We start from the raw sequence: 128,685 nt of genomic DNA, 5'->3' as shown, positions 1-128,685 counted from the left end.
CACCAATTTTTCACATTGCTCGTTAAATAGTTTTGGTTTAAGTGATCACTTAATCAGCAGGCTACCCACCTTATTAAGTAGAATTCGACAGACACTGAAATGGAATGGCTGCCATATAGACATTCTGATTTAAGGGGAAAAGTTAAGTCTTTTAAAAGCTATATTTCTTACCTGTTTTGTTGTTAAATCCAAAAACGGGTCACGAGTTGTTAAATCCTAACAAGTCCCCCAAACTGTCATTTTATCTATGTTAGCACTCGTTTTAATACGTTTTGTAGTGTTGCGCTTTAGCAGCTTATAAAACACTTTGTTTGCCGATATCTCTCTCAAAATGTATCATCTGTCTGTACGACGATGTATCTCAAATGATCACTGATTTGTTTATTATTTTTGTATATCACTTTGAGATCTACATTCCCAAAGGCACTTTTAATCCGTCTGCATGTTTAAAAGCTTCCGTCGTCACTTAAAAACGCCACTAGTAGATTGTTGTGCTGGAAAATACGCCGGACAAACGGTTTCTATTAAGACGAAAATAACCAAACGCTTCTTTTCGCGCATTAAAAACGAACCGTATGACTATTGGAAAGAAGCTTTCGTCTTCAGCACCAAAATGGTTCTTTTTGCGTAATAGCAGGTTTCTGTGCGCAGTAGCAGTACTGAAATGGGGTTATGTACGTTCACAAAGTTACTGGTGAATGAAGCTTAATTGGTTCGGGGCGCCATTCCGACATTAAAGTTAATTAAGAGTTATTGTAAGTTCGAATTTTCCCCTACAGATGTAAAGCAGTTGACAAGCGTCGTACGCTACAATAACGGCGAGGAAAAATGATTTCGACTTTTGCCCATGGGCGATTGATGTGTACAATAAAGAGAAAGTGAACTAGCTAACTATGGTACTTAATGTGGCTGCTATAAGCACTTCATTAATATGATACACCAATCATAGATCGAATCATAGATAGGAGCAGCAGCAACAACCAGTAAAACCCTATATACAATGCCAATACCCTATATAAACTCTAAGCGGTCAGAAAAAACAGCACGTACAACTGCACTGATGACGTCTCCTCGATTGGTGACGAAACGTTTGCAATCCAATTGCCAAGCCCGGCGAACAACACAGAACCAAAGAAGAACCAGTGTTTATGTTTGTCATGCCTAGTTATATTTTCCAGTATGACCATCACATTTGGTTAACCTATGTGTCTACCATACTCACAGGTTATTTGGATATATTTAGGTTATATGCATTACAACATTGCACAGCAACGTTGTATTAAGGGCATTTTATACATTTTAGATAGAGATACATTTTATTATAAAATTAATTTGAAGACAGTGTACCTGACAAGATCTTAATCGTATTTCAAAACAACCAGTTCTCACACACTCCTCAAAATGTGCATCAATCTGAGCTGAGTATTAACTGGAATTACAGGTTAACATCTGGTCCTTTTTCTCAGTTGTGCTTCTGGTTATCCACTGCATTGTACATTTTAAATATCTCTCTTCTCTGATCCCATACACCTGATCCAACACATCTGTTCATTAGCATAATGCTTCATGAGATTGATTGTGTCAGGTCAGGGAGACACCTAGAATGTACCAGGAGAAGGACTGCAAAACATTTCTAATTGCAAAAATGGTTTATGAACCCACTTGTAGTTACCTGGACTTGTTCAAGAATGGCATCTAAAATGTAATGGCATCAAAATTTAAGTCATAGCGATAAATAAAGATAGTCTTGTTTAACAAATAACACAAGACATTTTTCAATGTTGTATCTTAATTGAGCAAATAGTCTATCAATGTTCTTGATTGTAAAAGTATATGAAGCATTATATTTAATCAACAGTTTTACTTCCTTTATTGGCAATTACTTCAGATACTTTTTATATGTGACCGTGGTGGCACAGAGAGAGCAAGAGACAAGGGAAAGTTTAGAGTCTTTATTCTCCATAACAATTGCATCAGGTGCAAAAATAAGTGAGTACGGCTATATAATAAGTGATAAGAAAATAAACAAAGCAACAAACAGAGTAGTAAAAGGCTTGCGCAAGATCTAGTATTAAAAGTGGTTTGGTGCAGACTGGCAGGCAATGTGTAGTGGTAGGAACCTGTGGGCTTATATAAGAGAAAACAAAAGGAGGGAGAAACGAGGACCAGGTGTGTGCATGCCAGCTTCCTGGTGGCCGGGTCAGGATCCAAAATTTGTTCCTCTGGACCGTACTCCTCCCAATCCACGAGGTACTGCAGCTGTCGGTCTCTTTGTCAGGAGTTGAGCACGGCACGCAGCTTGTAAGCGGGTCCTTCTTCCAGCTCTAGAGGAGGTGGTGGTGGTCCTGAGAGGTCCTCAACTTCAGAAAAGGGGTCCCTCCACCATGAGGTTCAGAGCTGACACATGGAAGGCTGACATTGCATGGATGCTCCACTCCAAGCCTATCCTGTACATAACCTCATTGATGCGACTGATGATGGTGTAGGGACAGGTGTACTTAGGATTCAGCTTTCCTGTAGGTCCCACCTGGACATCTCTTGTGGCTACCCATACCTTGTCTCTGAGCTCATAGCAAGGGATCTTTCCTCGTCTTCTGCCAGCCTTCATTTTGAAAGTGGCTATGGCTGAACACAACTGCTAATGAGTGTCTTCCCATACCTGCTTGCTTCATTGGCACCATGTCTGGACAGTGAGCTGGTTCAAAGTCAGGGGATTTCATGGATACAGTGGGGGCTGGAATCCCAACATGCACTCGAAGGGAGTGAGCCCTGTCCCTGCATGGCGGAGAGAGTTTTGGGCATATTCTGCTCTGGAGAGCTAAGTACACCATGACTTGGTTTGTTGTTGGCAATAGAGGTGGATAAATAAATAAATGTACCCAAACGTACCCAATCTCCCAGATTGGCTCTCTCCGCCTGTCCATTGGCCTGAGGATGGTAATTGGACGTAAGGCTCATGGTGATGTTGAGCTTCCCTAGGAGCTCCCACCATAACTGTGATGTAAACTGAACCCCTCTGTCGAATACAATATCCTCTAGCAGCCCAAACTGTCAGAAGACAAGGTGGAAGAGCAGGTCGACCGTCTCCGGAGTGGTGCATAGCGTAAGCTGAGGGATGAAATGCACCATCTTGGAGAACCTGGCCACCACTACGAGGATGACAGTATTCCCCTCAGAGGCAGGATTTCAGTAACAAAATTCATGGCCAGGTGAGACCAGGGACAATGTGATGTAGGTAAGGGGAGCATCGTCGTTGCTAGTGGAGTGTATTGTATCTTGCTGCGGGCACACTCTGCACAGGAGGCAACGTGTTTTCTGTCTTTGTGCATCGCTGGCCACCAGTAGTGTGCACTCAGCTGCTCCCTGTGACAACACTGCACCACCTATGTCCAGGCTTGATGGGATCAGGTTGCTGCAGTACCAGGACATGGGTGAATGTGGCTTTGAGGTCCTCAAAAGGCACTTTCAACTTTGGCCTTCCAGTTCAACTTTGGCCTTCCAGTTCTTGCCCACAGAGAAGGTCAGTGAGGGGTCAAGCCAGGGTGTTGAAAGACAGGATGGATCGCTGATAGAAGTTGGCGAACTCCAGGAATCATTGATACATCTGATTTATCTTCCCAGAAACTCCCTTAAGACTTTGTTAATGAATACCTGAAAAACAGAAGGCACTAAGGCTAGGCCATAAGACAAAACCAGGTACTCAGTGTCCACAGGTTGTGCTAAAGGATATTTTCCATTCATCACCTTCTTTAACCCTGATTAAATTGTGAGCAGTGCGTAGGTATAACTTTGTGAAGTACTGTGCACCCCTAAGCTCCTCAAGAGCAGTTAGAACTAATGGGAGCGGGTACGAGTAATTGACTAGCAACTAATTTTGACCTCTGTAATCCACGCATGGCCTCATCCTGCAGTCCCTCTTCTTAACGAAGACACTAGCTGAGGCAGGTGAGGTGGAGGGGTGGATGTAGCCCTGAGCCAGAGCCTCCCTGATGTACTGCTCCATGACCAGCTCCTCTTCCTGAGAGAGCGGATATACCCTACACTGAGCGGGAATTGCTCCTTCTCTAAGGTTGATCACACAGTCCCATTCACGAAGGAGCTGAGTGGCTTTAACAGGGCTGACTACCTCAGCCAGGTCTCGATAATCAGCAGGGATGGAGATGTTTTTGTTGGGCTCCTGGACTCTCCATAGAGGTGGATAGAAGAGGCCCTGCCTGATCGGAGAGGCAGTGTTCATTATAGGAGGGTGCCCACTCAATGATGCTGTTATCTACCCAGGATATGTGAGGGTTGTGTGTGTATAGCCAGGGAAGACCTAAAGTGATGGGCTGAGGGGGAAAGACAAACAAATTAAATTAAATTACCTAATGTGCCCCCCAGTCTACTTCAAGATGGATACGGGGAGTAACAGGAGTGAGAAAACCTGTGTCCACAGGTCCTCGGTCGAGCGCATGCACACATAGGGGTGATGGTAAAGGAATCAGCTTGATCCCGAATTTCTTGACGAGGCTCTGGTTCATGAGATTACCTGACACACCAGAAATTGCTTTGGGTTTTTAGACTAATAAGCAGAGATGTGACAAAAGTGTCAAGGATTCTCACAGATTCTTAGATGTCCGTCTAGCATTCTGTCACTTGATTGAGTTTTGATGGATGGGTGGATGGGTGGAGGGATGGAGGGATAGAGGGATGGATGGCCAAGTCTATGTAAATTTGTTTGTAGCAAATTTCCTTGTTAGTTTCTGTAAAATGCACATATTGCAACAGAATTCTTTTTTAAAATTGTCAAGATTACATTTGCTTATAGACCAGCCACATTTGTAGTTTTTTCAGGCAAAGACTTCCTGAGTCCTGGGCAACACCCATGTGGGCATGTCAGAGCTCATGAAGAAGTGAAATGAAAACTCTTCATGAAACCTTTTTGGTTACATCGGATAATATAAAACAACAGTGAGACTATCCATTGCAGTTAATGAACAGAGACAGAGCTTTCATTGCTGTTTATTACTGTACATAAAGGCTGCAGAGTTATGGAATACACCTCGAAGAATAAATCAAGCAAAGATTAATCCTGTGTGAAAGCAACTGAAAATGATCAAAACAAGTTCATCAAAAACATCTGAAGAGAAATATTCAGGTAAGTTAAATCTAGTAATTTAATTTGTTTAGCTGCAGTCACAGACAGTCACATTATTTGAGGAACCTTCAAAAAGGGAATCATTTTGGGTTACTATGTATTATTATTTAATACTATGGGTCGTGGAGAAGTCTCTCAAGCCAAGGACAGAGTGGTATAGCTCCATCAGTCCCTAGCTCTCAGTAGGTTCTTAGACAAACTTAATCTTACTTATATAGTTATGTGCAAAATAATAGCAGTGTGTTTAAAACAACTGAGAAAAAGCTCAATCTTCATAATAGCATTTATTTCCACATACACAAATGCACTGGGAGCACTGCACATTCATTTCCAAATGAAAGCATAAATGAAATATCAATTTTTAAACTGAAAATGAAGAAAAAGGAATAATGGGCTGTTAAAAAATAGCAGTGTCTTCATTTTCATTCACAAACTCGAATATTTACAGTATAAACAAAGTTGTTTACAGATTTAGCTTTTCTGTTGATCACTGAACTAATATTTAGTTGTATAACCTTTATTTCTGATAACTGCTTTACATCTATGTGGCATGGAGTCAACTAACATCTGACACCTGCGAACAGATATTCCAGCCCAAGCTGACTGGACTACATTCCACAGTTCTTCTGCATTCCTGGGTTTTGCATCAAAAACAGCATTTTTGATGTCATTCCACAAATTCTCAATCAGATTGAGGTTTGGGGATTGGGTTGGCCACTTCATAACATCAATCTTGTTAGTCTGGAATCAGGATGTTGCCCACTTGCTGGTGTGTTTGGAGTCATGGTCCTGCTGAAACATCCATTTCAAGGGCATTTCTTCTTCAGCATAAAGCAACATGACCTCTTCCAGTATTCTGATATATTCAAACTGGTCCATGGTGCCTGGTATGCGTTAAATGTGTCCGACTCCAAAGTATGAGAAACATCCCCAAACTATTATGCTTGCACCTCCATGTTTTACAGTCTTCACAGTGTACTGTGGCTTGAATTCAGTGTTTATGGGTCGTCTCACAGACTGTCTGTGGCCTTTAGACCCAGTAAGAACAATCTTGCTCTCGTCTGTCCATAGAATGTTGCGCCACTTCTCTTTAGGCCAGTCAGTGTGTTCTTTAGCAAACTGTAACCTTTTCAGCACGTCCTTTTTTCAGCAATGGTACTTTACAAGGGTTTCTTGCAAATAGCTTGACTTCTCGTAGGCATCTTCTAATTGTTGCAGTACTTACAGGTAACTGAATGACCACACTAACTGAACGCCACACTGCTATTCATTTGAACACGCCCCTTTCATTAAATGAGTCAATTACACCCAATTAGCAGTGTGCATGTCATAACTGTTGATTCTGTTGGTTGCCCATTACTCAGCTACACCCAGTCATGAATTTTTTCCCCATGTTGTATTATCCTTTCTGCCAAAATCAGTAATTAAATACATTAGTGATGTTAGACTGCTATTATTTTGCACATAACTGTATATGGAAGATTTGAAAAAGAAGAACAAAGTCATGATTTATGAGCCATATGCTAATAAATGTTTGAATTTAAAACAGAAGATTTTAAATTAAAAATGAAAGTACTCTTAGCACTTGATCTCAATTATGGATATGTTTAAATTAGGGTAGCAATAGGCCCAATAACAAATATTTACATATAGGAAATTAAGCTGTGGAAAGATTATACTTCTCTAAAATATTAAATTCAATTAACAATTAGTTTTACATTGTGAAAATAAATGATGGCCATTTAAGCATTCATTTTTTATATTTGTTTTCCCAAGTGTAAACCCAGTAGTCTTTTATGCAATAGCATTGATTTGGTCATATCACTTTGGATGGATAGCTGAATGTTAGCTCTAAATGTGCTACTGACTGCACCTTCAATCAAATACATCATGTGTTTATGTTCACAATATCTGTTATTATGAAGTTAACATGAATATCCAATTTGAAAATTTGAGAAATGAAACTGAGTGACAAAAGGTGGAAATGATGCTCCCATTCCGCATGATAGTTGTGTTGCTGTAGCAGACAGTCCATGATAGCATTTGGAACCTAAATTGCCAATGACTTCCTCCAAGACCCACAGCTAGCTAAAATGAAAGTAGAAATATTTGTAAGAGGTGAAAGCACCACAAATTGCTATAGGAAATATATGCCTTCTATGATAGTAAGCCAGAAACGTGAGCATTTTTAATACTGATTCCCTCTCAGAGGTATAAAATATATGGTAGCCAGTTTTCACTTTGTTTAAATAAAATTAATAAAAATAACAAGGTTCTGTTTAGGAAACTATCTTTACTGGACTTGGTCTTCTCTGTCTTTATTACAAACACAAAAACACATAAAGATTCTAAGAAACGTTTTAAGTCGTGTCCACTTGGAATTGGATTGAATCAGATCCACCAATTCCACTTTGGACTGCAGCATGCCAAACTCAAGCATTTCCATTTTTTGAGTTCTGGTTTAAACACGGTACACCTTTAAGCAGTAAGATGTGGATGACGCCATATGAGACTTTAAGAGCATACAGCGAAGCCTGGAGATGCACTTGTTCTGACCTCAGTGCGACAACACAATCCTCGTGACTCAGCCTTTAGCTCCAGGTGAACTGACAAACAAAGCCAGCACTTCACAGCTACTTCCCCCACCAACACTAATAAATAATCATGTGCCTTCTTGGAGAGGACTGAGAAATGCAGTGGACTTTAAGAATACGCACTGCCTTTTTTGTGTGAGTATGGCCTTTTTATACAACTCAGTTTATCAGATAGAAAACTGATTTAATGTTAAGACATTAACTTCATTAATGACTGTATCCAAAAGTAAAAAGGGGAATAAAACACTAATGACTAATAAATTTGAAATTTAAAGAAATTATAATACATTGATATAATACATTAGCTTCTCGGTGCACAAATGCAGAGTATATTCAAAGCTGCAGATCTATCAGGTGTATTAAAATTAAGCAATTAAATATGATTGAATGTTGTATCCTTTCTCCAGAAACAAGATGTCTTAGGGCTACACTCACAGGGAACAACTTCTTGCAGCTTCCTGCCATCCAAATCCCATAACATCTTTGATCAGTGAAAGGAACCAAAGGTATTTACATATCTCTACACTTTTGTGATAACCACACACCGAACATACTGTTTGATCCAACTTCTTATGTAAGCTGAAACTGCTAAATATTATTTAAAGTCAAAGAATGACATTCAGACTACATTCCTCACAGTACGAACCAATACACTTTCACATCAGCTCAAACAAGTTATATTAATATTGTAAAATCATCTGTGTTAACACTGTGAAATGCATCATTAATATTTTACAATTCCCAAAATCCGCTTTTAAAAAACACGTTTATCCGGTTAAAGATTAATACGTTTTTATAAAGGATACATCAAAACTGAAATTATACATATTTTATACTATGACATGTCCTAAAAACTGCAGAGCTTTATTTACATATAATCGGTTTCCTGATTGGTGGTGGGTTTTAAATCTGTTTTACTTTGCCTAATGTTGTGCATGAATGTGTCAAATTATAAAAGCAATGTGAGAACGCAGAGTTGGGTAATATGAATTAGGCAGAAGAGGTAGTCTGTTTGTATTAAGCCTGATGTATACCTCTGCATGTACACGGTTACCACAACAGCAAACAGCAACAGCAAAAGCAAACTGTTTGAACCTTACTCCCATTCTCATGTGAAACTAAATAATGAAATGCAGACACATTGCTTTTATCTACGTGATCAGTAAGAGGTAACTCCGTTACTATGTCATGGATCTTTTCTAAATATGATCAATGTGAAATTAAGAAACACTGTTCCATTTGAACACTAATCTTCCAGTGCATTCTCTGTTTCATTCAAATCATCAATGCAATACCAAGGCAGTCAAAATTCTCTTATCGATAATGCCTCTAAGATACCTGTGAAACAGGATTAAAATATGCAGAAATATTTCAACTTTGAGCATCATATAAATGGGGAATTCTCTTAAGGTCTGGAAAATTCAGGGCATTAACAATTATAGTTGTTAGAGAACATAAGGTTTAATCTGTGCAGGAGACAATCAATGGCAATATACAGTCTGCAAGTGTACTGTTCCTCCATGAACTTTTTTCTTTATTCTTTAATTCAAGCCACATTTAGTTTAGGATTGTCTCTCTTTAACACCAATGTCTGCCTTTCTCTCAGTATCACTGTCCCTCTCCTGCTCTCAGTCCCACTCCTCCTCATCTCGGTCCGGATTGTCTTCCCTCTGTGGTTCCTGGAACTGTATATTAGCCAGCATGTCCCTCATGGCCACCATCAGTCGATTCACTTCCTGGTTCAGCTCCCGCCCAGCACGTGCCACTTCTAGGCCATCCTCGGGCCTTTGTCCACCCTAAGAGCAAAACAACAACAACAACAACAACAACAACAACAGAGAATAGTTTATGAATCCGCTAATACTTGGGTCAACACTAAATGGGCCACACACACACACACACACACACACACACACACACACACACACACACACACACACACACACACACACACACACACACACACACACACAGCAGCAGCAATAGTCAATTTCATTTTCTATGAAAACACAGCGTACATAATACTGAATACCTTTTCTTCAGCAATGAATGTGTGAAAAGCTTCTAAAAAGTGACACTTTAAGTGAGGGGACAAAGATGCGCAGTGGTGTACTTATGATAAAAAGTTAAATGTTATGTATATAAAAAGCCACCAAATTAATGCTGTGACCCTAACCTGTACAAAAAATGAGAAGAAAGATCGAACCAGAGATGGAGCCATGATCATATCTGAATTATGAGGACTCTACTCAGCAGACCTGTAGTCATGACAGTGTTTGAAATGTTTGCTCATCTCAAGCTGAGCCTATTCTCTAAATTTAGATTCAGGGGGGAAAAAAAAAAAAAAAAAAAAAAAAAAAAAAAAAAAAACCTTAAGTAAATGTTATTTTACAGTAGACATGCTTGCCAGGTAAGACTGCAAAATGTTATTTTTCAAGATTCAGCATGAAACTCTGTTTACCACTTGATTTAAGTCATAAGATACATTAGAATTAATTAAGAATAATCACAGAGCTGTAATAAACAAAACACACTTACCACTATATGACTAACTACACATCACAAGTATCTGTGAACTACCTTTAATGAGCAGCAAACCCATACAGACATGCTGCAACATTTCTTATAATCCTAAAAACTCAGTGTAATCCTAATCCTTATTTTTTCAGTAAAAATAAGAGAGTGTTCAGTTTATAAATACAACTGTGCAAACTGATATTGAAGAAAACCTGAGCTCCAGTGTGGTGGACTGCTGTGAGATTGCCCAAAGTGTTCTTATTTGGTAGGAGACATAAAGCATTTAATTGTAAGCACCCAGTTATTTAATTTCTTAAGCAACTTGAACACAAAACCAAACAACAACAACAATCACCACCACAACCCCATAACTTTAGGTGGTATGGTAATAATGACGCTTGTGTGAAGAACGTAGCAGCACTCACCTGCAGGTTGAAGCTTGGCAGTATGGAGCGGAATAACAAAGACAAGGTGCTCTCATTTGAGGCTCTCGCATTCTGCCTGAAGGATATTTGCAGCAAAAAAAATCCTTAACATTAAACATGGTTTGGTGTTGCCACAATAAAGTAAAGAAAGAATTGGATATGGAAGATGGAAATGAAACAAATAAAAATGTTAAGCAAAGGGGTTACACTCCTGTTATCTACTTAAGGAAGACCAATCCATCCTTCAAAGGCCTTATTTGGCTTATTAATAACCATCGCTTCTTCCTGGCTTTGTCCATCGTCAGTACTGTCCAGAGCTCCCATTTAATCCACACTACCTGTCCGACACTGCTGGGGAACTGGGGAAACTTAATTTCTACTGCCTCCCTAAAGCTGCTGCTGTAACTGCCAGTAAAAGTTGGCATACTATGTCGACGCGTCCATGTTCATCGGGGCTCGAGACAATTCCGCAACAGAACCGTCCATTTCTCTTCATTTTTCTTAACCAAAACGTGGCAACAAGCAGTGATTTTTATACCTTTCATCATTCAAACCCCACCCAACTTCAACCTCCCTCTACTGCATCATCATCACAGAACTCAGGCCTATATCCATTACATCTTTTGAATACTTGGCTCTAAAATTCTAGTCCTGTAACTACAGTGCTACTCTATCATCCACCAAAACCTGTGTCATTCCTTTCTGAATTATCTGAACTTCTCACACTCGTGTGTTCGAGTTCACCCTGCTTGTTGCTAGTTGGTGACTTTAATATGCATATAAATGATCTTGACTTTAACCTCACAAATGATTTTCCTCACACTACTGGACTGTTTCTAGCTGATACAACATGTAGATTTTGCCATTTATGACAAAGGTCATTCATGACCTAGTCTGCTGTTCTTCCTTAGCCGGTTTGAATCTCTGTCCTGTACCATTTCCACTCTCTGATCACAGGCTTATTCTGTTCACAGCTCCCCTGGCTATTCCTCATCAGTCTAATCAAAGATGCATTTTCTTCTTCTCATTCTGTTGATTCTCTTATTCTTAACTATTCTATTTCTACTGCCTTGCCAGTTGATTCTGCTCCCTCTTTCCTGAGGATCATGCTAATCTGCTTAATGCTGCTTTCTCAGAGTCCTTTAATTCACTGGCCCCTTTAAAATCTAAAAAGGTACCTTATTTCTTCCTCCCCTTAGTATACTAACGAACTACGCCCCATGAAGCAGACTGGTCGTCGGTTAGAAATACTCCGACGGTTAATGAAGCTTATAAGCAGCACCTGTTTACAGAGATACTTTACAAACTGCTAGAATCTACCCATTTGTCCTGCCTCATTATGTGATGATAAAAACTCCCACCATCATTTCTTAACAGTCATCAAGCTATTTAAACCCCTTGACAGCACTGTAGATGCTTCTCCTGTTCCCTGTGATTCATTCTTACATTTGTTTTTGAATCTATAATTGCAAAAATAGTTCACCAGTTCTCTGGAGCCCTCTGCTGCTAGTAATTCTTTCTTCTTCTCTTAGTGGGAACTAAGAACTAGTTCCCTTCTTCTCTCTCTGCTTTTCATACTGTTGATTTGTCTTTCATTGCTGATGTTCTAATGAAGTCTAAAACCATCCTGCTCACTTGATCCTCTCCCTAAATCTTATAACTAAAGCCAGATTCCTTGATCTGGTTCCTCATCTCACTTATTAATCAATCACTGCTTATTGGACAGGTTCCCTCTAACTACAAAATTGCTGCGGTCACACCTTTGTCCAAAAATCTGGTCTGGACCCTTCAGCTCTGGATAACTTCTGGCCGATCTCTAATATTCCTTTCTTGGCTAAAGTTCTCGAACAAACTATTGTCATTTGGCTTCATAACTGTTTGGAAACCCACAATCTTTCTGAGCCATTCTGGTCACAGAAACTGCCTCAATAAAGATAATTAAATGATCTCCCCATGTTTGTGGATTCTGCTGCTCTCTGTATTCTGCTGCTGCTAGATCCAAGTGCAGACTTATGACACCATAAGCCATTCCATCCTTCTATCTAAGCTGTGTGAGCTGCGCATTGATGGCTCCGCTCTTTAATGGTTCACATTGTGTCTAACTGTTACCCACTCTGGCAATACTTCTTCCACTTTTCTTGTTACTCAAGGGGTTCCTCAAGTGTCAGTTCTTGGGCCCCTCCTATTCATTGTTTACATGCTTCCTTTAGGACATATCTTGTATCACTTTAACCTTGATTTCCCCTGCTATGCGGATGACATGCAGATTTATTTCAGTACTAAATCCGTTAAACATTAGTTAGAAACCTGTTAATCAGAAATCAGGAAATGGATGAAGTGCAATTTCCTCATGCTAAATAGGGATAAAAATGAACTCATGCTAAGCGGTTCTAAATACATTTCCAAAAATGCTGGTTCTCTTTCTCTCTCTTTTAAGGTTGTATCTCCTTCCCTCTTGGTTCAAAATCTGGGTGTCCTCCTCGATTCCATGCTTTCATTCAGTGTCCACATCAACTCTCTAGTTAAAACATCTTTTTTCAATCTGCGCAACATTGCTAAAATTAGGTCATCCCTTTCTCTCAGTCTGCTGCCGAAACTCTCATTCACACCTTCATCTCTAGCCATTTGTACTAATGCAACTCTCTTCTATTCGGCATTAGCTCATCCTCCATTCACAGACTTCAGATTGTACTGCTGCCCGCCTTCTCACCCAGACTCACTCTCACCATCATATTAAACCCATTCTCCAACATCTTCACTGACTTCCTCTAAAATACCGTATTCAACTCAAAATACTCCTACTCCCCTACAGAGCTCTTAAATAACGTCTCTTCTTCATACCTGTCTGATCTTCTCCTACTCGCACCCTCAGATCTTCCTCAGCCGGGCTGCTTACTGTTCCTTTCTCCAGCCTACACGGCTATGGTGACTGTAATTTTTCCATATGTGCTCCTCGACTCTGGAACTCTCTTCCACCTCTATTCTCTCTCTCTCTAATCTAACCTTAAAAAATATCTTTGCCCCTTGTCTATATTTCTCAAACCTAAACTCTTTCATCAGCTCTTGTCCATGTCCTGTGTTATCTGTAATTGTTCTGCATACTGTACATGTTTTATTTGTTTGTTAATGTATTTTCTTTTGTACTGGCTATTAAGTGTCTTTGGGTCCTTGAAAAGCGCTATATAAATACAATGTATTATTATGAGAGACAACACTAGCCCTACCTTTCTGGCCTGTTGTAGGAGACTACAGAATCCAGAGGAGGGAGGGGGTCATAACTCATTACTGGGTGGGTGGTCACATCCTGGGGGATATGAAGCAAAATCACATGTTATTTTTGAAAGCACTGGGTACAAGAAGGGTAAAATAAATGGAACTACTGGACTATGCAATTGTTTTGTAGAGGATCTAAAACACATAGCTAGGATGTAGTGACAAATACCAATGTATGGTAATATGATGACATGCTTTTTGTTCATATAGTTTCTGGCTAATGTAGGACAGGCTGAGGGAGCCTGGTCGAATGGGAGTTTGGTTGCTGGTCTAGGACATGCAGTCTCTCACCAGAGGCAGTGTGGATGTGGCCTCTTTTATTTCAGACAGGAGCACATGTCTGTGGATGTTCCTGGGAGCACTCTGGTACCGCTGCTTCCTCCTGACCAAGAGAGAGCACACGTGCATCAGTGCACATCCACATTCCACAGGCATGCTACAGTCTGAACAGTGGGAAGAATCGCTGGGGTGGGGGGTGTTCCTAATGGCCTGTTCACTCTTTGTGAAACTTTATGTACCTCATTTAAGCATGCGCTCTTCCATGAGACACTAAGGTTAATGTATAGCATTCTAACAAATTAATCTGCTGGGTAAAAACCAGTCTCACCAGCTGAGGTCACATAAAGCCTGTTTACAGAGTAAATCCCACCATCTTACACATTTCCAAAAAACAAACCAAAAAAAAAACAAAAACAAAACCCACATCTGTAAAATGCTTAGAGAAATAATTTCTATAGCTACATTTTGAAATGTGCACACAATAAAATGTATATAAGGTTTAAACGCCAAACATTGTCAGCAGCAGGGAGATGGACCATAGCACAGGATCTGAAAAGAGGCATGAAATCTGTAACCTACACTTAAGGTTCACACAAACTATTCAAATGGGGGGGGGGGGGGGGGGGGGGCTCTACAATGACCCACAGTTTCACGTGAGCAAGTTGGATGGGCTTCAGAGGAGATCAGGCAGGGTCAGCGGCAGGTTCAGGGCTGCAGGCAGAGCCGATGACTGTAGCAGATGGCTCCAAAAACTACATAACCCATTTTCCCTTTTATAGCTTTACAGATGTACAGAGTTCAATAGGAGAGTCATCATTGTTAGTATGTCATATGCAACTAACACACACGCATTCCTAGTCTGATATATTTAAAACATGGTAAGCATGTTACATATGTACCACAAATCTGACTCTCATCTCTTAAGAGTTAAAGCATATAGCACCTGACCCCACTGTAATGGATCAGGTGGTTTCTTAAGATTACTGTTCTCTGCTAAAACAATTTGCGCAGATCAAACTGTAAGGCCTAGAGACAAGAAACTCAATCAATAGTCCTTCCTGCTACCCAGGCAAGTGAGATGAGCCCGACTGATCTGAAGGAGGTGCTACAGTATAACATTATACGGTTTGTGCTGTATCTTCTGAACGACAGATTGCAGACAAAAAAATAAATAAATCTTTATAAATCCTTGGCTTAGGCTGAATTGCACTAGTCCCCACCCATCAGTTTCCACCTTGATATCCAAAACATGTTGACATTTACAAACAATGTGTCATATGTCAATCTGTTAATTTAAACAGTGCTTTATTTAAACTTTACTTAAACAGATGTCATTCCTGAACAGCTTCACCAACTGTCATGAATTTTCATGAAAATACTAAAACGCCTCTTGATTTTTAGGTACCTGACCAAACTTCAATACGGGTGTCAATACGGGTTACTATACTTTGCACATAATGGTTTCTCAATCGAGGTGAAATTTTGCATGCTGCTTCTATTGGCAAGCTGGTTGGAGGACTCCTAAGGATTATCCGATAACCAAAAACAATCATCATCATAAACAAATAAACCTGATAATCAAAAAAAAAAAAAAAAATCCAAATCAAAACCCTTCTCCAGGAGTCATTTTACAGGCTTAACCTTGGGCAGCTTCACTAAGCTTTAATTGCCTTAACATTGGGCAGCCTCATTAAGCTTTAATTGCCTTAACATTGGGCAGCTTCACTAAGCTTTAATTGCCTTAACATTGGGCAGCTTCACTAAGCTTTAATTGCCTTAACATTGGGCAGCCTCATTAAACTTTAGTGGCCTGTATAAGGACTTTCTACAAGCCTACAACTTTTAGAACTATTACAAATGGCACCGATACAATACCTTGTATCAGGATGGGGTCAGTGGGTTGTATACAGTGGTTTGCAGCAATGCACCACAGGTCAAGTAATAACCATTGAGTTTAGATTGAGCACAATTTATTCACAGCTGTAGAGTTTACCTGTAGAGGATTCTACAAATTAAATGTTTAAAACTATAAATGTGCAAATGCAAATATTCATGAAATCATATTTGCATTGCCATCATATCTCCGATAACCCATTTTCGGGGAACAGGTTTACTGCCTTCTAGTAAAAGCATTTAAATGAGACAAAATAACATGCTTAAAAAACAATGTTGCTGCCAATTTGGCGGGGAAGTACAGGGTCAGAGAAAGGAGAAAAAGCAGCAGAAAGCTGACAGAAATGGGGCCGCAGAGAAGAACAACTGAACGAGTAAAGCACTGTCCCCTAAATTAATGAAGTTCATTACTATATGGCTTTACTAGATTCAAACTGAATGAAAATCTGCCATTAGCCTTCTAAGCTTTAAGGTGGACGTGAAAATGTTAATAAGAAGCCATCTCTGTCCAAAGATTTTGAGCAGAGAGAGTGTGATCCAGAGAGAGAGAGAGAGAGAGAGAGTGAAATAGAGAGAAAGTGAGTGTGTGTGCAGTACAGCTGAGAACCAAGTAGATGACGACCAATGCAACAAACATATGGCAATGGAAGTGAAAAAAATAATAAAATGTTTTTGTCTTGTAAACAAAGTTTTCTATTTATCACTACCATATCCATGTATATTTCTATAGCTGATTTCCATAAGATAAGCATGGATCTCTCGAAGACGGTTCATTTGAGGGACATGTAACTGGCTTCAACTCACGCATCCCAGACAGACTGACAAATTAAAAATTAGAAGTGACTACAAAACAGTTTTCTGTTTTGCTGATTGCTTGCAACACACTTTTTATGCTTGTCCTGGGACTTTTACCTGATTGTCTCAAAATAGGTCTTAAAATAATCAGCCATGTCTGAAAGTAACAATTTACCTAAAAAGTGTTGACTTTTTAGCACACTATGGCTGCAGTACCTTAATCAAATGGTGCATGTGGGGGTGTTTTAGATGTAGCGGGTTATCACATCAAAGGGTGTTGTCTGATGGTGACAAAATCCTTCATATATTTACATCAACACATTCTGAAGATATCTGTCATATTTGGTATGAATATGCCTCGTAAATATGAATTATGGCGCTTCAGCTCTTTTGCAGTTTTGCAACATATTTAGAGCGCTAACTTTGGATCAGAGTGACACAATGTCACTCCCAGGGACTTACTGAATAAATGGGATGGATTGCATTTTACATTTTGAGAATTTAAATTCAGAAAACCTACTTTTGCAAATAAGTCAAACAATTTTTTAACCAATCTTCACATGTGGTATCAAAATATTCCCAAGAGTCAGAAACTCAATATTTATCAAAAACATGGTGACATTTGTGCAGCCTTACCAAGGTGCGCTTCTTCATTCAAAACAGCTGTAATTCAGCAATTCCTCAAGTAATTCTGATGAAATTTGACAAAAGTACTCAATAATGGACTTTGATGTAGAGTGTTTAATACTTGTTCTGGCAGTCCTCCACTATGGGATCCTTTGCGTCCACCCTCCTGAGCACCTCCTGCACGTTGCCCTCCATCCAGAGCATCACCCCCGCTTCTTTCCACACGCTGTGACAACGGCCCACATACAGGCCCTCCAGCTCGGAGAGTGCAGGGGGCAGCCTGGGGAAGATGGAGAAGTGTAGTGCACATTTAGCACTTAAAACTACAACACTGCAATTAACTTCATATAATAATTTAATCTAAATGTGAACACATGTCTCAGAAACTAAGGCAAGCATGCATAGGGGATGAAAAATAATAAGTAATAATTAAATACCCCAAGCGGCATCTGGGGCCGAAGAATGCGTGGGAAGACACCGCAGCATCAGGCTGCACTGTGCACAGGTCCAACAAAGGCATCAACACTGAAACAAACAAGTGCACAATATCTTGTAGATAATGGCATCAGACTGACTTGTGCGCGCACACACGCAGACACAAAGGATGTCTAACAAATGCATTATTCATGTGTTACAGTACCTATTATTATGTAGCTGTTATGTACAATACTTTGAAAATGCTCAAGTGACACTTTTGACATGATGAATGTTTTCACTGTATACAACCAATAATGCTTCTTGCTAATAGCAGGTTTGTTTACAGATCTTTTATTACACATACAAAATAGTGTTCAGATCTAATTCTGCAAATCTGCTTTATGGCACCATCTGTAAAAATATGAACTGAATTTAATAATGCAAAAAGGTAAGCTGAATTCAAAATTATTATTAAAACATTTAAAGTAAAAACCTGAATGAGACAAAACATTTTTAATGGAATAGCATTAAAGAATAGCCTTAAATAAGCAGACTGTGCATGATTGTGGATGTTAATGGAAGGTGTAAAAAAGGCCAAAATCCTAGCTAGCTTAGAAAGACTTAATAAGGAAAATCCTGAAAGATCCTGGACTTGTCCAAAAAAAGATCCCCCACCCCATGGATGCACACATGTGTATGCAAGAAAAGCACGCCACTAAATATCTGTAAATTAGGAACATGAATGAGAACACTGAATTACAAGTGGTCCCAGCCATGTTGCTAATCAATGCTAACAAGAGACACATCATAGCCAGGCAACTGGCTAAAAATCTAGGAGAGACACACACACACACACACACACACACACAGTGTGTCAATGTGTAACCATGAGTCAACATACTGTGTGGCAATGTGTGCATTGGTGTCACCACAAGGGAGTATACAGTGTAGCAGCATGTGTATGTGTGTGGGTTTCTCACCTCCAGGGAACATAATAAGAGCATCCTGGAGCAACCGGTCTGATCTGAGTTTGACGTGCTGACTCTCCTCTGGTGTAGTCTCCTCCTGCTGACTCAGGTGGTAGCAAGCCAGAGCCACTGAGTAGGCAAAGTTAGGCAGCTGCGACAGGTTCCGATGAGCCTAAACCAGCAAAGCGCCACACCCAGCATTCAGAGCTAATCACCATGTGATTCTGGGCTTGCAATAAGCTATTCTCTTTTTCAAACATATGCAGTGTTACATAATACACGAAAAACATTGACTACATTAAATAATACACATAACGTTACACAGATTATGCTAAACAAGGGAGCTCCCTTTTCTCCCTTAACTTTAAGAAAATGGCCTGCATGCATGGCTTGTATCTTCATCAAAACCTCACTGAGAAAGTGGCTATTAACAATTTAAGAATAAGTTCATGTAAAATAAATACATTCCAGCCACTTCTACAAACAAACATTCATATATTTTGCATATTATTTCTAGCTAATCTAAGCCTTTCTATGAGACTTTAACTCCCTTTAAATAAAGAAAAACCACATAGTAAATACATTTTAGATAATACAAAACAGTTATAAATAAGATTTGGTCGGAATCTGACAGTTCAAATATTCTATTTAATTTTAGCAATCACTATTTTTGGATTTTCAAACTAGTACATTTCAATACATACATAATGTGATTTTTGGAAGACTTGAATTGTTCAGTATGCAATTTTGAAGAAAAAAAAAGTCATTTTTTCTGGACACCATATTAAATAAACAAAAAAGCAATCAGAATCCTTTTTTAAAAAGACAGCGTTCTAAGTATATAGACATTGAGACTGGAGAGGAATAGTCACCTCCCACTCCTCATAGAGTCGGATGAGGAAAGCGTACTCCCGACAGCGCAGGCACAGGAAATCAATCAGCAGAAGCATACACAGAGGATCATTATCTGGGTCCAAACTAAATACACACACACACACACACACACACACACACACACACACGTTGAGTGTCTTACACTGCTGACAATACAGACATTTTTGTTCAGGCCAACTCTTATAGTAACAACAAGCACAGAAAGCACATAAAATAATCTACCTCAGAATGAGCTTGCAGTACTCCAGAGCAGTGCGAGGACAACCTCTTTTCTCCAGGAACATCATGTGCTTGTACACGGCCAGATAAAATGCCCTGTAGAGGACAAAGGATAGAGAGGAAAAATAAACCCATTTCTCCTACAATTATACGAGAACAAGGCTGGGGTGGTCAAAGCTGTATGTAGAGCAAGTTTCACAAGATTTGAGAATGTTGTGAACAGCCTGTTTTAGCTGGACCCATTTTGAAATAAAGGAAGTGAAGCAGAAGGACATCACAGAAAGGGCAAAGTTCACAAAACAAGTCAACATATCAAATTTAAACATAGAAACACAGTTCAATTCAATAACGTATATTAAAAGCATAAAATGTGTAATAAAAACATCTGCACAAATCTGGAAGATGGTACACGGAAATCTAAGAGCTGATTACGGGCAAAAAAAAAAAAAAACTAAACTAAAAACAACTAAAGACCTAATAATAAAATGCAATTAGCTGTATTATAGGGAAGTATTATATGTATTTTGTTTAGAATTTGATACATATGTTAAAACAGTTATATCTGGCACTTTAACTAAACCTTGATACTTAAAAAAAATGCAAAATTGTAATTAAAGTGTACATGACTGGACAAACAAAGAAGAAAAAAATACCCATAAAAAAAAGAATGATACGTAAATTGAATTATTTTGTGTGGAATTGTATATTGTGGACATTCCTGAGCTAAAAACAACATCCAAAATAACATATATTTAAAAATCAAAAAGCATGAGGGGAATGTTAGAGCATGCTTGCTGAAGAGCAGAATGAGTGTGGTCAATTTCCACGCTTGACGTGGCACAGCACTGACCTGTTCTCTGGTCTGCAGTAGTCCAGTCTGCTCGTGCCTGATGTCAGGCTGAACACAGGGTGGAATGCACACTCAAAGCTGTACAAAGCCCTCTCTTAAACATACACACACACATACATGCATGGTAAGACAAAGCAGGAAAAACAAAATTAAGAAGCAAATTAAAGGAAAAATCATCACTCAAAACAATAATAACGAGACAATGATTAAAGAATAACTGTGTGAACCACTGAGAGCTTTCAGAATCAAGAAACAAAATAACAAGATGACTTTTTAATTTGTTAATAGGTTCTACTAGTTTCCTGCAGCCTTTACCAGTAAAATCTTTATTAAGGACCCTGGAAAGAATTAACTTGTACGGTGTTTTCATGCTGAAAGACAGTGGTGCTGTTTGATTATGGGTCAGAAGGGGTGGATATTGCTATCCTCCTAGTTACGCTGCCCCTGACGTTGCATGAGCTGCTGCTCAAAAAGATGCGGGGTTTGCTTTTCCTACAGGGATACTCTCTCTGTTGGGAGCTGGGCGTCGGGGGCTGAGTCTGAAGTTTTAAAGCTAATAGTAATCAAATGTAGCTAAACCAAGCCACAGTTCTTGTATCAGGGGACGTAAAAGGAGTTCACTTAATGACTAAATAAAAAGAGTCATGAAAAGGTCACTTTTTAAAAAAGCTTTTCCCCTGAATTTTCTCTTTGTTTTAAACATATCCAATTCCCACCCATCAGGTAATTCTCCTGTTACATAACGGCTACCAAACTGCGAGGGTAAGGGCGGTCACATGCTTCCTCTGAGACACATGCAGCTACACACCACATCTTTTCCAAAAACTGAATACATGACTAAATGTTAAAACAAGAAAGCAATAACTAAAATTACTCCCTTTCAAAAGGTTGCCTCAGGTTGCCTACCAATGAGGTCCCTGGCAGTCTCCTGGTCCTCCTGGATGCGGCAGACATCGGAGAGTTGTAAGAGTGAGTCGATGTGGTAGGGATTAAGCTGCAGTAGGACCTGTTCAGGGATTCTCTCTTAGTTCTCAGTAAAAATCCAGCTGTTTATATAATGTCACGGACATAAAAACTGGCATCGGGGAAGATGCAATCTATTTACCACAATGTTATTAGGATCCATGGACTCCACAGCATCAAAAAACTTGAACTGGACCTGCTGATAATCACGACTATGCTCAAATGCAAAGAACTGGAGACCATTTGCAGACTCCAGCAGATTCATAGTGATACCTAAGGGAGAAAGCAACAACAACAACAAAAAACAACAAAAAAGGGAAGACATATGAGGTATATTATTTCATTTTCCAGCTCAAATATCTTCAACATAGACATTTTATCATTTCTCAAATGTCACCAAATAATTTGATGATTTAGACAGGAATTATAAGACGGCAGCATTTGACCCAGCAGGCCAAAAAAAAAAAAATCACTAAGGCTGACAGATCATTACATGAAATAAACTTTAAGATGATGTCAGTACTAAGTGTATTCTGGCTTTGTACTCTACTGTAGGCTCTCTATTAAAAAAAGAATGATAACTAAATTTATAGGAACTGGGGTCTTCACCACAGGGTGGAATCAATGAAGTCAGAGACACAAGTACCACACAAAACCTCTGGGACACTTCACTTCCCTGATAATGTGACAGCACTTTTAACAACACATCAGGTCCATCTCAAAGCCAGCATTGAACCAAGCACTATAGTGGGGGTAAAGACTTGTACAATACAAGCCTCTGTGAGTGATCTCATTACCAGAGGCTAAAAAGAAGAATATTTGTGAACACTGCCCCAGTATTAAACGCATCCAAGAAAGTGACTTTACTTTATGCATGGTTTTTTAACATTAAAACAGGAAATGGCAAAAAAGGATTTTATAAACTGTTTATAGATAAGCCACTGAATAAAACACTGTAAACTGGCCTTAGTGTTTTAGGTATCATGCATAAATGACATTGCACAAGAATTCGCTTGACCTCTGCCAACACTTATGAAACTAGTACATTTGGTAAAGTGTTAAAAAGCATATCAGGTGTTACCTGGTCGACTAAAGCGAGGCCAAGTGTCTTTGGGCGTAGTCATCCAGGTGCTGCGATGAAACTGTCTCTGTCTCTGCCTGGGCCTGGATGGAACACAGGCACAGAGACACACAAACACACACACATTTGTTAAAAGTATGCACAACAAGTCATTAATGTCTCTCATAATCATCATCAGGACAACAAATTGCATAATCAAGACTTTATATATAGCTTCTTAACTGCATAAATTGGAAAAAAAGAATTCACTATAATTAAAATTATATGAAAAAAATAAACACACAGCATACTGATCATTTTACAGATGAACTTTAAGTATATGTCCTAAGTATAAATCTGTTTTGATTTTATTCCTCCTCCTATGTGCACACACGCGCGCATGCACGCACGCACGCACACACACACGCACAAGGAGGTAGCCAGAAATACAGACGACATCACAATACAGAGAGACAATCCGATAGCATGTTACACAGAAAACTGAGAAATTAAACCAACCTTTGGTCACCCAATACAGCCCGAGCTCCAAAATATCTCTTCAGTTCAGTCTCGGGATTCAGATTCCTAAATGACAAAATGGGAGAAAACATTAAACACACAAAGGACAACACATTTCCCCCCTTCACGCCTTTAACAGTAAAATCCCTAATAAGCAAGTCTGATGAAGCGCTTACCTGTGTTCCACATAAAGCACAGGCCTATGGCCTGGAGCCCCACTCTCCTCACTCTGGTGTGACAGGCCATTGGTCTTTTCTATGGTCTCCAATAATGAATCTATGTCATCTCCTGCGCCTGACTCCTCCTTTGAACACATTCGTTGAAAACACTAAACCCCAGGCTGAAATGTGAATAACCTGGAAAGGACACACTATTCAATTAACATTGTACCTGTGCATCCCCAGCAGGTGTTTTTTTTCTCTTCTTCTTCTTCTTCTTCTTGTTTGCCTTCCCACTACAGTCAGACTATGCAAGATACGTTACGTTTTCACTGGGCTTCATCACACCTTCATTAATCATTACAAGTTTAATGGAAGCCAGCTAGGTTAGAACATCCCACGTTTAAAAGTCTGGTACGTAACGTAGCTAAACCTAACGTGTCTTTCCAGCGAATGTCGTAAAATAAAATTGCGCACCCCGATCCCCGTACATATTTGATTAGGGGAAACAAAATTCACATGCGAACTTTATTTTAATGTTAACGTAAGTTCAACCTTTCCGGCCTGCGTTTCGAGCGGACACGGCTGTTTCTGTAGTCCATCACTGACACGACTCTCTTCCAGCTTTCTTGTTGTCACAGCAGCCTCCTCATCTGTCGGAGTTTTGTCTGTATCGTTGTCAGCTTCGCCTATCTGTAATATATCACACGTTAAAAGTAGTCAGACACGTAACTAGTTAGATAACAAGAGTTAGATTCCATATCAGCTCAAGTGTAGAACTAACCAGTTCATAAATATTGCTTATATTCTTCTGTGTTTTACTCTTATTCGCTTTCCGACTGCTCTGTGTGACCGGCGGTGAAACCTCGCCGTCCTTCTCTTCCTCTTCTAGATCCACATTCTTTCCATGTTCACAATTAAGTCTCAGATCTCCTATATCAATGTCCTCCTGTCCCCTCTGCTTTCCTTTCAGTCTCCGCAGCGCACGGCTCGACATCTTATGGAAAAGGTCGTCGGTTCTGGTTCGTTGCGACCCTGGGCCAAAGCGCTAAACCACCATAACAAGTCACGAATTAAGGAGCCCAACAACAGAGCATTTGATTGGATGTTTAAAAGGAACTTCTTTCACTTTTCACAGGAAGTGACGTCAGTAAACGGCTACCTGTTGGGGACAAAGATAGGTTTTTGCAGGTTCGCGAAATTCTTCGGAGTTTTGGCCACTAGACAGCACTGTTGATATATTTCGGGAATCATTCAACAAAACCAAACGTATACAAAACCAAAACCAAATATATACCAAATTAAGATTTTTAGAGTCCAGTTAAAATTAGTAAATGATGCACCGCACATAAACATTTCTGACAAGATATGTAAGATAGATGTCCTATGTGAGAATTAAACGTGCCAGTTTAGACAGTGTCCTAACAATCCAGTTTTGTTCTTCTCTGCTAAGCAATGTGAACCTTTTAGGTCTTAGCAGTTATTGACCCCAGCCTATGTTTTTCTCAAATCACTTTACAAACTAAATAATGCTAACTTTTTATTCTTCATATGGACATGCTGTAGCCTTCACTAATATGAATAGTGGAGAGTATTGCTTAATAGCGGATATGGAGAGCTGTAGCTAACAAACATTTTTCAGAATACGCTAATATTATAAAATGTATATTTTAATATTTAAAAATATTTTTTAACATTTTGCTATATATGACTTGAAAAGGGCCTACAACTAAATACATTTGAAAATGGAAACCTTAAAGCAGGAAAATTCGACTGATTGATCAAACAATCTCAATTTCTACCTATCCATATGTACTCAAAACTCAGCCAAGATGTGACAAGAATACCAGTTTAAGGAAGTGTCTTCTTCCTTCTGGTAAGAAAATAAAAGGTGTGGCCTCTTTCATACAAATAAATCATTCCTGGCATAAGTTTAATCTAAGCACCAGAAGCCACAAGTGTTTTGTTTTGTTTTTTTTTTTTTTGTTTTGTTTTTTTTTTTTTTTTTTAAGAATAAAAGGTGGCAAACCATTGTGACCAGAAGCTCAACTTCCTTTTTGTTAAAAATGTGAAAATAATTTTGAAACATGCATTTCACCACTGTAGTCTGTCACCTTTTGTATTCGTCATTTTTTATACTGCTGTAAAAATAAGAGCAAAGCATTTCCCCATTTTGCAACTGAGAGGGCAAAAGAAAGTAAAAGCAGAACTACTTAAACCACGCAATATGGCTCACTACTCAAAGAACTCTGTTATCTGAATTCAGTGACTTAACAACTTCACTTTAGGCAACAAGTGTAAAATATAAGTGGATTCTAATGTAATTTCACAGTAAATGGTCATTATATGTCCTGAGTTTATTCTTGGCATAAAAGCATAGAAAATGATATTGTGAGGTAAATAGTCACTGCAGACATTGTCACTGTAGACATTGTTGTTAAAATAAATCTAAAACACAGTGAGTGTTATGCAAACATCCATCCTGATATGTTTGTTAGAACATTCATAAAGGTGGCCTTTGGTCAATGCATAAAAGGATACATATACATCTGTTTTCTGTAATAATTTACATATTGTACGCAACCAGTTTCTGTCAGAATGTGTGAGTTAAATGCTCTCAATAAAAATAGCTGACACTACAAATACATGGACTAATTACATGTGGGTAAGCTGTACAAAATAAAGCTGACAGGTATTGACAAAGTAGTTTTGACTTCATTTCACAAACACATTTACCAGTGACATTCATTACTGGACATGGTTGAATATACAAGATACAAAAGATTTAAAGAGTGCAAAGCTACAAGTGGAATTCTCAATGACCCCTTTTTCTTGCAGAAGAAATCCCAAATATAATAACAAAAACTTATTAATAAGCTTTAAAAATTGTTTCCTATGAATCCAGAATAAAAATAGAATAATTCTGCAATTATGTGCAGGTGCAAATTTTCCACCTTTGCACAGTTGGTAAACAGTCCTCCAAAAGTTGCCTCAAAGTCCTCATGATGAAGAAACATGGCTGATCATTATTCACGGACAGGTATGGGGTTTACGTACGCTGCAGCCTCAAGGTCATCCAGTCTCTTCCTGCGCATGTCTGCGGGTGGGCGTGGAGGTGGGTTTTGGGGAGGCTGCTTGATGCTCTGAGACACATGTTTTGTGGGCTCTGCCTCAGGAAGGATGGGTTCCCAGTGCTCTCCGTGAATGGCTGCCTGTGTAGGCAGCAGTGGGGACAGATTTAGAGAAGTGTCACGAGAACTCCTACTACTACTACTTCCCCCACAGTTGCCATTACAAAGACACATACAGTGCAGCCACAAATGTTGCAACCAAAATGCAAAGCCTGTTTAGCCACAGTCATACTACAGCCCTGTCCAGGCTGGGCGTCAAGTGCATGGAAGTACATATCTGCCCAAAGATTTGAAACAACTGACAAGCAGGAATGTGATCGCAAGACATCACAAAATTTCAGAATAGACAGGAGAGCCAGGTGTCAGGTGTGTGTGTTTTAATGCGTCTTATGATTGGAAAAAAGTTTAAAAAAAAAACCAAAACACCTGTTTGTGCTCTATTGAACAGAAATTTTAACTTGAAACCTTCCCATTTTTGCAAAGAGAATTATATAATACCAATTTAAGTTAAATTGAAGAAATGAGTGAAATAAGTGAAAGCAAATGTTTTCTAAATCTTCAACAAAGGTTAACCCATTAGTAAACCACAAAACTATATGCTAATTAATTATATGCATTTACATATCAGAATTACATAACAGAGACGTGTGTGTAAAGAAGGAAATTCCTAACAGGGAACAGGAAAAACCTCTTTATTCAGTCTCCAAGAGATCAGAAATCTAAGCGCTCAGAGGTTACTGTTACTTACTGAAAGGTAGATGAGACTGGCTATTCCAAGGCAAACACAGCCTAAAACTGTGGCAAGCATAAATCCTCCTGGGATACAGAGCCTATGGATGTTAAAAACAAAAAAAGAAAAAAAAAAGAAACAGCGCAACTTCTTGAAAAACATTGAGAGTGCCATGACACCATATCAACAACAGACAGCAGGTTCCAATGAGTGAATGGTATTTACTTGTACCTGTCTGTGTACTCAATGAATGAGGTTTTATTGTTGGACAAAAAGGGTAAAAAAAAAAATGCAGCCTAGCACACTTACAAAAGTGAGAGTTTACTTACACAGCATGCAAGAACGCTCTTACGTAGTAATTTCTAGTCAGGGGCCCAAATGCCTTTACACATACTGTGAAGCAGTATTGTCCCCTGAGGGAAAATCATAGATTTGAGTCACTTACCACAATCTTATTAAGGAGCAAGACATGCTCTACACAACTGACCGTTTTGACCGTTAATGACAGAGGTTACAACGGAAAAGCAGTCTAACAAAAAGCAGAATGAAAAGCATAAGAAATATATAATTAAAATAGAATAAAGAACATATGACTCCAGGAAGCACTTACGTTCTCTCAAAATTAGTACCTTTGATCCTCTTACTCCGTGGGTACTCAAGCAAACACACAAACACACCTGCAGCTCTTGGCTAGTTAAGGGTAACATCATTTACATTTCTCACTGGCACTTATTCAGACATACATTAAAGACAACTTCAACAAATAATTGTTTCCCTCATTTTCTAAAAGCTACTAATCTAAACGATTTTTAAGAAACCGCTGACAGAATACTATTAGCCTACATTACAGGGCCCATGTCACCAAAAAGACTGTAAATGCAGAACTAAGTCAGTGCATGGATCTTTATAAGAGAGGATACATTCCAAACGCAGCGAACTTCCAGCCGCTGAACTGGCCAGCCACCCCTACGATGCCCCCAGTTAGGTAAACTGAAACAGGGAAGTAAGAAAGCAAATCATGATCAAACTTGTATTTCCTCATGAGTCAAGCGACACACTAAACAATTTTGATTTAAAACATTACTTTCCCCAAAACAGTGCGTATAGACAGCGTACAGTATGTCTTCTCACGGCTGACACAATGAAAACATTTCGCGAATTTATATCACTGTGCGTCTGGCTGGGGGGTTAGTTTACTTGCTATACTGTTAAGATTAATAGCTATCGTAAATTCATAGCAACTATACATAAGAAATATTTAATCTTATTTGTTTTAATGATTAATAATCACACGTCAACGCAGCTTTGAAATAAGAGTTGTACTAAAGTTTTGGTCTACTTACTAAATCCAGCGGCAAGGGCTTGCTCATTGGCCCACATAGCCCACTCGATCTTTCCCATTGTCAGAGGTAGTTTAATTAAGAGTGTTGTCAAGGGCTGCTTCGCCAGGATATGCTGCTTTTTCTCGACAGATGCTACCACTCTTCAATCTACATGCAGTCTCAACTTTATTTGAAGAACAAAAAGGTGGGATTTTCCAGAGTGCGCAAACCCAACCCAATGGATTTCGTCACTTCCTATTTTAAAGTTTCTGGTTTGAATCTTTTGATGAATGCTCTGCGTCCAGTAATAAGAAAAGCGACAGACCGACCTAGATATAACGCCAAGTAAGAGTCACAACTGTCAGGTGCTAGAGTGGGTTTAATTGTGAGATAAAGGAAACGAAAGAAAGAAAAATCAAGAGCCAGAGTCATGTCAGCAACAACAACAACAACAACAACAACAACAACAAAAAAATATATATATATATATATTTGAATGTCATTAAAAGAATATTCACAAACTATAAAAATGCATTAAAAGATCTGCCTGAAATTAATGTATATACATACATGTGTAAAGACATATTCTTGCACTTTTGGTAAAAAAAAACAAAACCCAATTCCAGATATTATCCAAATGCAATACAGTTGTTTATAAAAACCATATCATTCTCCAATATTTAACATTTAGGTTAAATTATGCATTTATTCATACTTTTGATTCGATGTCAGACTTTGGTGCTGCATGCCATCCATTAATACTCAGGTACTTTTCTTTGGAAGTCCATCTGGACCCAACAAGTGAAAGTCTGGGTCCTTCACCATACATGGACCAGGGCCAGCCTGGAAAAAAACTAATTAGTTGCTAGATTTACCTATGAATGATAATTATGAATAGTCACTCTGTGGGGTAGAACAAATACTTACACAAGATTACAGTTCCTTGTAATGTTATTTCCTTGTTTATTTTCTGCAGTTTTCTTCATCAAAATTTCCTTACAGGTGAAGGAAGTGTGAGTCACATACCTTAGTGCTGATGATGTAGCTGATGCCCTTTGGTACAGACTCCACCCCAATGGCTCTAATCAGCTCTTCAGACAGTGAGGCACGGCCAATAGGAAGGCCTTTCACAAACCTAGAGTGACAACAAGCACATTCAAAACAAAGACCCAGAACATATCCTGGTAACAGCCTACCAATAGGAAAAAATAATTACACACACAAACACTTTTTCTCAAAATTGTATTAAATTTTCTACACGTTCCAACAAACTTGGAACAGAGAACAACTCAATCTCTTAGAATACATAATCAGGACATAACATTACATAATCAGGACGTAATAAATAAATAAAGCAAATGAATAAATGTTGCTTATTGATTGCATAAATTGAAATAATTTTATATTATGTTATGTGAAAACGCAATAAATACTCACTCGCCACCATTGGATTCTGGAGGAAAAAAATGTCGAACCACCTCGACAAATTCCTGAACATAGTCTTGCAAGGTGTAAATCACAGCATTAGGACCAGCATCGAATGTATATGCCACCTGGTAGACAGAAGAGTGAAAGCCAATTCAAATGTATGTTTAGAGGACATATGTACAGGTGACATTAAAATGACCATCTGCACATTACTGAATGTATGTACAGTGACATGCCTTCCTATCAACAAATACCACAGACTGTTTACTACCTAATGAATCTGACCTGAAATGTCCAAAGATGAGCTTTCTAACTAGTCATGGGGTTACTGAAAGGGAGCTATAGTGGAGTTTTCCCATAACTAGATGTGGGGGGGGAAAGGGGCTATATGCAAAAAATCCAAGTAAACTAACTGGCTGAATCATTACTTTTGATGCCGTCCAAGTCTGTAGTAGATAAAGGCCACAAAAGAACAACATGATCAAATTGATCTAGGATGCAAACCAAAACAGTACATCTTGTCTGAAAACCAGATGTACTTTTGTACAACCAGGACAAATGGGCATCTGGACTACAACATAAAATAGCCACCATCACACAACACACAGCTTCTTAAATCAAAGTAATTTATTTGAAATAAACTGATTAGAAACTCCTGTTCTACAAAGCCACAATGAGGGTTATTTGTTTTAAATACAATTTTATCCAAAACTCTCTTGATGATAAGAACAAAATGCTCGCTTGCTAAATTGACCCCTTAAGGGCTTGTTTCAGAAAGAGTGTACACAAACAAGCAAAAAAAACCAAAAAAAAAAACAACATGCATCAATATAAAATGATGAACTCATAAAACCTGGATTGCCTCAGAAAGCTGTACTCACTCGGGTCTCTTGGTAATGCCGATTGTAGTGATGCACCAGGCCGATGACCTTTTGGGATATGTCGCCTAGATAGAATATGGGAGGGTAGGTGTCCAGGCAGGTGGCATGAAACTGATTACTATCCTTCATGGTGAGCTCACCGAAGTCTGCAAAGTTTCGTCTCCGGATAGCACTGATCATTTCCTCCATCCTACCTGGAACCACGCTGTCTGCACGGTACTGTGAGGAAGGGATACAAAAGACCACACTAACCCACTCGGTCGGGTGTGGGCAGATGCATACTTTTGTAGGTCGAATTTCAGTGCATTTCTCACTGAATACACTTCATAAGCTTGTTTTTATACAATATCAAATTTTGATGCTCAATACCACAATAAGTTCATGTCACAATTCTGACTTTGATTCAATTCTGAGTCTGTCTCAGACTAAGTTCTAACTCTGTTTCTGTACCTTTAACAGTGTGCTCGTTTCCACACTGGTCTTCATGCCAGAAGTGCTTCCAACAGGCTTCCGCTCTGCAGTAACCTGAAAGCACAGAACAAAGAGTAATTTCAATATAAACAAAAATAAGACTTTCATAAACAAGACGACAAAATCATTTACTGGATATCCACTAAAGAAAGAAATGACCGACCCATGAATCAATGTCTTTTTTAGTTAAAAGGTGAGATTTACAACTAAATATAAAGCTCAAGAAAATGTACAATCAGTTGGCGCTCACCACCAGGACCAGAACTCTGAGCTCTGGCCAGTGAGACTCAGGTTCCACCTGCTCAGCCAGACTGTCTTTGCCATCCTGCCTCTCACCCATCTTCCACTGGACAAAACCTCCATACAGGCTCCTGCAGGCACTCCCTGAGCCCTGCCGTGCCACCAGGGACAGCTCACTGTCCACTCCAAACAAGCGAGACAGGGAGTACACTGAGGGGGAAGCGTGTGGATCAACAGCATGTAATGAATACAGTATGTGTAAGCATCATGAAAGGCATGCACTAACACTCACCCAGGCAGGCATAGCCAGCTGCAGAGGACGCCAGACCAGCCGCAGTTGGGAAGTTGTTGACAGAACAGATATGGACTCTATGAGACAAACTGACGTCAGAGCTAGGATCGCCATTGCTGCGCCTCTTCCGTGCTAACCGTCTGACTAAGAAAAACAAGAGAGTGGAGAGAAAAACATCACAAAATGTGTGTTAGGTGTAGTCATTCATATCAATTCATGGGTAAATAAAAGATACGTTGGGTCCTACTCTCTCTAAGGCAAGACTGCAGTCTTGGCTGGTTAATATCTTCCTCTTTGCCATTCAACCAGATACGGTCCTCTTGGAAATCTCTGCTGCATGCAACTGTTGTAGTCGTTTTAAGCTGATTAGGGAAAAGTGAGGTTAAGGTCATGATCACCAAGCAAGACAGAAGCTCCTTAGCGCCAAAATGATTAAATCGGACAAATAAACACACCAGTGAACAAAGTAGATCCCTTCAGCTCACCTGGTCTTGATGCAGAGTGACACTAAGTGAGGAGTTAACTGGTAGGATCAGCACTTCGTCCCGTTTACCCCCTATGAATAATAAACTCGTTAAATATAAATCGTAGGCTAAAGGGCACACGATAAAAGACTGATCACAGAGATTGCAGCACAAGGCACTGAACCTCAGCTAGCTGTACTAGCCATGCAAGGTACCTAGTAGCTACCCTAATGTTACTTCAAATATAGAATATATTATTGTCGGTCTGTCAGTGAAATATCAACTCGCTGGTTAGCTCTATCTAGCTATATCTTTGGGAAAAGTTGGAAAATTAGCGTATCTTAAAATGTAGTTTACAGTTGGGAAAGAGGATACACTCGAAGAACATTAGGCACACTTACAGTATTTAATGACCGCAATATTTACTGGCGCAGTGCACGTGATCATTGATGCATGTTCGCTGTTTGTCTCCGGCATCATGTCTAATTCACTGAATTAATACAGTCCGATGTCGCTATCTTTAAAAATAAATTTCTCCACACACAAAAAAGCAAAGTTGCAAGAAATACATCGCACACCGAAATTTGGGAAGCCATGGTATGACAGCGGTGCCTACGATTGGTTAGTGTTAAGACACGAGCCTCAGTTCCCCGCCAATCCAAATGTGCTTTGTGCAGATGCAATTCTGTGCAACCAATGAGGTGAGGTCGGACCATCCACACGAAAGTATATCCGGACCGAAAAGGCTGGGGTCGCCACTTGATCCCGCCCTCTTTAATCTGACATCTTAACAAGGACGGCAGTGAAAGGTAAGGTTAGGAAAGGTAAACTGAGGTCAAACTTGAGGCTTTTTCCTGACAACTGCTTGCAGAAATGCACGCTAGTTGTATTTTATAAGGAAAAACGTAAACCTTGGCCTAACTAACACGAAACAATTTCCCTGAAAATTAAATTGCAGTTTACTTTTACAAATCACCAGAGAATTACACTTATATTACTAGTTAACTACCACAGATGCACAAAATTCATAAAACAATTTTCTGTATGGTTACAAAGTGTAGCTATATCACTATTTTGTTGTTATATACTGGTCCAAGATTGTTTCCAACTACTTTTTTATTAAAATTATTACAATTTCTTTATCTGTAGATTAAAAAAAAATAATAATAAAAAAAGTTTCTCACTAAAGGTTTGTATCGTCTTCATTCCTTCACTCCTCTTGTTTTGTATTGGGAGAATATATAAAAACAATATAAGCAGTGGAAATTTCTCTGGTTATTTGTTCATATTCCTGTAAAATGTTCACATGCACAACATAAAAGGCAGATAAATATATCTTAATACACCAGGTACTTTAAGAATATTAGGTAAAAGTTGTTTAAGGCTCTTTTTTTATTATGTAAACAGATGCACATACATATTAGAAGAAGAATGGGGATGAAAAATGAATGAGGCCTGTTCCATTTTGGTGCTAATTAAGAATGACTACAGTCTCTAGTAAAAATGTAATTGCAGCAATATTCTTACTGCAATTTGTAGTCTTGTTAACCCCCCCCCCCCCCCCCAACAAAAAAAAACAAAAAGAGAGAAAGAAATCTGGTGAACCATAATGAAAAATGTGATACAACAGAAACAACAATGATGAGAAGTTCCTGTGTCCCCAAAGGTCTAGAGTCTCTATCTTGGGATACTCTCTTCAGACAGAACCTTTGGTTACAGACTCTGGTGCTTTTCTAAAGCCAGAGTAGATCTCCCATATCTCGCCAGCAAGCTGATCAGTGTCAGTCCTCAATCATCATCCTCTTCATCTGAATCCATCACGCGGCGTCTGTTAAACTGGGAGAGAGAACAGTAATGGGTACACTGAAGTACAATTTATCATTTCAATTTTCAGCTCACTTAGAGTAAAATCTTTGCCGCTAATTTCATATTTGGGATTGGGGATTATTTCCCTAACATGACAAATTTATAGACAAGAAATTACCTTGACAGTCGTCTTTTTCTCTGTTTGCTGACTGACTTTTTCAAGGATCTCTATCAAACCCGTCTCTGAGATCTAAGAAGTGAGAGAAGACACCCCCTAATTGCATATGCATACAGAAGAGACACTGAAAGCAGCCCTGTTATGTGCAGATTTATCTTTCTCACCTTTCCCCCAAGCTGACCAAAGCGTGCCATCTGTATCAGGTAATTTTCAACTGCTTTTGCTTTGTCTGGTTTTACCAGTGCCAGATTACTCACTGAAATCAAAGGAACATTTTCTTAGAGATGATTAAAGGGAACACTGCCACCCACTAGCCAACCAGATGGCTGTACTGGAAATGGGGAAAATTTATAATATAGCATATAAATTAACGTACATCTGGCCCGGGCTGACTGATCCAAGACTTGAGCTAATATCGAGTTTCTCATTTCTGTTTCTCTGTGGGTAGAAAATTACAGGAGATATGTATTAATAAAAATGACATTCAAAAGCAAACTGTATCTTTCAAATGCTTGAAAAATACAAAAAACCTTTAAGTTACACAAAGTTGCAATTTCAGACAGTATAAAAAAACAAAAACACTAAATCAAGCAGCTCTTTTCTACCCATGGAAAAGAATCCATTGTTTAAACATTCTGACTATCCATACCTTTGTTTGGCTTCCTGTTGATCTTGCTGATTATTGGAGGAGTTCTACAAATAAAATTGTGATAAATAATTGTGTTCCATGATTCATTTTCCAGCTATTCATACAAGTATACAGCATTTCAGACAGACCTCTTCAGTATGTTGATCCTAGGCAGTTCCTTTTTGAGACCTGAACTGTTAACACTGCCATGCTCAAAAACATGCTGCTACACTTGTTTGACATTTTACAAGATAACGCCATGTTTGACCTAATATTTATTCAGGTCAGTGTGTGTCAATGTCAGAAAAATAACTAGCTACTTCATTCTGTTTATAACACAAATAAACAAATTTTATAAGATGATAATAGGATTTTTTTTCCTTTTAATTGTTTAAATGGAAAGCAAAGTATGTGAAAAGAGATCACAGACCAGAGGGGTAAGAACTGAAGTCAAGCTGACTCAAGTCACTAAGCTAATTCGACAGAGGTACTGTAGATTAGTGATGACTTAGACTTTCCTTCATATCTACACAATTTGTTAATCTTCATTATCACTCAAATGCAAGGTACCTGCATAAGGTTGCCTGGTGGTTGTGACAAGACACTCCTCTCTACACCTCTGTCTGAGGCAATTAACCTCAATCACAAGCAATATTCAAAAATTAATTTCAAAGAACAGATAGCCTACCCTGACACTTAGTAACAATTATTATACACATTATGATGTGCTTTCTTTCACGCTGCCCCAATAATCAATTGTTCATCATCATCAACCTCAACTCAAGCATTATGCATGTAAATCAATGAGCCCAGTATCTCTCAAGATGATCTACTGAGGAATCCATATTGCATGCAATATGTAGTGAATTCATTTAACCCACACATCTCACACCAGAACCCAAAATCTCTAACAATATGACAAGTCCACACCAGGTCGCCTCTGTCAGGGCAAAAGCTTCTGTACTGGCGGAAACCAGTCATATTCAGGCGTTGCAGCAGAGATCAAGGGAATAAAGTGTAAGAGGATAGACTGCTGATTCATACTGGCAGTAGCAGTAAAAACAATCACTTCCCAATATACTACTCTGTGGACCAGGCATGTTAAACTCAATTTTGGCCAAAGCTACACTGGCATTTATTATATTTGTTTATATATTTATGTGCCCAAAAGGTTATAAACTGTTAAGCTAACCTTTTCAGAAACAAACCTTACTCACACTGCTGTGTCTTTCTGTGCTGTTGCTATGCTACTGTAAACATGCAATACTGCAGGTGTGCAGAAGCCATTGCTTATTTATTTTTTTTACTTTACAATGTGAGCCATGTTATCTTATTAGCTTTGAGCTTAGTTTCATAGCGGTGCTGAAAATTGAGGACTGCCATGTCTCTACGTGGAATGTGCCGAGTTGTGACGAATGGGGGACTAGGGCTGAACAATACATCAGTGGTTCGTTGATTGGTCTCTGCTTTACTGAATGCTGCAATATATAGATCAGGGTTTTACAATGCAAGCAAAACGCTAGCCTTTACTAGCATTTAAAAGTGAATGAAATGTTCATTTAGAAGCTCGAGAGATTTGACCTGAGGTGTTCAACTATATTGGTAACCGTTTTATTTATAGGATGTTAAGTGAGCACCAAAGAAATTCTTTCTGTCTTAACAGCAGTTTGCTATAGGTCATTGCCCCCATTCTCAGACCATGTAAAACATGAGCAAAGGATTCATCCATGACTTCCTTAGGAAACCCACAGTTATGAAAATCCTTTCTACTTATGACATTATGAAACCAGTAATTCCAGTTATGAAAACATTTCCATACTTTTCTATTATTAGTATCTATAAGTAATGGATAGAATTTTGCAGGCCTTGGAATGTGAAGAGTCGCAAACTGGAATGGGAGTCCACAGATTTATAATACAAAGCTTTAAAATATTTTCTTAATGCAAGACCTGAGAAGAACCCTCCAGTTCCTCCTCATACATCACTGCATGTAATCTACTTTATTACTTGCAAGAGACGTAATCAGTTTTACATTTGAGAAACCAAAAGAAAGCTTGCTGAATATCTTCAGACTATCAGAATTAAGAATTTGCTGTTTCCAGTGGCAAGGCATTTGAATATTTATGGACACTGCATTAATAATGTATCTGTTTGCATTGCCAGATGTTGATTATGGCATCAATTATGTTGAAGCAAACTCAAAGAAACAGAACTCAACTACACTCTTGGAACTTTATAACAACATGTAATGAATGTTATTATTTAAACATCTACTTTTTCATATATAAACTGGTTCCTCCTCCTAGAAATTCAGAAGCACTTAGCGTTAGCTTGCACAACCTCTGTTGCAAACGCTGTTTTTTTTTTTTCTGGAAATCTTGTGTACTTCAATACAATTTTTAGCATCTATCTTTATACAAGATTCAAGGTGAGTAACTGCAGTGAGCTGTAGTAAAAGGTGTAGCTAGCTAATGTTGAAAATTGTGCCATAAAAACATTGACATTTTAAGATTGCTAGCTAAATAGTTAAAGAGTATGTGATGCATCTAGAGTAAGAGAAAAAGAAAAAAGAAAAAAAAGTGCACCACCAGGGAACTACGCAAACTAGGTTAATCTAGCTAGCCATGTGCCACCAAAGATTTTCTAATATTAATGCCAGACAAGAAACTGGTGCCACTCCTCTGTAATGCTAGCTAACGCTAACTAGTTAGCCAGCAACTTCTGATAGCTAGGCTAGCTAACTAGCTTAACAAAGTATCTTATTTCGCAAGCTAAGGCTGCCCAACTATGTTGCCTGTGTATGCTAAAGACTAAACCAGCAACGCACAATATGTAAAAAAAATAAAAATAAACAAAGCGCAGCTAAAGATACATGACCAACATTAACAGTTAATTCTGCTCCTTCGGCCTAAAACGTGCGTCTCCCATATTTCGTCGGAAATGTCATCCAAGATGTCCAAGATGATTTGTGTTTTAACTACTACAAGTTTCCCCACTTACCCCATGATTTGACTGCAGTTCCGCCATACGTTGCCGTCTAATCGCTTCCAGTTCCTCATCAGCCATTTTCTAATACTCGTTATAATAAAAATGTAAGAAACTCGGCTCAAGATCTGCACAAATAATGTTTTACTGTGTGGGTGCTAGCCAGGCTGAATTAATCACGACCAGAGTAATCGAGCCTTCTACATGTACGACCTTTTCAGGCTTCGGAAATTCCTGCGTACTTATTGTTAAATGTTATCCCATCCAAAAAGGAGTCCAACCACCAAGAAAACCAGTAAAAGGTGCACTGAGGAGGACTATAAATAAGATGCATGTTCTAATGTACTTATTTTATTTTAAGAATAGCAAGTCATGGACCTTCATGTTTGGGTTTTTAATGCGTATTTAAGTGTAAAAAGTGAAGTTTGTGTAAAGGCAATACCTTACAGTTGGTAATAAATGCAAAGAGGATTTAATCTGTATAAGTGTTGGAATGAATTTTACAAACATGCAAAGTTCTTCTTTGAGATGTGCTGCCCAAGACTACATCAGACTATTATTCATTTTATTTAAAATGTATGTGGAACATTTATACTTCCAAATGCATTAAAATAAAGAATAATATTTACCTGTTTTGCTTACACTACTGCTTTTGAAAGTAAATCTTACTCTGCTAAGATTGGTATGAAAAATGGTCACTTTTGGTCACATTCAGAAATACAAATGTGGAAACCTGGAAAGCAGATGTGTTCTTCTTGGTCAACTGGTAGATCGGGTAAAACAACACGTTTGCGACATCAAGAAATCGTGGGTTTGATCCCAGGGAATACGCCTATTCTAATAGTCGATGACAGTGTCTGCTAAATGCTGAAAATGCAAACACACCGGTTGTTTCATTTGCAGACGTGCGTCGGAATGCGTGCATCTTCTTCCAAACGCTCGAGGAACAGCACTCATGTTTAAGCATATCAGAATGAATACACTGCATTATTTAACTTCCTCTGTAGGTGCTATAAGAGAATCGACTCAGTAGAAGTGGTACATGGAATTTCTGAGATGCATCAGTGATGGTGAAGACAATCTGTGAGTAAATGTCAAATGTTTATTAGAATAGACATTATTCAGACAGCTATACTTCACTTAACACTTGAATGAAAACACTCATAGGATGCATATTTATACTTATATTACTATAACAGGGACAGTAACACTTTCATATCAGGTTTGGATCCCTTTTTATTTATTTTTTTTACACAGTTGGCCTACCTCAACATATGGGTAGAAGCAAGTCTCCCCTAATGCCTCCCAGTACTGTCCAGTCTCAAAGCGCATCTTATAAGCACCAGGAATGAAGGCTTCTCTGGTGATGAGGCATGGGCACCGTCCATCGTTGTTGGTAGTTCTAGAAGGAATGGCTTTGTCAAGGTTGTCACCTTATCGGCATGCGTGCTAGACTTATTTATGTAAGTATTCCTTCCTGGTGGATAAAGCAGCTTCTTGTTCTGTTGTACCCTGTTGTTAGCAGATTCCATGTCATTGAGGTGGGATCCAGGAAGTGTAGGCTAAGGCCCATGCTGGCAGCTGGTGTACCGTGGCCAGTGTTCAGTACATGCGTGGTGAGAGGGCTGGGCGTTGATATGGACATTTCTGCACACTGTGGCAGGCATATGTTGAATATAACATTCACATTTTATATGAAATATACAACTTAAATACTTTGGAAGTTACTAAAGACATAACATATATTTAAAACATGAATGTCAAAATAATAATAAAAACATTTGTTAGTCTTACCTGGTTTGCTGCCCAAATATGATCTTTGATGTGCTGCAGCCTGGTACTCATTTGTAGTGCTTGTCCTTGCTAGATCTCACTACATTTCAAAACGTACCTATGAATGCTTGGCTTGATCAGGTGATCAAGTAGCTCACCTTAAAAACTCCTTATTTGGTGTATTATGTAGCTGTTTAAACTAGTGTTTACTCTGCCAGACGACGACATGGCTTTGACTATATACAAGACCCCAGCCACTATGAAGTTGAGCAGAACTGGATGTAGTTTCTAATCATTAATAAGTAGATAACAGCTTACAGATCCAGGAAATTTCTTAAGTACCTTGCTAGGTCAAACATAGTACTGTTATTATAACTATAAAACTATCTCATAATACCTTTGAAGTATTTGGTACTTACAGTGTGGCAGTAGAATGTCTGTATCCAAGTGGCAGTGCAAGCCATTGACCTTTGGGTATTTCACCTACTAGTGATCAGTCAGTGCAAAGTGCAGGTACATACTTCAGACATATGCTCAGAAATGAATATAGCAAATTTAAAGTATTTGTTTTTAAATTAAGGAGATTTCATTCTATGTCATGAATGTTTATGGAACATTCTGTCCAAAACCCATTATAGGTGATTTCTTATCAGTGGTGAACATAGTTTGGAGGAAATTAGGTAACATTCCCTGGATTCCGTTTAGCAGGAAGAGGTACATTACACCTCTTGGTTTAAAATGGAGAGCTGGAGTGCAGAAATATTTTCAAGTTTTTGTTGTTGTCAATATCACTTTGTATCGCAGGTCCATTTTTAACTAGAAGCAAAATGTCAGCGGCAGATCATCCTGATGTTATCAGCCAATAATATCCGACATGCAGACTGGAAATGCATTACAAATTTGTAAAGACTGCAGACCAAGAACAGAATGTGGTAACACAGAGTTGCAGAACAGATGGTGATAGGATGAACCTTTTTGTTTCACAGTAGTTCCAATCAATCTTCATTAGGTAATGTGATGCTACAAAGGTTGAGCATACAGTACAAGCTCATAAAGTTTTTCATTTTTGACTAATTGTTCTAGTTAATTACTGACCTTACAGAGTGGGTTATGATGCTCCTATGTTAAGTTGGAAGGTCAGGTTTACAGTAACACCAGGAGTTAAAGTGAACCCTATCTAAATACTGTAATTTAAAACCACTGTAAAAGTATATGGTGAAATAAATTGCTAGACATGCATTGCATTGCATTGCATCATTACAGTATGCCTCACTGGAATAGCATATGAAAGGATAGATTTTGCATGGAATACTCAGTTCAGTTCAGCAGTGGTATGATTTTCCTCCAAAATGCCTCTGGATCTCATTTTACACAGAAACCCCATTAATTAACTGTAGCTGCAACCTGCAGCTTGTGAGCTGGTTCCAGGTTTTTGACAATAGCTGGTTTGCCAAGTACTGAGAGGCTAAACACTTTGGCAGCCATGAGCAGAGCAGGACACCACGGCCTGTCTATTCATCTCTCCACCCTGCAGGCTGTTTTGCTCAAAAAAGCAAACTGGACCTGACTCTTGTGTGCCTGAGCTTTGTTCAGTCACATCGTGAGCCAAACCACTGAGCCTCTGACTCAGTACACCTAGGAATTTTATTTGTTGCCATTTATTTCCTTTTTTTGGTGCTTGTTTTCTTTTGTTTTGTTTTGTTTTTTTTGTCCCAAGCACAAATGTGACGACTATGGAATGTTCCTGGTGCTTTCTGCCTAGTGTAAGAATGTCTTTGGTGCCTCGGTTGAGCTCTTTCCAATGCCTGAGCCCTGAGCTAAAACTGCACACTATTGACTTCTTATCACGCAGTGCTCTCCGCGCCTGCAGCGGTAATGAGCTTTGCCTTGTGTTAGGCACAGAGGTACATCCAGTTCAGCTTACTCACAGACAAACGCTAAACAATCTCAATTGCTCGTTTGTTCCGTGGCCCTCTAAACATCCATGATGAAAAATGTAGTCTTGAACAAAAAGAAAACACAAAGACAGAACACCCAGAGGCATTTTAATCAATATGAAAATACCTTTACTACTGTGACAATGTATGGTCTCTACTCAGCTTCCTGTGAATGTAAAAGAAGAAACCATTAGATTCTAACAAACAGCATCAGAATCCTAGCGAAATAGTCTTAGACATTTCTTTTATTCTTCTCCTTTTCAAAAATAAAAACAAAATAAACAAAAATGCAAGGTCAAATCAGACTGCAAGAAACACATAAAACAAAGTTTACAATATTACACAATATTACACATTGACCCAGACCTTTTCTTTCTGGCTGAAGCACCGTGTACACAGAAGAAGAAGATTCATTAGTAAGTCTCATTTCGAGAGAGATTTCTGCTGTAGGATAAACTGCCTGCAGGGCAAATTCTGCTTCTACAATGAGAAGCATGAAGCAAAACATTTTGGGGAGGGATAAAAAAAATCACAGAAAATCTAAAGCATTCACAGTGAAGCATGATGGGCATTTTGGCACTGGGCAGTATTATTAGTGTTGATATGAGTATGGTTGTTGCTAAGGTACCTTCATTATCTTACATATGGCAGAGAGGATTTTCAGGTCAACTATAGCTGTAAAGATAAATATGCTGATACACAGTCAAGTTGACAGATAAATAGGACACCAAGAATCTTGGTTTCATGAATAGTACAAATTGTAGGAAGTTTAAGGGGACTGTTAAGGGGCCCATACTGTAATTGTGAGAGGGTATGTCACACTTGGGGTGATGGAGCAACAAGAAAACTGACAGTCTTAACTCATACTTCAAAAAGAACACAGTTAAAAGAATGACTTATTTATCTTCACACGAGGTGCATCTTGAAGCATTAGAGAGGAAAACAATTTCCCCCTCAACTCAGCCTTGATTATGGCACTATTGCAGTTTTTAGCATCAGTGTGGTTGTGTTCGGGTTGTGTCCCAAAGATTTCTCTATGTTTATGATATAATTACTTTTGCACCTCTAAAATATATACATATAATAATCATTTCCAATATATTATGCCTTGAGATTGATTAAATCTGGCACATATGAAATAATCAGTATGGGTATTACATGAAAGGTTTACTTTAAGGTATTAGACTTACATGAAGATGACTTATTAAAATGTGTGGTAATTACCCATGACATTACCAGTGGCATTCTGATTCATTTTTCATACATGAAGCCATTTCCCTAAAAGAGAATTAAAGCATTCAAATTCACATGACAGCAGTTCAATGAGATGGTCATAACTGGACATAACTGCTTTTAGGTGTCACTGTAATAAGGGCAGCAAACAGGATGAATGCATACACACAGTAGTTATGATGAAGGGCAGATAAACATAACTCTCGTAATCATGGGCCAGCTGCTTTGTGAAGAGGTGCAGGCTTTTATAAATTTTGGTTGCAAGTGTTGTCCTGGGAACTGTTAGCATGGCGACTGATGTTTTCTAAGATGTGCTCTTCTTCTGCGTTGGGCACCCTTCTGCTTTTGCTATATCACTGAGCAGAGTCCAGTCTGGAGACAACATGGAAGAAACATTAAACCCACACCAAGCACAATTCCTGAACACATATACATAAAGATCAACAGACTGTTCATCTGGCCTCCTAATTACTGCAGTAGTTATGGCATTTAGCTGATGCTTTTATGCAAAGCAACTTACAATTGTGACTGAGTACAACTTGAGCAACTGAGGGTTAAGGGCCTTGCTCAGGGGCCCAACAGTGGTAACTTGGCAGTGGTGGGGCTTGAACCAACAACCTTCCAATTACAAGTCAAGTACATTAACCATTGAACTACCACTGTCCACTGTTGTTATACTTTGTACCTCTGAGACAAATGAAAAATGCTTCAAGTATATGCTGCTGTGGATGTATCTATTGATGTATCTTTTGATGGGGGTCCATTCCCTAGTACGAGGCCTCTAATACAGGTGACCAGTAGTCACATTTATTTACAGGTCAGTTAATAGAGAGTTCTAAATTCAAGATCGCTCTGTGTATGTGTTTGTGTGATTGGTATGTGTGTGATGTACATGAATTAATGTTCAGTACCTGTGCAGTGCCTCTTTATATTTCATCCTCCAAGTCAGAGTTGTGATGATGTATCTGCAGTTAAGAGAAATTGCACCCCTTTATTACAGTGGTTAACAATGCTCCAACATACAGCTATAAAATGTTCACTGGCATTACGGAGAGCTCACTGTGGACAAGTCAGAGCTTCTAGCTTCAAATTAATGAGATGTGAGTCAATGTTTTCATGCTCATTTCAGCGGGCTGGTGAAAGGAGCTGCTGATTTCCCAGCAGCACTACCTAATGGGTGGGAATGGAATCACGCTGAGATGACAGAGAGAGCCCAGTCAGCTCTCGCTGAGATGCCCTTCTCTAACATATGGGCTCTCACTAAGAGAGAGGAGACTCTCATCCGTTATGGAACAATGCAACCTCACAGGAAAACAACAGCTTGTGGAAAGCACTGTTAGGCAGGAAAAGTGAGAAACAGGGTCCAATAGGAAGCAGTTCAATCAAAGCACTGAACCAAGCAAGCATTCTTTTCTAGAGGTGGTAAAATGCCCCATTTCCTTAACTGGAAGCGCACAACAAGCTTAAAAAACAATGCAGTGGAACCAGACCTACTGGACAAACTAAACAAATTGTTCTCCATCATGTATATGTCAGAATATAAGTCAGGCTAGAAATGTGAGAGAGAGAGTATGAGTGAGGATCAAACTGGTCATGGTGTTTCTCCCCTGAGTTTTTAGACCCTGAATGTAGATACAGCTGATATAGCTGTAACTGTACTGTATGCGAGTCTGCTAGGATGTGCATATGTTGGTTTCTTACATGCTCCTATCAGAGTGTGTTTTATTTGTCTGTTAACATTTTTCAGTTATTTTTCTGTCTTAAATTTCAGGGATATCACGCTTTTATGGAGGAATCACTGGGAATTCTTTATCAGTTTCTAGTGACAGCTATTTGTCTGCAGTCCTTCCGCTGTTTAGAACATGTTTATAATATGTAGAATAAGTTTAGAATATTTTCTGGTCCCAGCTTGTGTTTCAGATTCCTCCACAGCCATAATCCAGCCTCAGGGATGCAGTGAGGCTTGTGTAAAGGTGGGAGCCTGTGATGTGAGGGTGTCAGCTGTTGGGCTAGCTCTGCAGTGTTCTCTACCCACTATGCAGCCTGGCAGTGGGAGGGGGAGCCCCTGGCCCAACCAGAGCCACTCTGCAGCAGAGGAACCGAAGCCTTGCTGTTGTGTGTGGGATATAGGGAAGGGGCTAAAGAGTACTTAATGTGTCACTGTCAACTGTCACCAGGTAGAGGACAGTCTCCAAGGTAATTACATATAATTGTGGTTTCTGGAGGATAATAGTTGTCTATATATATATAATAAAAGAAGAAGATTCCAGATAAGTAATTGCAGTATACTGTGGTAAAAGATGTTGAGATATTCACAAGGTTTCCAAAGACATAGGACATTTTAGACCGAAATATCCTGCTTCTCTAGAAACCATTGTGTACTTCACTGCAATTTTTAATATATCTCTCTCTGTGTCTATATGTGTGTGTGTGTGTGTGTGTGTGTGTGTGTGTGTGTGTGTGTGTGTGTGTGTGTACACATATATAAGATGCAGAGAACCTAACAGCAACCGTGCTGCCTCTCTCTAAAGTGTTTCGCATACAGCTTTGTTTTTTATCGTAACCCTCTTTTCACTGCCATTAAGTGCCTTGACTGTGCTGTGTGCATTTGCTGGAAGTTGCTTGCTTAAGGATTGCTGTAAGGTGGATGCACTCTGAGAATGAAAGTGGAAAATATGGCCCAGCTCAGTGTAATTTTATGCTGCAGTGAGCAAATCTCTCTCATAATAAAGCTGTGATGTGCCAAAGTAATGGCAGCATGATTAGATGCGTTTGCTCTGTGTGGTTTGTGCTCTTTCAGACGACATGTGTGAGATGGAGGTAGGGATGAAGTATGAGTTTATAAATGTTTCTGCAAAATTTTTTTGTGTGTGTGTGTGTGTGCTTGTGGCGCCATGCTTTGGTTGTTTTATGTGGAGAATTGGGCAAAGTTTGTAGGAGCAGTTGTGTGCTTGTCTCTGGGAACCAGGCATAGTTTTACATTTAAAGCATTCGAGAGGCACTTATCAGCTGTCAGACTGATTTGCCATGCAGCAGCATTCTGTATTGTGCTTATCTCTTTTCTGCCATATTCACACAGTCTGCACAATGACACAGTTTGAAAAGACGTACAACCCCATACAAACAACATTCACACACACACACACACACACACACACACACACACACACACACACACACACACATACAAACAGTCTCCTTTATAAGTCCCTAGACTTTATAGAAGGATGGAGGCTGCACTGATTAGTGGTTGGTTATCTACATAGAGACAGAACACAGGACATGCCTGTTACAGTGGCCTGCAGAATGGACTAGACTGGCAAGCAGGTGAGGTTTATCATTAGCTTGATGAGTTTTAAAACACAGTGAGTGTGTTGAGTCTCACTGCTTACCATATGCGGATCATCATCGCTGGCCTCCCCCAGCTCGGGGCTGTCTCTCCGGGCTCGGCAGTGAGGATTCGGGCTTCTCGGGGAGCCCTCTCGACTGCTGGCTGATGGGTGGTATGGTGAGCCCCCCAAACTTCCGCCCTCAGAAAAGGGTGAACCTGTGGCACACAAATTTAATGTTATATTTTAATATTATGGCTGAATGTAGATACATTATATCTGTGTATGTTATACATTATATCTATTTTAGCATAACATAAAAGACTACATTTGTTCATGTGATCATAGGAGCAAGATAGCAGTCACTGAAGTAAACATTAAAACCAGCAAACAGTCTTCTGTAAGGTTTCATAAAGAACCTATATATCACACTAAACATTCGATTTTACCTCTGTTAGAGTCATCAAAACTTGTGGATGATATTTAATCCATAGAGATTTGGAGTGTGTTTTGTGTAATTTAGCGTAAATTGACAGAGAAAGCTATTTGCTTTGAAGCTCTGTCAACTCACTCATATTTCTGTCCCAGACACATTGATTACACTATTGGCAGAGCTGTAATTAAAGAAGCAATGAATTGGTATTGAAAAAGACGAAGTAAAACGAGAGTGCCTTGAACAAACTGAGACTGGGGGAAAAAGTTATGGTTATAAATTTACCCTGAGGGATCAATAAAGACCCCTCTTTATTTATATATTAAATGAACATGAACACATCATAATACACAGTCCAATCAATATATCAACCATCTTTATTTGCAAACAATCACTTGTGTCTACCCAGTAGAATCATCCCTGCTGGTTTTAGATCAGTGATTCAGTCAACAAATCACAATCAGTTTGTGTAAATGGATTTTAAAAAACATTTGAGTTTTAAAGGAGGGTGACAAGGATCGTCCATAATCTAAAGGCCTATGTACAAGCTTGAAATCCACAAAAGCAAAGCAGAAGATGGAGTCAATTACCACTAGGGGGCAACATAAGCCCAACTGATACAGTTCTTACCACAAACAAAGCAAATTTGATTATCGTAGTCCTTATCTAATCGCTCATGACTAAATTGTGAAACAAACAACCAAAAAAATAATAAAATCCGAGACAGACAGGAGGTCCCTCTTGCATCCTGAGGTGCCTGACCTGTGTGCTCCTGCCTTTGTCTGTCCATCCTGTCCAGACTGTCCAACAGTCCATCAATCTGAACCTTTATCAGTGTCAACTCTCGCTTTATAGTCTGCAGCTCTTCCATTTTCACTGTAGAGATGAAGAGAGAGAGAGAGAGAGAGAGAGAGAGAGAGAGCTCAAAGTGATCCGTTATACAATAGGTTAAAATAAAAGTAAACAGAGACCATAAAAACAACTCTGAAAATGGCTCCTCTTAAGAAATATTGACTGGATGGAGATCATGCAGTCGCTGGCCTTTCACCTATACACTTAGAATAACTGCGCATTCAAACCATTCCATAGCTATGAAAAGTCTCTTTGGCTTCCTTTCCCATTCCCACACATTCTGGGTTATCATTAGTCAGTGTGGCTACCCCCCATCTCATCCATACAGTGACCTTTAACATCCTGTAGTGAGCAGGCTCATCTCCACACGGTCACCTCAGCACCCAGCCTGCCTGCCACAGAGCACGGCAGTATGGGGTTCGGAGCAACAGCAACAACAACAATAACAATAACAACAAGAGGGACAAAGTGATAGATTCAGTGTGATAGACCAAAGAGAAACAAATGGAAATAAAATCTAGAACTGCCCGTAGGCAGTGAAAATTAGAGACGGCGCAAGAAAAAGATAAGTGAGGAGACAGAGTGTGAGAGAGGGAATGAAGTCATGGGGTAATGGATTGAAAAAGCCAATCTTCTGACCATGGAGTTTTGAGACTCTGAGGTACTATTAACATGTTCTAAACACTTTCGTATTCGTTCTGCTCTGTTAATTTGGTGTAATAGCATGGTCTGATATGGCAGTTTCTATTACAGAAGGAGAGGCTACAGAGAAGAGGCTTTTAATGAAGAGCCATCTGGAGTCTCTGCCCTCCTGAGCCTAGAAGATTACTCAACCAAATTCAAACATACTTAACAGTAAGCACACACATACACACTATTAAAGATATACTGCATACTTACACAGACAAGGCACTTACACTGTGGTCCACCATGCTAACAAAGGTCTGGGTTAGACCTTGTGTTTGTGCAAGTGTGATCGTGTGTGTGTGTATGTGTGTGTGTGTTCCCATACATTTGGCTCTTCTGGACGAGTGGGGACGGGAGCTCCTGGAGGAAGACCGCTCTCGGCTGTGTCTCTGCCGGGAGGAAGACGTGCGGGGTCTCTTGGCCAGGCCAGAGCTGCGTGCCAGCGGGGGCATTGCTGAGGGCACCCGCTGGTAGTCATACACCCTGAGGAGCAGAGCACCCATCACCATCAGCTCACACCAAAACATCATCCATGCACACATGAGCACACGCTCACGTTCAAAAGGAGAGCATCAGCACCTCAGGACACTCTTTCCAGGGAAAGTTGGGATGCGGCCCAGCAGACCTAAGTGGCACTCACTGGCCATTTATCCAGCAAGCAACTGCCAGTGAGTGACCTAAGTAATGGATCCATTTCGTGTGTGCATAGCGTAATATGTGTGCATGCCATTAGTGCATTTCAACATCGGGATATGAGCGGTTTTCATTTCAGTAGCGAGGAGCAGAGAGATCCAGGAGGAGAGACTTTCGACAGGGGTGGGAGCTGTGGGGAGGCATTTTTAGAGGAGAATGCCAATGTTCCCGGCACCTCAAATAAACATCCAGTCATTTCCCAAATGAAGGCATTGCTATATTTATGCTATGCTTTTGTAGTTATAATGTATACCACATTCTTCTTTTCCTCCACCAGCCTACTTTTGGATCTTGTTTTCTTTCTTCTCGCTCATGTCTCTTGAGGCATTCTTTCCTCCTTAGAGAGGTAAGCTGCCTCTTATCTCACACAAGATCAAATTGGTACTGTCAGAGCAAGTCAAAAGCTCCGTGGCGAGGCACTGCAGAAGCTGATGGAAGAGTTCGGGAGCATGTGTCACCCAGGATACCGATAGCCACCATGATAAATCAGAGGAGGAATGAAAAGGAAAAATGAGAGTGGAAGAAGGAAGAAGGGGGGGGGGGGGGTCTACTCAGGGTACATTCACCTCCTGAGACCCAGACTGTTATTCTGTAATTCTTCATTTTTCCGTGCTCTTTTTACTGTAAGTGTCTGATGATTAAGGAAACTAAGCAATGACTTTCAACAGAAAGTAGTTGGTAATGTAGGTAATATGTCTTCGTCTAATTTTGTTCAGATTAGAAAATCATAATTTATGTGGACACAAAGTACAGAATACATTACAAAATACTATCAGACACCATTAGTTATTATTACTAAAAATTTACCCACATCTTCTCTTTCTGTATAGACAGGTTCCCCAGACAAGAGGTTTGATGAAAACGCTTGTGTACCTGTGATACAAAGGTAAGCTGGCTATATCCGAGCATCTACTGCAGTCATTGATACTCACAATACATGGTACCCTCAAAACAGTTTTGCAGTTGTGGGTTCCTACTATATGCTCCCTAATGATTTGTTTTCTGACTTGTGAGAGGCAGTGCTAATATTTGCATACAGTTAAAAACTGGTAATGATCGGCAAAGTTATAACAGGAGGGTTGTTTTTTTTGTTTTTTTTGCTGTTATCTTAAGGACTGGGTGCTACATACAGGGTGACCAAGCTGTATCTTATTTTTGAGTGACAGCCGAAATAGTGTGCTGATTATGAGTGTACAGAGGAGACAGGATTAAGACAAGAGAAAGCCTTTAAGCCCCTAATCCAGAACTAAGCAGATAAGACTAGAGTAAACAATTACATAGATACTTCTTTGGCAGCCATCACTTAGAAAGCTGAGAGTTCGTTTGCAAATTGTTTGGCGTTTATTTAGTTGTCCTGTGTCAACCTTTGAAGTCTTTACACTGCTGGCTTTAAAATATTACCCCCTGCGCTTGGTTGAAAGCAGACTGCTAGAGGCTTGGTTTTTATTAAACAAGCATGGAAATGACAGGAGTTAATTGGTGTGGGGAGACAGCAGCCATGTTGTTTTGTGATTTTGGCGTAGGCGCTGTATAATTGCAGCCAATGCCACTCAAACCTTGTTGGGTTTTGATAAGTTGGAAAGGGAAAAGCCTTCTTTCTCTAAAATAAAATCTAAATCTGTGCTCTGACTCCCTCACACACAGAAAGCTCTCCAAATGAGCAGCTTATGGTGGGGAAGGAGTGAAGCCTAAGCCTGGACAGGGACATGAATACATTGTGAAATAAACCCGCAGGCCACCATGACAGCAGTGTGGTAACACCTCTCTGGCTGTGCTGTATAGAGAGAGGGGCTTTAGATTCTTACACTCTCTTTATGTACGGAAGTCCTTTAGTGGAGTTGTATTATGTAAAGAACAGCAGGCCCGCAGTTGAAAAGAAAGGCATCCCAGCTGAGACAATGGGAGTGTGCTTCTCTGTCTCTCTGTGTGTGTGTGTGTGTGTGCGTGTGCGCGTGCGTGCATGCTTCCGCATATTTGCATATGTACAATAACGTCATACAGGACTCAGACTCTTCCTACTGCAGCCAGGGCCACTTTCCTCCCCTCTCTCAAATACACACTCCCTGACACACCCATGCATACAACTGTTGCAGCCACCAAAGAAATCGGGGAAGCATGTGGATAAATCAGATGGCCTATCAAAGGCAGCGCAAATGGAAAACAATCGGAAGGTTTTGGGGGGGGGGTTTTTCCTCCCTTCTCTCCCTCCTGTGAGAGCAGCGAGTGGGCACAGCTCCCTGAGTGATGGAGAGACGTAAGAGGAAAACAAGATGAATGAGGAGGACACCGGTGGTGGTAAAGCAGGGCTTTGTGTGTGTGTGAGGGGAGAGAGACCGAAAGAGAAAGAGGGGGAGAGAGAGACACACAGAAAGGGGAGCAGTGAGGCGCTTATCACCCATCAGCCGGTAGCAGCTGAATGAGCTCCTCGTGCTGAGCAGGCCTCCAGAGCGACGGACTCGTTTTTCATACTGTCAGCCCCACCAGCACCTCCCACTCTCGGCCTCCCTCCGTTTCTCACTTTCTCTCTTCACACATTTTCATTCTGCTACTGTTTATCTCGTCTTTCTTCTTCCTTTTTCCTCCGTGGCCATCCCTCTGTTCACTTCTATTAGTGCAAAACCAGGATGGCCCGCAAGCGTCTGTGTTTGTAAGTATGCACCTGTGGAAATGGAGTAAAATCATCAGAATATTATTAATGGCAGCAATCGCAGTGTAGTAGCAGTGCCAGTCGTAGCCAGTTTTAGCCAGAGATATAATATGGGTGCAAATGAAATAGCTTAACACTTTCAGTTAAAGAATCAAACATATTATTGGAGCTCTGAAACACACACACACACACAAACCCACTATGCCTCATTATCATTGTGACAAAAATAGTCTAATGACTACTGAATCTCTTTCTTACACATGAACTTAATGTATGCATGAATTGTAGTATTTTAATAGTAAACAGTAAAATTACTATAGTCACTAGCATTATACTTCAAAATCTACCATATGACCAAAATAAACCATATGACAATGTAACAAACCTACTGAAATTCCAGTCATATACAAGTCAGACATTTTACTGATCCAACACATTGTGTGTGTGTGTGTGTGTGTGTGTGTGTGTGTGTGTGTGTGTGTGAGAGAGACTCCCACTTTTTTTCCCAATCTCATCCTTACATTTCTAAAGCAGTCAGCCTCCAAGTAGCCTGAATTTGGCTCATGAGTATTCAAACTTTCAAACAGTGCAGTATTTATGTCTGTCACAGGAAGGCATGCATAGGCCTATTGTTGTTCATGTTCATGATCAAACACCTAACACAAGACACTCCCATTCTGAAAAGGGCAGAGTCAAATCAGGACACAGGGCAGTCCTGATGATGGTTCCGGCAGAGGACAGCTGAGATACACCTGTTCCGGCTGTTTATTCAGGACTGCCACAAGCCTGGTTTAGACTCCTTAGTACTCCTGGAATGCTAGGGCTATGACAAGCTCTGTTCTCTTCTCTACTTTTCTCACTTCACTCAGGGCCTCAAAGTAAAATATCAAACAATTTCAACAAAATCCAACCCCAGAAAGTCTTTTCTGGTTCTGATGTCATGGATACTGAAAGATACATTTAAATAAAACCAGTAAGAAGTGTACGTATTTACAAAATCTCAAAGCTTGGGCTGATGTTTTCATTGGGTCAAAACCTAAAAGTAACTTAAGACATTTTTTTTTTAATGTTTGTTAATGTGTTAGAACACTTAATGTAGAAGTCTACTGTTCTGCTAAGTTTTCAAATCAAGAACCACAGTGCTATTACTGTAAATGCACTGAGTGGCAGTCAATTTGTGGTTTCATGATTTTTCACATGCTGGCAAAGCAGCTGCTCTCCAGGTAGTCATGTTTGTTTGTGTCTGAGCCTGCATTTCCCTGCAAGTCAAATGTAAATTTGCTGACTTTCCGGTTTATGAATGACCTGTGTCTCCTTCACATTGCACAAGGGAGGCTGTTAGCTCCCAGAGCAATTATGAGTATGAATGAACAACACACACGTGTACGTACACACACACACACACACACACACACACACACACACACACACACACACATACACACACACACACACACATACATACACACACACATACACACACACACACATATACAAATACACACACATACACACATACAAATACACACACACACACACACACACATACACATACACATACACACACACACACACACATACACACACACATACATACACACACACATACACACACACACACACATACAAATACACACACATACACACATACAAATACACACACACACACACACACACACACACACACACATACACACACACACACACACACACACACATACACACACACACACACATACACACACACACACACAAACACAAACACACACATACATACACATACACACACACACACCAGATCCATTTGGTCCTATACAACAACTACGCAAGTTGTGTAGGGCCCCGCCTCCCCATCATGTCAAAGCGGGTGTTACTTTTGACAAGTAGAAAGAAGACCTAAGCTTCTGGTCACAAAGAGAGAGACAAAAAACATGACATTGAATTGCAGGAACAACCATCAGATAAACTTGTGTCCTCTTGTCTCCAAGTTTGATTATTAACAGTAATGTTGATTTCCTAGCTTGCAAAATACATTTAAAAACAGAAAAATGTTGCATTCCTTATTGAATCAATATTTTCATACACATCGTTTCATACATTTAGCCTACTATAGGTCATCACAGGGATGAGAATAATATAATAGTGTATAAAACCAAAGCAGGTTCATAAAAACAAGCGGAGACACTCAAAAACAGTTGAATGAGGTAGAGAATAACATCAACTTTGTTGTTCTAGTTACTGATACTCACAATTATTAGAACATCTTCCAATGAAAGTCTGCCATTTAAACAAACAGGGCAAGTTCTGAATGGGAGACAGGATACCAGGTCAAGCTGTACAATTTGTTGTAGAGCTTTTTAGGTTGCCTATGGTGGACTGGCTAGAAACCACATGGAGCAAATTATTGTTCTTTAATTATCATAGCTTTTGTTGAGAACACCACTGTAAATCTATAAAAACAGAAAAATGGTTTTAAAAGCAGCAATATTTTTAAAATGTAGTGGATGGGGTGGACAGGGAAGACGTGATAGTGTGTCCGTTATTCGCACACACTGAAGGTTGCAACCCTACAGGCTCTGTCTTGCTTGTTTGCTAGCCACCTCCAGGACATCTCTTTACATGTGATAAATGCCATTGGTGTTTAAATGCAGTTAAAATGCAGTTTGTAAAAGTCACATGTAAGCATATGTTCTAATGCATTCAAATGCACGTGCACAAAACTCGCACCTTAGCATAATTATGTTTTGCTTCTCCTCCCAGAGGAAAAGTAAATATGCATTTGAATTGCACTTTTGCATATTGTCATATTTTGATGTTCACACAGACCCAAAACCACGCAGAGCACACAAAGTCATTTATCACACTCCATCCAGTGTTTAGGACTCACACCATTCACTATGTGATGATCAGCTACTCTCACAGTTCTACCCATCTTCATATGGGGACACAGCAGAGCTGTACACAATGAATTCAGCCTTTGCACAAGCCTTCTAAATGTCAGCTGATGTGGAAACACAAGACTTTTAAACAGGAGAATCCTATATAAATTGAGGTCATGTTAGCTCGTAGTGAAGATTTATGTGATTAAGTCTGATTAGTATAGGGTTTTATTTTTCTAGTAAAAGAAATTTTGATTTCAAGGAGGTGCACATACTGATGAATCCTTAATAAGTGTTGACTAGTGTTGATGCTGTATAAACTGAACTTACTGTTTGCAAATATATTGCATCATATATGTAGTTTCAAGTTTAAGTTGACTTATAATCATCCATGCAAGAAACAACTACTGATAGTGATTTGACAAATTATTCAGATCATCTATTTATTGAGCAAAACCTCTTTTATGTATTGCTAGTGGGCCCACAAGTCTCGTCTAAGAGGTGTGGTTGGAGGAAGACGCCACACCCCATGGAGCAGTGCGGGTTTAAATGTCCCTCTAAAGGGCTCATTGGCTGCAGTTAGGGGATGGGTAGAAACATCATGTCCTTCTAGCCCGAAACGCTCCAATTCCTGCTGTGAATCGCTTGCCCACTGCCCCGTTTTATTTCATCATTTCACTTTATTTCATCATTGCATGCATCTTTAAACGTGACCCTCTTACAGGCAGCTCCTTTAAAGTTAGACGATAAGGCACAGGACAACAGTTCACTGTACTCCGCGTCATCCAGAACACCCACGCAGCTAACTGTGCTCTTGTTAACGGACATGCAGGCAGGCTGGTAGAGGCAGGCTCCAGGGAGTTGAAGAGGTCTAGGAGTGCTCTGACAGGACAGCAGAGCCACGGTGCGACAGACTGGGTGATTTTGAGCTGCTTGTCCTCTCAAGCAGATGCCACTCAGAATGAAAGCCAAGGCCAAAAGCACAAGACAGCATTGACATTACCTGTCATAGAGATCCTCCTGATAGCAGTCGTAGTCCACTTCATACTCCGATCTGCTAAGGGAGGGGGAGAGAGGGACAGAAGAAGAATGAGGGGAAAGGACAATGGATCTGTCCCTTTGTCCAGCACACATACACAGAGAACACTGTCCATCCTTACTGTCCATCTTTACACCAGACAGGGACATCTCCCAACACAAGCTCTCCATTTCTTTTACTGCTTTCTGTCTCTGTCTCTCTGTCTGTCTCTCTTTCTCTCACACACACACACACACACACACACACACACACACACACACACACACACACACACACACACACACACACACACACACACACACACACACACACACGAGGGTACTAATCCTTGGAATTTGTAATAAAGATTAGTTTTCAAATATTTCTACTAGTTCTGTAAAGTAGCGTATAAAAGCGAGCAGTGCGGGTCAGCAGGCAAGAAATGTAAGAAATCAGTATAATATTATCCCCCTAAATTAACATTTAAGTGCATCCACGATGGGCTAAAGTAGCACCTCGTGTTAAAGAGATGAATGCACACATCTTATAGGTGAGACCATGGCACACCAAATAAAACCCAAAAATGTCAAAATGTCAATCTAATAGTGAACAGGCACGACTCAAACTTCACAAATAATTCAAACTTTACACTGATTAGAATGATCAGTGCAGCAGCAAAGTTTCCATTCTAAAACATTTATTAGGAGCACTGTTCATAGTTTGCTAAGTTTGGCAGTTATATTTATTCTGTGTCCTCTTTGACTTTTCATGGTATTACTTCCACCAAGTGGCTGTGAATGCAGAGTAATAGCAGGACAATGTGCATTTTGTCTGTACGGAATTATGGCCACTTCAAACAAGGTTATTGTACTACATTTAACAAGGTTAAAGCAGAATTATAATTTTCAGTAGAGGACAGGTTTACTGCAAGGCTCAAAATATTTTGGCTTACTCATGCAAAAAATGACAGTCCTCCAAATAAATATTATCATTGTGGCCTGAAATTTTAAATGTCATTATTCATAAAACAGAAGTAAATCATGCAATATATTTGAACCTTTTGTCAATCAATGCTAGAGAAAGGCATTAGAATTATTACATACTTAAGATATGTAATAGCCTACATATGAACACCGTTTCTAAAACTACAAGATAAATTAACAAAATGTTTTAGACTTTTTAGAAATTGTGTGTTCATAAGAATTCAGCATTGCATAATGCAAAGGCTCAGGTCAGATTGCTCCAATATTGGAAAATCCTTGATAATCTTCTAATGCTATTTACTTTGTAGGCAAGTTAGTTAGTTTAGCTAATGAAAATGACAGCAACCACAAGCACCAGTCAATGGTAAATTTGGGAGATAACATGCACAAACACATGCACTTATAAAGCATTGGACACCTCTGTGCTTCACAGAGGTATACACATTAATATACACAGAGGCATACATATTAGTATGCACAGTATACACGTGTACACATTTCAAATGAAGTATCTCACCTTTTTTTTTTATTATAGCAGCTAAATTAATTGAGTGTCATGTGGGGTAGATTGTTATGTAAATTGTGACATTGTGCGCGTATATTAAGGTGCAGAATTTAGTTAGTTCATCTTCTTTGAAAAGGTAATTAATCTTAGCTCAGCACATTTAACTATACTGTAGTAAAGAGAATATCAGAATATTACAAATCTCCAGAAAGAATATGTACACACACACACACAGACACAGACAGACACACACACACACACACACACACACACACACACACACACACGAAAACACTACACCACTGTAGTTCTTTGTAAGCTCTTGGAGATTCTCCAAGTTTAATCTTCCATTTACTGTTAGCTAAGTGATGTGTCGATAAACATGTCAGATATTGCAACCTGCTGCTGTTACGCAGAAGTAAAACACATGCACATTCACTTCAATACTTTCCTTCACTCTTTTGAAGAAAGACTACTCTCCAGATACCTGCAGGCAGAAGGCTACAAATAATCACTAATAATTGTCACAGTTTATGCTCCATACAGGCTTGCCAAATGCAGTTTACGATCATGCCCCAGCTCTGGATGATGAATGACACAGTCCTCCAGTTTTCTGAATAGATCTTTAATCTGAGTTGCCCACCAGTCGGTTTGGAGCAGGAGAAGTCAACTCCTACTGCTCTGAATCACTGCTCCTACTTCTGCTGAGTTTTCATCGTCATGGAAGACTGAAACTTACTGAGTCCTCACTGAAACTCACTGAGATTCACTGTCTGAATGAGCACAACACGCCAGCACAAAACTATGGATACAACTACTCAAGGTCACTATTACAAGTGTGCAAAAACTCAAAAAACGATAACATAAGAGCAGTGATGCATACCAAATTCCAATAATGCTTTTGACTGATGCTATATTTGTCATTTGTGAGCAGCAGAGGCATGATAGGATGGTAAATGTCCAAATGCACAGTACAGAACACCACCATGGCAGTCAAGCAGACAGTTTTTTATATGAGATGAGGACAAACCTCTCTCTCTACGTACACTACACTACATCATCCTGCTAATTTATTTAAACCATGGGGGGTAGAGCAGAGAGGAGTAGCAGCAACTTTAGCCAAATACCCTCTGATAATATTTTCCCCATTTATTTGGAATTGGGGAATTCTGACTTCTCCATTGTCTCATTCTCCGTGTGAATTATGACTGAAAAAACCCGAACATTAGAAATGTTCCATGCATTCCAATATAATCCAAGATAAAGTACAAAGAGTACTTAAATTGATTTTCAGTGAGATTGTGTGTGCTGCCAAAGTGGTAGTCATGGCATGTAACCCAAGGACAGTCTTAAAGTGGTGCCATCTAACCATTCCAGGATGGTTTCAGCTCAGGGGAGGACAGTGGTGATTTTCTCCTGTTTTTGACCCATAAGCGCTATTAGAAATGATAGGGTTTTCAGTTGCTGCAAATTGGTATAGTTCCGCTCAGGGAAGACCTGCCAGGAGCACTCAGATTCACTTGCTGGAGTGGGTCCTGCAATTCTTCTGCATTTACTAAAATTGCAGCAAAAAAGAGAAAAAAAAAAAAAAAAAAACACTCACTGCCAAGGGAAACTGGAGAAGGTAGAAGTGTGTAATTGTGCATGCGTTATTATATGTGATGTGTGCTTGGGTAACACTGCTGGCACATGTGAGAGAGCTGGGGCAATGGGCCGGACAGACTGGCATGACAGCAGCAGCCTATTTAAATTCTAATTACCTCCAGCGCAGACGGCCCCGTGTCAGAGGCGGAAAGAGCCACACTCCTCCTTCCACCCACTACCATCACCACCACCACCTCCCCTCCATCACCTCCCCCTAGAGCAGGCTGGGTGTGGGCCAAGAGTGAGACAAACAGACAGCGGGGTCGCTAAAGGCTAATTAATTTCTTTTCATAATTTCTTATGCAGCAGGGCAATCCATTAGATATGGCTGGTTATAAATCATTCTTGTTCCACAATGCAGGCGTGTGGCAGTCGCGCGCGCGCGTGCGTGTGTGTGTGTGTGTGTGTGTGTGTGTGTGTGTGTGTGTGTGTGTGTGTGTGTGTGTGTGTGCGCGCGCGCTTTTGGGGAGGGAGCCACTCTGAGTTATAAGCGATTATGCGAGTACATTTGTGCTTTTGGCCCAATACATGTCTTACTGTCATGCCCACCCATGTCTCACAGCCAGAAAACGCATGTGCACTGCTGGGGTGAACTCAAGACCCAAGAGCTTTTCAGAGCCATTTTCGCTGTGTGTCTTCAGTTCACCAGCAGTAGAGGATAATGACTCCTCCTGTAGCATCACTCTGTCCTTAACAGTACACGCCCTTCATAAGTGCATTTTCATTTCATGCAAGTATGTACTCCAAATGTGCTATAATTACACACACACACACACACACACACACACAGAGAGTCACACACACTCACACACACACTCACACCTGCTGCAGCACTTCCTGTGAGGGGACACCAGACATAAAGTGAGGTGAGTGTGTGTGGCCACTAGCAGATGACAGCTATTCATTGCGGCTATTGTCTGAGAGCACTTTCAACTCTCCAAATCAAAGCTGAACAGGGCAATTCCTCTTTTACTTGCTCCCCCGGCTTTCTGTTCCCTCGCTCTCATGTGTCTGTCCCTGTCATTCAGTCCGCCCCTCTCACATGCTCTGGTGCTCACCAGATCACTTTCCTTCCATCTTGCACTCTTTCATTTTTGCTCTGAGGGTCCATTTCTCACAGCAGCAGAGCAAAGAAGCAGGAGGGCAGTCAGAGTAGTTGTTAGTAGAGCCATTAGACTAAGCTCTCAGGCATCACGCACATGCACACGCGCACGCACACACACACACACACACACACACACACTTACATGGGGGGTGGGGGTGGGTAGGGATTTATTACAGGGGATATAATAAGTGTCTGATTGAGATTAAATATATATAGTATTTTAGCATTCATATAAGCATAAATGTTGCTCACATAGGAACAACACTGTGTATGTATGTGGTACCTTGGCACATATGCATTTGTTCAGCCCAGCTAGTCTGTAATGTACCCACCCACCCACCTACACACACACACACACACACACAGACACAGACACACACACAGACACACACACACACCCCTCTCTTTGACCATTCAAACCCTTGGTGTTCAAAGAAGTTATTTCTAGGCATGTTTCTGGGGGGAGGCTGATTTATTCTGAGATAGTGTACACACTCAGAAATGCCCCCACTGTAATAAATCATTTGGGACTACACAGTGCCTAATGGCCTGCAAACTTGATTTCCTGCCACTTCAGCTGTTCTCCAAACCAACCTAGTCAGATTAGTGCTGAATTACGAGAGTCATGGTGACTCACACACAGGAAAAGAGACAAAGGTTTGTGTGTACAAGAACTAGTGATGTGTGAGTGTATGTGTGTGTACAAGAATGTGAGGTGTGTGGAGGGATTTATACTACTGCTCACCCCACACCTTTTCCTCCGAGGTAACAGAGCATTACCCGTTGAGTGTGCAGGAAACGTACGGAGCGTTTTTGCTTATTTGCTACCTTAAATGCGGCCACGCTGGCTTCCGGCATCAATCCACCTGTCCCAGTGACGCCCTGCAGTCTGGGCCAGAATGGGGTCTGCCTCAGCTCCACACGCCCAGCAGGACGCAGGAGGTTAAATGCTGCCTAGCCCCAGCACCTTTCATATTACAATGCTATTAGTGAAAAGTGCTGAGAGCCTCTCAACTGCTAAATGCCTGCCTTAGGCAAGCTGCTCTCAGAGCCTGAGGTATAATCATGCCATGACCCCCTGTGAGAATTTAGCACACACTTAATGTTTACGCTAGCACGGCAGTTTGTAAAGGTGTCTAGACTGCTGCGTGCTGTAGCTGTGGTAGGTTTTTTCTATAGTTTGTACTATTTTTTTTATTTTTTTTTAATTGGAGTAGTTTTATACTACTGGCTGTTAAAAGGCTTATTATCTTTTTACCTCTTAAATTTTGTCTTAGTTCTAGTCAGTCCATCATCATCTGTGTGGCAATCTATTACCACACAATATCTACAACCCTTGGAATGCGAGAGCTAAAATACACTTTCTCCATAGAATATGAAGCCAATGATTTCTTGTTATGGAGCTGCACTCTGTGTAACATGCCAGGGAGATCAAGTTCACAACTCAGCTCACTAGAACCACTACACCTTCTCAAAGCTTCAGGTCCAGAATCAGTTGTGAAATGCAGTTTTCTCAGTAGATGCAGTACTCAGTCATCAGAACCCGACAACATTTCTCCTACTTCTTCTGTCTTCGCTCCACAAATTGCCACATTATGTTTCTGTGCCAACATCTGTGTGGACAACATGAGTGTAAGGATGGGCATAGATGAGGTTGGAAGTAATAAGAGCTCCGAGTTTGGTGGGAGCTTTGAGCAATGGTGATCCACTCTGGGTGTGCTCTCTCTAGACACAGGCACAAATAGACTTCGGCGGGATTATCAGGGCAGATGAAACTAGTTTTTACTGACTAATCTTTTCTAAACTCACTGAGTAATCCAATTATACTAGCAGCAGAAGCTAAGGCAGCTGTCCCCCAAGGTGCCCAGGCTACAGGCAGTTGAATCTGAGAGATCTGGAGAAAGTCAAGGATAAGAGTACAGGGCTATAGGCAAATGGATCCTACATAGATCAAATGCTCTCAAGTCAAAATCTCACACTGAATGTTCGCATGTCAAAACCTCAGGTTTCCTGTATTGCAAAATTTATAGCACATCGATTCTACCTGACACTAACAGTCATGCAGTGAAGGAACCTGAATAACAATAAATAGCATGGGAGGGCCTAGTAGCTATTGTACATCAGTATGCACTTACTGACTTTGAACTGGGGTGGGGAGGGGAGTGGAGTGGAGGCAGGCAGGCTGGCTGCATGACCCTGCTATTGTGTGCAGTGAGCTGATAAGTCCCCTCTCAGCCATCGACCCCCAGGACTAGGGCCTGTGTAGGCCAAGCAGTAACACTCTACCACCTGCCAGGGCAGAAAAGCAGACAGGCTTTACTGGCCATAAACACACATACTGCTGCTTCTCTGTCAGCACAGCTGTTAAAACACAAAACACACATGCCACGATCACCCAGAAGTGCACAGTTTCTTTTACCCCCTTTTATTTATTGATGTTTTTTCCCAAGTATGGAATCGATAGGAGCATATGTATCCACATGGAAGCTCTTTATAACAGGGTTTCTGATTGAGATAGCACTGTAGTTCCAATTCCTCTGATATCACCCTTTCAGATCAATTTCCCTATTTGCCTTTATCTCCCTACTGCTATACATCAAACAGAGCAGAAATACCATAGTAATGAAGCTAGCGACTGAGAAAACAAAACACTGAATCACAGAAACAAGGGAGTGAGTGTCATCAAAAACAGAAGCACAGAAACTCAGTTCCAAGTCCAGTTTCACAAAATAAAACACTGTAGATCCACAGAAGCTGCTAGAGAAAAAAAAAAAAAGAGAGAAAAAAAAAAAAAAAAAAAAGATGCCCTGAGATTACCTTTCCAAACCTATACTACACCCTAGGTGTGAGGAATAGAAACACTGCATTCTGGAAAGCTGAAAGATTCGAGGTGAACAGAATGTGACATAGCAGAGGAGAATACATAAAAGCGTCCTTGTTTGTATGCTGAATCTGTGTGTGTGTGTGGGGGGGGGGGGGGGGGGGGGGGGGGGGGGGGGGGGGGGGGGGGGGGGGGTGGGGTGGGGGGGATGGAGCTGTAACTAATAATGCCATGATGAATCTAAACCATTTCATTATTGTGCAGGTCAGAAGACATAACAGAGAGAGGGAGAGACGAGAGCCAGAGCTTTAAAGGTGCTAAGAGACTTTTATGGAGACAAAAGAGTCCATCAATATGCAGCGGCTAGTTCAGGCTCCGTGGTCATCGCTGGCCGTTTGCTTGTGTCCTATTGATCTGTGTCATTACACAAAGGGGGGTGCCTCATTGATTAATGTCCTCAACCACGCTAAAGCTATTACACGCTCAACCACTCTAAGTACCCACATACACACATCAGCTAATTATCGTCCAGTGGCTTTGCGCTCAGCCACACACACACACACACACACACACACACACACACACACACACACACACACACACACTCAAAGAAACACAGGTTCCCAGCAGTTGGGCTCTGAGGCATGAAAGGACATAGAAAATGATTGTTCTGAAAACACATGTTCTACTGCAAACACACAAACAGATGGCTAAAGCCCCTGACTGACAGGGGATTTGTAAGCGGGTTATACTGTATGCACATCACAGTGTCCAACGCTTGATGCTTCGTACACACTGGCTCATGATTTACTGAAGGTGACAAGAGGCAGCGGTATCGATCTAAACACCCACTGATCTGGAGTGAACAAACTCTAGCATGCCTCAGGAGAAGAGCACAAGTTGCAATCTCTTTATCAGTTGTTCTCAGTCTGGTTTAGCCTCTGCCTCCATCATCATCCAGGATGAAAAAGTGTTTTGCTCTAAACCAGTGGCCGAAGAAGTACAGCAGTGATCATAACCATTTATTTACATTTGACAGGTTTCTGTCACACAGGATATACAGTTGATCATCAACCGCTCTCCAACACCCTTATACATAGCCTCCACAAGGCAATTTAGAGGATGAATGGATATTGTTTGTGTGGCTGGAACACTATTGAGTTAGATTAGTATCAGTTTATTGCACTATATTGACCATGATATGGCACTTTGGGTTAGGGTGGGTCTGTTATTGCAGGGGGAGTTAACCTGAAGATCACCCAAGGGGCTCTGGGAACTGCACTTGGATTGCCACTAGCACAGAAGAAGACATTCAAATAAACGGGCATCGTGTAATGGCAATCGATAGTTTTTTCAGTTAAGCAGATCAATACAGAGATGTAGTAGCATCTGTGTCTGTGACGCATAACCTATGCTACATTTCATACTGAACGTGCCAATAACTAACAAAGTGATGTACTCATCTAACTGGCTGTGTTCAGTCAACGTACCAGATGAAAAGCTATTTGTGGTGTGAGTGGAAGTCGCCACTGCTTGCGACATGTATGATTCAGTGCCTCAGCAAAAGTCAGAACAGAAGGGCTGGGCAGAATTAGTTCTAAATGTGCGAGTCTATTTCCTCTGCATTTTACTTTTATGCAACAGACCTGCTTTTAGTTTTATTATGTGTGTGCAATTAATAATCGCAAAATGGACAAACACTGCAGAAGTAGACAGTAGCCACATTAGTCCTGTGGCTATAAAGCTAATCTATGAATATGAAGTTAAGGGTACTCAACAACTGAGAGAAGAAGAAAAAAAAAAAAAAGATTTGTGCGGAAAGAAAACATCACATTAGCAACATTACATTAGCAACTGTTTTAAAGAATTAAAGAAAACCTTATACGACCTGGTTTATATGAACTAGGGGAATATCTTTTAGGCTCAGAAGGTCTCTGCAAATCGGTCTTTTCTACCTCTCCTGAAAATGGCCCTAATGAAAAGGAGTTAAAGTGTTCCACAGCGATAAGAAGCAAGCTGCTGAGAGCTCCTGTATCATCACAACACTACTGCACAGTCAGCCCAAAATGCATGCTGGGAAAAATAGCACATCAGAGGTGAAAAGGGAAAAGTAACACAACATACTATAACTGATTGGATGTGGTGTAGTCAAGAGTGACTGGGTGGTGAGTTCATGATAACACTACACCCAACAACACGCACGCACGCACGCGCACGCACGCACAAGAAAACTTTTGGATGAGTGAAGTCACCATGTTAAATTGTGCCCTTTGGAGGAGCGATCCGTGGCTGAGCTGGAATGAGGGATGACTCAGACTCTCCTGCAGCTGTTACAGGGTGTGGCCCCCTGTGGCATCCCATCGCATGGACAGTAGGCCTCACACGGTCCGCCATGGCAACAGTCACCTGACTGACCCCTAACATTTGCTTAACCAAGCCATTTCAAATGACAAACACATGACAATCATGAAACAAATTAAAACAAAACAAAACAAACAAACAAACAAGCCAAAAAAAATAAATAAATGACAGCTACAACATGGCAGTAGTACTGCTCAAGACCTTCATGATTATGGAAACTTAGCTTGTAAATTTCACATGTAAATGTGATTTGCTCATGAGTATGCAGTGTTCACTCGTGCTAAAGCCAGACGATGACCTTTGTGGTGGTTAAAGTGGACAGACTGACAAAGAGCTCCATAAAAGCATGCGAGAGCCTCCCTACGGAGAGATTAATGGAGCCGTATGGGGAGATCTCAGGGGTGATAACAGCCCGGCACCCACACTGCATACTAAATCTACAGGACAACCAGTATAACTCCATATACCAGTTTGCTATGACCTTGAGAATGCTTTTGTAGTACTGATGTGGATATTAGGAAGATGTAAAGCTGTAACTATCTTAGCCTCAAAGCTTTAAAGATGTATTTTCAAAGCTCTGAAGACATAAAACTCTATACATATTGCACTGTAAATATGAGAAGCCATTTTTGAAAACTACCTTATACACAAACTCATGGCCCTATCTCAAAGAGTACAGGACTGTCATGTGACTAACCTTGCTGTGTAAGAACTCAAGACATAATCTAGCTTTTAAATCAAGTCCAGGTTACATGGACATACAGGTGCGCATGGAGATTAAAGCACTAAAGTAGTATTACTGTAATTAAACTGTTTCATGCTGGCCAGATGTGGATAATGTTTGTACATTCAGGGAAGAATGCCTGTCAGCTAATCTGATTATTTGATAGATGAGTAAATCTCACAGTTAAAATATGCACGGGCAATTTAAGGTCAAAAGCAAAATAAAATGTATGCCATCCTCTGTCCTCACCAAAACACAACACAAGCAACATTCCTAAACACAGAATATAGTCATGACATGTCGGTTGCTTTTTAAAGCAGATTCTAGCGTTAACAGATTCTAGCATATGAAGTTCTAGCATGCATGGGTTCTACTGTGGGAAGGTTCTAGCACAGAGAGGCTTCAAGATTAATGTTCCCATGAAGGCTGGAGAATGTTTGAAGTGGGATGAGCTTGTGTAAAATGCATCACTAGAGACCATCTGTAGCATACGTGCACAGGAAACTGCCAGGAACATCCTTCAACTGACTTTGAGGGGAAAGTTTTCTCTAAACTTTGTTTACTCATAGACATTGTTTTTGGTATACCTGGAAGACCAACCATGAGGTTCCAAGCAAGCTATATGGGTAACACGCCCAGAATTTAGGCAAGCATTTACAGCCTGCATTAGATTGTAATTTCCTAGAACTTATGGTGTAACTTCCCTATATGAATCAGTACATATAAAATACCTAACTGGTACTTAAATGTAAGAAAAATTTATCATCATCTTACTCGTATATAAACGACTTCCAGTGAAACGTTGCCCATAGTTGGTAAATCTCCAGAACGACATCCCTTGACTCGTGCATCTTCAGTAAATTGAACGCAAGTTAATACCAGCTTGCCCTGCTTTGTTCAGCAATCATTGATCCCCCCGCCCCCGCCCCGCCCCCTTTGAACGGGAGCCCACTTACCTCATGGATTCTGTGTAATTAATGAAGAAAATGTTTTTATAAATCCATACACACCTTAAAATTGTGTAAAGATATAAATGTGTATTTTATTACATTATAAATGTGTATTTGATCACATTACATTACTGTATGAATTTTGTCATCGGATGAAGTGAAGACTTTCATAGCTGAGCATTTGAGAGACGCCAGTTTTCCTTCCACCCCATCCTGCCTGTTATGATCTGCTGCAGTGCTGGACCAACATGCCTGCCAGGAGGCAGTTCCAAAAGCATAAAACAAATCTAGACGTGTTATTATTCAAAATCATACAAAGTAGGGGACATATGCACAATAAATCCCATGAATGTGGATGAAGCTTGTCTGCCAAACTTGTATTAAAATGACTCTCACAACTGCCATGACCGAAGGGCAAAAATATAAACAGTCCTAAGTTGCACTGTAAGTTTCAGGAAATTACACGGTAAATGTTGGAAAGTTACGCTCACCTTGTCTTGTTGTCTATACCCACATTTACGTAAAGGTAATTACACTCTAAAATGCGGGCTACATTATAAACTGCTACCGAAATTTGTAATGGTATTTGGAAATGATGGATACTAAATACCGCCATGATACAGGATACGTCTAAGATTATAATAGCTGTAATTTGCTTCACTGCGCTCATCTCCAACCCTGGGCCATGTCCTACACGCTCTGCTGGACTGTTTGTGGCAAACCGTCATCTTTGATTCCCAACAACTTCCTCATCCCGGCCCATTCCCTCTGCGTTGTCTCTGCTTTCCTCCCTTTCTCTCCAACATACCGTTCGCATACTTCAGAGCCACACATTAAAGGGGAGCGCTGTCGTGGAGTCCAGATCTACACACCTGTTCCTCTGTTCCCGTGTGGTCTATACTGTTTTACCTCCACCCTAGTGGGCTACCGGCTGTCCATCATCGCTTGCACCTGACTCATTAGCTAGCCAATCGGTGTCTGTGTAGCATTCCTTTTCCCTTTGTGTTGTTGCAGTCTTTCTTGTGTTTACACACATTTCCTAGCTTGGTTTCACTAGTCCTGTGATGGTTTGTTTTTAGCCTGTGCTCTGGTTAAGATTACGGATTGCCCGCAAGTGCCTTGTCAGACTTTGTTTTGAACAGTTCTGCCTGTACTGACTCATGGAAAAGCCATGACAATGCTACCTGCATCCTGTCACCTACATAAGTCCTACATAACACACCTTTTAAACCTGTGCCATTTTTTATTAGTTCTGATCGAATATATGATCGAAAAAGTGGAATGCAATTTAGATGAGGTGCAATCCATACAGAAAAAGAAGAGAGGTGGGGCACAATGAAGGGGAGAAAACAGCTGTAATGCAGAGACAGAAGAAGAGAGTAGAAAAACATGATAACGTCTGAGGAAATTACACATTGCAGAGAAACACAAATTCCACTTGGTTTTATCGGTCCTATCAAAAATGGAAATGCTAGGTTTTACATGGCTTGCTGGATGCTTCATATAAAGCTCAAATTACTTATGCAAAGGCAATCACTCACGCACCCACATGATAAGAAATGCTCCAACAGCTGCTGCGAGAGCGTTCTCTCTCGGTAGGGTGCAGGGGAAGTTCGCTGGTCTGCATGTGGGTGTATTTCAGCTTCATTCAACACTCATGCGTGATTGGGCTTAAGGGCAGAGGTGATGGATATGAACACACTGCAACTGTGACATCTCACTGTAAATCATCACCATGCACACAAAGGGACCACACCATAATTATGTGTTATTAGGTTGGCTCTAATGGTGAATGTTTTAGTAGTGTCTGTAAACATGTCTACGCTCATATATATTGTACAATACATTACATATGCATGTGCACTCATACATATAAACGCACACATACACACAGTGTTGCTACTTCAGTTACAATGTCTTATTCTTCAACACAACCCTCTGTGGTCTGCTTTTTGCTGCCTGTCATCTGCTCTGTGATAAAGGTAAGCCTCATAGCTCCAGAAGTGCTGCTCTGTCTCACCCGCAGAGAGCAACTCTTTTAAACCAGACACCTTTTAATCCACAACACCCCTCCACTCTCAACTATGACTCACAGGAGCTCTGTCCCAAATCACAGGGATTAAAGTGTTCCCTTCCTTTGCCCTCTGTAGAGCCTGTGGTGAATTATGATTATGCCAGTGGCAGGCTGCTTGAGTGTGCTTGATAAAACTATTCTGTGCTATTTCAGACAATGAGATTTACGAATGCAAAGCATCACTGAAATAGACGCATATCAACCCAAGCACATCCTCACAGGCGCCATTTTAAAAACGGGTGACAGTGTTGGAGTGGGTGAGACAGACTGGGTGAAGACCTAATTGGAAACTTCAGAAAGATCAAAGAGAGCCATTAACTCTATTGTGATGTGCAGGGTGAAGTTAATGTGATGAGCCCAGGCTAAATTAAAGCAGAGTAATTTGCATGGATTATGCACACGACCCCCACTGAGGGATGCCAGGTTAAAGACGTACCCACTACGTGCAGCATCAGCATGGATCAGATTTAAAGGTAAAGCTAAATGTTATATATTTACTGAATGTGTGTGAATGCGTGTGTGGGGAAAGAGAGGTCTATATGAGATTGCCATTTATAAATTTGAGAAAGGAGCGCTGAACAGTAAGGAGACGGATAAATGCTTCTGGAGGAGTAATGACCTGCCAGTCATGAAGGTCTCGGGAGAGCTGGCTGGGGTTTAGCTGTTGACTGACAGTTCTGACATTTGCCCACTCACCCTCCGAGTGGGCTCTGGAGTCTTGGTGGGAGGCAAAGTCGACCTGTTCACAGGAGAGCTCCCAAAACAGATCTATAACCCCTTCAGACAGACAGACACACAGACACACATAAATATTCTTTGCTGTGTGCTTACAATCTGGTGTGCAAGCTCTCTTTGTGCCCTCCTTCTATCCCCAGACTAATGCACAAAACACAACCCCACTGCTGGCAATTAGTGATGCATTCTGCATTCAGAGGTCTGGAGCTCAACATGGCTATGCTCTGATTGGTCTAGATTGAGCTGATGAGGGCTCAGTCAAGACCACGAAGCTGACACCCAAGGTTCACAAAAGTCCAGCGTGAACTGAAGCATGGAGCACAGTTAACAACAGCTATTAAACTCAGATAAATGAAATGAACTTCATGCTGCTTCCAAAAGCAAAGCAACTCAAGATGGGGTAAAAAATACTAGTGACCTGTCTGTCTGCCTCTGTCATATGGAAATTCAGTCAAAAACAGTAAGAGGTGATTGGAGAGAAACTCTCCACACGTGTGCACATGTACTCATGCACATGTGTGTAGTGTGTGTACTGCTGACTGCACTCTAAGGCTGCACAGCTGCAAGTTTGTTCTGTAGCAGTGCGATAAGTGACAGAATAGCAGCACAACTGCTGTCCAGAGGGTAGAAACCTCTGTCTGGAGTGGCTGAATGGGTGGGGGGGTGTTAGGTGTTAGGTCAAGGGTCAAATAGAGTCATGGTTGATTGGACCACTTTGCATTAATTAACATAACCTTGCTGTCAGGGAGGAAATGCATCCAAATGATGAAAGAAGGTCATTTCTCTGCTAATTCACCCTTACTTGAGCACTACATATTAAAGCAACACACACACACACACACACACACACACACACACAAGCACGTGAGCTTGTGTGCACACGCATGAACACACACAAACGTATATGGTCCAAATGAAAGGGTATTTTCCTAACTCTACTTTCTTCATCCTTTCAGTGATGCTCTTTTCAGCCTTTGATCCCAAACTCATCCGAGCAATGTAATCTTAACTATGACTCATATTTCTGTCCCTCCCTGCCGTCGTCAAACCATCTCTACCAGGCAATCAAATCTCCAATGAATGAATGCAGCAAGTAAGGCCTGAATTAGTGCACTCTGCAAGCTCTGAGTCATTGTCGGTCTCACAGGTTTGCAGCGTGGTAGACATACAGTTTGTAGAGCTCCATCTCCCCTTAGCTTCCACACTATGAAAATGGGCCCTGCCTCCACTCTGTCACACATCTCCCAATTCCCTGTCAGGCTCCCGATGAAGTAGGAGTAAAGCCATGCCGTGATTCACTCTTATCAGGCAGGACGTGGTGACTTTCTGAATAGGGTATGAGCATTTGTGTAAATGGTTTTGGCTGAACAATGTGGGCAAAATGAGTCACATAATAATTTTAGTAGAATACATTCAGACTGTATGATATATTCTCCCTGTCAGCAGTCTGAGTGGCCAAGTGCAGGAAGTGTTTTGAGACAGGGTCAGAGAAAAAAAGGCACTGGGGTATAACACATGGGGGAAAAGTTGTGTGTGCATATGACAAGTAGGGTGGGATGATAATGATAAAACTGATATTACATGTTCATTTGTTTGATGCATTTGATTCGTTCCCTCTAGTTTGTCATAATGATTAGAAAATGCTTTGGGTTTAATGTTTTTTCAGAGATGGTCATCATCCAGTCGAATTCATGAATGGTCCTAAGTAGCGATGACTGACTGAGAGGCACTAGGCATATAACTATGTGAAATGTAATAATTGCAGCAATTATAACAACTATTGACACCCAGTAATAGTTTTGTATCCATACTATGCCCAAATAAATTAGTCGCACTATGAAAAAAAAAATTGAGCCCAAAGTGGTAAGGCTCATAATGCTCATATTTTTGTGTTGCAAACAGCGGCAGAATTAATCACTTAGTGAGCCAGGTCTTAAAGGGCTGCTTCATACATTTATATTGCTTTTATATTAGAAACAAATGCACACACTCATGAGCACACACTCACACACACCCACACGCTGGTTGGGGAATGATTTATCCCCTTGGCTCTGCACTGAAGCCGTGTGTCGGCAGCACCTGCTAGGGGCTGCTGATCGCGGGGCCGGAGGACTACTGAACCCTGCTTGGCTTGGAGGGCTGCATCAGGAGGGTCACTGTCCAATAGCAGAGTGTTTAAACCCACGCTGACCTCTGTTCCAGCGCTGTGCTGACTGTGTGCTTTCATGAGGCAAGCCAATGAGCAGTCCCTCACACTGGAGATTAGACACTACGGAGGCGCAGAGCCAAACTCTGCAGTCGTCTTCTATGCTCTGCTGAAAGGTGAGGGTCAAAGTCAGTACAGTGACATAGAGTAACCTACATCTCAATGGGCCCTTGAATGAATACCATTCACGGTTCAGATAAAACTGCCAAAGTTGTTTTAATGGAAGAAAATTAACTTATTTCTGAGTCAAAAGCTAAACACTTAATTTTCATTAACAATTCTACTACCCTGATTGCAGTAATGATCCAGTCTCTGAGCCTTTGTTTTCTACAAGAGGTGAAATGCTTTTATTTGTTTATTTGTTCACTGCCTTGCTTTCCCCTGGGAGAAATCCAGTAGAATAGGCTGTAATGTATGGCTGCATCGATCAGATGCTCTCCAGGGCTCCCACACTAATGCTTTAAACAGATTAAATGACTTATTATCTCCCTGTCAACAGCCTGTCTGGTCAAAGCCTGCGTGTGTTTGTAGCTGTAGGGACAATAAAAAAAAAAAAAAAAGGAAAAGTTGAAGGTTGTGGGAGTGTGTGCGGTTCTTATGCGCTGTTTGGTGCACGTGCACATATGGGAGGGAGTCTTTCTCCAAGTGTGCGTTGTGTTTGTCTCAGCTGGCAGCCACAAGCCAGGGAGCATCGTGTGTGTGTGTGTGTGTGTGTGTGTGTATAGCACAGCAGGGGGCTGTCCTGTATCAGTGCCTGAGGGTCTCCGAGCCCATTTCCTTTGCTTCTCTGTGATAAGTTTGCCTGTCAGATTTGCCCAACACCACAATATTTTTGATAAGGTTCGCTGCTAGTTTTCTCCACCTCTGGCACAGAGATCAATTTGAGATTGATTCGGAGTGCCCCGCTGCAGCCAGTTGTGAGATCAATTTGAGATGGATTGTTCACACCGGGGGGCTAACGGCATGCAGTTCAACTCCCCCTGTTCTGTACCCGAGTCCACCCCTCCCTGTGTCTTTCTGTTGGCATTGGTGGGAATGACTCCATTAGCCTAGACCCTTTGCCCTTGCACTGTGATAACCTGAAGGGATAGATGAATTATCTGATTGGTAATATACACTGTGAAGGGAAGAGTGAGCGATTTTAGATAGATGGTTTCTGTCGTCCATCTATGGATGCGAGGGCTTCTGATGGATGCTGGCCGTGCCGTTATGCTCTGGGTTCAGACCTTTATCTACATGGCGGACAAGACACACAGGCCAACAAGCACAGTCAGCGTGACATTTCTCTTCCCTTCATACCTGTGACTGGGGACAACGATCAGAACGGTTGCTTTCAAACGCGAGCACGTCTGTCTGTACGTAACTGACCTGGCTGGCAAGCATATAACTGACCTGGCTGGCTTTGGAATATCCTTTAATGGGGTAACTTCAGTCTCCACTCAGAGGGGCAGCTCAAAGTCAGGAAACTCATAAGCTACCAAAACACCCAAGCAGAGACATGCCAGTAAATAACAGATACCCAAATGTTAGCAGGCCCCCTTTAGACACCCATGTAAGGAGAGTGGGAGGGATATGGGAGCTGTTCTCAGCTGTTGATTTAAGGTAGGTCGCCAGATCCCCCATTCCGCACTATATCTGTACCAGCCTCGGGGAGTGCCAGGCTGGGTTGCATGGCTGTGTGCGATGGTCATGAGAAGAGCCAGACCCATTGAGCGCCTGAAGGGTTGCCTGTATGAGTACAGTCCAGCAGCTCTCTTCAGCCTATTAATCAGCCAGTGGCCTAAGCAGGACAGCCCAGCATGGTAAGATGAGCTCTCCCACTGTGCCACCTCATTAACAATAAAAGGTTTTTCAGTCGTGCGACCCCAATACTGCAATACCCAGTGTGGCTCTCAACAACAACTTGACCCAGTGCTGAGATCTTTCTCTTTCTCTGCCTCTTTCTTTCTTGATCTGTTTCTTTTTCTCTCCCTCCTCAGGCACCCGGTGCTTGCGACAGATGGAGTGGGGCTATTATTCTGGCCTTGCAGCCTGTCTTGCCTGACCAAACTGTCGTCTCCACTGGAGGTAATGAAAACAGATGACAGCATGCTGCAAGAATGGCGCACAGGGACTGGAGCCACCCTGTACCCCATACGCAGCACGCGACTGTCGAACAGTAATCAGGACATACCATAACACAGTGCTCGAAGAGCGCTACTAATCCACACGTATATAAACCCTCTGTAGGAGCTGTGTTTCAAAGCCTGCATCAGGAACGTCCACAAAGTTAATACCAGATGATTGATAGTGCAGCCTCGCACTAGTAAGCCAGTCACTATGACAGTCAAGCCATAATAGTTCCTGTTCTCACTGTTTTGACAGTTTGGGCAATGGGCGCGTTACAGCTGCAGTTTTACACATGGCTCTGAGACCTCTGTGGAATTCCACTCCATGCCACCTCAAATCCCCAGGAATAACCCCCCCCCCCCCCCCCCCCCCCCCCACACACACACACACACAGGCACAGATATTTATAAGATACACACGCCCACATGTCCTGGCTGTGTTCACAGTGGAAATCTGTTTGCCTACGCTGGCTTTACAGACATCCTTGTCTCTCATGATGCCCCTCACATTCTTATCCCTCATGTTGTTCAGTCAACACAAATAACTCCATGTGTGAATTTGAGAATTAAGGAATGCTAGGCATACCATTTGTGTCAATATTAAAATATATATATATATATGGCCACTTTTCACTTGGTATTGCTCATATCTGCTGAATAAACACATCTTTTTAGCTTGGTAAGCACTTTTTACATGTTGTTTTGTGTGAGAGTGTGTGTGCGCGCGCGTGTGTGTGTTTGGTGGATTCAGTAATTCAGTAAAAGCCCCTGAGCTTGTCTGTTGGCAGTGGTGCGTGGAGGCACCTGCATTTATGTCGTGCTTCCCCTTTGTGACGGAGCGCTGGAGCGGAATTAAAGCTGCAGCATCTGCTCCCCCCACGCTGCTGCAGCTGGAGCCCGACGCTCCAGCAGGCCCCAGCCGCTCCACCCAGCATCCCTGCAGAGCCTGTCCGCACCACCCAGTGACCCCACTCTCACAGACTCCATCCGCACCACCCAGCACTCCCACAGAGCCCATTCGCACCGCCCAGCGAGACCGCGCCCACAGAGCCCATCTGCAGGACATGAGGGCAGCTTCGCCTCTCCCTGCGATGGCCTCTGTCCCCACGTCCGTCCAGCCCTCCTTTCCTCTGCGTGAAACAGGTCATGCATGAGAGTTAAGACCAATGAAGCAGAGCATGTTTTCAAGAGTGCAGGCCTCAGAACCTCTCCAGTCTATGCAAAAGCATCAGTGTTCTCGAGAGCGGCGCCCCACGATGTGCGTTGGAGCGGTGTGATCCCCGCGGAAACCACAGCCCCAGGAGGTGTCCCAGCTGCGCCTGCTCATGCTGGGCTCACGGGGCTTTTCAGCTGCAGACATGGCAGTCCAACATGATGCCATATAAATGGGTGCGTGCTGCACACACAGGTGAACAGACTGAGACAAGAGGCTACAACATGCATATAAAGACAAATACACCCGGGAACACACACTTTCTCACCACTGGGGTGCGAGGGCATGACTGATCGATTACAACGGTGAGGCCAGTTTGAGCAAAGGCAGACACAACGCTGTGTCCATTGGAGATGCCACTGCTGAGAGCCGTACAGTAGACTATAGACAACGAACGGTAGAGAGGGAGAGGGAAATGCATGCATGTCACTTATCAAAGAAACAGATCGTGTTGTGTCTGCTGCGGCCCCCTGACTGGATGTTCAGTCAGGGTCCCGAAGGAGATAAATCCAATCTTCTGCTGCTCTCTGAGTTATTCTGCTGTTCCTCCCAATCCCAGTCTCTACAAGGCACACCACACCAACTGAGACTATCAGCATAGCAACAGAGGCGCACTACAGGTTATGCTTGGAGAAAACAGCCCCTCACAACACACACACACACACACACACACACACACACACACACACACACACACACACACAGACACACAGACACACAGACACACAGACACACAGACACACAGAGCACAGCTGAGATGACCAGGAAGAACAGAAACAAGCCACTGGAGGTGAATTCTGGCTATCTTTCAGGGTACTGGGGGCATGAATTCTGAGACCAGTGTTAATTGTGCTTGTTGATTTGAGAACGAGGCTCAAGTTTCCTTGCGGTGAGCCCTGGCAGATGTGGGGGAGGGAGATGGGCCCCCAGGTGACCCACACTCACCCGTACACCGCTCCGCTCGGCCTCTTAGTTCCTGCTGTCTTCACTCGGCTCGATGTCAGCTCTCCGGTCATGCTCATATCTGCAGGAAAAAGAACAAAGAGCAGTCAGGAGCCCTCCCCCTCTACTCCTGATCTGCTATACATACACAGGCCACAAGGGGACCAGGCCGGCCAGCAGGCAGGTACTTTTAAGCACTGTGATCCCAGTCTCTCTCGCTCGCTTTCAATCTCTCTCTCTCTCCCTTACACACAACACAACATGGCCTCCCTGCAGAGCGTACCCACCACACAGCCAGCCTGTCAAAATTCATCTAAGGAAACATGAAACAAGAGACATCTAATTTCAGGGCTCTGTTCCATGACACTGGGAGATTGATTCTTTTGGGCTGCATTATAGAGAATTACTGAAAGGCTGGTTAGCATGGCATGCCATCAGCACTGTAGTCTTGCCTTACTTGGAGGGAAGGCCACAGTATGTGCTCTGAAAACACTACCACTGCACGCACACAAACACGCACTCGTGTGCGCGCACATGAACATGTCGAAAATAAGAGCACAGCGTGACATGGACGCCAGCCGCCATTTTATGCGCCCGTGTGAATGTCTCAATTAATTTGAATTCTCATGAAGATTAGTTCTGTAGTTAACCTGCCAAAAGGTAAGCAATTGAATTATTTATTAAAAGGTGTCTTTGTTTGGATTTTATTTAAGTTGACTGTTCAAACCGACTGTATGGCATGGAGGTTAGGAAATAACTCTACAGTTAGGCCTCTCATCTGTGTCCTTTGTCCCACAGCCAGGCACTCCACTGGGCTGGTAGAGCTGGTAGAGTGGAAGCTGTTGGCCTTGCCAAGCCTGGCTCCCGTCTGCCCCGCATTTCCACCCAGAACTCACACTGACACAAATATCAAGTGCTTTGCAGCCTAATTACCCTCCATCTGCCAGAGGTGCATGAACCGCATGCATTAGCTGGCCGCCAGCATTTTAACATCCCTATTCTCCTCTCTACTCACCTGAAACACACAGCCGCCTGGAGTCACTGACACACAACCAAGCAAACGGAAGCTCACGGTGCTGAAAAGCGCCCAGCAGACGAGGCTGTGAGACATGTCCTACTACTGCCCACACACTGGTGGATCAAAGCCTGACAATACCGAAGAAGATTAAATAAAAAAAATATACCTGGGCCTGGTTTCTCAGTGCAAGAAAGCAACACAAAATAAAATAAATAGAGCAGGGGGCCAAATTGCGTCTTGGAAAATCAGCAATGGTCTGGTAAGGGCATGTACATTACCATCTCTCAAAGAACAGAGAAGATCCAGGGGTTGTACAAAGGACAGCTTTATTCTTTTATTACCTTCTCTCACCATCTCTCTCTCTCTCTCTCTCTCTCGCTCTCGCGCTCTCTCTCGCTCACACACACACACATACACACACACATACACACACGCATGCTTACAGTCTCTCTCTCACCTTGATGACAAGAAAATTTGGACATTTGGACAATGCTACCCCACACCAAGCATTTTACTCATGGTTCTGATTTAGAGCCCTAGAGGCATGCATCAAATGCAGATTGCTCTCTATCGAGCTTGACATCACGGCTCAACACATACAATCCAGTCCAAGTGTAGAGGCACACTAAATTCTTCTAAACATTCTTCTTACTCCTCACTCCACCAACCTCCTATCCACAAATACATGCACTCACGTGCACAGACACACACGCACGCACACGTATACACTCATGGACCATTGGGCCTTTTCAGTTTTTCACCTTTGAAAATCCCAGAGGAAGTTGGGAGGGCAGGGTGGTGGTGGTGGGGGATCATAATAATCCCAACTCAAATCAAACTGGTTAATCCCGTGTTCTGACTCTTATTCATTCAGTTCCAAATCTGCTTTTCTCCTGCTGCTGCGTGAAAGGAGCAGCAGAGGCACCGGCACGTAGCATATATTAAAGCCCCGCAGGTCAGCGGAGCTAACAATGGCATCGAGCAGCTGAGCGGGGACAAAGTGTGGCAGTTACGCGGACTTAGCAGGGCTAATCCACAGCACGATAAAGCCATTGCACTGCGAAAAGGCTTCAGGACCCCCAAAAGTGCACAAAACACTGTGCACCGCCACAAGCAAGCAATTTGCTCACGTTTAGTGAACACGACGCAACACAATGCAATTAGCTTTCCTGCTGTGATCGCCACAAATCCAAGGCACACCAGAGTGCCTCTGAGCTAGAGTATGATGGAAATAAACAGCCAAAGAGCTTTTTAATATACACTAGGGGACAGAATTATGGAGATAAATTAATATATTTTCCATTTTGGGGGGTTAGGGGTGGGAGGAATTGTCTTTTCCCCCCATCCTTTTCAAAGGCTTAATTACATTAGCGTCATTATTTCCTGTGTTTTCTGCAAGCAGCCTCTATTGAAATCTCTCTATAATGGGTCTGACAGCAACAGTAAACATTTTGAAAGGCTTGAATGTGCTGAGGAACCAGCAGAGGGTGACAGTTATGATTAAATACATCGAGCATTTGGCATCTGTAAAAAGCAGTATTATGAAGTGGACAGCTGTGAAGATGAAACTGAATTTATTCCACCAATTAAACATCCAGAGATTGATGCTTCTCAGCTCTAGAGCCAGGAATATGCTGCGTAGAGTCTCTGGCCCAGTAATGTAGGCAAGGATGTAGGTAATGTAGCATGCACGACAGAGAGAGAGAGAGAGAGAGTCCCCAACTGGTAAGTGATATAAGGGCATTCTCTCACACCTGAAGCCAAATAACATTTATATTTCATTCCACTACAGAGAGGTCAGACCAGATAGCACATTGTCATGAGCTACTTATTCAGCTCATTACTGCTAGTGGTCATGAACTTGTGATTATGGCTTCTGTCCTCCTAACAAACACGATATTAAAACACGTAGCTTCCACACTGATTATCACCATATTGGCCCTTCTCTCCTTCCACAGTGCCTTCCTGAGTTCAATCTCCTTTTCATATCTACCGAATATTGTTTTGTGAAAAGGACATTCATGGTTAATATGGACTCATTTCTTGTTAAGGAAAGGAACGTGCACTTCCCTGACCTGTTGTGTTGCTTCTTCTGGCCTCAGTTCAATAGAGAAACCTGAAGCCTGCAATGATGATCTGTTAATTATTCAAATTGATTGTGGACTCAAGTAGCAATGAAAGCAAGTTAGCCAAAGGTTAACCAGAAAAACCATTCCAAAAAAAGTGCTCAAAAGGTTACATGAGCTTTCCTAGTAGACTTTGGCACATGACAAATGTAGATAGGACACAGGCCATTAAAAGTGTTCATCCAGAGGTCATAGGAGTAGTAATTGAGGGATTATAATGATGACGCTATCAGGCATAACTGACAATCATTCCACCTGGAAAAAGCGCATGTACCTTGTCTGTGATTAAATCACTGTGTCAACCTTTAATTCTGATTTTATAAAATGGTCCATTATAGTCCTTTTACAGTAATCCAGGATTACCTTGGATCATTATTATTTTGGTTAGTGGAACCTGTAAATATAATTTGTAGGCAGTACCAATCACAGTTAGAATGAAAGGTATGAATGAAAGGTATGTTCATCCATGATGGATACTGTATGCTTCTAAACTACTAAGGTCTGGTCAAGTTCTACCTTCCCCAGAAAACGATGCACTGTGTATATGCATTCTCATTTGAAACTGAGTGTTCAGTATGGTACAGAATATGCCTGTCATTATGTGGATGTATTATTTTGGTGGCAGAACAAGTTATGACAGTGCTCATTTAAATAATTTCAACATTCTTAATATGAGCTAAACATCTATTTTCAGATCCATTCTCTAATTTCTGAATTTTTGCACATGATTCACTCTAAACCATTTTCTAAATCAAAACCTTACTCAAGATATTGGGCAGAACATAGAATATTGAGTTTTTTTTTTTTTTTTTTTTATGTAGAAATATGGCAGTTCTATAATGCTTGTAAAATATAAAACACCTTAGATTTTGCAGTTAAAGAACAAAGTGAAAAAAAAATCCAGTATAAAGCTTATTGTCTTCTTTCTGATGTACTTTTTTGGTACATAAACCTGAACATTTGGTTGTGTGAATTAGTTTCAGCATTTGAAGAAAAAAGGGACGCAAATGTGACCAGTGTTTCACATCACTAGTAAAACACTATTTCAGTGTTTTACATCACTATTGCTTACACTCAGAGGTGGTGTCTCCACATCACTCAACTGGGTTCAGCTGAAGTGGCAACAGACAGAGTCCATGAATAAATGATCAATGACAGGCATGAATAATGAAGCAGATTGGAAAGTAATCAGTTGATGCCAGGGATTGGGTCAGTCACTGAACGGAATTCCCTGGGGCTTTACATCCGGAGCCTTTTTAACTGCAGATGTGACTAAGGCCTAAGAGCATCTGGAACGTGGTTCCCTGATCCATCTCTCATCTTTCTCTCTCCCAAGCTCTTTTTCTCTCCTTCCATCTGTGCCTCTCTCTCTCTCTCTCTCTCTCTCTCTCTCTCTCTCTCTCTCTCTCTCTCTCTCTCGTCTGCCTCTCCTCTTGTGTCACTGTCCCCAACCTCTCCCAGCTTGTATTGAATTGCAGGCTATTTCAAATGCAAACATCCCACTCGATCCGTCTCTGAGGTGCTTCTGTTTTCCTGTTCCCTTTCTTCACCTTGCAGGCTCTTCCTGCACATTCCACAGCGACTGAGGCTCCCCGTGCCACTTGGCTTGACAGCAACACGGCTGTGCTCCACTCCCTCTCTGCAGTCCGGGTAGCACACATCACACATAACAGACACAGTCTCTGTGCCTCCACTCTGGGATACCATCTCATTTCCAGCAGGATAAATAGCACAAAAAGAGCAATGAGATCCTTCTAAGCCTGCAAGCCCACAAGTTCTTTAGTTCATCAGTGCAAAAGTGTTTGTCTTTCTGAAAGAAGATGAACGGTTATACAAATATAATGTAAGACTGGGGTCAGACATAATTTCTGTTAGAAGACGTTTATGGAGGGTTAAGTTTAATCTATTTAGAATGAGTTTGCCTTGGGAACCATCTTCATCTGCAGCCTGTAACCTGCTGTGCACTGTCATCTTAAGCTGTGATATATGAGAAGCTCAGGAAGATGGACAGGTGAGCTCCAGCTGCCGCTTCCTGGAAAGGGAAGACACTGCCTTCTCTGAGAGCAGACACGACTCTGTGACTCGATCTGCAATTCCACATGCTCTGTGTCTCTGTCCCTCTCTCTGTCTGTTTCTCTCTCCTTCTCCTGTCTGTCTCTATTGCTCACAGAAGAAAAAGGAGCCTAAGGAGTCAACAAATATACACGAAAACTAGTTCAAGCACATGTGCACCCAAATATATACAGTATGCATACAAACACATGGAAAAATACAGTCTCTCTCCCCCTTGGGTAATAGCCTCACAAAACAACCCTCACTATGTGCCCCGTGGGAACCCAGCTACATATTGTACACACAACTGATCATACCATCCTTTAAAAACATTTCCCTAAAGTCTGCTCAGTCACTGTGTGACACTAGCAAACCCTAATGCAATACATGACAGCCACAGCAGTAAGTCCACTATTCTCACAGCCTCAGAAAGCCACCCGTGCCTCTTAGCACAATACAGCGCAAATTAATCTGCCATCAAACACGTATCCTCTCCTGCCACAGTACTCCTTCCCGACACTCAGCTTTCATCGGAACGCCAAAGCATGAGAGGGCAAGAAGGACAGGAGGCTGGAGTGGGGAAGTGTGCTGAAAAGAAGAGGAACACGACAGAGACGTGGAATGCAGAGATTAACTCCAGTGCCATACTCACATTGAGGGCTGCGATGTTCACTCTTGAACAGGGTCATGTCAGGGATGGCCAAACAAAGAAGGCTCACTTGTGCCAGCAGACTGAATATAGAGAGATGATTAGCTGCTTTCCCCCTGTTTTAATCTTTAGATCAAATCTACTCTGACTTCTGCTGTAGCTCAAACAGACACTGTTTTCTCTCCGTCTCTCTTCTGCAGCCTTTCCGCTCAGCAGCCTGGTCTGTTACTACTTGAATCAATGACAGCACTGCTTCAGCTTTACCGGTGGGCTGTACCAACTCACCCCCTGCAATGGGGAGGACCGTCAGAGGTGGATCGTACCATGGACTTCGAGGTATCAGGGGTGAAAGAAAGCAGAGAAAATGAGAAATGAGAAAGAGAGATAGAAATAAATAAATAAAAAAGAAAGAAAGAAAGAAAGAAAGAAAGACAGACAGAAAGAAAAAGAATCAGAACGCAGCTTTCTCAAATCTAGTGGATGTTTGAGTCTCATGTCTTAGGAATTCAGCCCCAGGATGTACAAGAGTGCCAGAGAAACTCTATCCCTGGAGAGAGAGAGAGAGGGAGAGAGCGAGAGAGAGAGAGGGGGGGGGGGAGAGAGGGGGGAGAGAGAGAGAGAGAGAGAGAGAGAGAGAGAGAGAGAGAGAGAGAGAGGGGGGGAGAGAGGGGAGAGAGAGAGAGAGAGAGAGAGAGAGAGAGTGTGTTTGTGTTTGTGTTTGTGTGTGGGTGTGTGTGTGTGTATTAAGATGGAACCTATGAGGCAAAAATCTAAGAGTAGAGTCAAAGCCAGAACCCACAGCAGGTCTGCATAGCAACAGTGCTAGAAAGAAGAAAAAGAGAGAAGGAGAAGGAGAAGGAGAAGAAATGTGAGAAAAGTGCAAGAGAGAGAAATAAATATAGAGAGGGACAGAAGAGAGAGAAAGAGACACACAGAGAGAAGTAGTGGAAGTGCATGATAATTTACTGATGCACTTTTCAAATATATGCAATTTGTTTGCAGAACCAATACTGGAAAAAAGGCCACCCTTGCATTCACTCATATAGTGAGCTGCTTTTATATATATATATATATCTGTATGACACCTTGCGAATGAACCCTATGACTTTAGTGTTACTTGAACCATGCTTTGATATTGTCTGATACTCTCAGTTTTATAATAAATATTATAATTCTAATAATATAATATAATACAATAATAATGTACCTGAGAAGTTTGGTGAAAGACACACAGGAAAGATATTTTAAAAATCTTAGCTGTCCAGCTTGAAATCCATGTAGAAGTCAGGACCAGAAAAGCAAAATATCATTTTGGTCCTTAGAGGACGGCTACATATATGTTTGTGGATCCACAGAGCACAGCTTTAACTATTAATAGGCTTTAGATAATTGGAAAGTAACCCAAAAAATGTAACATTGATCACATGACCTAATGCCATCATCAAACAGACCATTAGAGGAGCAACTATAATTACTCCTTGGTGAAATATCACACCTACTCAGACGTATATATGAAACTCACATTTGAACCATAATGTTCAAAGAATGAGTGGTCACATAAATATATCATACTTGCAAAAATCTGTTTGCCACAGGAAAAAAAAAAAAAAAAAATTTAAAAGAACCACTGAGAATGCAAGGCATTATTTTCTTACAGGACAGTAGTTATAGGTTTGAAGAGAACTGGAAATGTATCAAATGATAAGAAGGTTCTCTAATGGAGAGTATTCCTCCAGAGCAGGCCTCAAGCAGTTTAAAGTAAAGCACTACTAATCTGCAAGCAAGCACAACACTTAATAATCACTTCTGAATACTTATAGATCAGCTCATCAGGAAAAATCAAAATCATTGTGATTACAAATTTATACTCATTACCATCTGATCAACATCGTCAATAACAAACAGACTCTAAACCATGTTGTGGGTTTGTTTTCTGGGTTTCTGTGGACAGTCATTAATCTTTTCAATTGCGTTGTTTATTGCCATGCACACAATGTAGTCACTGCTCCACTGGGACGAGGAGGTACTGGGCTTGCATCAGCGTTCATGTATGTCAAAATGCCGAGCAGCAAGTAATCATCTAAGAAAACATCTAAGACAACAAAAATGTGGTTTGCAACAAAACTGCAATTTTCAGATAGATTAAATAACTGATTTCCCTTAAATTATCTTTCACTGAAATACATTAGAATCTATGTCTCATTAAGTTTGACTTTCACTTTCAGAAAAGGTGTTCCATAGGGTGCACCAAACCAAAGAGCAAATTGTAACATAAGGAAATCCGAGGAAGGAATATGCAGACAAGGGTTATTAGGGTTAATCCAAATGTCAGCATTGGAAGACATCTGAGACATCAACTCAATTTCTCAATTTCTTTGGGAGCATCCCACTGAAATAGGCATATTAATAAAAAGAGAGCTTGTAGTATGTACATTATTACATCACCAAGACCCAAATTAAAATAGTTTTTTATAGAAAGGTCCTGGAATGGAGCTGTAAAGGCTGACAGTCCAGGTATTTGAACCAAATCTTTATGGACCATTATTTTCCGGCAATGACAAAATCATCATTTGCAGGCAATGATAAAATATTGACAAAATACCACAATGATATATTTCCAGCCCAATATAGAGTTGTCTGAATTCTGTCGGTTGTCTCCCTTACAGGTACCCTATGTAGTGAAGTATTTAATATAGTGAATACTGAGTTGACCATTTCAGACATAGCATAAATCTCTAGACTGCAGACTCAGGAACTCTGTTTTCATGGACTTTGTACTCATATTCTGTGATGTTTACTGATGTGGCCAGTGTTATTGCATCAAATCTGTGAAAGGGGACTTCAGCTCAACTCAGGTACGAGGTTAACATCGACATAAATAGCCAATATGATATCAGAAGCAAGATGAACACAGCTAGAACAGTTGGTTTTGCAACTCCACAGTTTGGTGAAGTCTATATCTACAAATGGACCCTTTTGAAGTTGTCAAAAAGTGTACATTAGCTCCCTTATGGACGAGATGAATGGCAGAATTAGACAGCCCTCCGGCCCCGTGGACTTTCTTAGGAACGTCTGCAAGTGCAGAGAAGACCAGATTGGGCCGTTAAAGGATTAATAAATAATTTTCCCAATGATTCTTCTTCACATTATGAAATAGCCATTATACTGACACCTAAGGCCTGGATGTTTCAGAGATTTCATACTAAATCTATTTTAAACATGATCACCTCCATGTTGGGTGGTGGGGGGTGGCTTCTTTATGAAACATAAACTATATAATCAACTTAATATTGTTTAATCCTTTTTGGTGGTAAAAATTACTGCTTTAACTTCCTTTAACTTCAATATCTGCTAAATTTAAGATTTGTTAATCCCACTTTCTGGAATATCATTGAGCTACTGAACTGATATGAACACTGATTACAGTTAAGAGAATGCAGATGTAGGTGATGAGTAGTGGATAAAGTCAGGGTGGAACCGGACAGGTCTAAAACAACCCCAACCTAGAATGGAGTCTCTCTTGGACAAAATGAGCCCAAAATGATGTAAGCATTAGAAATTCATGTCCTTTAAAAGTCACAGTCAAATTTTGTGGTGAGAAAATTATTTTGGATGCTTGTCAAGTTCCTATGCAAGTTGAATTTTTTCCACAGTTCTTGAATGAGAATTCATTTTTCACTATTTGACCTTACTAATTTAGTTCTAGTTGATTTCCAGTGCATTTAAAAGGTCTCTGATACTGATATTCCTCATTAAGGCAGTTAGGATAAGTGAGATATGTCATCACCCCACCCACAGAAATCTGGTCCTGGACAATATGACATTAAGTTGAGTTCAGCTCAGACAGTGGAAACAAGGTTATTGCTCTTCTGCTTATGATGGAGTGTATGGACATGAAATCAATTATCTGAATGTAAGTGTAAATAAAACTCCACCTTTGACTCTGAAAGAGCAATCTTGATGTATGTAATTACCCAGCATGAACTAGAGTGGCCCCTTCAAGTAGAAAGCCTCAACAAACCAACAGGCAATAATCAACAAGCAAGAGTTCCTCTCAGCCAAAGCACTGCCCTCATCCATTTTCAAATATGATAAAATGGGCAGTCTTTATTAAATAGAATAAACCCAGAATGAGTGATAAGTAAAAAATAATGTGTAAATGTAATCAGGCTGTACACCTGGGAGAATATACTGAGCAGCCAAGCAAACACGCATAGGTATTTGTGCTTTTTACACATCTGTTTGGCATCTTAATTAAGCAGAAAACAAATTGTGTAGCATACAAACTGTTCTCACGAGCAAGAGAGACAAACAGCCAAAAACTCATTAGTGCTTAACCAGTGTGGGAGGAGGAGCTCTCACCAACCCAACCATCACATCCTTTATCAGGCAATCAGTCGGCCGGCCACCCGACACCGAGCTATAAATATTCTCCTATCCAACTGTGATCGATAAACAAGTTCTCCACCCCCCTCCACCCACAACCCCCCCCCCGGCTATCTTGGCCATGTTAGACAAACTGCAAATTCAGTGCAGTACCAAAGCCAAGCTGTCTACCCAGCATGCCCAGCAACAGAAATGGTAATTACTCCTCTAAGACCTTGGAATGAGTACCTCCCGGTCCATGACATTCGCTTGGAACATCGTTACGCGCATTTCCCAACTTCTGACAATGATCCTAATGCACCTGACAGCAGAATTAAATGGGAGGGGAGCAAGGGCACTCGGCTGGAACTTTTCCTAATAAATCTGCCTGCTCTGACCCCCCTTGTTATTAAGGGGGGAGAGAGGAGTGAAGGCCTGTGGATGGGGAAAAAGTAATTTGGCTGGAGGCTGCAGTTGGAGGCAGGCAGGGCGAAGTAAGAACGGCGTGAGCGCTGATCGGACCACACAGGCAGACGCATGATCCCACAGAATGGAGGAGGAAGATCATAGAACATGAGGGAAACAGAATGTGAGGTCGAGAGAAGGGGGAGACCTAAGGATAACCAAGAAAGCGGAAAGGCACTCGAGATGGAGAAGATACGGTAACTGATATGATACAGTAAAGCAAAGGAAGAAATGGCGGGAGGGGTCGGAAGATGGGAACTGAGGCAGAGGGCAGGAACTTCAGTGAGTCAGAGGGGGAGAGAGATGGAAAGAGTGAAATATTAGGGAGAGAAGTGAAAATATGACCAATAAAAAAGGTGGTGAAAGAGGTATATGGAAAGTAAAAAAAGGAGGGTTAGGATGGGCCAGTGTGTGCTGCCTGGTCTGGAAACATCCATTCTCATCAGCAGGGAATTCAGCTTCACGCTGGGAGGCTGTCAGCCTTCAGCCAAAGGGCTCTGTACACAGCAACATGGACGAGCCCTCCACAGCCAGCAACGAGGGAAACATACCACTCACCCACACACAAATCTATTACCCTATCCTGACACATTCATCTCCCCTTTAAATGCACCATTGCATCCAAACATCGTGCATGCTTTGGAGCAAAAACACAGCAAATATATTATCACAGGCTGCCCTTCCCTTTAATTTAATTTTCTCTCTGCCCATTCCTATGCTCCCTTTTCCCTCTTGCACACCCTCCCTCCCTTTTGGCTGGCTTAGTTGAGCAAAAGAGCCCAATTATGTCCCAAGCAGCACTGCAAATTCGAGTGGACATTGAATCTCTAGCTGGGGCAGAGCTACAGGCGCCCATCTGTCTGAGTTGGCATGGATCAAAGGGATGCCACTTGGTTAAAGTGCCTGGTGTCCAGATGGAGAGGTTTTTCCACTACCTGAGCATCAGCTAACCGTGGCACTGCAGGACACAACCCCGGTGCAGCCAGGGGCAACAACAGCAGTTTAAAAATATCTGTAAATCATGTGTCTGTGTCTGTGAATCATGAACACATCAGGCTGCAGTCCATCACATAGAGTTACACACCCACAAAACTGCCATATGCACTTACACTTGTAAGGTATGGTGAACTACAGTTGTGTTGTAAATGAATGGCCATTTACAGTAAAAGTCACTGTCCGACTCTAAATTCATGGAGCACCATGAGACCGAGGGCTTCGTGTTGTGTAAAGCCCAGAAGCCATCAGAGACTTAGCTTCATGGGTCAGGTGCAAGATATCATCATATTTCAGCACGTCTTATAGATAACATCCAGCTTCCCCACATTATCTCAGGTCCTTCAGATCAGAGGTGCCCCTGCGCATAATGAGGATGTGAATACAAAGTGAGTGACTTTGGAACTGCGTTGGCACACACTTCAAAAACAGTCATTAATCATCTCATTCACTCCCACTTCACCCAAAGACCTAGTTCCTCCTCTAGGTTAAAAACAACAATAACACTGCCTTCTATCCAATTCCCAGGATAGACCCAGATATCACAAGAGCACAGGCTACCCAAACACAGGCTGACAGGCCGGGGCTGCTGGCGCACTATGAACACAAACGATCAGACATGGTATCCAGAGGTCCCAGAACGCTGTTTATTTACAGTCGAGGTGCTCAAGGGAAGCAGAGGAAGGTGGGGAAGGTATGGGCAGAGGGAGGGTCACAGTGGCATGAAGGTCAGAGGACTGTGATTCCGTTGGCAGGTGCCAGGGCACAGGACTCAGGCAAAGTGCCCGGCTGCCATTTCATCTGGGTTATCTGCAAGGAGACAAACAACTACTGAGTGTAAGGTTTGAAAACAGACTCCCAGGAGATCTCTAACACAATCCAGCACCAGGCAAGCTTCACATACCATGCCACTGGGGCTGGACAAGGCTCGGCTCAACTGGAGAAGGTGGCGCTTGACTAGAGAAGGTGGGGCTTGATTGGAGAAGGTGACCCTAAACTGGAGAAGGCGGGGCTTGATTGGAGCCACCAGTCTTGTATACTTATGAGTATCTGTTTTTACTGGTGTTCTGCTGTCCTCCAGCAGAGTGCTAAACACCCTTGGAAGGTCAAGGGCTTGATGCATGTCAGAGCACTGTAGGCAGTATGCAGGGGACTCTAGGGGCCCTTCTCCAAGGTCCTGAAACAGAGCGAGGTTATGCATGTAGTAGTGAAGATGAATCTAGGGCCCTTCTCTAAGGTTATGAAACAGGGTGGGGTGGTGTAGGACAGTAGTGTAGGTGAACTTAGGAGTGCTTGTCCATAGGGCAAGGATGGTGCAGGTAGTACTGTGGGTGGGTTTAGCAGTCCAAGTCCATCTGCTTCACGAAAACCATTATGAAGGCATGAAGACTGTTTTGAAATGCAGTTACCATGCAGACATCGTGGAGTTTGGGAGATCGTCCTGTGTGTCATTATTTGGTGATTCAATATAAAAGTGCAGAATTGAAACTGGAACATGAGTTCCTACACACCTCAGGCAGTGCGCAAGGGCCTGGATAAGCGAAAAATATTTTAAACCATGCAGAAGCCATAATTATCTGATTTTTTTCAGTGTAGCTTGTTCTCTCACTCTAGGGCAGAATCTGGATAATGAGAGAAGGGATATCACAGCAGAGTAATATAATAAGCAGAGAATTTTTCCTAAGACTAAAAGTTTGGCGCCTTGTAGTGTAAGTCCAATTTGCTCTCATTATTACAAACTAATTATCATAACTCTTGACAATAAGAGAAACATTTAAATTTATTTCCTTAGGGAGACTACTGGAACTGGATGTATGTGGGTTTGTTCAGCAACTACAAAAAAAAAAAAAAAAAAAAAAAAAAAAAAAGGCTGATAAGGCTGTTTAACTCTTAGAAAAGCCGCATCCAGCACAGTTGCTGATAAGTGTCGAAGTTTAATTTGATCACAGCATTAGCAATAATGTATCTGTGGCTGAGCAGTGTCAGCACTGTGTATTGTGATAATTGGTTTGGGTTCATCTTTGTGACAATTGTTCTGTACTTGCTGCTTTGGGTGTACAGACCCCCTGGTGCTCTTACATATGCTTGATCAAGATGAGAGGCCCCATGTTATTCAGTGTTATTTCTTTCTATGACAAAACACAATAGCAGTTCTTCAGCAAAAATGGTCTAACTAATATCTAAAGCCTAATGCCCTTTTAACTTACCACAAAATAATGTTGCCAGTATAACTGTTGCATTATCATAAAAAGTAACACAGCCCACATGATTCTTATATTTGCCAAATAATATTTGCATTATGTTTAATTAGCCATAAAATGTTAACATTAAGGACAATTTTTACTTGTGCATGTGTGAGAGTGTGTGTGTTTTGTGTGTATATGTCTCCCTATACTTGATTTAGAACTAAAATCTTTTAAATTTAAGAAAAAAATACTGCAACCATTATTCCCTAATATTTGGTTCTTTTGGAATTCTTTGCAAAGAAACATCTGTTTGGCACTTTTTTCACAGCACATGTTTGTACTTATCTCCATGGCCCTGGATGGCCTCCAAAGCTCATGCACCTTTTGTTACTTTGTCACTCATTGATTGGGTGGACCATGTCACTGTAGGTAGTTATGTATGTATGTAAATGTATGTAAATATATGTATGTAAATGTATGTATTTGGGGAGAGTGACATGTTTGAAAGGTTTTAAACATTTTTAGTTTCTTCATTTTATGAACTATACCTCCTATATATATTTAAGTCTGAACTGTAGGTTTTGGTTGTCTTTAAATTGTAAGGGTAAGTAAATCTTTTTTTCTACAATATGAAACCTTTACAAAAAAGAGAATCATGATTACTGGAGTCTATACAATAATGTGCAATTTGATTTAATTCCCAATCACTTACAGCCTATTAACCTATCCTTTACTTAATAAGTGGATATTGTTTCTGAATGAGTCGATGAAAATGTAACTGAGGAAAATAACCATTTTCAAGCAGAGGAGAGTCAGTGTTCTCTTTGTGAATTGCTCCCTGAAGGTCAGCCTAATACAGGGGAGCCAAGCCTTTCCACTCGCCCAGTTTTATAGAAATGGTTCATTTTTTATACAGCCTCCCCATTTTTAATGCAACACTTGTCACAGGCTAACGATCCGCTCACACTGCCCTCCCAAACCTGGCATAGTCAAGGTCAAATGCTGCGTGTCTGTGTTACGACTGGCAGAACCTGCATCTGACAGAGAGAGACAGAGAGAGAGAGAGAGAGAGAGAGAGATAAAGTATGTATATATGTGTTTGTGTGTGTGTGTGAGAGAGAGAGAGAGCGAGAGAGATAAAGTATGTATATATGTGTTTGTGTGTGTGTGTGTGTGTGAGAGAGAGAGAGAGAGAGAGAGAGATAAAGTATGTATATATGTGTTTGTGTGTGTGTGTGTGTGTGTGTGAGAGAGAGAGAGAGATAAAGTCTGTATATATGTGTTTGTGTGTGTGTGTGAGAGAGAGAGAGAGAGAGAGAGAGAGATAAAGTATGTATATATGTGTTTGTGTGTGTGTGTGTGTGTGTGTGTGTGTGTGTGTGTGTGTGTGAGAGAGAGAGATAAAGTATGTATATATGTGTTTATGTGTGTGTGTGTGTGTGTGCGTGAGAGAGAGAGAGAGAGAGAGAGAGAGAGAGAGAGGTAGAGACATCTGAGCTGAGGAGGAAGGTGGAAGGATTAGTGAAGGAGAATGTGGTTTGGAGGGACAAAAGAAAGAGCTCTTGAATGATCTGAGAGTAGAGTGCATGTGCATGTCCTGTTTCATGCCTCTTTGTGTGTGTGTGCACATGCATGTATTTATGTCTGTGAGTGTGTGTTTCTTTAAATGTGTGTCTCTAAGAGACAGTGGAGATGTCATCCTTAAAGCCTTCTAATCACACCCAAGTCCCACTCCAGTAATCCTGTTTGTAGCCCATTGATTTTTGCTCTCCGCATGAAAACATTCTGCACTCACAAGGAAAGCATTTGCAATTTTATTTGATTTTCCATGTGTGTGTGTGTGTGTGTGTGTGTGTGTGTGTGTGTGTGTGTGTGTGTGTGTGTGTGTGTGTGTGTGTGTGTGTATGTGTCTGTGTGTGTGTGTGTGCGTGTGTGTGTGTTTGTGTGGTACTAACAGCTATCATATATATGTTTATATATTCACCTTACAAAATCCCTTCATTTTATGAAAGGGCAGTTTATGTGTCACAGGGACATTGAAAACATGCTTCCTGCATACAGTCCTGCTGCAATGTGTGATTGAAGCAAAACCACCTGCACCGGTTGCACACAATATACACACTAAACAAATTCCTTCTGCAGAAATGTATGCTGATATCTTCACAGTATATATTTTAAGTGTGAGTGTATAACTGTAGAGAGAAAGCCACTATACTGCCTTTCTACAATAAATTCTTATAGCGACTAGAACAAAGCCTTTAAAAATGATCAGCTAACCTCAAATAATGAGGGTAAGAGTAAGCATGACCTGGTTTCATCAAGTTGCTTTTGTTCTTGGAACAGCTTCTATAATGCTGATTTAGGTTAGACAATTATGTTATTTGATCAGACTTAACATCTCATTCAAATATCATCGTGAGGGCAACATTGAGCAAGAAGCATGAATATCCAAACACCACCCAGCTAACATGTCTATAATTATCTAGATTGTTACTGTCTAGCTAATTAGTCTAAGTAGTTAACTAACTAAACCTGGAACATAATGGCTATTACTAATCCAGGAATATCATTATTGTTGTTCTAGGAACAGCATGGATTTGTGCTGTATACCTGGAGTCCTGCTCTGTCTTGATCAGTAATTGAAAATGGATGGTGCACCATGAAAAGGAGAATAAGACAACAGTAAGACAACTGTGGAGCAGGTGAAGTCTTGTATCCAGCAAGAATGGGCAAAAATCCCACTGACAAAACTGCAATTAATATTCTCAGTTCCCAAACTCTTAAAAAGTGGAATTAAAAGGAAAGGTGTTGTAACACAGTGGTAAACGTTTTTGTGTGTGTTTCAGTATGTTTCTAAAGTTGTTTATATCTATATTAATATAAGTTGTCTATATAGAAAATATAATTTAGTCGGTCACTGAAAGCAGTGAAAATATTTTCTTTAAACTTTTGTCAGATAAGTAAAGCCTTAAGAGAATTAACAATTCACAAATTCTTGTTTTTATTGCACTTTACAAAGTGTCCCAACATTTCCAGAAATAGTATTTGTTTTGTACTAAGTGCCTTTTCATATAGAATAGATTAAAGGAAAAGGCCTTATATTAAAGGACCAATAAGCCATTTGTTATTTTTTTCTGTAGTACTGTCTTGTAACTCACCTACTCACTCACTCATAATTCACCACAAGGGGCGCTGTTACCACTAAAATAGCTCTGGTGGATTGCTCGTGTCCTTATTTCTATATGGTGCAGCTTGCATGAGATGAAAAATCAAACTGTTTTGTAGTCATCAAATGAACCAGTTCACGGTCCATAGAGCAGGTCCCCCACACGCAGGTTGTCAGGATTAAAAGGAGGCTGTCAGATTTAGGACAGAACCTCTAAGACATCCAAGCCACTAGGTGTCAATATAATGGCTGTTCCATAATGTGGAGATGAATCATTCGAAAAACAATTTATTGTTCCTTTAAAATCTCTGGAGATGGCCTTGGCATTGCCTGTGCATTTTGTTTCTCTAATCCTCAGACATTTGTTTCCACTTACTTTGACTCTCCATGCTCCTTATGATATACACATACTTACAAACTAATGCTGACTCAGCTTTTCTCTATTTAAACTGTTGAAACGTTTGATTTTTATATGATCTACATCAATTTGTTCATGTACAAATTGAAGGAGGTTTACCTCCTTGAAATTCAATAGAAATCCAACAACACTGTCTGGTCCATTTTCAGAGTTCTGTGTGGAATAAGATCAGATTTGGATTTTTCCTGAGCTTTCTTTGTTGTTGCAATGCAAACAAAGGACATACACATATAAACAGCAATGCATTGTGTTCTAGAAAAATTATTTGCATTATGTTGGAAAACAACAAAGTTTCAAATATTTCTTACCACAGCTGCATGTATTTATGTATTTTTATACATGGCTTAAGTGCACATTGTACTGAATCTTTGGAATAGGAAATGATCATTTTTCATGAAGGTAAGCCTAAGCAATAAAATCATATTAATTAAAAACATGAAGATGCGTCATTCCACTTGACTTTATTCACAGGGTTATTGCTGCATGTTTCAAGGTTTTTTGTTCTTTATTTGTTTCTTGTAATCTAAAACCAAAGTCAGTAAAGTATTTCAACTGATTTGTGACATTTACAAAAACTATTATCTGGAAGCCATGACTAGTGTTTAATATCTTCAGTTATTGTTTTGCAATTCTTAGCCACATGGGATTTTATATGAGACCCAGTAAAATTTATCTCCACAACTAAATACATATAAGTCTTCACAAAAAGCCAATTTTGTTAAGGAGCCCTTAACTACAGGTGAAGTACACAATGTCCAAACATGAGTGCTTATATACACCACTTTAACAGATGCAGATGTTAGAAGCCCATTTGTGTTAATCGACATCATTTTGACTTTGTGTCAAAATCTAAGATCTGTGCAACCAATTTCAAGGTAACAACAAAAACGGCTCCTTCTTTGTGCAGTGGTTTAAGGGAAAGTTCTAAATAGCCTCCTACGTGCTGTATACAGAACTCAGTATGTACTGTATACTGGTCCCCATAGTAGTATACAGTATAGTGTTATGAACCTTTTGCAGACACACCTCGTGTACTCAAAAGTGTAGGTCCAAAAGGACACAACACACACAAAAAAATAATGGAGATGCACACTCCACTGTGTGTCTTTATTTTCACAAATTACAAAAAGAATATTATCACATTTTAAACCAAGCCAAACAGGAGTAGCTCTTCAGGGTGGGTAGCTTTGGTTGAGTACTGGAATAGTTGGCGGAAGTGGTATGTCATCTGGGTATCTTTCGTATACTGGAAAAATTTAGTTTGACCACATACTGATTTGGGGCCCAGTCAATATATGAGCAGTTGGACCTATTATCAAAGACCACAGACTTTATAGTAGTAGTGTTGGTTATTTAAAAAAACAGTAAAAAATAAATAAATAAATAAAAACAATATACTTCATATGGCTACAATTCTATTGCCATATGGTGATGTTGATTTATTAGAAGTAGCATAAAAAAATTGTGTGAAATATCTTTAAAGTATGGTGTCACCTTATGTACAAAGTTGCAACATACATACATACATATATATATATATACATATATATATATATATATATATATATATATATATATATATATATATATATATATATATATATATATATATAAGATAGATAAATATATATATACACACACACATCATATTCCAAAGCTGTTTTTTATTGCATTTTACACAGTGTGCCACCGAACCCTACACAGAACCCTACTTTCTGTAAACCTTGGCACACCGTGTACAATGCAATAAAAAAACAGCTTTGGAATATGATGCAACACACAAAACATTTAGGACAGAAGCATGTTTAATACTGTGGTACATCACCTATCTTTTTAACTCCACTTTTTGCTCTATGCGTTGTAGTTTTACAAGTGGAATCTTTGCTCATTCTTGCTTAATACAAGACTTCAGGTGCTCAATGGGCCATGGTCACCGCTGCTTGAGTCTCCTCTTCATGATGCACCATACATACAGATTTGGACTGCAAGTCAAGGGACAGACTTGTGCAGCTCAGTGTCTACGAAATGTTGTTCCTGGATCATCAATAATCATGATATTTGCTAACACTTGCATATCATTTCATATTATTAAGTAATGGAAGAAATTATAGAAAAATATATAGACTTACTATTCCACAATGTATTCCAGATTTATCCGTTATATTATTATAGCTTATTATATTATTATAGCTTATTATATTATTATCCGTTATATTATTATTTATACCTCGACTTTGAATGTTTGAGAGTTTTCTCACTGTCACCTCATGATGACGTCGTTGTGAGACCATAAATCTGGTTGGATAATAGGAACAAAAGCAACTCTAACAAATGAGATTGTATACTCTTCATATACCCTTAAAGCTATCCTACACTGTCATATCTATAGACAATATTGCCCCTATTGGTAAGAGAGAAACATCGATCTGTTCAACATCTACAATGGACATGAATTAATTATAGTAAAAGCCCCTAAATGTATAGTCAGCAGATTGCATATGCAGATTTTACGGAGCACAATTACCTAAAACACATATAGTGGACTAAAGAGGTTGTTGTGGTCTCATCCACTGCTGTTGTCTCTCACTGCTTACTCAGAACTCTTCATCGGCTCTCTAAAGCCATTCAAGTCAAGTCAACTCTCTCATTCCACAAAGTCTCTTCAAACTAGAGTCCTGGGGCCCAAGGTAGGCTTGAGCATTTCAACATCAGACCGCTTTTTTCAAGAAAAGTGCCAAACAAAGACTCTCCCATCGTACCCTGACTCTTCTGACGTGAGGTGAGGTGGAAGTGTAATTACTTCACCAAGAGCCATACTGCTTTTATCATTGCTTTGGTAGGTTGCTACTGACAGCGCACAGGAAATGGGCATCTATGGATTTCCCTCATTTTTTAACATTGTCATACACAGCATACCAGAACTGTGAGGTATACCGTTTTTTCATATTTACTGTCAGCATAAGGTAACAAATATGCTTTGATGTTTTGCATTGTGCTTGATTATTCTGATCTATATCTTTTTTAGAGCTAGACATTTTTGGACTATGTGTAGCCTATGTGTCTGCGTTTATAGTGTCTGGATTAACCTGGCTGGATTTCCTTTCATGAATGGCAAGAGAACAGCATTTAAAGGGAACGTTTGCTGACAATTAACATTATATGTGTTTTTACCATGTTCCAGCATGTTCTCTGACCAGAAAAACAATGGATAAACCTCATCACGCGGACACATTACACATTACTATACTGGCACTGATGGAAAGTGGAAGTATACTGAACTGGACCATTTTGTGCAGCAATTCTTGTTTTACTGATTGCAAAGATGGCAGATCGCATGTGCTGGATAAATGTTAGTTTTCAGTCTCCCTGTGATGTTCCTACTTTCTGTAACATTACAATATAAAGTATAAAACATTATTACTATCTTTCAAAAGGTTTACTGGACTGTGTGTCTTTGTTTTGTTTCAAAGCTGAGCCCTCAAAGTTTGCCTTTTTCTTCCCTAAATTAGCATAGCTCTAAGCTTAATGGTTCTAACAAGTTCTATGAGCAGTTTTTAAAGAACAGTTGGAAAAAAAAATAGATGAAAAAGAAATCTTAGAACTGGAAATCAGTGGAAAAGTAATAATAAGCTATACTGGATAGCACAAAGCTCCTCTTTTTGTTGCATGATTAGGAGGATGAATATAGGAAGAAAAAAGAATTTGAAAATTAATGCTAGGAGTGTACTAATAGTGCTGGGTTTGTTTTAGCTATAAACCCTCTTCAGTGTGCTTTATGAAATAAGCTTTTTTCCCATTTCTGAAAGTGTTCAAACATGGATCAGAAGAACAGAAAATGGGCAAAATGACAGCTTGACGCAAGCTCCTTGTTATGAATTCAAATGCTGTTCAAAGGCATTCAACTGAGTCATGCTGTAATGGCAAAAAAAAATAAATAAAAAATACATGCGCTTGGACAAACCCTTTATGTTTTTTTTCTCAGTGGCGATTAATCTAAGAGGACATATCACTGAAGTCTGCTTCCAGCACACAGAATCAAAGCACTCGAGTCCCATACACCAATTACACCTCCCTCTCAAGCTGCACAGGAGTCTGATCACTGTATGAACAGAGGTGTTCTACCTGTCCCTCTTCTTCATCATCTCCCTGAGGCTTTTGGTAACTAATACACACACACACACACACACACACACACACACACACACACACACACACACTCACACACACACACACACACACACACACACACTCACACACACACACACACACACACACACACACACACACACACACACACACACACACACACTCACACACACACACACACACTCACACACACACACACACACACACACACACACTCACACACACTCACACACACACATACACACACACACACTCACACACACTCACTCACACACACACACACACACACTCACACACACACACACACACACACACACACACACACACTCACACACACACACACACACACACTCACACACTCACACACACACACACACACACACACACACACTCACACACACACACACACTCACACTCACACACACACACACACACACACACACACACTCACACACACACACACACACACACACACACACACACACACTCACACACACTCACACACTCACACACACTCACACACACACACACACCCACACTCACTCCTTTTAGAGAGCACATCTGTGAGATGTTGCCTAGCTCTTATGGGGTGTGATCCACTTTTCTTCTTTCCCCATTCAGCTAAGCGAACCACATCATGGAACAAGAAAAAAATAAACAAATAAAAAGAAAGTGAAGTTAAGAAGCCCATCCAGCCATTGTGCAGTGGTGCTCTTTGAAGTTAATGAGACAAAACTATCAGCTGCTTCCATTTTAATTAGAAAACAGGCAAAATGATTACATTTTTAATTGAAGCTGTCGTTTTCAATTAAGATACCATGTCCTTGAGAAGCCCTGTGTTCTTCTATGCCTTCCCTCCGGTCCACTGCTTTATCGCCCACTGTCCAGAATCTCTCCTACCTCTGTCTCTGCCCACGTTCTCATCAGTTTCGCAACCAAAACATGCTCTCGTTTTAGAACCAAAATGTGATCTATCAAATCCACTGGATCCTACCATAGATGTGATGCATTGTCAAAGATTTGCCCAATCATGACATTCAGAATCTCCTTGTCTCACCTGTGCTCTTTCAGAAGCAATTCTGATCAAAGCCAAAAGAATGCCCTAACTGTAATCTAGACTGAAACTGACATCATCTGAAGAGACCTCATTGAACATAAATGCACGTTAAATTCACAGCACTCATTAAGGTGTACTTGGAATCTCGTATAGGTGTAATTAGTGTCTTGTTCACCGGGGCTATCAAACTTGCATACTGAAGTACATGCCTCAGACAGAGTGGGAGGTGAATATTCATCAGAGAAGATAAGCCTGTTCATTTTCCACATTCTCTCCTTTCTGCTTTCCTCATCCATAGATGCTCTGAAATGTCTCCTTCGTTTGTCATCACCCCTCCTCGTTGGTCCCCTTGACTCTCTTCCTCTGGACCTCTTCACGCTTTCATATTTCCTGGCGAGGAAGCTCCAGTGTTTGGCTGGTTAGCCAGACATTCTATCGCCACTCTCCATTCTCCCTCTTCACACAATAGCATTTTCTCATTAACTCTTATCAAAGTTCATCTTGCATCCAAATATGGGGAGGATGGGAGAGAGAGGGAGATAGAGGGTACACAGACCATAATGCAGCAAGGGCGCACAAGGATGGGTATAAAGATGTTATGTTCTGCCTATTCACATCTCCCACTGAATACATCTAATTATTGGCTTTGGCAATTATTCATTTCATTTAATTTTGAAGATGTGGGCTTGATGAATTTCACATCTCCCATTGATGTCTGATTGTCTGTGTCTGGTCACTCTGAGTATTGCTGCACAGGTAATAAATTAAGTGGGACTTGACAGTTATTTAAAATCCAACCTTGTCAAACTAGCACTTAATTCCCCCCGTCACGAGTTATAGTGAGGTATACTGCAAATTGAGCAGTGTAGATATTCATGCTTACCACATACAGAATAAAGAAAAGCAACAAATGAAAGGTATCAGTAAAATCCATGCTCTGCAAGCAACCTAATGACATTCATTAAAGTTCCAGGGAGTAGGAAAGCACCCCGAATTGTGATTGATCACTTATTGCTTTCTGATCACAAAGTCCAACCATGTCCCTTTAACTTTAGACAAAATATTCCGTAAAATGTAAATATTCCGTGGCTTTTAAATCTTAGTAACTGCAGTGTTTTTCATGCCTCAATTCCTCTGTAAGCAAACATAAATATCACTCTAGCCATTTTCCTGTCTTTCTGACCATTATAATCACCTCTATAATCTCCTCATCTCTCCTTCTCTGTGTGTGTCGTCTTCTCTACTATTTTCCCTGGTTTTTGCCTCTCCTCTTTTTTCACTTCTGCAGACGCATTGCCTAGTATCCTCATTACCATTGAAATGTAAAACACTCTAATTGAGTGCTGATTGCAGCCTTTCGTGCACTCTTCCTCAAGACGCTGTAGCATGGAGAAAGAGAAGCCCCTGAATAAATGAACCATTACGGGGAAACCTTCTTCTCAACGAGACCATACTTATCTCCCATTCCTTGAGTAATTGCCTCTATTGTTGTCGGTCTTTATCTGCTGTTGGTTTTACTAAACCAGTCTGAATCCCCCTCTGCTCTTCATCTCCTAATATTTAATTCTGCATGCCCCCCACCTTTGAGAAATTGTACTGCAGTAGTGCATTTTTCCCTTTCTATTTAAATTCAAACTTGCACCAAATATATAAATTGTATAAGAAAAAAAAAAAGACAGAAATGTTATCTAAATCTTGTCTTTGAGCATAAACCTGTCTTCAACCTTTAATCATGATGGATCACACTAAGCAGAAATAATCCTGTTTCTTTATCAAGTTTCCAAACTCTGATCCAGTGGGGCTCTCTGTGGATACACACTTCATTAGTCTACTGGCGACTCCATAACCATGATGGACTGAAGCCAGTTGAAATTACTCATTATGTGGGTTGATTATGGGAAGTAATTGGGCATATCAACAGTAATTCAGCAAAATATGACTAAAAGAATGTGAAACTGAATAACATATTTTCATATGTGTGTCCATTCATTTAATTCCATAAAAATTAAACTGTTGAAAGTGTAAGAGCAAAAATTATGTAAGTTCTCAGTGTCCAGACATGGATGAATGTGTGTGTGTTCATGAGTGTGAATGAGAGAATATTCCTTATGTGGGTTAAATAACAGCACGAGGTCACAGAAACTGTGGCACTTTCCCTGGAGCTCCACACATGCTTTAATTGGTTCACAGCCCCCTTGCCTCGCCTGAATGAAAAGTCATTTAGAGACCTTCTTTCTCAAAGAGGATTGTAATTGTCATTCCCTTTTCTGATCGCTGCTGGCTGAGAAATTGCATTCCTGTTTGCCACACAATGCGGGGTCCATGTCGGCTGGAGGTGAAAAATATCACAGTCATTACCATGACAATAGGAGCTAATTCCAATGTCCCTGCCTCTGGTGCCTTTCATTCTGAAACCATCTTTTCTGCACCTTATCAGGTGGCCAGCACGGCCCAGCACCCGGCCGCTGTCACACTGGCCCTCTGCTAGGACTGCCACCTGCCACTGTTTATGTACAGTGTGTGTGTCTGCACATGCAGCACCAGTTGCAAGTCTGCACACATGTGGACCCACATGTGCAGTCAACCCACACACGCACACACACACGCACGCATGCACACGCACACGCATGCACGCACACAGACACACACACAGAGTTCAAGAAAGAGTGGTGTATTTTGGGGTGCATGCACTAGTTTAATATACATCACCCCATGGTACTGATTTCACCAATAAACCTAAAAACTGAAGAGCCCAAAGTCAGTATACAAGCAGAGTTAGATGAATTAATAAATGCATGACAGTCCCAGTCTCTTCCCAACAAAGCAGTGAACCACATCACTGGGGCATTCTGTGCTCTGCAGTGTGAATAATCCTTATGCCATTCCTTCCACATCTCTAAGATAAAATGAAATTGGCACCTAAAGCCCACATGGGTTCATAGTGTGTCTAATACAGCTGATTGACAAATAAACCCATGAATGGAGAACCTCAGTTATGAAATATTGAAGACATGCCCTATACATTTACATTACTGTATCCTGAATGTGCAGCAGACTGATGTTTTCCCAAGCCATTCTAATCTGTTTCCAAACATCCGCCACATTTTTTTCCAAGACACTCAAAAAATTGAAAAGAACATTGCATTGGCTATAATGGCCAGAAAGCACTAGAACACTGAAGAAGTAAAAGAAGCGAAGAGGAGAGAGAAGAGAGAGAGAGATAGAGGGGGAGAGAGATGGAGAGAGAGAGTGAGTGAGAGAAGTAATGTCTTATGTGGGTGAGCGACGGAAACTGGAGTGATGTAGCCTGCCTAACTCAGCCACACACCACAAAACTGACGATCCAACGCAGAAGCAGCAAGCAGCACTAGCAGCCTCTGAATTATCTGCAGTAATTTGTTATTTTCTATCTGGCATTGAGAGGGAGATAAGGGTGCGCTGGGGGGCAGGCACTAGATTATTGGCCCGTGGAGTGTAATTGATTTTGGACTGGAGTTGGAGAGAGACGGAGAGGAGTAGACTCATGTCAAGTGAATTTGTTTTTATTATCTGTGCTGCACAGAATCAACACAGAAGAGGAAGAATGTTGTTAGAAATAACTCCTGTGCATAAATTATGATCGTGATTTTCATGGGCAGACAAGTCTCCTTAACTGCTCTACAAGCACACACATAGATACGCAAATAAGCTGCAGTGTGTGCACAGCCACACTGATCTTCATAACTTTACATTTAGAGCTGTCATATCTTATGATGCATACCCAACAGGAAGACTACAGTGGTCATTTAAGATCATATGGAATGCCCCATGTAATGAGATGGTGATTTATGAACCTTTACTCACACACCTGCCCAGCTGATCAAGATATTTAGCATGTGCTCAGTTGGGACATGGACACACACATGCACATGCATGCACACACACACATACACACACACACACACACACACACACACACACACACACACACACAAAGACTGCAACAAATCATACATATACCAACAAGTGATTTTTTTTTTACCTTTTAACTTTTATCAAACACAAATGCACATCAGCTCAGTGATGCTGTCGGTCATTATAACCCTCCCACAGTCCTGTGCTTCAAATCACCTCAGTATGGGGCTCCATCTTAATAGACAATGTGGAAGAGAACCTTATATTGAGCTCTCAAATATTAAAATATGTGCACACACAGAGACAAACCTTCTCAAGGACACCAAACAAAGTTTCCAAACACTCATAAATATAATGCATCAGGTACCAAACACAAAGACAAATAAAAGTGAAAATGTCTCCCTTTAATACACCAGCATCATTTGTCATTCAGCAGTCCAGAAGTACAAAAAGCAGTAGTCATTTTGCAGTTTTAGAATGTACTGTAGCACACAAATACCAATCAGAAACAGTTCAGTACAAAATGTATTGTTCATCCAAAAAACAAAACACTAAACCGCATCAAAATCTCTAATATACATAATGACAGAACATTTGGTGAAAACATAAAATCTATATAATAAACATAAACCAGTTTCCTTTACCTGCATGCAAACAGGTGTTTAGGATCTGCGAGGCTGTCTGTGTGCCGCAGCAGCTGGTGACAGCTCATACACACAGGCTGCGTTCGGTCACGTGCCCCAGGCAGGAACACAAAGAGAGAATGGTTCGATCATGGGATTATTTATTAAAAAAAACAGAAAGACTCACTGTAGATAGGACTATGGTAGATAAATACACATTTGCAAACATGCCAAATAACTGAGGGCTGTTTATTTTATTTTTTTTACGACTAGTAGGATCAGCAACAGTGAGTTAGGCAATAAGGCAGCGCTAAAGAGACTGTGTATATATAATACTGTGGGGTATATGTTGACATTGAGGAGATGGGGAAAGCAAGAGGCAGAAATATGGTGGGAAGGCAGGGGAGGAAGGCAGAGAGAGACAGGCAGAGAGACAGGCAGAGAGAGACAGGCAGGGAGACAGCAAGAGAGAGAGAGAGAGAGTACTTGGCTGATCAGCCATGTGTTTATCAGTGCATTAATATGTATGAAGGTGCACCATGGCTGATGAAGGTTCTACAGAGAGCAGAACCATTGCGTGCTACCAGCCCACAAACACACATAGAGAAGAGTATATACTGAACCAGGGGACTTCCTGCAGAATGCACAGGCAGTCTGAACAACTAGATTAGGCTTTACTAAGGTCTTTTTTTTTTTTTTTCCCAGAATCAATGCTGGTGACAGTGCACTGCCTGTGAACAAAGGCTCCTCATTTGCAGCCTGGGCTCCCTGGTGCACACACTTCCATGAGGATATGGGCAGGGGGACAGGAGAAACCAACAGAGTTGCTGCTGCAGCAATGAAAAGTTCTACACCTGCACTCCGAACACCTAATGCAGTCCAGGTGAGCTAGCAGCCCTGGGGCAGTGGTCTTCTGCTGCTGTCAGGAATCATTTACAGGTTTCAGTGGACAAACTCCCATGGGGCAACATGCTCTGGACCTGCATGTGAACACACACACACAAACACATACACACAAATCCTCTTTAATCCACTGGGTTCTATTTGTGTGTGATTTATAGGAAATAAATTTTGCAAAAGATATTGTAAGCAAAATATAACCAATCCCTTCCTCATAAAGCCTCTCCTGTTAGACTGGTATAAAATATGACAAGGGCTCTCCATATTAAAACATGACAGTGCTACTGTTCTTAGTAACGCTTGGCTCCATAATGGGCATGGTTACAACTCTATAAACACAACACACTTGGCAGTGTCAGGCCCTAATAAAACAAGGCAACCTATAAGGTGGATAGATATGGGTTTCTAATGCACTCTGTCCTACATAGCAACTCTGTGTGGTTCTGAATGACCTCCCCAGGCTACTTGTTTACCACTTATCGCTTCAATGCCAATTAACAGTGAGTGTGAATGTAGGACCCCCATTCGCTTGGCAGGGGGTGGATACAGACAGACCAAAAGCAATTAATCCCAGTCAGACTCTTTTCTTAACACAATTTGTTGCTCCACTGAATGCACTCGTAATGTCTGATTCTGCTTTGTGTGTGTGTGTCTTTGTACTTACCAGCAGAGCATGTGCATCCAACACTCTGCTCATTGCAGACAATCATTTCCCACCAATCAGCTCTCTTAAGATTAAGAGCTTTCCAACAACGTGTTGTTAATGTGTCACCGTGGCAACAATGACTGCATTAAATCACACCCCATCCCTTAATCAATAACCACTGCATAAACAAAGCAAAAAAATAGATCAAAGCCAAACAAGATAAAACACATAAGTTCTAATCACGGTGCACTGAAAGATCCTGTGAGGGTTCCACTGGAGGAGTGGCATATATTGATCCTGAAAAGCACTTTATGATGAATGCCACAGATACCTGCTGAGTGTGATGATACTGTCATGGCTGGGATGTCTGCGCTCATAAACCTAAAGGCTCATAAAGGGGAGAGCAAAAGAGTAGCTAAAATGCTGCTTGGGTTTATGTGCTGTCTTTGGGTTTAAACGGTCCACTTTAGCACCTGTGAACCAGCCACTAAATGGCTGTGATAGCACCTGCTCCAACCCCTGCACTACTTTGACATGCGCTTTGCTTCAACTCCTTCCCATGCTGCTTTTGACTACTGTGCTGCTTTGACTCCCACACCACTTTGACCCCCACATTGCTTCATCACCTACGCTGCTTCAGGACCTGCTCTGCTCCAGAACCTGCTCTGCTTCAGGACCAGCTCTGCTTTTATTCCAGTGCTGCTTCGATGCCTGTGCTGCTTCATGACCTTAACAGGCAGAATCTTCCAGGCTTATCTTTGTTCATGCCTGGGATTTATCTGGATAGATTTTCAAAAGGTTTGGCTTCGGTTCTCCCTACCCCTAGCCTTGACTTCAAGATAAGCTCTTTTGCATGTTTTCTTAAAACAGACACTGCACAGGAAGAAATTTTAATTAAAAAATGTTTAAGTTTTAATGATGGTCTCCTAATCAGTGTTAAATGTTGCCAAGTAGTTTCAAATACTACCAAAATGGTTTAAAAATGGTCCTCTCCTTACATTACCCCTTACTTCCAAAGACAGATATGTGAAGCACACCGAGGAGAATTTAGGTACTCACCAAATTGACAGATGTATCTGTTGCGAATCTTGCAGCGTTGGTCGTTCCAATTGAAAGCACTGGATGCTTGCAACTCTACACAATTCCCAAAGCTCATGTCAGAGAGAGAGAAGAGGGACACCCAATGGTCAAACACTAACACTACAGCTCCTTGGTATTATGGCCAATATAACCCAGTGTCTTAACCTTAGTCAATTACAACATATCTTCAAATTTCATCGTGTTGCAGCATCTCACCCATGATTGTCTGGCTGTCCAAAAGCAAAGCTAGTGAATGAAGGAGCCTCCCCTGTGTCCCAGCGGAATGAGTCTTTCACAAGTTTATAAGTCAGACCTGATTTATGAAGAAACAAGAACGCGTAGTTATTTAGGGCTCTAAACAAACGTTCAGATGAGCAAAAACCTTTGAAAAGGACAAAAGTATTCTATGGAGACTGTGAAAAGTGACCAAATAAAGTAGAGAATGCTGTATTGAACTGTGCTTTTACATTCTCATACATTGCTCTGAAATTCCCTTGCTGGTGGCTTTATTAAAAAGATCTGAAAAAAACTGCTCTGTTTCCTTACAATTTGATTCAAGCTAACTTCACCTGAGAATGTTTCACTTCTGCTTAGGAACATAAATATCTTTGCAAAGGAATGCCATACATGCAACTTGGACTGCTACTGTTTCTTTATGTATTTATTTATTTATTTACTCTCTCACATAACCTTAAGCAGATTAACACCAAAATGATTAACAGTTAGATATTAGATATTATTAGTTAGATATAATTCACACAAAACCTAAATGCTCAGCTGTTCAGCTAAAGTATGCTCACCTATCCAAAAGTTGCGGGTGTCAAAGTCAGGGTCGGTGACGTCATTGGAGCTCTCCAGCTGACTGAGGTAAAAGGCCATGATGTCCTGGACCTTCTGATTGGACACCTGAGCAAGAATGCCTCCTTTTTCCTGCAAGCAAAAACATACTTCCAGCCTTCATGTGTGTCAGAGAAAGCCCCTAATGCCTATTTCAGAGGGCTGACATAAACTAAGTGTACTGACACACATGCACACACACACACACACACACAGGAAATGTAAGTGTAGAGTCACAGGCATATGGACGATAAGATCCATCTGTTTGTAATCTTTCTCACCTGACAGCGCAGCTTGGCTGTGTAGTATGTCTCAGCTTCGGAGGATACCATAAAGCATTTGCCATCTATCTGCATGTCACAGTTATGGTAGGGAAAGCTCAGCTTCTCTACAGAACAGCAACAGAGGAGGCGTAAGCAAACAGCCTTCAAAGGCGAGGATTCATTCTGGCTCAGAGTTAAACTGGGAGAGGATCTGGTTGGCGCAGGAGGGATCAGTGAACGGGGGCAAATTAGAATACGGTCTCAGCCAAGGTGATAGTCAATGGCTTAGCAAATGAGCAAAGCCCCCAGTGAGAAATAACGGCAGGACGGCGTGACTGTTGGAGTGCTCACCTGCGCACTGAGCTCCGCCGTAACCCGCGTGACATAGGCAGGAGCACTCCTCACGCCTGTACCTCCCGTGCACACACCGCACGCTGCAGCGCACTGCAACACAAGTACAGGCCAGCGTCACCAAAAGATCACTCAGGCCCAAGGACGGAGGGGGGGTGGGGGGTGGCACACTCGCATGGACAGACAGACAAGGGTGGCCCCAGATGCTGCAAACCAGGACGGTCACCTTGGCAAAAGCGGCCTGTGAATGAGGGTGCGCAGTAACACTGGCATGAGGAGACATTCAGCTGCCCGTGTGGGCTGCAGCTCATCCGGCATGGGTTCCGTGGGGTCTCTGAAACCCCACACACACAAAACAGGGACGACGAGAAGAATCCAAAGCCAAGCACAGAAAAAGATGGGGTCTACCTTAAATGATGACAGGCTTCTTTATTACTAAACAAAATAAAAGAAACATTCTCCAAAGGCACCTAAAATGCAAGTTAAGAGTTATTTAACATTGCAATAAGTGAAGTAATAAGTCCTATTAATTATAAAGGCTGGGTGAACTTCATTAACTATAAATACCATGAAATAAATAGTCCATCTAATCCAATGATACCAAGACATTCTTATCTCAAAATGAATAAAGGCTGAACAAAAAGCATGAACAAAGATTATACTGACTAAAGACAACAAATTTTATAATGGCAGTTAAGGACAATTTTTATGAATAGAAGCTCAAGGAGGATAATGCAGGTTTAAATGTATCTAATGTACATTTTTCTTTCTTTTTGCTGAGCCTAGCATTGAATATTTTTGAACAAATTGAAATTTTGACTAAGCATTTTATGGTAGCCCACCACCTATTGGTCAGGAGCCTGCAGTGGGATCCACAGTGCTCTCACCACACAAGCCGCCGACGTGGTCCCAGAGGCGCAAGCAACCAGACATGGAGGAAGTACAGAGTGAACAGTAAGCTCCTGCTTTATAGGGTGCCACACGCCTGCCATTCACCTCCCAGTTTCCCCTGTACACGAAGAGCAAGAGGTCTGAGCCAGCTGCTTGTTTACCAAGACTATAACCAACCACCAGTGCTCAGCCTGAGCTGCTTCCAGACTTCAGTGCTACATACAAAGGTGATTTTTTGAGAAAAAAGGTCAGACGCTAAGATGGTGATGAAACGCAAGGTTTCAAGATACAAACGATTTATTTAAGTGCATAAATACATGGTTACACATGAATGGAGCAACAGCATGTGCACATGACATGACAAAATCACACATGGCAAACTGTAAACTCTCTTACCCAGGGGAGTATGCACAGATAAATAAGTCCCAGAGCCCTGCTCCAGTCCCACACACATGCAGGGCACAGCCCATGTGATTTGAGGTAGCCCACACCAGCTGATACCCAGGAAGACATAAGACATATTATGTTGTAATAGTTGTCAACACTCAGCAAAATCTTAGACTATCAGTTATATTTGTTAAGAAAATCTGCTGTTTGGTTTCTTCTGCTGTCCAAATCGGACAACTTACTTGCGTGTAATGCGTGCAGGTGCGATTGTTCCTGCACTGACCACTCTGGTAGTTGTAATCCTGACCCTCTTGGAACCAAGAGTTGATGATGTCAGTGTAGGAAGTGGCCCCGTGCGGAGACTGCTGGATGTTCCACCCAGCATGCTCCATCCTTTCTATTGATCCAACACCATCCTTTAAGCAAGTCTCTGCTCTTTGCTGAGCCAGCACTGCTAGCGTCTCACTCCACTCCTGAAACAAATGACAGATAAAAACAATTCACATACCCAGCAGAACACTTTAAATCATTTCTATAAAGAAATGCAACTACTGAGCCTTCACATTACTCAGTATTTGCAGGATGTATACAAGTGTTCCCCAAAAAGCCTAGGTTTGATGAAAAGGGATCACTAACTGCAACTAGGTTATTAAGAGGTTCTAAACTCTTTCCAGGGGGCAGGGGCCTTTGGGACAGCCTAAGTGGCTGGTGTGCACACAAGAATCTGGTAAGGCCTCATGGGTGAGGGTATAACACACATTTCATCTAACTGCCCCTTATGAGGAAGGCAGAGAAGGAACACATTTCATCTGCTACAGTGTGCAGCAACATGCACAGATTGGTCTCCAGATACATCTGGAAAGCTTAAATAAATCTAACATTGGGCTTTGTCAAAACACATAAAAGGCTGCAAGGTGACAATAGCTGGCTAATAAGACAAGTTTTCATCAATTCTGCAATGCCTAGATTAACTACACTGGGGAACAGCAGCCAAGCTAAGATAAGGTACAACAGCTGTGCTTTAAAAGTAAATTTGGTTGTAAGGAATAAATAACAAAATGATGTGGTAAGTGTCTGTATGAAATCTAGCCTCTTTGAGATTGTTCAAAACTGTAGATTCCGTTAGATAAATCAAACACTCAAACCCTTCTTATATTAGCTCACAGATGGTGATCTATGCTTCATGAAGAGCAACACTGAACTGTAAACTGAGGATGAACGTGAGGAGCCAAGAGGTGAGGGATTCCTCTTCTTGAGCTGAGGGGATCACAAGAGAGGTGGTGAAACTGGAGATGCTTGTGGTAAAGAACGACGGTGGTCAGGATGAGGCTACTGGGAACTATATCACAAGAGCAAATCTAAGATTGAACAGCTCAGGAGGAACATGTGATGAACAAACAGCAAACTTTGTATGATTTGGACAGCAGGACTCCTGGTTCCCCTACAGCTGCTGTCAGATCAATAGCCAGAACCTTTGAATGACAGGAAGTGTATGCTTCCACAAGGATCACATTATGCAATTTATGCTCACTGGCATATGACTTCTCCCCCTTTATCTTACTTCTTTACTTCATAACCTTATTCTAGTAAAGCCACAGGATGTGCCCATTTCTAAGTAATCCGCTTGACCTGATCTCCCCCTCTGACCCCCTCTGACAGCAGAGTGTCTATGTGGTCAAAAATACGACACGGTTGGGAAGTAGCAGCTACGCTTGGGCAGTACCACGTTCCCATGGTAATGGCTGTCACCACTCCAGAACCTAGCGTGAAATCAAGGGATGTTTCTGCAGATGTGGTTTCACAGCGGGCCCCCCAAGAAAGGGTCCCATTTCAGCCAACCCAAGATACAGACTGTGGAAGGCAGGGAGTGGAGAGAGGTGGAGAATACAGTTGGTGCTTACTGGCACAAATCAGCAGCCAAGTCATCCGAGCCATCCTGTTCCCACCCACGCTACAGAGAGAGCTATAGAGTGAGAGGAAACTCCTTTAGTGGCAGCCTGCCCCATCCTGCCATGTCTTTCCACACTGCCTCTCTGTGAAGTGTAGCGATACTGCCAGCTCTCGGGCACCCCACAGGCATCCTCAACAGAGACAGACCTCCTTACGGACCGACAGCGTGCATTTAGTTCTGCTCACAGTGGGAGAAAACACCTGCCTGTGTGTTAACAAATTAACAATCTATTTCCTACTCAAAGATATCGATACCAGACCAACGCATCTGACGTCTACTGTAGATGATAACGGGTGAATAAACACATTCTTTCCAAAAATAAATTGCATCTAAATGGACTGGTAGATAACTCAAAATTATTTTTAAACTGTTAACATAGTTTCTCCCGCACAATAAATAAGAGAGGCTGACTGTGGAAGCAAGAGTGTGGCTGAGCGTCATCTGCGGGACAGAGTGACTGTCAGGGTAAATCAGCGGCTAATTGACATTGGGTGCACCTGCGCCTAATCATGCGTAGCCTGCTTAAATGCTGGTTTTTCTTTCAGTTGACTGATTCCAGAGAGGACTCCCTCAGCAACGAGTGAGCTTATTTCCTGTATCAGATGACACACGGTCCAAGAAGTTATATACGATGGTGTCACATGGTTTATTTCTCTGGTTTTGTTTGTATTCCTGGTTCAGTAATAAATACTGCTCGCTCATACAATACTGCCCCTGTCCCTTCTTCCTGCGCAGCCAGTGCTACACTGATGATCTAAGAAATAACCAATTTGCAATTTAGCATGTTGCTGTACAAACCATTCCTTTATTATTATATAGTACAAATACACTGCATTGTAACAGGTAACATTTCTGTGATGTTGCAGACTAATTAGAAGTGATTGGTCCCTCTGGCCTTTTAAGTGAGTCAAACTCTGATATCCCCTTTAGAAAAGATTAACTACAATGTCACTTCACATGTCAGAATCTAAAAAAAGAAAATTTAATAAAACTGTTGTTTGATTAACTAGCTTGCCATATATGACATTATTTAAATATTAACTTTTCCACACTTTGTTTTTTAAGACTTATACAATAAGAATTGTTGCAAATTTCATGAAGATTTTTTTAATAATCTCAAGTATTCAGCCCCTTTACTTTGTAGAAGCACTTTGGCAATGATTACAGATTGGAGGTTTATTGGGTTTGCTTCAACCACTTTTGCCTTTGTGGATTAAGCTATTTTCTCCCATTCTTCCTCATAGATGCTTTCAAGGTCCTCTCACTACCTTCAGATTTAAAGATTTTCAAAGGGATTAACGTCTGACCTTTGCCTGAGCCACTCAAGGACCTGACCTCCATGGACCTGACTTGTGCAGCACCAATTTGTCTGTATGTTTCAGGACAGAGTCATGTACAATAGATGTACAAACCACCACCTCAGTCTGAGGTCATCTGCACTCTGGAACGTTTTTACAAACCTCTGTATTTGGCTCAGATCACCATTTCTTCTGTCCTTTTCAGCCGTCCAGTCCCTGCCACTGAGAAGCATACCCACATCATCTACCATCACCAGGATTTGCCTTATGGATAATATTAGGAATGAGTGGTACCTGGTGACAAAACACTTGCTAATCAGTCCAAGAAGTTTGTCTTCATGCTCTCAGGATCCTCTTTACATGCCATATGGCAAATTCTACGCAGGCTGTCAGATCCCTCAAGATTGCTAACCAGCTAGTCACTCGACCATATAATTGATGGACTACTGCAGAGATGGATGTCCTTCTGGCAGGTTCTTACATCTCTTGCATGGGCTCCATGATGCTCGGGCTTGCCGCTGGGTTCTTAGAGACCCCTGTGACCTCCCTCCCATTCTTGCCTAAAAGATGTGGTGATTCCAGCTTCCCTCATTTTACAGTGATGGAGCCTACCATGCTTCTGATAACTTTCAATGCTTCAGAAATTTTTAATTTTTTGATAATCTTCCGTAGATCTATCCCTTGACACAAGTCTTCTTCAGAAGTCTATAGGTTTCTTTGCAATTCAGGGCTTGTTATTTGGTCTGAGATACACTGTGAACTATGGGACCTTATTTAGGCAGGTCTCTGCCTTTCTAAATCAGGTCTAATTAATTGAATTTGCCACAGATGGATTGCAGTCAAGATCCAGAGACATCTCAAGGATGATTAAAGGAAACAGGATGCAAATGAGCTTAGTTTGGAGGGTCATACCAAATGGTGCAAATGTAAATTAGATATGTAAATTAGATATTTCATGGAGTTTTTTATACATTTGCAAAAATTCCTAAATTCCTTTTTAGGTCTAAGCTACACATGGAGAGGAACACAGAGAAGGACACACAACAAAGTCCCTTCTCTCTTTCAATATTCCATTTCCCACTCCAGGCAGATCTGAGGAAATAGCCTCGCGTTCATTATTTCTCAACTGAAGTTTGAAAGCGTAATCTTCCTCCTTACAAATACCCTCACTCTCTTCCATTCTCTCTCTATCTCTCTCTCACAAGCGCACACACTCACCTATATATGTACGTGTGTGTGTGTGTGTGTGTGTATGTATATATATATATATATGTATGTATGTGTATGTATGTGTGTGTGTGTGTGTGTGTATACAAATACACACTGCCCTCAACTCTTCTTTTCTCATTACACACTCCATCATTCCAAATGCTCTCAGTCTCCATTCACTTCAAGCACTATAAGAGGGGTCACTGGGAAAAAAAGGACCATCATTTGAGAAACTTTATGAAATTAGGGAATCTTATCTCTCTATGAAAGGAAGGCTTAGAGCTCCAGTGTGAGGCTCTAATCTCTTTACAGCCACAGACAGTCTGACTGCGCTTATGGATTCCTGCACAAATATTCCCGAACGATAATCACAAAGCTACCTCAGTCCAAAGCCTTTTCAAATTTATCACTAAAGCACTTTAATATCCCTCTTCAACTCCCCGGAAACTCCTTTGTGAGGCTTCGAAGAAATTACCTGAAATGCTGCAGGCTTGAATACAAAATGGAGACTGATGACGACACATCCACCACCTCATTATGCGTTATGATCCGTGCAAAGACTCAAACATGAAATACCAAGTGAAATTCAATGTGCTTGTGATGATATCATTATGTCTTATGCATGACACATCTATGCATTTGACTTTCTGAAAGGCTTTTCCTGTGTATGACTTTGTCTTTATTAAAGAAGACAGCAAGAGAAAAGTTATGCATCTACATTTGACAGTGATCTATTGACCAATAACAGTGAGTGTGTTCTTGAAAGGTGACATTTTGTTAACTGTTCCCTCTGTAACAAATGTAATTAAATCAAGCTGATTTAAGACATTGGCAATGTGACTGTGCAAAAAGGCACAGCTATTATCACTTTGGCACTGCAGAACATTAGAAATTAATGGTCCATTGAGTCTTCCACAGAGCTTGACAGTAAGGCATGCAAATAAAAATGCAACAGTCCTTGCTGGTGAATGGAGCAGATGTGGTTCATATACTATAGCTCAGCCTGTTGACATGAGCTGCCCACAAGGACTCAGTCACGGTGCTGGTCGTTTGTATTAACTCTGGCAAGCCCTTTCAGCCTGCAGAGGTCCATAAAGGCAGATCCACTGCAAAGGCTGAAATAGTGGAGAGTCTTCAGGATTAGCACTCCAGCCCACCCTTGCTACAACACCTGTGCTTATAGTTTCACTGTGCCTGTGCTAGCTGCCCACTGTGTAACACAGCACTGTTTATGATATAACTGTCTCAACACGAGATATGTATCACAAAAGGGGAACTTGTTGGATCAATTGCATTTTGAAATAAGAATAGCCTCTAAATGACCCCATCGCCTTTGGTGTCACATTACAAATGCCTACTAGGTGTTTCCAAAACGATCTGCTTCTCTCAGGAGTAACTGGAAATTTGTAGTGACAATAAGAATTCAAGGTCCTTCTTTTATAACTAACTGTGTTGTTTAAGCAGGTGATTAGTTTACAAACCGCATCCGACTCAGAGTTTGGCTGCTTCTTGGGAGGCCAGGGTGGGTAGACACTAACCACTTCAGGGGTCTCTGTGGCATGATTCATTAACCCACTGCCCTAATGACAAGGTTTGGCAGCAGCCCAAAAATTGAGGCAGGGGGAAAGAGATCATGGGAAAGAGAAGGGAGGAGTATGCCTGCCTGAGCTCTGGTTCAGGTGGGCTCAGTGCTGAATGGTTTTGTAAGGTGCTACAGTGACAAACTGTGAATGCACCATCAGAAAGCATCACACCAGAATGGTGTGAGCGCAGGTTTGAGAGCTAGCCCTCAGCTTTGTCTACCATGTGCACATGGCAAAAATATGTGGAGCTTAAATTAGCAAAAAAAATTAGTCAGTCAAACATAACAAAAGTTAACCAATGAAGAATAAACATCACCACCCAAATTATTAGAATGAAAAAAAGAAAAAAGGTTAACCTGAAATCCATGGAGGTTTAAAGAAACATTTTGGCAAATGAGGTCCTCAAAGGCTTACACATATATATATATATATATATATAACCTAGTACTTTAGATTCAAAAACAATTTTGGAAGAAAAATTCATGCAGTGGGGTGACCTTGAATTCTTCATTTTAGGATTTCATATTAGGCGAATTGTGCCAATGTAACAGTACATTAACAAAACCCTAACAAACAAAAGCAAACTTACCATTTTCTGCATGTTTGCAGCCATGGGGTTGACCCCACTGCGCAGTCTATTGTGTTGTGTAACAATTTGAAAATGCTCCTTCACGCCAAACCCTACAGAATAAAAGAAAACCCGCAATTATTCTACTCTCTTGGAGAGATCTCCATGGCGACCAAAGACACGTCGGAGGTGTGCAGGGTCAGGGTCAAATAGTTTGTGATGATGACAATTTTGATGAAAAAGTGCAGCCTGCAATCAGTGGAAAATTGCTTACATTAAACTGACGAACCTGTCGATGAACTACACTACTACGTTTATTATACTTAAATAGTTAGATATTAATAATTTTTATTTGTAATCTTCACTCGTTAACATATAAGCACATACACAGCTAAAAATGTGAGTTGTTTTATTTATGCTGTTAAAAATTAAATATTGTAGATTGAACAAGAAAAAACATTATTTTAGGTTTTCTCTTACTAGGCTATGCAGACAAACGACAAAACTGACGGAAATTAATTAGGGACTGGAAAAGGTAGCAGCAATCCAATATTTTAATAAAACAGCTCAGGTTAAAAATGCGTTTGAAGTTAGAATTCAAATGTTAAAAATTACTATCAGGCAGCAGGAACTGTGAAGTAGAATACTTTAGCACGAGGAAATCCATAGGCCTGTAAAAGCAAATTAAACATTTTGGCGAAACATCGCACCCAGTTGTGTGGTTGGCCTGTTGTAGTTAGGCTTTCTTCAGATGGAAATAGAGACAATATATATACTACAAAGGTTTTTTTCCCCTTTAAATGAAAGTACTCTTTATACATAATTACGTTTAGTGACTGAAGGTTTTTTTTTCTGTAACAGAACGGCTACATTTATAAGTACGCTAATTTCAACTCTGTTAAGACATAGCGAAACAAGGTTTTATTTCTTACTTTAAAAAAACTCTGTCTGATTAGGATGATAGCTTAGTCATTAAAGTTATCATACCACAGTCTGTGTCACAGATTCATTTCCAACACATGTTTATTGTTTTCCAACTCCGTTCTGATAAAACAAGCGCGTAAACCTTACCCTTTGCAGGTGGGTCCATGCTCACCCGTTTCGCGTTAAGTGTCCGGCTTGCATTAGTGTTAAGAACGGGGAGAATAATTATTATTATCGAGGTTAAACACGGGTCGACTTTCGAAGTTCTCATGACTATATATCTTAACCGTTCCGAAGAAATAGCACTTCAGCATAAAGTGTGACTACAGTTATCTCCCTCCCTCTCCCGTTTCCCAGCCCCCTCGCTCTTTCAACTTTAACAACGGTTAATTTCCATAGTTTCAGTCAACAGTTCATTCCTATTCGCAAAGTTCTTCATTGTGATGGTGCAATAGTAACATGAGGTAACATAAACATACTTTATTGTTGGTCTCCTCATTTGTTAAGGATATAGGCTACGCTGTGCTTTTTCACTAAAACTCAGTGATGACCTTATACTTCATTCACTGTAAACAGAGAGGAAGAAATATGTAATAAGCTTAATACAGTTTGGTCACAGTTTGGTCACAGTCCATTAAATCATTCGAGTTGAGAACACTTCAATAATATTAATCCCATACAGAAAGCAGAAAATATTTGCCAGCTTTGAGTGAAAATTACATGTCAGGACATTATGCGTTTGTAGGAAAGTGATATTAGTGAGAAAGTAGATATCGGTCCAGTCAAAATTGTGGATTATTTTTATACATGTTCAGCTACAGATGTCTTAGTGCCCAAGAATGTTCAAGCCAATTTACAGTGATCGTAGGGTTAAGGGTTTGACAGGGTTAAGGGTTAAGGGTTTGGAAGTATCTGACCTACTAGTTCCTTCTGCGTTATGTTTAATTTGCATTATCAATATCTCTGCACCCAGTGTCCTTGATTCATTTAGGAAACTGATGAATGTGAAGTGAAACAATTTTAGTACTTAAAAGTTCCAACACATCCAAACCTTTTTGTTCAGCAAAAAACTTGCATGAAATTGTATGAAGACAATGCATCTGGACAGATGACAAAAGAGGTTTCTGAGACATGCACATCAAATCCAATGTAAAATGCTTTAAGGAACAGCAAGTAAATATGGTTGTCTGAGCATCTCAATATAATATTTCAGAGCTAGCCTGATTTGCACCTTGAAGTGAGAGCCAAAGCTCTTATTCTGAAATCATATACAAAGAAGATCTCTTTGACATCACAGGAAGTCTTTCCTTTTGATTAATAGGTTGAATTATGCTTTTAAGATAAAATTACATGGCTCTTCCCAATAATTAGTTCGGATACACGTCTTCTGCGGGATTGATGATTTTGTATGAAGGGACAACAGCAACTTTTAGTTCTTGAGGCTTCCAGCATGAGTTCCAACATGGCTCCTGAAGAGAAAGGGATCCAGGAGGATCCTCTACTAACAACTCCGCTCTGGATCTTATTACAGCAGGAACCAAATGTCAGGTTTTATTACTGTTATAAATAATATGCATTCCTAAACAAATGCACTACTGTTGTCAATTATGTCACATGTAATGGATCACTCATTATACAATATTGGTCAAAAACAAATTACAAATAAATGGAGAAGGCACAAATAAAGTGTTAAAACGTCTCATAACCCTTTTTCAACATCAGATCAGTAAAATCAGTTTGCATAACACCTACCATGGCTGAGAAAAGACCTCCCTGCAGAGGGCAGACTTTTCACACTGGGGCTTAACTTGCTCAGGTGGTCAGACTCATTGCATTCTTGTTTCTGAAGGCCAAAGTTCAAGGAAGTAATCTGTGTGAATGAGTAAAATACCAGCCACGCCAGGACCCCCCACTGCCACATTGTTTTACATAGACATAATTTTCTTCCACACCTAAAGAGGCTGCACAGATAATAATGAGAATTTTATTCCAGAATCAAATTATGTTTTCTGTGAAATATATTACCTTGAAGAATCGCACAGTTACGTCCTTACAACATTGCAGTTGAACCAGACCTACAGCAAGAAGCGAAGCTGATCGCACATCTCACGGAAAGTTCTCGAATTGCGAACTCTGCTTACCGCACGGGTGCAGAAAAAAAAAGGTGACATGTTATTTCGCCCATTAAAAGAGATCCATTATACTCATACATGCTGAGATGTTGACAAACGGATTTTATATTTCTTCAAGTTAACAAATAGGCTCCAGAACTGAGCGGCTTTTATGGGGATAGAATCTGGCATGTGCTTTCCAAAAAAAAAAAAAAAAAAAAAAAAAAAAAAGGAAAAGAAGAAAAACATTAGCCTACGTTGCTGGGTTATAAAAATGTACCCTCAAGAAGGCCATCTCATTCTGATTGCTCTTAAAGCAGGCCCAAGCTCTCTGTATCGCGCTACGTTTATAGAGTTTCATGTTTTCGTTGAATTTTTAAAGTAGCGCTAAAAGCTGTCGACGTGTATCAAGATTCCACATTTTCTGATATATGATTCTGGCGGGTAGTCCTCAGCTTCGTGTCGTTTTTATTAGGAAAATGAAGCGTCCTTACATTGCGCTGCTGATAATATGTATCTGTCAGGCTCGCGATAGCCATGGTCAGGTGAGTGGACCTGGTGAGTTTTTAACAATTTGAAAAAAAGCTTCGCATTTTCGGTTTAGTAGGCATGTCAAGGCTGAAAGACCTAGGTGTTTATTCTGACGTTATTCTGTTTATTTTTGACGTTGTTCTAATTGGTCATTTTTGTAAAATACACAAACCAATCTCGAGTAAATAAATAGGTACTACTAGTAGCAGCATCAGTAGTTCATGTATTAATGCTTAGAAATCAACGACTGAATTGAAACACGAATTTACAAAATATAATATACTGACTAATATATTGACAACCAACAATATACAATATATGTGTGAATGAGTTACACTTTACATACACACATAAAATCTCTGAGGCAACTTGAACAAAAGTTCTAAATAAATAGAAAATATTAAAACCCATCTTATAATGTAAATGCATTCATGGGTCTTGTTATATTAATTATTGTTTTTATTCAGTTTTTATCAATGGAATATTAAGTTTATGGCTGTGGTTCGTCTTGATGTCTCTTTTCTGGAAGGCTGATTCTACAGAAAAATAAAACTATATGGGTATTCCCCGTTTAGAATTAAGAAATGTATGTTTGTTGGTGTGAAAAAGATTGTTCCTGATTACATCAAAACATAAAACTATACATTTGCTTGTGAAGACTGAACAAAGAAGCAAATGAACAGAAATATATTTCATACATGAAGATTCAATGATGTTTTGGCAGGCAAAATGTTTGCACAGATTAGGTGGTTAGGGGTCAAAGCCATGTACCTAACTTCATTCGTTTTGTGTGTGTGTGTGTGTGTGTGTGTACGTGAGAGAGAGAGAGAGAGAGAGAGAGAGAGAGAAAGAAAGTCAGGAGGAAGAGAAAGATGTAGTCAGCTAATCACTGTTATTTTCTACAGAAGTCTACACATGCTAAATGCATTATGACATCCACTGGCCTCAGATTACAATCATCTACTGAGTTTAGGAAGCTCTAGAAAGGCATGAAGGAACTGTAAGTGACTTCAGTTTTTCGTATTTGCAAGATGAGCTTTAGGAAATCCAATGTAAGGAATGTGCCCTCATATTTCTCTAGGGGCTGTGAAATCTTGGAACCTGATCGTGATTTTTGTCTTTCCAACTAGCCACATCTAATTCTAACTGGTCAACAAATGCATAATGATAGGTATGCTCTTATACAAACACCAAGTACTATTTCAATTGCCATGCTAATCTGTTGTGCTATCCTACAAATGTATCAGAGCCAAGTAAGTGTAAGTATGATGTTGTGCTGAAGGTCTAAAAAAGAGTATTGCCTAAATGCAAAAGTCTCTCACACTACTCCTGGCTACTGATGTTCCTCCACTCGCGGCACCGTAATCAACTAACTAGCTGTTTTCACAAGATGATCAAATATTTATTTTGCTTGCATAAAGCCTGTAAGTTGAAAACACTAATTGGGTTTGGGCTTTTTTTAAACATGAAAGAAGAAAAAAAGAAACAGGATTTAAGAAAAAAACATGGTAAACTTCCCCTCGGTGGCAGCCATTGAGAGGCAAGGAACCTTTTATGTTTGATTGGCTTGAAGGTTTCATGAAGAGGTCAATATTGACCTGTTCTACCTTAAATTACAGATTATCAGGGAAATAACATTTCCTTTTACATTACTGTGATGCAGCTGTATTCCAAGAGTGTAGTTCCAAGAACATTTGAAGTTGGCATCATCTATATCTCCCCCCGGAAAAAAAAAACTAATTATGCTTCTTACGTAATGTTATGTAATGTAGAAATATTTAAGACAATCTTGAAAGCATTCTGGACTTTACAGGTGCTCTGGTAAATCACTGCTGGTCCAGGGGAAACAAGTCCATGCCAGTCCTCCTTAAAGAATGTTGTAGCCTGCTAGAGACTGGCAGTTTAACATGGTCCTGACTGGTTCCAGCTTTGCAAAATCATTTATAGTCTCACATTCAGATAACTGGACATTGCAGTTAAAAGATAATTCAGGGAGGATTTAAAGCATAGTGTAGAACAAAGACTGCCTTCCAAGATCAGGACTGCCCACCTTTCTTTAAGCGTTTAGATTTCCTCCTTCTCTCCAAGCATGTTAAAGCCCTCATACACTCTGTTCATTCACCCTGTGAGTACAATTCAACCTTTCACTGCTTTGAGTTTCTACCTCCATTTACAGAGCAGCACCTCTTACAGGTGACGTCATGCATGTCAGTGAGGCAAAACACTGCATCTTTCACAACTGGGCAAGTTCCATAGAATGAAACACACAAGTTTTCCCCAGTTTTGTTATTGTCAAGTACAAGAACAAGACTAAGTGACACCAATCACGCATATCTGTAATTATAGGTGGAACTATGAGTGTTTTGAGGAGGTTTTTTTTCCTTTCTTTCTTATTAAATGCGACACCATGGCTAAAAATAATATCAGAAATTAAATGAAGAAATAGCTTTAACAGTTGTTGCTCATCAAATGGGGAAAAGAAATTCAAACTTCCTAATTCATCTGACAAACCTTCTATTTCATTAAGTCTACATTTTGGAAGGTTTTGGGAATTCGGGAATATGATGCTCCAAGACCCATTCCCTGTGTGTTATTCAACAGTGTCTATTTCTGCAGGAATGTCCTGGTACGCAGGAGCTGCAGAGTTCCCTCCGTCAAGCTCACAAACTACTGTCGGCACACGAGGCCTCGTACCTGCAAAGCCTCCGCTCTCTGAGGAAGAAGCTGAGCTCACTGCAGAGTGGTGCCACCCACGGCTCAGCCAGGCCCAGCAACGGTAGGGGCTGCCCATGGTTAGCAGCAGCAGGAGCAAACAGTCCAGTGGGGTGTGATGTGGAGGGGGTGGCGCTCCAAACACAGTGCGAGCGTCATCATGCGCTGCGTGTACACTTGCTCTGCACAAACACAGTCTTTGCCTTTGCACAGGTACCTGTACAAAACTGGAGGCTCCCATCAACGGCAGAAAGCTGGGAAAGGTTCTGCTGCCGGGTCATGAGGTTCACTTCCTGTGTGACCTGGGCTATGAGCTTGTGGGCTCTGAGACTCGGCAGTGTAAGGAGTCTCTCACCTGGAGCGGCCAGCAGCCAGTCTGCAAGGGTGTGTTGTAATACAAAATAGTATCACATACATTGCATGTCCCTCACATGTAGGCAGCCTAATGCAGGCTAAACACCCCATTATGTATCCATATGTTATACAAGGTGAACCTAAAATAAAAGAAAAATACAAGATACTATTATAGGCGACTATTCCCACCTCCCGCCTCCTCTCTCTCTCTGTTCCCCACTTCACCTCACCACTCTTCTCTCACTCTGTCAACACCCTCCACCTCCCCTATCATTCTTTCACCCACCTCCCCCTACTCTCTTAATCTGCTGCCAAATCCCCCTCTTCTCTCACTCTGTCGCCCACCTCCTCCTCTCTCACTCTGTCGCCCACCTCCCCCTACTCTCTTAATCTGCTGCCGACATCCCCCTCTTCTCTCACTCTGTCACCCACCTCCTCCTCTCTCACTCTGTCGCCCACCTCCCCCTACTCTCTTAATCTGCTGCCAACATCCCCCTCCTCTCTCACTCTGTCGCCCACCTCCTCCTCTCTCACTCTGTCGCCCACCTCCTCCTCTCTCACTCTGTCGCCCACCTCCTCCTCTCTCTCTCTGTCGCCCACCTCCTCCTCTCTCTCTCTGTCGCCCACCTCCTCCTCTCTCACTCTGTCGCCCACCTCCTCCTCTCTCACTCTGTCGCCCACCTCCTCCTCTCTCACTCTGTCGCCCACCTCCTCCTCTCTCACTCTGTCGCCCACCTCCTCCTCTCTCTCTCTGTCGCCCACCTCCTCCTCTCTGTCACCCACCTCCCCATCCTGACACTTCGGCACCCTCATCACTCATCTTTTATCTGCTTTACCCATCACCCTACCTTCCCACTCTGCATGATCATTGTTTTTCTCTGTCTGAACTACTGTTTTACACCCCCATTTCTCCTTCAGGAAAATGAGTTTTCAATTTCACATGCATTTCAGCACGACTGAGTTGTGCTTGGCTTTTATACTTTAGGGTCCATCTCAATAGAATGTTTCACTTTGGCCCCTTACATTGTTTCACAGACCATTTAATTCTAGACAGCAAGCCAACATTTTGATTAGGCTTGACAAACGCTCCATCAGCAGCAGAGAAAGCTTTCTCTGAAACCACAGAGCATTGAGCATACTTAATCTTTGCATCAATAGTATAACGTTACACAGACATTTTCATTTTGGAGCTCACAGATGCTCTTTTTTTACAGAGCATGTTTGCATCTGGTTGGTTTTGGATTAATAGCTGAATCTCTCACTTTTTTCAGAATTAAATGAGTGTGCTTCCTCACCCTGTGCCAATGCGGGAACATGCACAGATGAGGTGAATGGATTCACATGTGCATGTGCCAAAGGTTGGGCTGGGCCCACCTGCCAATCCCCAACACCTACATGTACGTATATTCAGATGCTTGAAGAACCACTGCATTACATTTTATGTTAGTTCTGTCAGAACAACAGCAAAAATAAATAAATCAGGTTTTTTTTTTCTTGTTTGTTTTAAAGTAAACTGCAGCGAGAGAGACTGCATTTTGACTGTTCACTCCTAAAACTGTTCATAGTGCCACTGGAATATACACAGGTTTGCACACCGTGACCCACTGTACTGGGTCAAAAGGTTTTGATGAGACCCGATTTTAAACCAACTGATATGTAATCTGCAATCCACTGTTGCTAACTCTGTGGCTTATCTTCACCGCCAGCCTTACACAGAGCGAAGCTGTTTTCCTTTCAATTCCCTGATTCCCGATCTTCACATGCGCCATATGTGCATATATCAGTGCTGTGTATGCCACTGACAGCCCGCTGAATATAAACGTCTGCGTGCTCCCCTTCCGGACACCTCGCTCTCTTCCTCCAGTTTTTCTCACCATGACCAACATCTCAGCCGGAGCCGCGGCCACCACCTCGGATCCCGCAGCAAGTCCGTCTCGGTCCGTGCGACCATCCAAGTGCAGCCAGGTACAGAGCACCACCCACTGCACCTGTGAGGCAGGATACACCATTTCAGGCCAGGACACCAGCATCTGCACGGGTGAGGGCTATGCAGTAGATGGAGGAAATTAGAGCAAAACATCCCAGGCACTTGCATAGTTTGGGGGAAATGATGTTCTGTTTGCTCAGCAACAGAGAGCGCAAGATGCTTTTTAACTCCATGTGCATGTCCTTTTCGTATTTTTCAGACATTGATGAGTGTGAAGTGTTCCATAATGGACAGGCAGGCCGCTTGTGTTTGCACGCCTGTGTTAACACTCCTGGTGGCTATCGTTGCACGTGCCCCTCTGGCTACAACGTGACCCATGATGGCCGAAGCTGCAAAGGTGAGTCCCTGCGGACCGGAAATCTTTTTCCAGCCTTCGACCACAAGCATGCCGCTGTTAGCATCTCTGTGTCAGGTTATATGGAGTAGGATAAGGCCTGGATCCTTCCCACCCCCATCCCATTGTTCTTACTCATAGACATTGATGAATGCGCCACTCGGCAGAACAACTGCACCCGTGATCAACTGTGTGTTAACACTTATGGAAGCTTTCAGTGTGTTAAAGTTGAGTGCCCACGCTTCCGAGATGCAACTTACGTCAAGACCTCCCCCACGTAAGTATACGTTGTCACACATGTCAATGAAGGGCTCTCTGGTTGTCGGGTCCCTGTTTAAAAAGACTTCAAATGTGTTAGCATGCCAAATACTGCATACTTGATTAGCATAAAATGCAGTGATGATGAAGGTTTGAACAGATTTGAAACATTCATGCTACAATGTAACGGCTGTTTATGCTGCCGGTTGGCATGGTGCCAGGCGCTGTGAGCGGAACCCGTGCCCTGTGGACAATAAGGCCTGCCCACAGGCACCCAATGCCATCTCACACCACCACATGTCTGTGGTGTCCAACCTGTCGGCGCCGCGTGTTATGTTCCGGGTGTCGGCGGTGCGGGTGATGGGCGACGCTCTTCGTTTCGCGCTGCTCGGGGGACGCGCCCGCCGCCACTTTGCTGTGCAGCGCTCAGACCGGCAGACAGGCGAGCTCCTGCTGGTAAGCCCCGTGCAGGGTCCCGCCGTTCTCGATGTGGAGGTGGAAATGAGCGAGCTGGAAAGGAGGGCACTGCTGGGCCGTTACATCACCAAGATAACGGTCTTCGTCTCACAGTACGAGTTCTAGCCGGAGCTAACTTCCCGAGGGGTAAGGGGTGACAGAAGCATTAATGCATGCTTCCTGTATCAATGATTACAAGAATGTTTAGAAGACATATGATTGGACATTTCTTCTGTTCTTCTCAAATGGAAAACATTGTGTTCCACATACAGTTAGACTTCTAGCTTATATATGTCAAAGCATGTGTATTTATAAATGCTACACCAAAATTTCTAAACTTTCTTTTCTCCATCTACATTAGACTTTTGCCATTGTGGCAGGTCTCTGGCCCATACTCAAGTTTTCCTGTCATATGTGTAACCAAATAAAATGATGTTGCTTTGTGAGGAAAGCAACTCCAGTGGGTATTTAACCAGTGCCACCCAGCCATGGAAGGCTCTTGGTATAGCTGGGCCTCAGACATGAATCCCAGCAGCCCGGTCCATCTCTTCCCAGGAACAGATGGCACCATGTGGGATGTGGCGCAGTCGTATAAGCAGTATGTACAACTCTCGCTGAAAATAATATTGTGTGAGAGGAACCCTGACCCTGGGTTCTGTAGCACAGAGCATAAAAAACGAGCATTGGTATAGTTTGGCTGGATGTTCTCACTGACTGTATCTGCCTGAGCTTCATGACTGTATAGTTTGGCTGGATGTTCTCACTGACTGTATCTGCCATGAGCTTCAGTCACTGCTGCCAGCATTGAAATGAAAAAGAAGAGCTCTGTGAAAACATGTAAAATTGCAATGAACCTAGAAAAACAAACATTTGACAACTTTAGGTGAGGGTTGTGCTTTCTTAGATTACCAGTACATTTTCAACAAAAGGTCAATTTTAGAGGTAATTACACTTATCAAACCAAGCTGAACATTCGATTGCTTCAAATGTCAGTAATTATTGTATTACTATTGTATTATTGTATTACTGTAGTTGTATTACGCTTTTTGGTGTTATTTATTTTAAAGCATTATTTTCCTCTGTTCCTCAAAGTATGATTCTGAAAAAAATTCACAATAATAATCACCCAAATAAAGGTAACATTTTCTGTAACCTTAACAACGGCTGTTTTTAACGTGACTTTTTGATAAAGTCTGCTTAAAAACTCTGCGGGCACTCCTCGACTGGGAGAGAGCCTGAGCAGGTTCTGGGGAAGATATTAGGCACTGCACAAAGCGCTGCTTTTCTAGCCGTGAGGCAGCAAGCAGAGCCCTCAGTCAAAGAGGTACTGTGCTCATGTGTCCTGCCACTTACTGTGTATTTATACAGGGGACAGGGTTAAAGCTGCAGAGCTCTCTGGTATATTTAGATATCCAGTGAGATGTGATAAATCGTAGCCGTGTGTGGTACACATCCACTGCCCTCTCGCAGTAAATGTGTGTATGCGAAAGAGCGAATGCATTTACATGACGGAGACGTCCTGACCCAAAATAGCAAGATGTCTGAGGGAGGAGGTAAAAATGTTTCACTCCAGTGTCACATAACATCCCATAAAATACCCATCTGCCAAAGCCCATCCCCTCTGACCCATACCAAGCCGAACGGGAAAAGCAGAAAAGAAAATGAAGCGATATGAAATAAAAGGACAATAGAGAAACAAAACAAGGAGGTTCTGTATAAACTGCTCAGCCTTCCTGATGGAGAAAGCAGTATCCAGCAGGCAGTGTGCCCAGTGTGCATGTAGCTACGCGACAGAGATCTTTATGGAGTGCTGCATGATAAAGCGTGTGTATGTGTGTGTGTGTGTCTGGAAGGCACTAAATCGTAACAGGAGAAGGACATAGAGGGACAGCGTGTAAGAAAACCTGATGGCTGAAGCTTCAGACACTCTGGAGAGACTGAATAGGGATGCACACCATCTCTCTCATCATTTTTTTGTTTCTGCAGAGGGCCTCCTATTTTTCGGCTGTCAAAGCTGCCTGTCAATGCTGAAAGGTTCCTTCCCCCCGCATTCACGCCATCTATCTCGCAATCTGGCTACATCTCTTGGCCACCCTATACTGATATGCAGGAGAGAGAGGGGGGGGGAAGGGCCTGTATTTGCCTCGCTATAGTGAGAATAGAATGCAAACTCAATGGCAGCTGGTCCCCCATTCTCCTTTCCTAAGATGTCAATCAAAAAAAAAAAGAAAGAAGCACTGACAACAAGTGTGAGTGTGGAAGGCCATGCGTGTCAGTGCCACAGTACTACCTTTCTGATAACTGATAAATAAACAAGTACATGTTAAGGAATTATTGGAATTTTTATAGAACATACTTGCTAGTTCTGAACCACAATTTTCAAATAACTTATATTTGCATTTTTAGTCACAGTGGTCAAAACTGTTAGGGAAGTTAAAACTGAATCATCTGCCGAGGTTTAACCAGAAGGGCTTGCATCTCCCTGTTCCTCTTCCATAGGCCCCATCTCTCTGTGCTGACCAGCCTAACATGAGATAGACCCCAGAGCAAAAGAAAGAGGCCCAGAGTGTCTGCCCTGTCCCACTAACCTGGATCTGATAGTAATCCAACACTCCTCTTCCCACAATGTGAAGGGAAACTTGGCACAGCCGTGCTTCCCCTGCCACACAGCGCCGACCTCAAAGCCGATGATCTGATCCAATCAGGTGCTCTTATGCCGCTGGATCCGATTTAAAGGGTGGATGAGCCACTCTGCCAGTCTGGAGGGCCTGTATTCGCCTCGATGTAAATTAACACCGGCAGGTGGGGTGGAGGCAGCCACACATAGCACTCTATGCAAGCACACTGATCCACTACCTTTCTGACATTCCTGCAGTGATGAGGCAAACTTGAATATGGTAGAAAAACTGAAGAAGCTTGTGCAACAAAGGCAGTATCCAGTGGTTCAAAGTATGATGAAAACTACACTTTTGAGTTTGGCTTTCTTTGATGAAACATACAGATCTTTTTTTTTCTTTTCAGCTGCAAGGTCACGAACACAAAGGGAAGGTCTGGTGACAGCCAACTACAGAGCTTCTTCAAGTTTCTTCTTAACAATGTGAATTATTCATTCACAATCCAGGTCCAGGGTGGAACCTGAGCTCGTATGTGGTCCATGAGGGACAGAAACCATATGCTTAGCTGTAGCTGGCTGTCACTGGGTTGTCCTTTGCTTGTGCATAGAGGTGGGGGATAGTCACTGCCTCAGCTCCAGCCAGCGAGCAGGACAACCGCTACAGGCCGGTGTGCCACAATGTCAGGGGATGGGTGTGATTATGTCCAATGTCCATCTATCTCCCTAAACAGGCACTCTAGGGAACTGGAGGGGTGCCAGAAAGGTACTGGCAAAGGCTTAAAATACACATGGCTTAGTCTCAGTATGATGACATATTAAATTGTGCCCTACATTGCTAAACTGGGCTCAGAATTGCTAATCAGTAGCAGCCTCAAACGCTAGGCATGTTAAGATTCATTCAGTGGATTGAGGAATAAATTAAAATTCCTGCAATTGTAACAAAAAAAAATAAGACTAGAATAAAGACTTTCCAGAGAATGAAGTTTGTCAGTCTCTATGTACTGATTGTCGTCAGTCTACATCTTTATGTCTTGACAACCACACATTCATTGACTCAAGCCTAAGATGCAGGGTGTCATAAGTTAGAGTAGTCAGATGCTGTATTTCTAGCAGTACTCAATCTGAGAGCTTTAGAACTACATGTGAATATCAACTTTATTTATAGAAATGTAATGCTTCAAAATGTCCTGTAGGTTAACTATATTCATCTCCAGGCCTGTCACCTAAAAATAGAGCATAATTTTAATGCAAACCTGGAGTGCATGCAAATGAAGATTACCACACAA

At 41.2% G+C, this 128,685-nt stretch overlaps 8 protein-coding genes across 11 annotated transcripts; 1 reads left to right on the top strand and 7 right to left on the bottom strand.

Annotated features, from left to right (window-relative positions):
• Window positions 1-8,506: 8,506 nt before the first annotated feature.
• Window positions 8,507-24,685, bottom strand: tcf25 (transcription factor 25 (basic helix-loop-helix)). Its single transcript, XM_026999503.2, has 18 exons — window positions 24,373-24,685; window positions 24,144-24,281; window positions 23,821-23,895; window positions 23,607-23,734; window positions 23,431-23,496; window positions 22,933-23,015; window positions 21,994-22,124; window positions 21,795-21,894; window positions 20,889-20,982; window positions 20,042-20,134; window positions 19,798-19,903; window positions 18,938-19,097; window positions 17,978-18,065; window positions 17,662-17,820; window positions 14,238-14,328; window positions 13,898-13,977; window positions 10,674-10,749; window positions 8,507-9,527 (listed from the first exon to the last, which is right to left on the bottom strand). Exons 1-18 carry the CDS (start codon window positions 24,583-24,585, stop codon window positions 9,360-9,362), a joined length of 2,049 nt encoding a protein of 682 aa, XP_026855304.2. The 5' UTR covers window positions 24,586-24,685; the 3' UTR covers window positions 8,507-9,359.
• A 1,245-nt stretch (window positions 24,686-25,930) lies between these two features.
• On the bottom strand, window positions 25,931-29,061 carry LOC113570890 (cytochrome b-245 light chain). Its single transcript, XM_026999590.2, has 6 exons — window positions 28,793-29,061; window positions 28,370-28,439; window positions 28,060-28,134; window positions 27,779-27,862; window positions 27,468-27,549; window positions 25,931-26,800 (listed from the first exon to the last, which is right to left on the bottom strand). The coding sequence occupies exons 1-6, from the start codon at window positions 28,848-28,850 to the stop codon at window positions 26,615-26,617; spliced, it is 555 nt and encodes a 184-aa protein (XP_026855391.1). The 5' UTR covers window positions 28,851-29,061; the 3' UTR covers window positions 25,931-26,614.
• A 71-nt stretch (window positions 29,062-29,132) lies between these two features.
• Window positions 29,133-33,184, bottom strand: mvda (mevalonate (diphospho) decarboxylase a). Its single transcript, XM_026999589.2, has 10 exons — window positions 32,949-33,184; window positions 32,569-32,639; window positions 32,331-32,445; window positions 32,084-32,227; window positions 31,802-32,001; window positions 31,531-31,605; window positions 31,081-31,299; window positions 30,209-30,324; window positions 29,798-29,906; window positions 29,133-29,614 (listed from the first exon to the last, which is right to left on the bottom strand). Exons 1-10 carry the CDS (start codon window positions 33,025-33,027, stop codon window positions 29,534-29,536), a joined length of 1,209 nt encoding a protein of 402 aa, XP_026855390.2. The 5' UTR covers window positions 33,028-33,184; the 3' UTR covers window positions 29,133-29,533.
• Window positions 33,185-33,910: 726 nt separating this feature from the next.
• Window positions 33,911-38,350, bottom strand: pdcd5 (programmed cell death 5). Its single transcript, XM_026999437.2, has 6 exons — window positions 38,160-38,350; window positions 35,181-35,224; window positions 34,908-34,969; window positions 34,696-34,787; window positions 34,532-34,603; window positions 33,911-34,383 (listed from the first exon to the last, which is right to left on the bottom strand). The coding sequence occupies exons 1-6, from the start codon at window positions 38,223-38,225 to the stop codon at window positions 34,336-34,338; spliced, it is 384 nt and encodes a 127-aa protein (XP_026855238.1). The 5' UTR covers window positions 38,226-38,350; the 3' UTR covers window positions 33,911-34,335.
• A 785-nt stretch (window positions 38,351-39,135) lies between these two features.
• Window positions 39,136-39,989, bottom strand: uraha (urate (5-hydroxyiso-) hydrolase a). Its single transcript, XM_026999588.1, has 4 exons — window positions 39,939-39,989; window positions 39,656-39,798; window positions 39,411-39,546; window positions 39,136-39,225 (listed from the first exon to the last, which is right to left on the bottom strand). The coding sequence occupies exons 1-4, from the start codon at window positions 39,987-39,989 to the stop codon at window positions 39,136-39,138; spliced, it is 420 nt and encodes a 139-aa protein (XP_026855389.1).
• A 1,952-nt stretch (window positions 39,990-41,941) lies between these two features.
• Window positions 41,942-82,102, bottom strand: LOC113570858 (heterogeneous nuclear ribonucleoprotein C-like). Of its 2 annotated transcripts, none has more exons than XM_026999534.2 (8): window positions 81,845-82,102; window positions 76,000-76,078; window positions 55,611-55,664; window positions 48,714-48,871; window positions 47,612-47,725; window positions 46,480-46,634; window positions 43,999-44,052; window positions 41,942-43,459 (listed from the first exon to the last, which is right to left on the bottom strand). In XM_026999534.2, the coding sequence occupies exons 1-7, from the start codon at window positions 81,879-81,881 to the stop codon at window positions 44,014-44,016; spliced, it is 636 nt and encodes a 211-aa protein (XP_026855335.1). In that variant the 5' UTR covers window positions 81,882-82,102; the 3' UTR covers window positions 41,942-43,459; window positions 43,999-44,013. The 2 variants fall into 2 exon arrangements, with proteins under 2 accessions (XP_026855335.1, XP_026855336.1); XM_026999535.2 differs by having other exon boundaries at window positions 55,611-55,661.
• A 20,847-nt stretch (window positions 82,103-102,949) lies between these two features.
• Window positions 102,950-116,337, bottom strand: LOC113570860 (C-type lectin domain family 18 member A-like). Of its 3 annotated transcripts, none has more exons than XM_026999540.2 (12): window positions 116,190-116,337; window positions 115,140-115,231; window positions 108,752-108,982; window positions 108,519-108,616; window positions 108,119-108,240; window positions 107,458-107,565; window positions 107,232-107,324; window positions 106,899-107,005; window positions 106,581-106,710; window positions 105,997-106,093; window positions 105,760-105,851; window positions 102,950-104,134 (listed from the first exon to the last, which is right to left on the bottom strand). In XM_026999540.2, the coding sequence occupies exons 1-12, from the start codon at window positions 116,311-116,313 to the stop codon at window positions 104,097-104,099; spliced, it is 1,332 nt and encodes a 443-aa protein (XP_026855341.2). In that variant the 5' UTR covers window positions 116,314-116,337; the 3' UTR covers window positions 102,950-104,096. The 3 variants fall into 3 exon arrangements, with proteins under 3 accessions (XP_026855341.2, XP_026855340.2, XP_026855339.2); XM_026999539.2 differs by having other exon boundaries at window positions 105,760-105,834; XM_026999538.2 differs by lacking the exon at window positions 102,950-104,134 and having other exon boundaries at window positions 105,692-105,851.
• Window positions 116,338-118,475: 2,138 nt separating this feature from the next.
• On the top strand, window positions 118,476-125,856 carry LOC113570861 (fibulin-7). The gene is made up of 8 exons (XM_026999541.2): window positions 118,476-118,698; window positions 121,301-121,460; window positions 121,610-121,780; window positions 123,022-123,147; window positions 123,615-123,788; window positions 123,937-124,074; window positions 124,213-124,348; window positions 124,551-125,856. The coding sequence occupies exons 1-8, from the start codon at window positions 118,585-118,587 to the stop codon at window positions 124,909-124,911; spliced, it is 1,380 nt and encodes a 459-aa protein (XP_026855342.2). The 5' UTR covers window positions 118,476-118,584; the 3' UTR covers window positions 124,912-125,856.
• The last annotated feature ends 2,829 nt before the right edge of the window (window positions 125,857-128,685 follow it).

This window comes from Electrophorus electricus, chromosome 4 (assembly GCF_013358815.1).
Source record: "Electrophorus electricus isolate fEleEle1 chromosome 4, fEleEle1.pri, whole genome shotgun sequence".
NCBI classification, from domain to species: domain Eukaryota; kingdom Metazoa; phylum Chordata; class Actinopteri; order Gymnotiformes; family Gymnotidae; genus Electrophorus; species Electrophorus electricus.
The sequence above is the reverse complement of the archived record's forward strand: the minus strand, read 5'-3'. Positions and strand labels throughout refer to the sequence as shown.

Coding starts and splice junctions, on each gene's coding strand:
- tcf25 (XM_026999503.2), bottom strand. CDS start 24,585: ATGTCGAGCCGTGCGCTGCGGAGACTGAAAGGAAAGCAGAGGGGACAG. Junction 19,098..19,797: donor GACTCTATGAGGAGTGGGAG/GTGACTATTCCT, acceptor TTGCTGGTTTAG/GCTCATCGGAACCTGTCGCA. Junction 13,978..14,237: donor CCACATCCACACTGCCTCTG/GTGAGAGACTGC, acceptor CATATCCCCCAG/GATGTGACCACCCACCCAGT.
- pdcd5 (XM_026999437.2), bottom strand. CDS start 38,225: ATGGCTGATGAGGAACTGGAAGCGATTAGACGGCAACGTATGGCGGAA. Junction 34,604..34,695: donor TTGGTCAGCTTGGGGGAAAG/GTGAGAAAGATA, acceptor CTCACTTCTTAG/ATCTCAGAGACGGGTTTGAT. Junction 34,384..34,531: donor AGAAAAAGACGACTGTCAAG/GTAATTTCTTGT, acceptor TCTCTCTCCCAG/TTTAACAGACGCCGCGTGAT.
- uraha (XM_026999588.1), bottom strand. CDS start 39,989: ATGAGTACCAGGCTGCAGCACATCAAAGATCATATTTGGGCAGCAAAC. Junction 39,799..39,938: donor ATATTTGGGCAGCAAACCAG/GTAAGACTAACA, acceptor TGCCTGCCACAG/TGTGCAGAAATGTCCATATC. Junction 39,226..39,410: donor GCTTCTACCCATATGTTGAG/GTAGGCCAACTG, acceptor ATTTACTCACAG/ATTGTCTTCACCATCACTGA.
- mvda (XM_026999589.2), bottom strand. CDS start 33,027: ATGATGCCGGAGACAAACAGCGAACATGCATCAATGATCACGTGCACT. Junction 30,325..31,080: donor GGCATTACCAAGAGACCCGA/GTGAGTACAGCT, acceptor TCTGTCTACCAG/GTGGCATATACATTCGATGC. Junction 29,615..29,797: donor GCTACATCATCAGCACTAAG/GTATGTGACTCA, acceptor GTTTTTTTCCAG/GCTGGCCCTGGTCCATGTAT.
- LOC113570858 (XM_026999534.2), bottom strand. CDS start 81,881: ATGACCCTGTTCAAGAGTGAACATCGCAGCCCTCAAT. Junction 46,635..47,611: donor ACAAAGGCAGGAGCACACAG/GTCAGGCACCTC, acceptor TGTGTGCCACAG/GTTCACCCTTTTCTGAGGGC. Junction 44,053..46,479: donor GCGATGATGATCCGCATATG/GTAAGCAGTGAG, acceptor TCTTAACTGCAG/ATACATCATCACAACTCTGA.
- LOC113570890 (XM_026999590.2), bottom strand. CDS start 28,850: ATGGGAAAGATCGAGTGGGCTATGTGGGCCAATGAGCAAGCCCTTGCC. Junction 27,863..28,059: donor GGTACTAATTTTGAGAGAAC/GTAAGTGCTTCC, acceptor ATTTTCCCTCAG/GGGACAATACTGCTTCACAG. Junction 27,550..27,778: donor AGAGCGTTCTTGCATGCTGT/GTAAGTAAACTC, acceptor TAACATCCATAG/GCTCTGTATCCCAGGAGGAT.
- LOC113570860 (XM_026999538.2), bottom strand. CDS start 116,313: ATGAGAACTTCGAAAGTCGACCCGTGTTTAACCTCGATAATAATAATT. Junction 108,241..108,518: donor ATCTGTGCATACTCCCCTGG/GTAAGAGAGTTT, acceptor CTTCGTGTACAG/GGGAAACTGGGAGGTGAATG. Junction 107,006..107,231: donor CGGCGGAGCTCAGTGCGCAG/GTGAGCACTCCA, acceptor GCTGTTCTGTAG/AGAAGCTGAGCTTTCCCTAC.
- LOC113570861 (XM_026999541.2), top strand. CDS start 118,585: ATGATTCTGGCGGGTAGTCCTCAGCTTCGTGTCGTTTTTATTAGGAAA. Junction 118,699..121,300: donor CTCGCGATAGCCATGGTCAG/GTGAGTGGACCT, acceptor CTATTTCTGCAG/GAATGTCCTGGTACGCAGGA. Junction 124,349..124,550: donor TACGTCAAGACCTCCCCCAC/GTAAGTATACGT, acceptor GCATGGTGCCAG/GCGCTGTGAGCGGAACCCGT.